The 142294-nt window shown below is 52.7% G+C and overlaps 1 protein-coding gene across 9 annotated transcripts; it reads right to left on the reverse strand.

The window, feature by feature from the left end:
* Positions 1–3698: 3698 nt before the first annotated feature.
* Positions 3699–76919, reverse strand: NTNG2 (netrin G2). Of its 9 annotated transcripts, XM_043917110.1 has the most exons (15): positions 76409–76527; positions 76192–76318; positions 73921–74027; positions 72563–72693; positions 72105–72324; positions 71633–71975; positions 45633–46276; positions 18413–18585; positions 15255–15281; positions 14147–14284; positions 10838–10912; positions 9032–9139; positions 7456–7623; positions 5480–5614; positions 3699–4691 (listed from the first exon to the last, which is right to left on the reverse strand). In XM_043917110.1, exons 5-15 carry the CDS (start codon positions 72110–72112, stop codon positions 4456–4458), a joined length of 2055 nt encoding a protein of 684 aa, XP_043773045.1. In that variant the 5' UTR covers positions 72113–72324; positions 72563–72693; positions 73921–74027; positions 76192–76318; positions 76409–76527; the 3' UTR covers positions 3699–4455. The 9 variants fall into 9 exon arrangements, with proteins under 9 accessions (XP_043773045.1, XP_043773047.1, XP_043773046.1 ...); XM_043917112.1 differs by lacking the exon at positions 73921–74027; XM_043917111.1 differs by lacking the exon at positions 73921–74027 and having other exon boundaries at positions 76188–76318.
* Positions 76920–142294: the final 65375 nt, after the last annotated feature.

Genomic DNA, 142294 nt, shown 5'->3' on the forward strand with positions numbered 1-142294 from the left:
AGTTTTGGACGGAAGATTGCGGGTGATTTTAATTTAAAAATTCTTATTATCTAGCATTTCTGTTTTTTCCAACTTCCCTGAAGTTGTGATTTGTATTTTATAAAAAAAACAAAAACAAGTCAAGCTTCTCCTCCCTGGGTTTTTACCCTTTGCTCATCTGGCCTGAGATGTGCAGGGCTCCCTTAGCGACTGGGGGAGACTGGCCTCGCTGGAGGTGCCATGCTGGGGCAGGGGTGCAGGCATGGGGGAGCCCCCTCTCAGCCCTGCCTGCCCAGGCCTGCGGGGAGATGCCCACAACTGCTCCCCAGGTGCCCATAAATGCCTCATAACTGTAAAAGTGCCGACGCAGCAGGCCTGCTTATTTAGAGGGGGCACGTGGGGGCAGCGGGCAAGGCATTTCCCCTGACAGCAAGGCCGTTTGGGTGACACCTGGCTCCCCAGGGCGCCTCGCTCTGCCCTGGAGCTGTTGCAGGGGCGGAGGAGGGGGTTGGGCCAGAGCTGCAGACCCTGCGGGGTGGACACTCCCCGCCCTGGGCTTCACACTCTCGCCATCCTGAATCACTTCCTGCCCCTGCTTCTTAGCAAACGTGACTTCAGGCAAGTTACCTCCCAAATCAGAGCCTTCACTTCCCTCTCTGTTAACTGGGTAGACCAGTCCTTCCGCCTAGAACATTCTCCACCCGCGACAGTTTCATCCCCGATTTGCAATGCCAGGAGGCACTTTTGGTTGTCACCACGTGGGAGGGAAAGCGACTGTCACCTGGAGACTCAAGGCCAAGGATGCTGTTAAACATCCTACCCGCACAGCACAGCTGCGGCCACCCCCCCCCACCCGGAGCCGGCACTGCCGCCAATGTCGGTGGCGCTGTGGCTGAGGGTCCTGTCCTCGGGTGAAGTTCGTGACGGTGCAGCCTAAGGACGCACGGGCTGGGCCCTCGGACCGTGCTCTCACCATCCACGTTGTGGAGGCGGAGCCTTCTCCTCTTGACCGCTCAGAACCAGACGTCCACACAAGAGGTCTGGGACCAAGAAGCACCTCTAAAGAGGCGGGCTGTGACTCCGGGCTCTGCTCACCTTGTTTTCTCCTTCTCCCCGCAGCCTGGAAGGTGTCAGAGTTTTCCAAATGGCTGCTGGCAACTTTCCATCCAGCCTCCGGCCGGGGTCAGGGCCTGGGCCGCGTCCTGGGGGACCAGGGCTGCCGCTCTAATTTACCACGTGCTCCACCTCCCTGGCCCTGGCTTGTGTAGATACTGGTCCCAGGGGAGCTGCCACAGCGCCACTGGCCCTGCTGAGAGGGGTCAGGGCAGGCAGAGCTCTGCCCACCTCCTCCCCGACCCCTCAGGACCATTCCTGGGGAACGCCCGGGGTGACACCAAGGTGTGTGTGTGAGTGTGCGTGTGTGTTTACAGTAGAAGCTGCAGATGCCTGGCCCAGAGTCCGTCTATGGGAACCACCCCTGCAATGCTGTGATGCCTGATACAACTCACAGCTGCCCACCTTCTGTACTGGGGCCCCCAACTCTAGCATGAAGCCCATGACATGAGCTTGCCCCTTGCTTCAAGATGGGGTTTCTGCTCAGACTCTCGGTGCGTACCCTCAAGCATCCTCACTGGGCCTCCGCACCCCCATACGAATCCTCTCATCTCTCTTCTGAACAGCACCCCCTCCATGAATCCACGCTCCGAACCTGTGTCTCAAGCTCTGCTTCTGTCAAGGGACCCAAGACTCTGTGTGTGTATTTAGGGGTGATGATTGTGGTTCCTTCCTATGTTAACATTATGAGGAGGAGGAGGAAGACAAGCCACTGCTTACAAATTGCAGCCGGCAGCTGGTGTTTACCTAGAGGCGGATTTGCTCAGCCTGCTCCCCCTTCCCCTTCATCCTCCCCAAGCCCGCACCCCCACCCCCTGCTCATCTGAAGGTGGAGGACAGTCCCGTCCTGGAAAGAGGGTCTTGAGACAGTGAGGCCCTGAACTCCTGGGCCTAAAGCCGCTGTGACCTGTTGTCTTCCTCGTGGGCAGTGTTGCAACTTGGGGGCTGTGGCTGGGAGCGTTTTAGTGTCTCTGCCTCTGGACTCAGGAACCCAGATGCTGAGTGGGAAAGGCCAATAACTTAGGAACCGGTAAGTCCGCCTGTGACAGAAAACCCGAAGACCAGTGTTTCTGATCACATCAAGGTTTATTTTTTCTCACACATTTAAGTGCAGAGGCGAGCAACCAGGGCTGGTGTCACCCAGCTCTGCTAGGTCCTCAGAAAACCAACCTCCACCTTCTGGGCTCCACCCTCCTGAGCGGGTGGCTCCCCAAACCATGCTGACTGAACATCAAGGAGAGGGGGCCAGAGAGACGAGCAAGGGCCCCACACTTGGCCAACTGAGGCTTGGTGCGGAGGGAAGGCAAACAAGGGCTTCGAAGACTCTTTCCGGAGGCCCCGCCCATCACCCTTGCTTGTAGCCCATTGGCCAGAGCTGGGTCACGTGAGCACGCTCAGCCACAAGGTGCCCCAGGGATGTTTTCTTTTAGCCACTGAGCTAGTGAGCTTGTCACTAAGAAAGAAGGTGAGGATGGTAAGGGCGAGGGGGCGCGGGGGACCTGACAGAAGGCACTTTGGGGTTGGGAGCTGAGACAGATCGGGAGGCCAGAAGGGCCTGGTGTTTGGCCCTGAGAGGCCCTAAACACATTTTATATCCCTTGTGGCCGTGTTGTATCTCTTGTCATCTGCAAGGCCAAGTTTCGTTAGACTCCGTCTGAGCTTTGCTCTGGGGACTTGCGGGAGGAATGAACACAGTTTTATGTTAAACGTCCCAGCCTGGAAAGATGGGCTGCGGCCAGAGGGTGACTGCAGGTGCTGGGTGGGGGGCGGGGCGGTGGGGAGGCCGTAGGGACAGCAAGGAACCGGAACCTGATCCATGGGCTGGGAATCTAACGAGGCGGCTGAGAAGTAAGCAGGTGGCCAGGGGAAGTCAGACCTTCTTGAGAAACAGCAGGGAAGTCCAACTCCCAAGGACCAGAGAGAAACCAACAGGCACCTCAGAAGCACAGGGCTAAGCTGAGGGACCCCTTTCTTCCGAGCTTCCTTTCACAGTTCCCAGGCTGTCCCTGGTCCCCTTGGCCGTCCCGTTACTGATGCTCGGGAGGGAAAGAGGGAGATGAAAGGGGAGGATTGTGGGCTGTGGGTCTTTGTCATTCCGCCTCCCTCAGCCTGTGCCCATCTTGGAATCTGGCCACCAGGGGGCGCCGGAAGGCCGCGGCCCCAGCTGCAGACACTGGGCCTGAGGCTGAGGGTCCAGCGGGCCTGATACCCGCTCCGACACCGGTTTATAAATAGAATCATCCGAGTCCAGCCCCGTTCCGCGCTCTGCCAGTCCCTTCACTGGGACTTCTCAGCAAATCCCTGTCTACCATGTGCTTTTAAATTTGAAGACAGTTAAGGAAAAGTGCCAATACACTTTGGATTTTTTTTCTTTTTAGGGAAAGGAGGGAGACAACCTCCCAAGTTTGGGGAACATCGGTCACTGCAGGGCCAGGCCTGGCCACGTAGTGAGACAGCTCTGCTGGCCACGCCTGCCTGTCATTCACAGAGGGGCCTGGGGAAGGGACGGGCCTTGAAAGTGAAGTCGTTTCTTTAAGGCTTTTCTGTAGGTTCCCCTTTCACCTCCACACTTGCTGGGTAAAAAAAGAGCAGAAAGAACACAGGCCCTGGAGGCAGCAGTGAGCAGATTCTTTACTGTCAGATTATACACCATCAACCACCCACCATGGTGACCAACATCCCAGCCCAGTCCCTCCTTCATAGGGGCAGTTAATACAAACAAAAATAGTTCTCTACAAAAGGAAGTGTCCAGCCCTCCCAACCCTCTGTCTTAACTGCATTCCCCCAGACAGTGAACTCCTTGGTCACCAGACCTCTGGAAAGGCCTGGGGTCTGGTGGGTTGCAAAGGAAAACCAAGACTAGAACAGAGAATCGTCAGCGACTAGAGTTGTAGGCAACTGGACTTTGGGTCCGCTGGCTGGTGGTGAGCCAGGGACAGGCGTTGGGGGTGTCTGCAACAGTCGTGTGTGTGGCAGGAGGCAGAATCTGAGGGTGTGGGATGATCAGCGTTTCCCCCCACCCTCTGTCTCACCGCCGGCAAAAAAAAAAAAAAAAAAAGGAAAGGGGCGGTGGGTAATATAAAAGAAAAACTAAGACCAAAATCGCAGGCCGCTGGGGCCAGGACCCCACAGCGTCCCCCGCTGCTGTGCAGGGGCGAGGGCAGGTGCGACTGCGGTGGGCTGGGGGACGGGGCGGGAGGACTCTGCTGAGTAGCACCTGGGAGCAGCTCAGGCCGCACCCTTCTCGCCGCCAGGCCTCGGACGCCGGCCCCCGGGGCCCCCCGGCTCTCCGGGCGAGGGGCGCAGGGCGCGGCAGGGCGCGCGGACTGGCCCCCACCCTGCCCGGGGTGCCCTCCGCGGGGCTCAGCAGTCCAGGCGGGCGGCCAGCCCCAGCAGCAGCAGGCAGCCGAGCAGGGTGGCGGGGCGCGGGGCAGCCCCCGGCGCGCGGTCGCAGTCCAGGCCGCCCTCGTCGTCGCCGGGGTCGCAGCGGGGCTGCTCGCAGCGCGCGCCGGTGTAGCCACGCGGGCAGGCGCAGCGCTGGTTCTGCACGCAGGTGCCCCCGTTCTGGCACAGCAGCTGGTCGTCGTCGCACACGTTGGCTGCGGGGCGGAGGGGCGGTTAAGGCGGGCGGCGGTCTGGTCCACCCCGAACCCACCACCACCACCCGTGCTGGAGCTTCTGCGCCTGGGACGTGCGAATCCTGGGGGAGCGGCCGGGACCAGGCGGTGTTGGAGGCTCAGGGCGGACTTGGTGCGAGCGGTCCCTGCGGTCATGGTTTCAAGGGCCGAGCCCTGGCCCCTGCCTCCCTGCCCGCCCCGCCCCTGCCGCCGGGCACTGGCCTTGGTGGTTCTTCAGACGCACCTGCTCTCGCGCATCCAGTGCTTAGCAGGTGCCGGTCCAAGTACCTGGGGCGCCCTTCCACCCTCTTCACGTGGCTAACATCGGGTCTCCGCCAGCCCATCACTTCCTTGGACAGCCTCCCTTCCTCCCCGAAAGCCCTCCCGCCTCCTGCCAACTCCAACCAACTCCCAGTTCCACTTTTCCTTCCAACTCCCTTCCTGGTACCTACTCCACAGTCGCATCAGGCCCCGCCCACCACCCAGACCCCGCCTTTGACATCAGGCCCAACCCACCTACTGGCCCCGCCTCACAGCATCAGGCCCCACCCACCTACAGGCCCCGGCAGCATCAGGCCACCCCCCCAGCCACTGGCCCCGCCCGCAGCATCAGGCCCCACCCACCTACAGGCCCCGGCAGCATCAGGCCCCACCCACCTACTGGCCCGGCAGCATCAGGCTCCACCCACCTACTGGCCCCGCCCCTCAGCTTCAGGCCCCGCCCCTGGCCCCACAGCCCCGGGTCCTCCCACGGGCCGGCGCGCACTCACGGTAGCAGCCCTGGCGCCAGTAGTGCGTGGGGAGGCAGTCGTCGCACTTGGGCCCCGCCGCGCCCTCGCGGCACTCGCAGAAGCCGGTCTCGTTGCACCGGTCGTGCACGGAGCCGATCTGGTTGCAGTTACACTCTGGACCGACAGTCGCACGGCGAGTGATCAGGGTGACTTGTGGACGCTGTCCGCACGGACCCACCTCGCCAGACCCCGCCACCCTCCCCATCGGATCTCCGCATCTGCGGCTGGACGGTGGGGTGAGGGCTGCCTGGGGTGTCCAGATCGCGAGGGAAGACGGCAATTCCTCCCATCCAGGCAGCCCCTTCCCCTCTTTCTGGCCCTGGCGCTATGTGGCCTGGGCCAGCCCTTTCCGCTCTCTGGGCCCGTCTCCCCCGCTTCTGTAACTGGGGCTGGCGCTGATCCAGCTCAGCTTCAAAGAGCGGTGACGGACAGGTGGGCGGGGCCTCACCGAGGCCACCTGACATCTGACCCGCGGGCTGTGTGACAGGCAGGTGTAGCGGGCATCCACAGCTCTCCTCCAGGGCCTCCGGCCTCACCCTGCCCCTTCCCAGTCTGTTTCCTGGGGCCTCTGCCCCCTAGGGGAGGCAAACGCCCCCACGCTGGGTGTCCTTATCGCCTAGTGCTGGGCCGGGGGTGGAGGCAGACAGGCAAGGAAAAAGGAGGTGCTGGGGGCGGGGAGGACCGCCTCTAATCGGATCCAGAGGCCCCTCCCTGTCCCCCGCGACTGGCCAGTGTGACATGGGCTGCATGGTTCCCTTGGGATCACTTGAGAGTTGATGGAATTATCTGAAGGCCGCTGCCATAATTCAGACTGACAGCTGCAGCTTTGCACAGCCAGGGCCGGCCTGCTGGGCGGGGCATGGACAGTGCGGTTCCCAAGGGCGCTGGGCATCCCAGAGCTGAGAACTGGCCTCTACAGGAGACAGTGTTCCAGTCTAGTGGGTGCCGGTTGCAGGCCATGGGGCCCACTTTTGGGGTTGGCCTGCCCCTGCCTGGGCCCAGGCTTGTAGACTTATTTCCTTCTTTACTGCAAAAGCCAGGCCTGGCGCAGAGGGTAAAGAAAGCAGACCATTTGCTCACTGGGGGGTGGAGCGCTTATAAAGCACAAAAGAAAATTCATTTGAAGAAAAGCATCAGTTCCCCAAGAAGGGTTGAAAAACCCTTGATCTGATCCACCTCCCACTTTACTAACAGGGAAACAGGCCCAGAGAGGGGAAGAGAATTGCTGAAATGCACATAGCCTGGCTTGGGAAGATCCCCCTGGAGGAGGAAATGGCAACCCACTCCAGTATTCTTGCCTGGGAAATCTCGTGGACAGAGGAGCCTGGTGGGCTACAGTCCACAGGGTCGCAAGAGTCAAGCACAACTTAGGGACTAAACAACCACCACCACACAGCCAGGCAAGCCCTAGACCCTGTCTTTGGCTCGAACATGTGGTTCTGAAACTCCAGTGCCTGCGGGGAGAACCACATGGGGAGCTTATCAATAGAGCAGATTCTGGAGGCTTCTGCCTTTAGAGATACCCAGCCGGAGTGGGCCCTGGAATTGGAACTTTCCCGGATCAACACTGAATATTCACTGGCGGGACTGATGCTGAAGCTGAAGTGCCAGTTCTTTGGCCACCTGCTGTGAAGAGCCAACTCACTGGAAAAGGCCCTGACGCTTGCAAAGATTGAAGGCGGGAGGAGAAGGGGCTGACAGAGGATGAGATGGTTAGAGGGCATCGCCAACTCAATGGACATGAGTTTGAGCAAACTCCAGGGGTTAGTGAAGGACAGAGAGGCCTGGTGTGCTGCAGTCCGTGGGGTCGCAGAGTCGGACACGACTGAGCGCCTGAACAACAATGACCACCGCCAGGCTCCCCAGGGGGTTCCGACGCAGGGTCTCCAGCCTCCACTAACGCTGCCCTGGCGCCCCGCGCCCCCGCGCCCCCCGCACGCCCGCCGAGGGCTCACCGATGCACACGTTCTCGTCGTCCAGCTCCGCAGAGCCGTTCCGGTAGTAGCCCAGGCGGCAGTGCTGGCAGTGCTGGCCCCGCGTGTTGTGCTTGCAGCTGACGCAGGTCACCACGTTCAGGAAGTCGATGTAGCTGCAGCGGTTGGAGTGGCCGTAGCACTCGCAGTCTGCGCCGGCCGGGCGTGAGAAACACCCAGGGTCAGAGGGCAAACGGAGACGGGGCCTTCCTGCGCCCCTCCCCCATGCAGTCAGGGAAACTGAGGCAGGGGCGGGGAAGGTGCCCCGGGCCTCCAACACTCCTGTACGGTTTGGGGAGAGATGGCCTTGCTGGCTTTGAACCCGAATGAGAACCAGCGTGGGCCCGGCCCACAAATTCCCACCTGGCCCCGTGGGCAGGGCCCAGGGACAGCACGCGCTAAAGCCCTGGCTGGGTACCAGGGTGAAGCGCTCTCCGGAGGGATGCTGGGGTGATTAGAAATGATCCATGCAGGGAGGATGGGTCATGCCACCAGCTGGTGAGCTCAGGGAGGGCGGTGCCTGGGTACATGGCGTTCACCACGCTATCCCAGTGATTCAGTGAAGGGTAGACGCATGCATGTACGCCAGAGGTGGAAAGGACCAGGAACTTCCTCCCCGTGCTGCTTTGGAAGACGCTTCGAAGGAAATAGCCACCTGCAGGACCCTTTCCCATTAGCCTGAGCTGTTCTGCTGATGTGCTTGGCAGCAGAGCGCCTGCTCTGGCATGACCCTGACAGCGAATGCTGCCTTAAGGCTTGTGCCCTGAGAGTCTCGCCTTGGCCTCCAAGGCCAGCCCTGGCCCAGCTTCTGACTCTCACTGGAGCCACCTGTGACCCCTAGAGGTGAGGCCCCCAGGGATTGGAGGTGGCTCCCACGGCATCATCGAGGGGGCAGAGTTTGGTGAGGAGGGTCACCTTCCCTGCCACAGATGGGGGCCGTCCCCTGGCGCCCCCTCCTGGGGTGCAGCACCCCCTTGAACAAGGAAGGGTGCGCTCTGTGGGAGAGCATCTGTGTCTCTCCAGGGGATCCACTCTTCCCTTTGTGACGGCAGGGGGAGGGCTGACCAGGTGTCAGGGCCAAGGACACGGGAGGCCTTGGAGAAAAGAACCTCTGAGCTGTGCCCAGGAGGAGTTGGGTGGCATTCCTGCCCCATGGCCTCCTGTTCCCGTCACGTCCCTCCAGGGACAGTGAGAAGGTGAGACAGCCTCCAGGTGTCCAAGGAGTGCTGTCGGTGACCCTGTGTCCCCAATCTTGCTTCTGCCAAGATGAGCCCCTGGGCCACATCTCCCAGGGGAGCCAGGACAGGCTATTTCTGGCAGCTGTTCTGCCTGCCCTGTGCCTGCCCACTGTGCCTCTGACTCATGCCTGCCCCTAGCTCCCTTGGGGAGGGAGGACTGGAGGGGAGACAGGCTCCATCTCACCTTGACCCAGCTACTCTGGGAGGGTTTTCTGAGCCGGACATCACTGGTCCTCGTCTGGCACTTTTTTTTTTTTCCAGTGGAGGTAGGGGGAGAAATGCTGGAGGAGGGCTGATCCACCCCAGGGCCTTCCTCTTACCTTCGAATTCTTCAACAGGCATCACTTGAGGAGATTTGGGCCTGAGCTGGAAAAGTTTGGAGGCCTTGGCAGGGGCGGGGGCGGGGGCAACAGCGGAGGTGCCCGCAGCTTGGAGAGATGAGAAAAAAGCTCTTTCATCAGCCATGGCCCAGCTGCCCAGGGCGGCTGTCTTTGCTCAGATAAAGCCCAGTAGAGGCTCCCAGGGTGCCCTGGGCGAGCTCTGGAGCAACTTTGTCACCTGCTCAGATGTGAGATGACACAGCACCACCAGTGGCATGCAGAACCCGGCGTGCCCCCTCGGAAACCACCTACCATCAATTTGGCTCCCACATTATTCTCTGATATCTCTCACGCTACGCTAAACATTTTGCTGAAGCTGGACGGTTTGTTGAGTGGTTGAAAACCACCACTTTGGACACCCTGAACTATTGCTCCTCTCCAGACTTCTGTGAGGGTCAAGTCCAGAGTGTAAACCTGGCATGCAAGATTTGGGCATCTCCCTTCCTTTCCCAGTGGTTCAGTGGTGAAGAACCTGCCTTCCAATCTAGGAAAAGCAAGAGATGCAGGTTCAATTCCTGGGTCGGGAAGATCCCCTGGAGGAGGAAATGGCAACCCATTCCAGTATTTTTGCCTGGAGAATCCCATGGACAGAGGAGCCTGGCGGGCTACAGTCCATGAAGTCACTCAGACATGACTGAACGACTGAGCACTTCCTTTCTGAAGCAAGCTCCCTGCTCCAGGCAGAGTGACTCCTCTGCCTTCCACTGGCAGGAGCCATCTAGCCAGCAGCACAGACTGCCCAGAACCCCAGCCCTTTATTTGTGGGGGAGCATTCCACGGTCCCTTCGGCTTCTCCCTGGGAGGCCGTGGTGCCCCAGTCGGCCCAGGGCCAAGAAGTGATTGCTCCAGCCGGCTTCCCATCGCTGGGAGGACGACCCGGACTCAAGATTTCCAGGTTGCGGGGAACCGCAGACCCTCCCCAGTTGTGTCTACCTCCGGAACCACTCACCAGCAGGGGGCGCGCAAAGCCCTGCTCACCATTCACAGCTGGCGGGAGGGAACTGGAGGTGCGGGTGGGCTTGCCGCCCAAGCCAGGCATCAGGTCCTACCGTCCCGGGAACAGTGAGCGGGGACCAGGGACAGTGTCCCATCTTGGAGACTCAGGCAGACCCTGTGTGCTTCCTGGGTGTGTCCATTATAAGTGCAAACGAGCCCTCGAGCCCACACGAGTTTCTTTCCAATGCAATGGGAGAATGAGGCTCTGGGCTTGGTCTCAGCGCAACCCCCCAAGCCCTCCCCAGGTGCCGCTTGGTGAAGCCACCACTCCCTGGCATCCCACCGCCAAGCTTTTGCCGCAGCTGGTCCTGCCACCTGGAAGGCTACCTTCCCCCTTCCTCTAGAAGCAACTTCATGGACTGGAGCCCCACCAGGCTCCTCTGTCCACGGGGTTCTCCAGGCAAGAATACTGGAGTGGGTTGCCATACCCTCCTCCAGCGGATCTTCCAGACCCAGGAGCCAAGCCCCGGCAGGAAGCCCTCTCTGACTCTTGAGCCCCAGGGCATTACTGTTCTCAGGACAGGGTCTCCACTGGGCTTGGGAGCCCTTGGGGGTTGGGGTGCAGGACTGCAAGGGGTCGGGTGTGATGAGGTCACGCTGGCTAAGTAGGTGGGGTTGGGGGTGCGGAGTAGAGCTCCAAGGCCCCTCCCCTCTGCCCTCGGGGGCCCCCTGCCACCCGGGGTTCCCACCCCATGGCCCTGATCCCTCCACTGCAGAGTCTCAGGAGCACCCACCCCGCCTCCCCCATACCTTCTGCACTGGAGGACACCTGGGGCCAAGGGGCGCTCGCCCAGAGCGGGGCAGCGGTGGACGGCCTGCTCCACTCTTGGGGGAGAGAAGAGGAGAAACCAAGTCACGCGAGGGGCTGGGGCTGTCCCGGGGACCTCCTGAGGCATCACCCCTACAGGCGCCTTACAGAAGCAGCACTCTAAGAAGCGGCTCTGTCTACAGCAGCCAAATGAAACTGGGTTCAAATCTATAGGAGAGGCGGCATCTATGCTAAGGCAGCCTGTGAAGGGCACAGGGATGCCAGGTGGAACAGGGACCCCTGCCTGAGAATCTGCATACTTTAGACAGCCCTTTCTTTGGTGAGATCCCTCATCCTTGGAGCTCCCTCCCTGCGTGGCTTCCGTTCTGAATGAAGGCTGGAGTTAGATGGAGTCCTGTATCGGGATCTCTGGCCAATGGCGGTAAAGGGCGTGTGTGTGTTCTGGCCAAGACACCAAACATGCCCAGAGAGGGTCCTTGAAAGCTTCCAGTCCAACCCCAATCCAGTGACCGGAGCACCCTCCCTGAGCCCTAGATTGGGCCCATCTTACCCAGGGACCCCAATATGAGTTAGCCCCCAAGTGCCACACTGCCCTTCTCTGGGACTAACTGGACCCACAGTAGGCGATGCGGGCAGGGCTGGCAAGATGAGAAATTGAAGAATCACTCTGCGCCGAATTTCAAAGGACAAACCCAGAGGGACAAGAGGAGAAATCGGATATTTTCCGCTTCTTAAAGGGATTACGCATGATGCCAGTTGGTGGAGAAAGAGAAAGAAAATCTACCAGCTAAAAAGTGCGGGGGCTGTTCCAGCTGGGAGCCGGGAGCCTCTGGATGTGAAATTGACATTTATGGGATGTTCAATGAGAAGAGGCCTCGGGACTCAAATTGGCAAGGGCTTAATTAGGGCTGCGATAAACCCGCCCTGAAGGCATGATGCTTTGCAGGCTCGCTCCCGCCACCCCACCGCAGCCACACTGGGGACAGGGTTAGTAGTCTTGAACAGCCTCTCTGCCGGCAGCCCCCACCCTCAGGACAGCTTGACAGCAGGGAGAGACATGCGGGCCAACGGTCCACAGGCCCAGCTGGACTCGGGCCAAAGAGCCCGAAGCACCTGTTGGGAGGCACCTGGAGAGAATCAGGACCTTTCTGGCGGCCTGGGGGTGGGAAAGACTGGACTTTCCAGGGATGCGCTCAGGTGTGCCGGAAGAGCCTTCTCAGAGTGACTCGTGTTGCTTGCCAAGGCCAGATGGATGCCCGTCTGTTCCTTCAAAACTGGGGAGCCGTGCAAACTTGGCCTTAGAGGCAGCACCACCTCACAGCTCCCCAAGGTCTCAGGACGGTGGCTTTGGGCAGCTGAGCGGGCAGGAAGCGTCAGGAGTCGGTGAGCCCCAAGGTCAGGACCTGTCTTGTTCCCTTGAGCAACTACGTCTTTCTTTTGAAAACAGCTTTATTGAGGGATCATTTACATACCATAAAAGCCCAGCTGCTGCTTCCTAAGCGTTAATATCCTCACCTGGGGGAACTAGGAAAATCCCAGTCCCCATTTCTTGGGGCTGCGAACCAGGAATCCACTACAAGCTCCTGGCCCGGGAGGCACCCAGTCTCCACCCGCCACAGTGAATGTCATTATCAGTGGCAGGGGGTGGGGGGCATCACGGGGGCCCAGGCATGGGCTTCAGGTGCTAGAGAGGACTGATGACCCCTAAGCCATGGGCTGCTCCGGACTGGGCTTCCAGCCCAGCCCTGGGCTCAAGAGGCAAAGAGGACCCTGACCTTTCTGGATGTCCAACAGTCCAGGGAGAGAAGGGTGGGAGGGGTGCCTCCTTCTTCCATCAGAGTCCTGGGGACCCTCACGATTCATACCTCCCCTCATCCCGGCTCACCGGCCTGACTGACGCTCTCCTTAATTCCTAGCTTTGCAGTTGGCACCCTGTGTCCCGCGTCAGAAGCAGCTCCAAAGGTGGAGTCCGGGTTCCTCAATGTGCATGTGCGTGTGTGCATGTGTGTGTGTGCATGTGCGTGTGTGTGTCTGGCCTCCCACCAAGAGAGATCACCGCCTGCAGGCAGACATGGCACCCACCACGACTATTTTTGGTCCCGTCTGCCCATCACAGACTCAGCAAAAGAAAAAAAAACTGCGAAGTCTCAGGAAGCTGGCCCAACTTACGTCCGGAGCCTGGACTCCCAGTGACCCATGTCCTCCACCCAAAGAGGTTCCTGGGCCAGGAGGCCAGCCTGAAACTCTCAGATCTCCCAGCGAGCCCCCTCCCCCGCCCCACCTGGGCAAATGCCTCCCGTGGAGAAGGGAGAGGGACAGAAAGAAAGGACATGTGGTGTCCTCTGGTCCTGTGGAGGGGCTGGGCGCGGGCACTCGCCCGTGGCTGGGAGAGGGCTGAACCCTATCCCCCGCAATAAGCTGAGGCCAGAGAGTCGGGGGCACCTCCCCGCTGACGGAGGGGCTTCTGCCCACTCTAAATGCCACCCCACAGGGGTCCGTGAGCATCAGAGAGAGGAAGGGTCATGGCAGTGCCCGAGGAGTAAGGAGACCCCCACCTTGCCATCTCCTCACTGCAGAAGGGGTGGGACAGGGTGGGGGCGCACAGTGGGGGCACCCCACCCTGGACGGTGGAACCAGGGACCTTGACCACATCTCCCTGTTACCCTTGGGGGAGGGTGAGTCCTTTCAACTCCTGGCACTCCCAGAAGGCAGGATCTGGTGGGACTCCCCCAGGGAGACCAGAGGGCCACCCCAGCACCCAAGCCTCCCACACACCCCTGGCTTGGCCCTGCCCCGCACTCTGCGCCCCCAAAGGCCCAGCAGTCCACAGTCTAAAAGCCCAGCTCAGAGGTTGTGCAGCTCAAGGTGACAACCCCCTCCACCCTGCTGATCTGAGCAGTCTGTTTGCTCAGCTAACCCTGCCCTGTCCATCTCCTAGGGGTCAGCCGCTGGGAGAAGAGCCGGGGGGCTGGCATGGCTGTGGGGGCAGGGCCTGGGCTGGCTCCCTGGGCTCTCTGGGTGACGCTGAGCAGTGCCTGGGGAAGGGGGCACAGGAGGAAGAGGGCCCAGGGGCTTGCCGCAAGCTCTGGGCACCCCGGCTGGACCCCAGCGACAGGAGGTCCAGACAGCCTGGAGGCTTCCAGGCGCCATGCTCTCGCAACTGTGGATCTAGCATCCCCTACTCTAAAAGCCAAGCCCCTGCCCTCCCCAGAGCTGATACCCCCACATTGCAGAGAGGGGTAGGGACTCGGGGCAAGAAGTGGGGAAGGGCAGGGCAGCTGGGCACCCACCTGTGGGCTGTAGGGTGCTGGGGGCCCCGGGGGCCCAGGCAGTGGATGTTGGGGGGGTAGGAGTGGCGGGGTCCCCCCCAATGGCCACAGTGGCCACAGGGACTTTGGGGACAGGGTCTTTCCGGGACCTGCTGATGCCTGGTGAGAGATGAGAAAAGCGAGAGAGGGTACGGGTGGGGGTCAGTGGTGGGGGGCCAAGGCAGACGAACAGTTTACTATCCCACCGAGGGGACCAGGGTCCCCTCCAAATCCAGCTTCCTCTGGCCCCTCTCTGCCCACTGGCATCCCACGGGGGTTGAGTTTGGCCCCAAAGAGCCATGGTGGGGGGTGGGGTGGTGCCCTGGAAGCCTGAGATTTGGGGTCTGCCGCTGGCTGGCTGTTTGACTCTGGCAAGTTCTCTCCTGCTGAATCTGAGAACAGATGGCAATACCCACCTGGGGGTGCTGGCTGCAAGGATGGAATGAGATAGTACGAGGATCCTGCTTAGCTGATGCCCAGCACCGTGCATGTTTGATGATGATTTAACGATAGTCGGTCAGTCACCCCCTCCCACCCTCCCTCACATTCCCTGTTGAATTCCTGGGACGCCCAGACCCTCCTTCAGACAGTCTGACTGCTCTGGGGCCTGAGCTGACCTGGACACATGGGGGTCTGGGTCACCTCCCCCAGCCTCCCTGCAGCTGGGATCCTGGTTCACCTCGCCCAGACTCCCCACGGGCAAGCAGCTGCCATGGTGATGGCTGTGGGCTGCCCAGAGGAAGGCCAGACCCCATGATCAGACTGGGGTGGCTTCTGCCTCCGGTCAAGGAAGGCAACCCCCATTCTTGGCTGGCAGGAGTGGGAGAAGTGGGGGTTCCCGGCAGGGGTGGGACAAGGGGATCTTTCCAAAGCAGCACCAGTCAAGAAGCTGGAGGGAAGGGCTTGTGAGACAGGAAGGAAGGAAGGAGGGCGAAGAAGCAAATGGATCGGAGGAGGGGGTGGACCTGGGGAGGGGAGGACAGGAAAGTCCCGTCTTTCCTCTCCTGCTCTTTCCAGGACGTGCAGAGAGGCTCGGGCACCGAGGGCCCCAGGCACCTTCCCCAGACGGGTGGCCCCAGTGTGTACTTACTGCCGACAGCGGAGCCCGCGGCGGCACCTGCGGAAAGAGGGGGGTCACAGCAGAGTGAGGAGGGGGTGGCAGGGCTGAGGACAGGAAATCAGGGGGGCCAGGGCACCTCACCATGCAGGGACTGGGTCTGATTCTCCACTATACCCTCACCGGTGCCTGCGAGGGAAGGGCTGCTCTGAGCCCATTGAGTCTCGGAGCTGTGACTTACCCCATCAGGGGACCTGCTGATAAGCCTCCACTGGGAGCCTCACATGCACCCTTCTCGTCTGACTTTAGACTCTCAGGTCCTCCAGTGCAAGGCAAAGAGGCGGGAGGTCATTCTCTGGGGGGCAATGGGGTGTCGGAGAACATGAGGGTCCCAGCCACAGGGGCAGACTGGTTTACTGGAGGCTCTGATGGAAGCTGCCACAGGGGAGGCCGCCGTGCCTGCTCCCATCTGGGACATGCAGGGATGCCTGCGGGGCTGACAGGCAGGTGATCACAGCGGCTGTCACGCACTGAGGGCTTTCTGCACGTGGGCCCATGCTGAGCACCGCCCCCACCCGGGCCATTCAGGGCTCAGGGCTTCCTGGTAGCTCAGATGGTCAAGAATCTGCCTGCACTGCAGGAGACCCAGGTTCGATCCCTGGAAGGTCCCCTGGAGAAGGGAATGGCAACCCACTCCAGTATTCTTGCCTGGGGAAGTCCCATGGACAGAGGAGCCTAGTGAGGTAGCAAAAAGTCAGACACAACTGAGCGACTAATCCTTGCACTTTATAATTTGGGTTTCCCTGTAAGGAATCCATCCTGCAATGGAGAAGACCTAAGTTCGATCCCTGGGCTGAGAAGATTCCCTGGAGAAGGAAGTGGCTACCTACTCCAGGATTCATTTGCCTGGAGAATTCCAGACATGGACAGAGGAGCCTGGCAGGCTACAGTTCACAACAGCCCTAGGGCAGGCTTCTAGGGTCCTGGTTCTACAAATGAACAAAGGCTCAGAGGGAGAGATGGCTTGTCCGAGGCCTCACAGTTTTGAGTGGCAGAGGCCTGACTCTGACCTGGTCCTTTCTGTCTGTGTGCGTCTGTGCGCTGGGGCTGCAGGCGCCCGAGGCCACAGTCTGAGCTGGGTGGGAGTCATCAGTCTCAGGAGCAAGAAGCCGGGGCCACAGTGTCCCCTCCAGGAGGTCCTGACAAAGGATGGGGCGTGAGGAGCCCCAAGGTGCTTGCTGGGGTGTGGGCCTCTCCCGGTGACTCTGGGGGCGGGACAGTGAGAGGTGCCTGGGGGGATGCGCCTGGGGTCCCACAGGATGACCTGCAGGTAAGGGTGTCGGTCTCTGGGTGCTGGGGGATCTCATAGATCCTTCTAGGAGGAGAATGGGGCCCAGAGAGGGGGTGGGGGGGGGCAGTAGGACAGTTGAAGGGAGGTGAGCCTGAGAATCAGAGGGCGGTGACAGCAACTCAAGAACTGGTTTTGGCAACAAAGATGGGTTGACATCCCCCGGGTGGGGCAGGGTGGTTGCCCAGAGCACTCTCTGGGCCTTTGAAGGCCTGCATGGGGGCTGCGACTGCGGTAAGTCACCCTTCAAAGGCCTCGAGAGCCATGCCCGGCACACACACGACATACTGTCACAGCCTCATCACGAGGCTTCCGGCTTTGATCAGCCTCGAGTTACGTTACATAAAGCTTTCACTGCTCGGTTGCGGGGTGCCAGTGGATGGGCTCCAGAGAGTGTGCCCAGGAGGGGCGGGCCGAGTAGTCCCGGCAGCCCAGCCTGGCTTAGGAACTGGCTCCAGTGCTGGCGCTTAACTTGCTGCTAACTAGGAGGGCGAGGGTCGCTGGGCCTCAGTTTGCTCATCTGGAGAGTGGGATCATAATGAAAATACCATCTGAGGGGTAATCAGAGGGCAGAGAAGCTGTACATAAAGTACCCAGTGCAGCCTCCTTGTCAAAGCACTGGCCGAGTGTCAGCAAGTGACTGGGTGGGGGGGCGGGGGGTTGGCTGGGGAGAGCCCACCCTGGACCAGCTTGGGCCCTTATCCACAACAGCTGGGGGCTCCCTGGGACTGTGCTGGGGGCTGATGACGGGGGGAAAGTGTGTTCACGAGTCAGGTGTGTGAGGGCACACCCTGAGAATGGACTCTGGAACTGAGTCAAGAGAGGAGCGGACCATGCAGACGGCATGGCCAGGGCCTTGGAGGACCCCTATGTAAAATGAAATAACAGGAGACCAACTTCCAGGGGCCACCCGGAGGGCTGAGGGGGAACTCGGTAGCATTTGGTGCCATGCGGCACCTGTAAATGTCCCGTAAACACTGGGACATTTACAAGGGATGGTGCTGCTCCTCACGGTCAGCCTGGAGGGAGGGGTCCCTGCCCACCCCTCCCTGACTCCCTGCGGGCCTTCTCTCCTGCCTGGGGGTCATGAAGGGGAAGGTCAGTGAGAAGGATGCTGAGTCAGCTCATCTCAGGTTCCCAGCAGGATGCAGGCATGCTAGAGGGCCTTGATGACAAGGCCTGGCACTTAGGAGCTTGGTTAAAAAGAGTGTACCTGTTTGTGCAAGTGTGTATGCATGTGATCACAAATGCGTGTCAGTGTGTGCATGTTTGTGTGCACAAATTTGTGTATCTGTGCATGTGCTCACAAATGTATCTGTGCATGCACATGTGCATGTTTGTGTGTGTTCATGTGTGTGTATGCATGTATGTTTGTATGTGCACACCTTTGTGTATGTGTGTATGTGAGTCTGTGCATGCGTGTGTGCATGTTCATGTGTACAAATCTTTGTGTGAGTGTGCATGCATTCACACATGCCTGTGCATGCATGTTTATGCACACACCTTTGTGCAAGTGTGTGCATGTTGTTCACATGTGTCTATGCATGCACATATGCATGTTTGTGTGTGCAAATCTTTGTGCAAATGTGTGTTCACACATGTGTGTACATGTGTGCATATTTGTGTGCACACCTTTGTGTGAATGTGTGCATGTGTTTGCACATGTGTGTCTGTGTACACACACACATTTGTGTGCACATCTTTGTGCAAGTGTGTGTGCATGCGTGTTTGTGATGAGATCCACAGCTCCTGAGGCTGAAGGTTGGGGGAGCCCACGGCCTTGCTGGTCTGAGGTGGGGCGGGGCGGGGGGTGCCGAGTGTGGTGGCCAGCCTGCGTACGCACACGCGTTGGGGGAGCCGTGGGGCAGCGGCAGGTAGGAGCCGGCGCGCCAGGACCGCGTGCGGAAGCTCCTCTTGCACTTGCCGCAGTCGGGGCCCGTGGTGTTGTGCTCACACTCACACTGCAGGCTGCCGTCGCGCATGGAGCACAGGTTGGCGTGCAGGTTGCACTTGCACCTGGGGGGACACGGAGGGGGTGAGGCATCAGTGAGCGGGTAGGCGGCTGCTCCGGCTCCCTGAAGGGCTGGGAGAGTGTCAGCGGTGGCCGGGAAGGGACCCTTGAGGCCACCCATCCAACCTGCCGAGACTCTCCTTTGGGACAAGCACCCCCGACACACCATTCTGAGTGAGTCTGCCCCTGGCTCCTGCCTCTCACGGGGTGGTCCCAGATGCTGTATTTTAGTAACGCAGCTTTGGATCACTGTGGTGGTTAACAGGTAGCAAGAGTTACCTGCCCCTGGTTGCATGGACCTGGACCTGGCCCTGGCCCCAGGTGGCACCCCTGCTCTTGGCTGTGGCCCACACCCGTGCCCTTGAGGGCAGAAAGAAGCCCTGATTCCCAAACCCCTGTCAATTCATCCACACATATATTATTCATTCGTTCATTCAAATATTTATAGGCAACTCATCATTCTGAAACCAGTAAATAAAGGGAAAGAATCAAGCATTTGTTTTGCGTGTCCTATATAAAGCATACCTCCAGGTAACCAACAGTTGATGAGGGGATGTTTCTTTTTATAGAAACAGTCCAGCTGCTAATTGAAGAAGGAAAGATAGAATTAGAAAGTCATCATGCAGCATTCCCTACTGAATGGATGGCTGTGGGCACAGAGCATCAACAGAGATGTCCAGAGAAAAACTTCCCAGTGGAAGGATACAGCCCACCCTGAAGCAATCTCGTCAAGACAAATTGAACTTGAATCTGATCAACGCTCTGGAGCAGATTCTGGATTAGCTATGAATTCATAGGGAATACAGAGGACAGAGAAACATACTAAACAACACCAGGGGGGAATGCAGTCAGCAAAATCCAGAAGTGACGACAGCTTCTAGGACCGATGAATTGCAAGGGGGGCAAAACTTGATACAGAGGAAGGAGGAACCCAGATTAAGAAAAACCTCAAGGGCAAAGCAACCAAGGGCAGGACAACTTCATCTGGGCCTTGGTTCAAACAACCCCTAAACTCAGATAAACAAAGCATATTTGTGAGACAGCTTGAACACTGCCTACATTTGGTGACATTAAATCGTGTGTGTGTTAGTTGCTCAGTCGTGTCCGACTCTGTGACCCCATGGACTGTAGCCCACCAGGCTCCTCTGTCCATGGGATTCTCCAGGCAAGAATACCAGAGTGGGTAGCCATTCCCCTCTCCAGGGGATCTTCTTGACCCAGGGATCGAACCTGGGTCTCCTGCATTGCAGGTGGATTCTTCACCGTCTGAGCCACCAGGGAAGCCCAATATTAAATTAATGTTTATTAAGTGCAGTGATGGCATTGTGATTATGTTTTTAAAAGTTCTTATCTCGAGAGACACACAAATATTTACAGATGAAATGATCTGATGTCTGGGGTCTGCTTCAGAATAACACAGGAAGGGAGAACCTGGGGAGAAATGCAGACAAAATGAGAAAGGCTATGAGTTAATTGCTGAAGTTGGGTGACAGGTATGTGGCAGTTCATTACAGTAGATTCTATTTTTGTATGCATGTTGGAAAACCTCTGTAATAAAAGTTAGAGATAGAGAGTGCTCTACATTCTGATATGGGAAGAGTTCCAAGATATATTGTCAATATTTGTAAAAAGCAGAATAACGTGTTTGGTAGAATTTTCTTTTTATTAAAATAAGCAAAGACAAATATTTATAGGGCACCTGTTATGTGCCAGACTCTGAGCTGGGAATGGCAAGTACAATGGTTGATAAAACAGATGGGGTCCTTGTTCTGCTGGAGCCTAGCGTCCAGCAGGGAGACAAGGAAAAAAAAAAATCAGTGGTGGGGGAGGGGGAGGGGCTGATTAACAGGTGGAGCCCAAGGGATTTTAAGGGCAGTGGAGTGATCAGTATGACACTGTCATGGTGGACCCATGACGTTATGCATTTGTCAAAACCCACAGAACCCAGAGAGCATCAGGATAGAGCCCTGACGTCAACTGTGGACTTGAGTTGATGATGACGTATCAGTATCGGCTCATCAACTGTAACAAAGGGATCACAGGAAAGCAAGATGTGAATAACCTAGGTATTAGGAGCCCTCTGTGCAACCCACTCAATTTTCTGTAAACCTAAAACCTAAAAGTCCACAAAGACTTAATCTTAAAAAATAATAATCGCGCCAATCTTTTTAATTATAACATCCATGTCAGTGGTCACCGGTGCCCACGTGCTCTACAAAGGAGAGGGGACGGTGGGTTCTCAGTCTGAGCGGGGAGCAGGATAGGCTTCCAGGAAGAACAATTTAAATCTGAGACCTGCAGAGTAACTCAGGCAAAGAGGGGAGAACCTTCTGGAGGAGACAAGAATGAGGAAAGACACCCCTGGGCCAAGAAGAGCTCAACTGATGAGGTCTGAGATGGGATGAGAAGAGAGGGCAGGAGGAGGCCAGACTGGACACAGAGGCTGGATTCTGTTCTGGAAGCCCCGGGAAGGTCAGAGGTGTCCTGCTCTGGCTCGTATATGTCATCGTGGCTGCTCCATGGAGGATGCTTTGTCTGGGAGACCAGAGCCAGGGCACGGTGGGGTGGGGGGCGGCAACAGGAAGCCGTGCCTGGCTGGCAGAAGAGGGCAGCGGTCTGGACAAGGATGGAGGCACCTGCGTCCCACCAGTGATGCCCAACGTGGGCAACATTCCCCACCACTGGCTCCCAGCATCTCGAAGACTGTTTCCTGAAAGCTCACCCAGCACTTCTTTAGCTCACAATTCCCCCTTCTCTTCACACCTCACCTCCCACTCAGTGATGCTCCTCCTGGACGGAGCATCCCCTCTTAGCCTCTGCTTAGGATGAATATTTAACTTCCTGCGTCTTCCCGCCTCATGAATCTGTCCTGCCAGACCCTTCATCCTGGCTCTCACTGCGCCCACCCCCTCCTGACCTCCTCGTCTCCATCTGACTGGAGCACCGCTGTGAGGCTGCCCTTCCAGGGCAAGGATCCCGAACGCAGGGAGCTGCTTGCCAGGTTTCTAGCAGCCCTGCAGCTCTGAGTTAACCTGATGCCTGCTGGCTCCAGAAGTCTCAGGGCCGCCTTCTGTAATTTTTTAAAAATAATTTACTGTTGATATGTTGCATTTTCATTTTCATTCAGCTCAAGAACTTTTTCTTTTTTGGGCTGCATGGCCTGATGAATCTTAGTTCCTGGACCAGGGATTGAACTTGTACACTCTGCTGCCAGCGGAAGCTCGGAGTCTTAACCACTGGACCACCAGGGAAGTCCCCACCTTCCTTCTTGTAACTTCTCTCTCCCATCAGGTCATCTTGCAGGATGGTTATGGAAATTAGACACTATCATGCTATGGGGTATTATAAAGCCATTAAATATCTCTTCCCTGTGTCTCAGCAATAAAGAATCTGCCTGCAATGCAAGAGACACAGGAGATGCGGTTTGGTCCCCGGGTTGGGAAGATCCCTTGGAGAAGGAAATGGCAACCCACTCCAGTATTCTTGCCTGGGAAATCCCATGGACAGAGGTGCCTGGAGGGCTATGGTTCATGAGGTCTCAAGAGTCAGACATGATTTAGCGACTAAACATTTTGTTGTCAGAGGCTATTTCAAGCCCTGGGGAATGTTCCTAACACAAAAGAAAAGACCAAAATTAGTGAGCGTTTGCTGTGTGCCAATGGGTATCTCATTTGACCTCTGAATGGCTACCAGAGCTGGTATTACTGTCCCCCTCACTTTAAAGACGAGGAAATGGAGGCTCAGCGATATTAAGCATCTTGCCCAGAGTCACAGGGCTGCCCAAAGCTGACTGGGACTGGAACTCAGAGATATCCAGCTCTGGAGTCCAATAGGTGAATATAGGTTAGAATATGGATTGTAAAAAAGTAGGACACTAAATGGTATGCATTATAGAGCTATGGACTGAATTGTGTCAGTCTGTAATTCATGTGTTGAAACCCTAACACTCAATGCAACTGTATTTGGAGACAGAGTTCTTTGAGGGGAAATTAAAATTAAATGAGGTCAGAAGGGTGGGGCCCTAATCGCATAGGGTTAGTGCCCTTATAAAAGGAGCAATAGACCCTGGAGTTCTCTCTATCACGTGAGGACACAGTGATAAGTCAACCATCTGCAAGCCAGGAAGAGGGATCTCACCAGAAACTGACCCTGACAGCATCTTGATACTGGACTTCTAACCTCCAAAATTGTGAGGAAATAAATAAATGCTTGTAATTAAAGCCCCACACTCCATTATGGGGGCCCAAGCAGATTATTGTCAGACTACGGACTTCCCAGGTGGCATTAGTGGTAAAGAATCCACTTGCCAATGCAGGAGACTAAGAGACTTGGGTATGGTTCCTGGGTTGGGAAGATCCCCTGGAGGAGGGCACAGCAGCCCACTCCAGTATTTTTGCCTGGAGAACCCCATGGACAGAGGAGCCTGGTGGGCTATGGTCCCTAGGGTCACAAAGAGTTGGACATGACTGAAGCAGCTTAGCAGGCACAGACGCATCAGACTGTAATCAGCTTCTGATCCTGTGTAAGTTCACACCTGAAACACCAGCAGACAATACATCTCGGTACTCCCGTGGTTGTCTAGGGAGGGAGGGGATGGGATTGCAAATGGTTTCTGTTTCCTTCTTTGTCACTTTGCATGTTTCCTACATCCTCCACAGTGAGCAGGTGTTACTCTGGTAAGCAGAAAACAGATGAGATTTGAAAACCTGAAATCAGGCCAGGCCGGTTCCTGAGCTCACACAGGTATTTCCTCTCAGGAGGAGAAGCAGGTCTATCGGATCCTGTTTGGGAAGCCATCGCTCCATGTTACATGTGATGCTCATGACTCTCAATTCCCGGGTCCACAGATGTCCGCTGAGTTCTCTGGACTAGAATTCTGATGCATCAGCTGGTGCTAAAGTCTATGCTATTTTAACTTCATCTTCCTTTGCACCCTGGCCCGGTCAGTTTTCCTGCAGCACAAAGCTGAAATGAATGGAGCTTGAGAAAGTCTGTTCCCTGTTTCTCTGGAGCTCCCATCTACTACCACACATGTACTGTGGGCCTACTGTATGCCCGTTGCTGGAAAACGCACAGAGAGGGTTGGGCAGGCCCCAGTTGGCACTGGGGACCCTTCTTCCTAGAAACATTAGACCCAAAGACAGTCCATGGCAAAGAAAGATTCTGTGTTTGAATCACATTGGTCAACACACATGATGCTCTCCTAACGCTGTCCTACCCAGCTCCCTGATTGCCCCGCCCACCCAGGGCTTTCCTGGTGGCTCAGACAGTAAAGAATCTGTTCTGCCTGCAACGTAAGAGACCCGGGTTTGATCCATGGGTTGGGAAGTTCTCCTGTTGGAGGAAATGGCTACCTCCTCTTGTATTCTTGCCTGGGAAATCCCACGGACAGAGGAGCCTGGAGGGCTACAGTCTATGGGGTCACAAAGAGTTGGAAACGACTGAGTGACTAACACTTTCGCTTTTTCACCCAGAGTCCTAGTGTACATTAGCACATCAAAGGCTCTGACAAGTCCCGCAGGAAAGAAACTGCTGACTTTGTCTAACTGAAGTTTGCTGGCAAAACATATTTGACCTCGGAAGGTTTTAATTTTTTTCATCTGAATTCCTATTTTAATGTCCCACGGAGCTAGCTGGAGAGGAACACCCCAGCTGTGTGGAAGCAGGAATGTACACCATGCCTCTGGCCCGAAGATCAGATATTTTTAGATATCAGCTACAGAAAGAAAAGATTGCCGTCTTAACTTTGGGTGATCACACTGACCTTGGCTTGTTAAACATTTGTTAAAAGGCAGCTGAATCTGAGAAGTGTATTGTAATGATGATAGACGACACTCACGGAATGTGAGAGCTGGACAGGTCTGGCAGGGGTGAGGGGTACAGGTGGGGAGAAGCCTGTCCAAGGTCATGCAGTTTAAAGGCCACTCCAGATCCAAATCCAGACAATTCTCCCTGACCCGGCTCTGCCCTGCCCCATGCTGGCCATCCCCTCCCACCATCTTCATCTCCCAGAGGGTGTCTTGGCTTCTCTGCCTCCCTGGTTGAGCCCTGGAATGAGTGTGGAGGGAAGTTCCGTGCTGGGCAGGGCTGCCAGGAGGAGCCCACACGGTGTGGGGGAAGGTTCACCAGGACTGGCACAGAAACAACCCAGTCAATGGAGCTGCTTCTCAGACGTCCTGACTTGTGCAGGGAGCTCGGGATGATGCTGCCTCTGTGTTTGGGGCGGGGGGCTTCACTTTTCTGGTTCTCTCTGTGTCCCTCTATGTCTCTCCACGTCTCTGTCCCCCACGGTTCAGATCCTGCTTTCCTCTGGACCTCTGCACATGCTGTTTCCTCCACTGGATGTGCTGCCAGGCTCCGCTCCTTTCTCCTAATGCTAACACCTAATGAGAGTGCCAAGTTCAAGGCCCAATGCCACTTCTGCAGGCAGGCCTTTCGTGATTCCGCCTCTATCAGCCCCTGCTACACTATCCCTTGTCCCAGTGTTCATCGTGATCAGCGTCATCTCCCAAAGTGGAGCCCGCGAGATGGCTGGGAGAGATGTGAGTATGAACTGCAGAACAGTTTAGTAGTTTTTGTTTAGCTTTGATTATATGGCTTCCCTGATAGCTCAGCTGGTAAAGAATCTGCCTGCAATGTGGGAGACCTGGGTTCGATCCCTGGGTTGGGAAGATCCCTGGGAGAAAGGAAAGGCTACCCACTCCAGTATTTTGGCCTGGAGAATTTCATGGACTATATAGTCTTAGACTTCATTGGGATTCTCCCCTGATAGCTCAGTTGGTAAAGAATCCACGTGCAATGCAGGAGACCCTGGTTCGATTCCTGGGTCAGGAAGATCCCCTAGAGAAAGGGTAGGTTACCCACTCCAGTATTCTTGGGCTTCCCTTGTGGCTCAGTTGGTAAAGAATCCGCCTGCAATGGGGTAGACCTGGGTTCGATCCCTGGGTCAGAAAGATCCCCTGGAGAAGGGAATGGCTATCCAGTCCAGTATTCTGGCCTAGAGAATTCCATGGTCTGTATAGTCCATGGGGTCTCGAAGAGTCCGACATGACTGACTTTCACTTTGATTACACAGTAATTTTTTTTTTTTTGGGGGGGGGAGGGCGCGGGCGGCCCGGGTCCGGCCGAACCGCCCCGCCCCAGCCTCCCCCCCCTAATTACACAGTAATTTTTTAAGGGACAAATTCACCAAACCTGGGATCTCAGAAATATTTCCTAAGTGAGGCCAAAGTTTAAAAGCATATTCATTTAAAAAAATTAGTAAGTAAACAAATCATGTGAGATATCCTTATGTAAAAGACTGATATCAGAACTCAACCTCATGCCATCAACAAAACACAATTGATCAAAGACCTATATGTAAGAGCTAAAATTAGATAACTCTGAGAAAGAAACAGGGCTAACCCTTTGCGACGTTGGATTAAGCAGTGGTTTCTTACACGTGACACTGAAAGTACAAGCCATAGAAGAAAAAATAGAGACGCTGGACTTCATCAAAATTACAGACTTCTGTGTTTCAGGGGGAAGCCATCAGAAAAGTGAAAAAAGTGAAAAAACACCCAGAATGGGAGAAAAATCTTGTGTTATTAACTGAATCCCTGTGAAAACCCAGAAGGCACCATTCTTCCCATTCTACAGGTGAGGAAGTAAGACTGTGATAGGTCAAGTGCCACGAGTCACCCCAGGCCTCTGGGTGGAAGAGGCTGGATTTGAACCCAGAACTGTTGGGTGCAATGCTCGGGTTTCATCACCACTCCACTCCTTGCATCTCTCGGCACTCCCCTTACCTTGATTCCACCTGGATGATGAAGGCCGGGGGGAGGGCCGCTGGGCTGATCCTCCCAAGCCCATCACCAATTCCGAGGCCCAACTTTGGCCAAGGAAACGCAGGAGAAAGAAACTCCCTTTCCCGCCTCCTGTCCCAACACCAGCTGCTGCCTGCATCTAGACCGAGGCAGGTGGTCCAGGCTCCCGGCTGCACCTCTGGCCCAGACACTTCTCCTGCATCCATGGGATCAATTTTCCCAAGGAGTTGCTTTCTGAATTTGACCTTTGAGAACCATCAGTCTCACCAGAAAACCATCACCTGAGCCACCTGAGCCCGCCACACAGCACTTCTCGGCTCATCCATCAGGAAGCATTATTTAATAATGAGCAAAAGGGACAGCGCAAGGCCGGCCAGCCCACGGGACCTGCCCCTGGCCAGCAGTCCCCCTCTCCACCCCCCACCCCCCTGCCCAAGCCCATCAGGATCTGCTGCTCGCCCCATCACAGAATGCCAGGGCTTTGACCCTGTGGACAGCAGTGGAAGTGACTCGGTAAGAAAGGGGATGGGGGAGGGGGCAGAGATGCTGAGTCAGCAGCCAGAGCGCCAAGCTGATTCTCTGCTCAGGTTTTGCCCAGGTGACCTTGAGCAAGTCACTTCTCCCGGCCTCAGACCTTCCAATTGCAAATGGAAGGGCTGAGTTACACCTTAGCTTTTCAACTTGACTATTCAGTTGTTCATGGGTGCCTAACATACTGTCGTGTTATCTGGCACAGAGCGGGCTCTAATCAAGAGGGGATGAATGACGGAAGGAAGGACGGACGGGAGGGAGGAGATACTGCACAGAGGCTCTTTGCCCAACACCTGTCACGGAAGGCCAGGTGGCGTCTCGGCCAGAGCAGTGTGGGGGTGGGTGGCCAGCCTCAGGGTCTTAGTCTCCTGGTAAAACTGGGGACTTGACGGCTCCCACGGGGCCGGGCAACTGAGAGGATGAGGATGGGCTGGCATGGGGGTAGCGCTCAGCACCGGGTCGGGCACACAGCCAGCCTTCCATACACGCCAGCCGCGTTGCCCTTGTAACGGCCCACAAGTGACGTCGGTGGGAATCTGTGGATTCCTAGGAACAGACTGTCCTCATCTGACAGGCACCCAGCCCCATGGGAGAGTTCCCCTCATCCGAGCTGTCCTGCCAACACCCTACCCTAGAGCCCCTCTTGGCAGCCAGCAGAAATGCCCCCCATCAGCTGACTTGTTCTCCGGGTCCCTGGGGGCCCCCACCAGGGGGCCACACCCAGTGTCTCAGAGTCGCTTCCCTGAAGGGCCTCCTGTCACTACGGTTGCCAGATTTAGCGAATAAAAACATAGAATCCCTGGTTAAATTTGAATTTCAGGTAAACAGGGAATAATTTTCAAGTATAAGCACAGGTGGGTCTCAGAGATACCACGGGTTCAGTTCCAGACCAATGAAGCAAATACTACAATAAAGGGGGTCACACGAATTTCTTGGTTTCTCAGAGAATATACACGTTATGTCAGGGACTTCCCTGGTGGCCCAGTGGTTGGAAGTCCGCCTGCCAATGTGGGGACACAGGTTTGATCACAGGTCTGGGAAGATACCATGAGCCTAGGGGCGGCTAAGCCTGAGAGCTGCAACTACTTGAAGACTTAGAGAATAGCTTTCTGAAGGAACTGCTCTGCAACAAGAGAAGACCCCACATTACAACGAAGAGTAGTCCCCGCTCACCACAACCAGAGAAAGCCCGTGCACAGCAATGAAGACCCAGAGTGCCCCCCCAAAAAAGAGTTAGTCTTTACGCTACACTGTAGTCTGTTAAGAGTGCAACAGCATTACGTCTACAAAAATGTACAGATTTTAACTAAAGATACTACATTTTGAAAAATGCTAGCCCTCATCTGAGCCTTTGGTGAGTCATAGTAGTAAAATGCAGACCAGTGATCACCACAACAAATGCAATAATAATAAAAGTTTGAAACAGCACAAGAATTACCAAACCATGACACAGAGCATCTGAAACGAGTGAGTAAGTGAAAGTAGTTCAGTTGTGTCCGACTCTGCGACCCCATGGACTTCTCCGTGGAATTCTCCAGGCCAGAATACTGGAGTGGGTAGCCTGTCCCTTCTCTAGGGGATCTTCCCAACCCAGGGATCGAACCCAGGTCTCCCACACTGCAGGCAGATGCTTCACCAGCTGAACCACAAGCAAAGCCCAAGTATGCTGGAGTGGGTAGCCTATCCCTTCTCCAGGGGATCTTCCCGACCCAGGAATCGAACCGGGGTCTCCTGCATATCGCAGGTGGATTCTTTACCAACTGAGCTGTCAGGGAAGCCCTGAAAACGCTGTTGAAAAACCAGCACCAACTGACTTGCTCGATGCAGGGCTGCCATGAACCTTCAATTTGTGAAAAACACAGTACCTCTGAAGTTCAATAAAGCAAGAGCAATAAAACAAGCTTTGCCCGCATGTCCCATGAAATACTTGGGACGTGCTTGTACTAAAGACACCATTAATACTCGTGGCTCATCTGAAATTCGGGTTTGGCCCTGCATCCTGCATCCATCCGGCAGCCCCACCTGCCACCCTGCTCACCCTCAGGGTGAGCCACGGCCCTCTGCCCGACCCCCGATCCCTTTCAAGGCCTGGCCTGGGGTGTCTCTGCCCACCCACCCACCAGAAGCTGGTCCGGCTGCCCGCCCGCCCGCCTGCCCTCCAGAGAGGCGGGCACAGCTGCCTCCCCCCCTAAACCGCTAAGTCCTCTCTTGTTCTCTAGTTGATGAGTCCCTAACGAGCCCCAGGGGAGGGCCAGGAGGGGCTGGAGGCGGGCTTGGGCCTCAGCTCCTGGAGCAGGCCAGCACAGACAACCCAAGTTCTAGGGGAAACGTGCCCTGCTCCTGCCAGGAGGAGACTGACACGCGGACTTCACCCCATCCCGTCCACCCGCCGGGCCCGGCTGGGGGCCTGACAGCCACTCGAAGCACGAAGCTCTCATCAGGACGGCAGGGGCGCCAGCCCGTGCCAGGCGCCAGCGCGCCCTGCCCCGCGGGGAGGGGCGGGCAGTGCCCGGGAGCTGCTGGCGGGAGCGCCATCTGGACACGGGCCTGGCACCGGGGCTCCACAAAAATCGTGAGCTGGGCCCTCCCCTTCTCAGGGTGAGAGAAGCTGGGGGTTTGGAGAGCCTCCCAGACAGGAGGGCGGAGGAATGTAGGTCAACTCCTGGCTGCCGGAAAGACCGGAAAGAGTGATGTCATCGGTTTCTGGGGGAAAGAGGGGGAAGCGGTGAGTTTGGGTGAACAAGAGATCTGGGTGCTTGGAACTGGGAGGGGAGGAGGGGTGCGGCTGGCCCCCTCAACCATCAACCCTGCCAGGATTTCAGGGTATTTCCGGGTGTGCCTAGGTGGGGGGCACACAGGAGAGCCCAGGACCCCGGGGGGTGCTTGGTAATCGCTCCCCTCTGCCTGGCACCTCCCCCACTTCTTTTACCACTTGTCCGAATGTCATTACATATGGAGCCTTCTGGGGAAGGATGGGCGTATTTCTGACACCTTGAAGGCTAGAGTTGCTAGAAACAAACTTCTATTTTAAAGCCACCAGCATTGTCTTCCCGTTTCTCCTGCCAGAGAGAGCATTTATCTCTGGGGAAAGACTGTTCTTTTGTTTGGGGAGAAAGATTTCAGTGGGCTGCTGGGTGTGCAGGGAAGCAAACCCACGCCTCCACTGGCCTGGAGATGTTAGCAGGTGAGGGTGGACACGTGAGGGAGAAGGCTGACCCTGAGGAGGGCACGCCCCTCGTGGAAGGGCTCATGCATCTGGGGTTTGGGGCCTGGACCCCAAGGAGCAATGGGAGGCCATGGGAGGGGGCTGGGGGCTCATGAGAGAGGTGGTCCAGGGGCTGTCCCTCCCAGGCAGCAGGCGGCCAAGGCCAACGGCTGGATCTCAGGGTCATTGCTGGCTAACGGCCATTCTTTGAAGTGTCCCTTTTGTATGTGACCATTCTCATTGACTCGCCCCAGGGTCCGAGTCCACTTGTGATGGATCGCTGTGGCCTGGGGGTGTCAGACCTTTAGGGGGTTAAGGGAGAGACTGTGTTCTTGGCTGGTACACACCAGCAGGGAGAGACTGGCATGCATCAAGAAAGCAAGCAACGGTCAGGAGAAATGCCTGGAGAGGATGGATCAAGAGGGGATGAGGGGGAACTTCCCTGCTGGCCCAGCGGTTAAGCCTCCACGTTTCCAATGCAGGGGGTGAGAGCTGGATCCCTAGTCGGGGAACTAAGACCCCACATACTGCACAGCGTGGCCAAGAAATAAAATAGGGAGTTTCCTGGCAGTCCAGTGGTTACAATTCCATGCTCTCACTCTTGAGGGCCTGGGTTCAATTCCTGGTCAGGGAACTAAGATCCCACAAGGCAAACAGTGTGACGGCCAAAATATAAAATACGGGTGATGAGGATAGTTGGGGATCCCTGGTAAGGGATACTGGACTCATAGAGAATTTGTGGAGTGGGGGCAGGACTAGGGTATTAACGGGAAGAGGGCTCCTAGGTACCGGAGAACTTGAGCCATCTGGGTCAAAAAGTGCGAGTCAGGGCCTGAGACCCTGAGAAGAGCGGAGACTGAGCGCCGAGCCGCAGGGCGCGGGTGTGCGAGACCTCGGCTGCCCGGCATGGCCCGGCGCTCTCAGGGTGATGTGGATAAATGCCGGCTGCTGGGTCTCCTGGAACGCAGTCGGGCTGGCAATCGAGTTTATTGGCCAAATCAGATTTGGGCTTCTGTGCGAAGTCCTTTTGTATTAAGTGCTTTAACGGACATCACCTCCTCCAGTCTACTGATAAATCCTATTACCCGTTATAAGGCCAGAGGCAGCTCCTCAGCCAGCAGGAAGCTGAGAGAATGGTGCTGGGGGGACTCGGGCGTGTGGCTTGGGGGAGACATGGTGTGTGTGTGTGACCGGGCTGGTGGACTAAAGCAACATCATCTCTTTGCCTGTGGGAGAATCCAGCACCCTGGAGGGAAGGGCCAGACCTGGTGGGGAGGCGGTGCTGGGGGAGGAGGGAAGGGAAACATGAGGCGTGCTGGGTGTGCTGGTGGAGGCAGGGGGGCTAGAGGGACGGGGTGGGTGTCAACAGACCCATTGGTTTTGTCACCCGGCCTCCTGGCTCGCAGATTCCAGATGCTCCCTTCTCTGAAAGAATTACTGATGGTAAGACCCATTTGTTCGTGTAAATAAGTTCACTCGTTCATGAATGAATTCCCCAAATACACAGCCTGCCTCTCGGGTTCTCGGTGCTGGCCTTACAGTCTTACAGGTCGAGAACACAGACCCAGACCCTGTTCTCACGGAGCTCAGGGCTCGGGGTGGGGAAGGGGACGCTGCTGGGTGTGAGCGTGGCTGCTGGGCTGCAGCCGTGACAGCGCAGTGGGACTGCTCTGCTCCTAGAAGGCCCGAGAAGGGGGCGGAGAGGATGGCCACCTGGAACCCAGACTCTGGGGGCCCCAGAGAGGTGCTCTCTGAGCCAAACCCTGAGGAATGAGGAGTTTGCCAGACAGCAGGGGTGCGGGTGGGCAGGTTGTGTCCCAGGAAGAAGGAACAGCTCAGTGGCAAGTCAGAGTGACCCAGCTCCGGGCAGGGGGCTGATCTGCCAGAATGCAGAGCCCAGCATGCCCAGGGAGGTGGGAGGAAGGGTCTGTGGTCCATGGGAATGGAGTTTCTAAGGTCAACGGGAAAGTACTGAAGAGTACTGTGCAGGGAAGTGACGTGACTGGGTTTGGGTTTGGAGATAACCTCTGCATGGAAGGGGGCGGGCCAGTCATCTCCCCAAGCAAGATCCTGATGGAGTGTATGTCCCTCTCTGGGGGGCAGGGGTGGTGATGGGTCCACATAGGAAATGCTCACGCTGACAGACTGGGATGGGAGGGCTGGGTAGGAATCCAGAGGTGGTCACACTGGTCAGAATGGCCATCGTCAAGAAGTCTCTAAATAACAAATGCTGGAGAGGGTGTGGAGAAAAGGGATCCCTCCTACACTGTTGGGGGGAATGTAAGTTGGTGTAGTCACTATGGAAAACAGTATGAAGGGTCCTTAGAAAACTAAAAATAGAGCTACCATATGATCCAGCAATCCCACTCCTGGGCATATAACCAGATGAAACTGTAATTCAAAAAGATACATGCACTGTTTACAATAGCCAAGACATGGAGACAACCTAAATATCCATCGACAGAAGAATGGACAAAGGAGATGTGGTGTATGTTCACAATGGAATACTACTCAGAGAGAAGAGGAACGAAATCACGCCATTTGCAGGATGGATGGACCTGGAGATGATCACCCTAAGTCAGTCAGAAAGAGAAAAGACAAATACCAGATGAAACCACTTATATGTGGAATCTAAGATATGACCCAAATGAACCTATCTATGAAACAGAACCAGGCTCTCAGGCACAGAGAAGAGACGTGTTGCCAAAGGGGAGGGGCTTAGGGGAAGATGCAGTAGGAGCTTGGGGTGAGCAGATGTAAGCTTGTATATACAGACCAGATAAACAACAAGCTCCTAGCTACAGCACAGGGGACCGCATTCAATATCCTATGAGAAACTCTAAATAGCCTATGAGAAACCGTAATGAAAAAGAATACACTTAAAACATGTATACATATGTCTAACTGAACCGCATTGCTATACACCAGAATCAGCACAGCATTGTAAATCAACTACACTTCAATGGAAAAAAAAAAGGGAATCCAGAGGGAAGCATTTCCCCAGAGTGGAAGGAGGCAACTGCAAATGGGGGGAGAGGCCCCCCAGATGCCCCAAGGCTGGAGCAGGCCGGCTGAGGCTCCCTGATGACCCTGGGCTGCTGAGAACGCCCCAGCTCCGTCCTCCGGGTCGGCTTCCGCGAGCCGGAGTGCACGGCGGCGGTGGGGCGTGTGATGTGTTTGTGACTGATGCTTGCGGAGGTGGATTCCCGCGTGTAGGGGGGGCTGCATGTGTGTGCGGCACGGAGGGGTACATACAAGGGAGAACCAGTGAGTCTCAAGTGTGCTTGATGTGGGCGGTGTGCCAGCGAGCCTTCAAAATGCCCCCTGACCCCAGGCTCCCTCTGCTAAGGGGTAGGGAGGCGGCCAAGCCAGGGCAGCAGCGGAACAGGACCTCGCAGTTAGCCTGGAACTGACCTGCCTCTTCCCCAGTCGGATTTCCCCTGCCCGGCCCTGTCTGTCCGGCCCACGCCTCATTAGCCCCGGTTACAGCTACATAGATCCTGCAGATCACCAGGCTGGGGGCGGAGCACAGGCACCTGCCTGGTCCTTCACACTCCCTGAGATGCTGTTGGCACTAACGCTCTTCCAAGGTTAGTGCCTCTGACATGAAAATAAGTTTCTCTTTCCTGCACACCCAGTGACTGATGAAGTAGGCGGGGCAGAGAGCCGGACAGGAGCAGAGATCCAGGGATTCATCTTGGCTGCAGCGGGTCCTCCACGTGAGCGAGGCATCCGTGGAAAGGGGGTTTGGTTCCCCTGACCACGTACTGACTCCTTAGGAATAATAGGGGCGCCCATCTCCTGAGCATCTACTGCATGTCATCGGGTCTCGAGCTGAAGACTTGCAATTCTCAGACCGTTCTCAAAACGGCAGGATCCCATTTCACAGATGGGGAAACTGAGGCCCAGGGAAATTGAAGAGACTTGACCCGGGCCATAAACTAGCAAATGAAAGAGTCCGAATTCAAATGTGGGCTTCTCTTTGACACCCAGATGGGCCGCCACTGACTCATTTCAGAGAGACCTCGGAGCGGGGAGGATGACTGCTTTTGGTTGCCATGAGGATATAGGATCCTTAGAAATGTAAGAAGTGGGGGGGTTGCTGGCCTAACTACTGTCTGTCAGCCTGCCCCTGTTCTCTTCTCCTTCCACGTGTGGCAGAGTCCCCGCCCCTCCCAGCCCCTCCACCCCACCTGACTGATTTCTCCAGCACGTCCCCCTGCTGCCCCTCTCTGCATCGTCAGCACCCCAGGGTGCTGTGGTCCCTCCTTCTTTTCAGGAAGAATCTTCTCCTTCCCCCAGACTCCCCATCAGCTCCTGCCCTATTTCCCTGCTCCCTCTCAGGATCAAATTCCTTGAAAGCCTTATCAGCATTGCCTTTTTTTTTTCTACTCCTCACTCATTCTTTACAAATTTTCTGCATTCACCCTGGAATCCAGCCAACCTGGCCTTCATCCCCGATTCCCCCAAATCTGCCCCTTCAAGGCCCCCTTTGATCTCTCTATTGCTAAGTCCACAGACCCACCTACCTGTCCTCTGTCTAGTCCCCGCAGTGGCTCTGGACACTGATGCCCCTCCCCCTGGACCGGCTCCTCCTGCTGGGCTTTGGGACACTGTCCTTCCAGATTTCCTCATTCTCCGCGTCCTGCCTTCACTGTCTGGCTTCCCAGGCTCCATCCCCAGTCAGCCCTCATCTTCCTCCTCTGTCTCAGAGCCTTACATGCTCCCGTGGTGTCAGGAGTCATCGTGAAGCCCAGGACTCCTGCTGCCTAGTGCTACCTGCCCTTCAGACTTGGACGTTCAGAGGCTCTGATCTCAAGGGCATCTCACAGCAACTGGTGCAAACAGAACTCTGTCTTCCTCTTCAGGGACAGCCACTCAGGAAAACTGATCCACAGTTTCTTAGAAAGTTAAACACACACTTATCATATGAACCCACCATCCCACACCCAGGGATTCACTCAAAAGAAATGAAAGCTTATGCTCACTCCCAATCCTTCACACGAGTGTTCAAAGCAGCTCTATTCATAGTTGCCCCAAACTGGAAGCGCCTGAAATTCCCTTTGACAGGCGGATGTTTTAGGGGACCATTGACCAAAACTGCTCTTCCTGCCTCCGCAGGGGGCATCCCCCACCACCTGAGCCCCGGGGTCAGGCCAGTCCTCCCAGCCACCTTTCCTGTATTTCCCTGTCTGCTACCTTCCCAGCAACCCGAGTCACCCGTGGTGGTTTCATTTGTTTATTTCTGATTCCCTGCAGGACTGTACACCCTGTGGGGCTGTTGGATACGAAGCGCCTGGCTGTGCTGGACACATAATACGTATTGCTATGGACTGAACTGTGTCCCCCAGAAAGACAGGTTGAAGTTCTAACCTCTGGTGTTTGTGACTGTGACCTGATATGGAAACAGGGTCTTTGCAGATGTGATCAAGATATAAACTAAGATGAGGTGATGCTGGAGGAGGATGAGTCCAATCTGACTGCTGTCCTTCTAAGAAGAGGAGACACATGGAGAACACTCTTTGGAGACAGAAGAGCAGAGAGAAGGCGCCCACGTGAAGACAGAAAGGATGGGGTGATCCACCTACAGGCAGGGGATGCCAAAGATGCTGGCTCCCCGTCGCAGTTAGGGGCCAGACTCTCCCCAACAGGTTTCAGGGAGAGCACAGCCCTGCCAACACCTTGATTTCAGACTTCAAGCTTCTAGAACTCCATGACAATACATTTCTATTGTTTTAAGCGCACCTGACGTGTGGTACTTGGGGATGGCAGCCCTAGGAAATTAATACAAGTGCCCAGCAGAAATATTTGTTGGAGACTTCCCTGGTGGCTCAGTGGATAGGAATCCTACTGCTGATACAGGGGACATGGGTTTGATCCCTGGTCTAGGAAGATCCCACATGTCTTGGGACAGCTAGGCCTGTGCGCCACAACTGCTGAACCCACGTGCTATGACTCCTGAAGCCTGGGTACCTAGAGTGTGTGCTCTGTAGCCAGAGAAGCCACCGCAGAGAGAAGCCTGCACGCGGCGGCAACAAAGAGTAACTCCCGCTTTCTGCAACTAGAGAAAGCTCGCTTGCAGCAGTGAAAACCTGGAGCAACCAAAAATAAGTAAAGAACTTTTAAAAAGGACCAACACTGGTCTGGCTTATTTTTAAAAAATATTTGATGAGTGAAGTGCTACAACGGTGATGAAACTCTCAGAAGGAAATCCTCCTTGCTCAGAAGGAGAAAGGGGGGTGTTGGTGCCTCCCAGGGCTGTTGGAAGGTTTTACTGTTAGCGACTCCATTCTTAACTCACCTGCAGCGCTCCCCACATCTTCTGAGACCCTAGCCAAACCCAGGACCCCCTTCCTGCCCCTCCCACGAGAGGTGGAGCCACACCTGATAGATGAGCAGCTCAAAGGCACGCGGATACCCCCTGGGTCCACCTCCTAGACTTGGCAGTGGACCCCCCGCAATCCTCCACACAGCTCTACCTGTACCCCATTTCTCGGCAGACAACGGTATTGCGCATGTCCTGTCTTTGGTGGGAGGCAATGGTTTAGGAGGCTTGACAGATTTGGTTAAAGGGTGTTAACCGCACCTCACAAAATCTGTCTCTAATGAGCTGGAACACACATGCTGGGTTGAAAAAATAGAAAGTAAAACACGAAACTGACTCTCCAAACGTGTTGGGATCATGGACCCCCTTGGAAATGGAATAAAAACTAGGGCCCTCCGCCGGGCCGACCACACACCCAGACAGCACTTAGAATGTACTTGTGGGAGACCGGGCCCTAAAGCCCACCCCGCTGAAAGTCCACGGGCCCCGAGAAGGACCTCCAGAATGTGTGATCCTGGGGCTTTACCGACGCAGTGGTGACCTGAGCACTTCCCGCACGTTCACCATGGCCCAGCCACGGCTCCGATCCTCTTTGTGGTTTACCTCATGTAAACCCCATGGTATTATCTCCATTTTGTGGAGGTGGAAAAGGAGCCATAGACAGGCTGAGAAACTCGCCCAGGGTCACCCCTGAGCCAGGCGTTGCACCTGGACAGACGGACACGGGAGTCATCCACCTACTTCTTCTTGTATGTGTGTGTTAAAATACATATAACATGTCATGCGTTAGTCGCTAAGTCGTGTCCAACTCTTTGTGACCCCATGGACCATAGCCTGCCAGGCTCCTCTGGCCATGGGATATCGCAGGCAAGAATACGGGAGTGGGTTGCCATTTCCTCCTCCAGGGGATCATCCCAACCCAGGGATCAAACCCACATCTCTTGCATCTTCTGCACTGGCAGGGAGATTCTTTACCACTGAGCCGCCAGGGGGGCCCTTATACATAATATAAAACTTACTGTTTTAAAGTGTATAGCTCAGTGACATTAAGTACATTCACATTATTGTGCAACTACCATCAATATCCTTTTCCAGGGAATTCCCTGATGGTCGAGTGGTTAAGACTCCAAGCTTTCATTGCAGTGGCCCAGGTGCAATCCCTGGTTGGGGAATTAAGATCTTGTAAGCCACGTGGCAGAGCCAAAAATAAAATTAACTTAACAAACAAAGAAGAGGAATTACCTTAAAAAATACTTCTCTGGAATGCTTACAACACGTCAAAAAGAAACACTGTACCCTCTAAATAATAACTCCATTCCCCCCTCCCCGCAGCCCCTGGTAACCTCATCCCATTTTCCGTCTCTAAGAGTTTGCTTTTTCCTGGTGCCTTCTATGTGGACTCACAAAGTATCTGTCCTTCTGTGTCTGATTTATGTCACTTGCATAAGGTCCACAGGGTTCATCCATGTTGTAGCAGGTGTCAGAATATCCTTCCTTTTCAAGGCTTAATACTAATACATGGTATGTATAGACCACATTTTTGTTACTCCATCGTCAACTGATGGGACACTTGGGCTGTTTCTACATTTTCCCCATGTGAATAATGCTGCTAGGAACATGGGTGCACAGATATCTGTTCAAGTCTCTGCTTTCAATTCTTTGGGGTATGCCCAGGAGTGGAATTGCTGGATCGTATGGGAATTCTGTTGAATTTTTTGAGGAATCAAACAAAACTGTTTTGCACAGAGGCTGTGCCATTTGACACTCGCATGACAGCACACAAGGGCTTCAATTTCTCCACATCCTCACCAACACTTGCTGTTTTCTGTGTTTCTGACAACAGTCATCCTAAGGGGGTCCCTTCATCTATTTCTCGGTCTCCAAGGGGCTTCCCTGGTGGCTCAGTGGTGAAGAACCTGCCTGCCAATGCAGGAGGCACACACAGGTTTGATTCCCGGTCTGGAAGATCCCACATGCCCCAGAGCAACTAAGCCCACATGCCGCAGCTATTGAGCCTGTGAAGTAGCACCCCAGAGTCACACCTGCGGAGCCCACGAGCCACAACTGCGGAAGTCCTAGAGCCCGCGCTCTGCCACAAGAGAAGCCGCTGCGCTGAGAAGCCTGCACACGGAGACGAGAGAGTAGCCCCCACCCGCCACAGCTAGAGAAAGCCCACGTGTGGCCGCAAAGACCCAGCACCGCCAAAAAGAAAGAAAGAAAGAAAGTTCTACTCCTCGGCCTCCTAAGCCTCAGTTTCCTCCTCTGTGTGCTGGGGACGATGACCCTCATGGGGCAGGATCAATGAGGAAACACACATAAAGGACTCAGGATACCACGTGGCCCATCAACTGCTCAGCAATGACAGACGTTACTATGGAAGGAGGAAGCCCCGCCCCCAACCTCGGTGGGGATCACAGAGCTACAAGGCTCAGTGCAGACAGAACAGAACTGCACGCTTCCCTTCTCGCCCGTGTTTCCTGCGGGTCAGCGGAGGACGAGGCTAGAAGGTCCGAACAGTCAGTGGGCCGCCTTCCGCTCTCCCCTCCCTCCCCTCTCTGCCCCCCACCAAGGTGCACAAAGCCTTCTTCCCTCCTGCGGTTTCTATTCTCGTCCTAAGTTCTGTCCATCTCCAGTTACTGGGTGATCAATAGGGACAGGACGCTTATGGAAGAAGAAGGCAAGAAAGGGGGAGGGGGCAAGGGAGGGGAAAACCAGGCGGGTGCTGGCGAGCCCAGGGCCTTGGATGAGAAGCCAGACCCCGGCAGCATCTGGGGAAGCTGGTGGATTCCAACACCCACCCAATTCTCAAATGGTAGCTATAGCTTCTGTTCCCTTAATCAGTGGTGTATATATCAGGGGCACAGGACCTTCACCTGATGCGAGGAAATGCTCTACCGTCTCCCACCAACACCACCCTGCTTGATTGGATACCTCCAGGAACGGGGAACTCACTCTTCTTTCTCTGTCCCTGGCCGACCAAGGCCCAGCTGGACGGCTTCCCTGGAGCCTTCTGGGTGGAGTTTTCTGGGTGGAGGCCTCGGACCCAGGGCAGGGCCTGGGGGTGAGACTAGGACAGTGAACACCTCCCTTTGTCTCTGCCCCAGACCCAGAGTCGGCAGGATGGGTGAGGCTGTTTAGCCAGAGTTTGCCTGACTTCGGATCCCAGGGTGCCCACCCTGCCAGGCGCCTGTGGAATACTACCAGTGTAGTGGCTATGCTGTCAGAACAGGGAGAAGACAGGGACGTCTCAGAGCAGAGGAGACACACGGACACGCTCGGGAGCTGCCCTGGGCTGCAGGTATGTTTTGTTTCACCTGCACAGGGTTTTCAAAGAATTGTGAAGTAGGTGGCAGTCAAAAAGCAAGAGATTTCACGTATCTGTATCTGTGCATGCGTGTTCAGTCATGTCCGACTCTGCAACCCCACCAAGCTCCTCTGTCCATGGGATTTTCCTGGCAAGAGTACTGGAGTAAGTTGCCATTGCCTCCTCCAGGGAACCTTCCCGACCCAGGGATCGAACCTGCATCTCCTGTGTCTCCTGCCTTGCCAGCAGATGCTTTACCTATATCTACCTCTCTCTATATATATCTGCCATGTGCCTTCTCTCGCAACATCAGGGTATCTGGGAATAACTGGTCTCTCCTCCCCTCTCCGGCCACCTAGCCAGAGGAAAGGGACACCAGAGTAAGCTCTTCAAATACATCATTTCATTCAAGCCTCACCGCAAGCTGGTGAGGTCCTTATTATATCTCCATTTTGCAGGTGGGAAAACTGAGGCTCAGACAAGTTTAGGTGATCCAGCTAACCAGTGATGCAGAAGGGATTAAAACCCTGGTTGGTCTAATGATGCTTTGACCTGGGGCGGGGGGGTCCACATCTCCAACTCCTGGGAGTAGCTTTGTAACGATAAAGCCTCTGGGTGTCGCCCCCAAACTTACAGGATCCAGAGCTCTCGGCAGTGGGGTTGGGTGTGCCTGCCTGTCTGAAGCTGGTTGCATGCAGGGCTGGCTGCCCTCGACCCCTGTGTTTGGAGAGGAGCAGGCCCTTGTCTCTGCTCCAAGCACCGCCTCATTCCTGCTCAAATCTGGATGCCACCCCAGATGCACTCAGTTAAATAAAGCCCACCACTCTCCCAGTCCGCACCTGAGGTTCCCCATGTGTAGAAGGGGAAGAACGCACCTGCCTCTCCCAGACCTCCAGGAATGGGAGCAGGTGGGATTCTCTCCCCCATTCTCTTTATCTCAGACCCAGAGTGGGCAGGGCTACCAAGGCTGTTTGGCCTGGTCCTGCAGGGAGGGGAGGCTGGTGGCGGACAGCAGTCCCCAGGTGCTATCTTCCTTCTCCCAGCACTGCCCTGGGGGCCATGGTTGGAGCTCCCCCTTCCTCCAACCATCTGATTTGTACCAGTTCCTCATCCCCAGAGGCCCGGGCTTCTCCATCTGCCCCCCTCCCCAGCTCAGAGCCAGGTGCCTCAGAAGGCCCGCTCCTGCCTCCCCCTCCCATCCAGGTCCCCCTTGAAGCTGGAAATAGCTGACATGAGTGACAGGGCTGGAAGCAATCACAGTATCAAAGACCTCTGGATTCCACAGAGATAGATTTGAGCTTGCTTGGGCACTCCTGGGTTGGATCTTGACTGTTTGGCATTCAGTTTAGCTGTGAGATCTACCTATGCCCACTGACCTTGGCCTCCTTATCTAAAAACACGAGGCAGAGGGGAGTGCTGTCCCTGTGGGTAAGGGTCTATGGGGGTGGAGATCAGGTCCGGCTTGCTCAATGCTCCAGCTGGTGGGATCTTAGGGATTTACTAATCATGGGGGGATCAAATGACTACAGATTAACTAAGTGAGCCCTTACCTCACTGCTCAACAGGAAAGGAGCCCATCGCAAATAATAAATCTCACCTATATCATTAACAGGCCATAGGGGGAGGCACTGTGGACTCTGGGTCATAAAATTCTGAGCAAATCCCAGAACAGGTTCAGTCTGAAATCCCAGCACCCAAGAGCCCTAGGTCCCCAGATGCCTACTCAGGAACACCAACGGCATCGTCTGGGCAGGCCCATGGCCACCCCTGCCACCCCCTCCTGCCTCTCTGGCTCCCTGGCACAGCTGGGCTTTCCCACCTGGAATTTGAAAAGAAGAAGTAGGGGAAGTCATGGCCCTTTGCTGAACCATCTAACCAGACCTAATTAATCGATAAGCCAAGATGCCGCTTTCCTGCCAACCAGTCACCTGAAGAGTACTTACTTTATCTGTGAATTGATTGCGTGCTTTCGCCACCACTACGGCTAATCCCCGCTGCCCACAGAGGCTGGGGGCCAACTGGAGCTGGGAGCTGCCCGGCAGGGACCGCCCTGCCACCTTACCAGGGTGGCACGGGCTTCAGGCAGCTCCGGTCCTCATGTTATAGATGGAAACTGAGGCCCAGAGAGGGGTGCAGGGGGCAGGTCTGGAGCCCAGCTCAGCCGCCTGCCTGCCCAGCCTCGGTCACCCAGCACCAGTCAGCCCTCTTGATTTGAATGAGGCTGAAAAGCTGAGACTCTTTCCCACCCCTTCTGTCCCTTCCCACATACGATTTGCCCCACTTCAGCATCACAGAGTCCCTCCTAAGAGAAAAATGACCTTCACCCACCTCGAGGTAGGAGGGGTACGACCAGTCCTGGCTGTCAGCATCCAGCCCAGATCCTGCCACCGGCCCAGACCTCAGGACCCTGCCTGAGCCGACCGATAAAGTGGAAGGCTGGCCCTCGAACAGACTCCTGAAGGTGAGGAACCCCCTGTAGCAGTCCGAGGAGGACAGAAAAAAGGCCACACTCCCCAGAAAGGGTGGGGATCTGGTTCTCACCCCCAAACTGCTGAGCTGTTGAGCTGGCAGATGGGAGGGTCTTAAGCAAACCAGACCATCACATCCCCAGGGCCGGCAGAAGTCGCTGTGCTGACCAATGGCCCGAAGCCTGGACATAGATCCAAGAAGCAGGAGCAAGAAGTTGATCTTTGACCACCAGATTCCACAATAACCACCATATATCAGGCGGTTTCCAGAACATGCCTGGTTTAAAACAGCCCGCCCCAAGCGAGGGTGGGTTAGGAATCACGGGTGTCCAAACCACAGGCCCCTGCACATGCACCTGCCTCACTGCCACCTGCCAGCCTTGAACTTGACCCCACCTCAAAGAATCGCTTGCCTTTGCCTTTGCCTTGGCCCATCTGGAATCCACACCAAGAGTCAAAGTGAAATAAAATGCCAACACAAGCTGAAAGACAAAGCCCCACACCGCTCCTGCCCACCCCGGCTCCGCAGGCATGACCACAGTGAGGGGTTAGTACACAGGCTTCCAGCCTTTCTCCTGCATCCACGGTCCTCCTGGGCTGGAACAGAGCTCTTTCCAATGTCAGTGTCAACCTCCGTCCAATGTTAAAGTCAACAGAGAAATTATGTGTGTGTGGCTATATCGTATATTTCACAAAACTGGGATTATACATACCATGCAGCAAACTATTTTTTGTACTCATCAGTAATTGTGTACAAGGGCAGTCTGCAGAGCCTGCTGTGGAGAGATGCCCTGCTCCATTGTCCCAGCTGGACTCTGGTGCAACCCCGCCCAAACTGGCCAATGATATGCCCTGGCCCTAATTCTACTCCAACACCCCTGGATCTCAACTCGGTCCTTCCTCAGCCTGCCCCAGCTCTCTGACACCATTATTTTGACCACAATTTATTTTATTCAATAAGTACTTTTTCAGCATGCGTAACATGGTAAACATGTAGTTTAAATTGTTGTTGTTTAGTTGCTAAGTTGTATCTGACTCTTTGTGACCCTGGACTGCAGCACGCCAGGCTTCCCTGTCCTTCACTATCTGCCAGAGTTGGCTCAGACTCATATCCATTGAGTCGGTGATGCCATCCAACCATCTCATCCTCTGTTGCCCACTTCTCTTGCCCTCAATCTTTCCCAGCATCAGGGTGTTTTCCAATGAGTCGGCTTACGATGTAATAAACACAGGCGCAAAGTAGTTCTGAGGGTTTCATCAACATGAACACATTTAACTCATTGCAGCCCAATGAGAGAAGCATGCTTATTATCTTCCCTGTTCTACAGAGGGGGAAACTGAGGCACAGAGAGGTTCTCGTGCAGAGGCTCACAGCCAGTCTATGGCAGGCCCAGGCCATGGGCTAAAACGTGTCTACTCCCAACCATCACACCAGCAGTTCTCAAATGTAAGTGTGTATCAGAATTCTGCAGAGAGGCTTGTTCAAACACAGATTGCCAGGCCCCTGCCCTGGAGTTTATCACATAGTGGGTCTGGCATAGGGCCTGAGAATCTTCATCTCCAGCAAGTACCCGAGTGATGCTGACACTGCTGGTCCGGGAAGCACACTCGGGCAGTCCTTGCGTCACACGCCACGGCCCTTTCCAACGGACCCCTTGCTTATGAGCCACGGCGCCTCCCGAGCCTGGCTCTTGAGTGCAGGGTGTTCTATCCCCGCTGTGGGATAAAGGCCTTGTTCATGCTGACAAGCACAGGGCCTGTCAAACAAACGAAGGATCTCAGTGTGGACCTGGTTTATCTGCTGCAACCTAAACAGTTCCTGGGAATCAAAGGCTGTTTTTACCTCCTGTGATGGTCTTTTGCCTCCCCCCAAAAGGGTCCTCGAAACATCTCCTTCTCCAAAGCTGTGAGCAAAGGAATAACTCAGCAGGTTTGGACAGCTGTCCACAGCCTACATGTTCCAAAGAAAAGTGTGGCCCTTGACTAGCTCCCGGGAGGTAACTTTGAGCCTTGGAATGGCCTGCCCAATGAGTGTCTTGGTTTACTTGGAGCTGGGGGCCATTCCACATAGTTTACAATAAAGATGTGATTTATGGTGGGGGCCTTGGGCCATGTTGTATCAACATGACCTGTGGGTCAAGGAATTAGGGGCTGTGATCAATCATATGGCCAGTCAGCCATGCCTATGCGATCAATTCCTGATAAAAACCTGGAAATCCAGGCTCGGGCAAGCCCCCCTGGCTGGGCTACTCCCCAGGTGTTGTCACGCATCGTTGCTGGGAGAATCAAGCACTGTCTGCACGGCTGCCCTGGGAGATGATGGCCGGAAGCTCGAAATGTTGTCTCTCAGACCCTGCCCTGTGCCCCTTTCTCCACTGCCGGTTTTTATCTATGTCCTTTAACTGTAACAAACAGCGGCTGGGAGTATAACAGCTTTGCCAAGTTCAGTGAGTTCTAGCAAATCACAGAGCCTGAGGGTGATCTCATGGTCCCCCCAGACACAACTGCTCCTCACTGAATCAGTGGGCAGTTATGCCGTACAGCCTGAGGACCAGGCTTTAGCCCTAGTCCCACCAGCTGGGCCCAGCTCTGCCCATTCTCTCCAGACTTCCTAGTCCTGTGGCCAGAGGTAGCCTGGGCTTTATGGAGGGCATTTATCATCCACCATTCATTTCCCTCTATAGAAAAATACAAGCATCCCCTTCGATGTAACACCAGGTAAACATTCCAGGTGCCAAGTAAAGTCCCAGGTAACATCTCAGAAACCCGGTAACATCCTCAGCATAAGATAATGTCCCAGGAACCAAGTAATATCTTAGGAACAAGATAATGTTCCGGGAAGCAGGTAACATCCTGGGTACCAGATAATGTCTCAGGAACCAGATGACGTCCCAGAAACCAGGTAACATCCTGGGTATCATGTTACATTCCAGGTATCAGGTAACATCCCAGGAACCAGGTAACATCCTGGGAACCAGGTAATGTCTCAGGAACCAGATGACATCCCAGGAACCAGGTAACATCCTGGGTACCCCGTAACATTCCAGGTATCAGGTAACATCCCAGGAACCAGGTAACATCCTGGGTATCACGTTCCATTCCAGGTATCAGGTAACATCTCAGGAACCAGGTAACATGCTGGGAACCAGGTAACGTCTCAGGAACCAGATAACACCCCAGGAACCAGGTAACATCCTGGGTACCCCGTAACATTCCAGGTATCAGGTAACATCCCAGGAACCAGGTAACATCCTGGGTATCACGTTACATTCCAGGTATCAGGTAACATCCCAGGAACCAGGTAACATCCTGGGACCCAGGTAATGTCTCAGGAACCAGATAACACCCCAGGAACCAGGTAACATCCTGGGTACCCCGTAACATCCCGGAAACCGTGGCGCCCCAGGGCCTTACCTGCCGGTGACCTCGATGTTGGAGATGGCGTAGAAGTACTTGTAGAGGTTCTCCCGCTGCACGTAGGTGCCGCCCAACGCCGGCCGCAGCAGCCTCATGCGCAGGTCGGTGAGGGTGAAGAACTCCTTGAGGCCCTTGGCGCTCTCCAGCCGCGTGTACAGGTTGTCCATGTTGCGCAGGTCGGGGCCGGCGAAGATGGCGAAGCGGTCCCGCACCTCGAAGCGCACGAGCTTCTCCTTCTTGGAGCCGGCCCAGCGCGAGTACTCCTCGGTGCAGAGCACCCGGTGCGCGCCCGACGCCGACAGGTCGCGCGCCCGCCGCGCGGGCATGCCGAAGGCCTCCATGCAGTCCTCCGCGTAGAACTGGTAGGGCTGCCACGTCCGCCCGTTGTCCAGCGACTTCTCCAGGACCATGACGGTGGGCCGGCCGTACTCGAAAGTAACAACCACGTCGTCCGTCAGCTCCACGCTCTTGTTCCACGACAGAGTGATGTTGGCCTCCAGCGGGCTGGGGTAGCGGCTCCACGTGACGCTCTGCCAGTAGGTGGCCAGGCCCTCGTCCTCCCAGTCGAACATCAGCCGGGGCGGGTGGGCCAGGTCTGGGTTGGAGGCGTCACACTCGTTGCTACACAGGTAGGGGTTCTCCTGCAAGTGGTGGGGGGGAAGCGGGGTAGACCAGGATGGGCGCTGGCTCCTCTGGGTGGGTGGGGACTGGGAGCCCTGGCCCCGCCCAGCCCCTGCCGGTGTCCAGAGGTCTCAGAGCCTGTGCTCCAGGGTCTGAGCACCAGGAAGCCTCTCTTTCCTGAAATCCGTAAAACACATGCAGCTCTAGGGCCTTCCCAGAAAACACATCTGTTTCTACTCTAAGCACAGACAAGCAAGAAAGGTGGGAGCTAGTCACCGCTCCACGACTGTCTGTGGCTCCCCACAGCCTGGAGGATAATGCCCTATGTCTTTCCTGCAATGCCCTGACCTCCTCCCTCTGTGCTGGGGGCCTCTGTGCTTCCTGGCCTCCGACCTGAGCACGCCTGTCCTCCATGCCTCCCGTGTCTGTGCCTCTGAGCCTTTGCGGATGGTGTTCCCTGTCCCCCACGTGCCCTTCCACCCTCTATCTGCCTCCAAATGCCTGCTCACACTCTTGACTCCTGAATCGCCTCCTACACAGAGACACCTTCCCAACCCTTTGAACAGCACAGTCAGTAGCCATGGGAGGGGCGGTGGAAGGAGTCAAAGTCTCCTGGTGCCCATTTCCCTCCTGTTTAGTGTCTCACCTTGGAGGTGCACAGTGGGGAGCATTAGCTCCGTGCCCCAGATGGAGACACCCGGGCTCGGGAAGGTGGTGGCCCTGGCCCCAAGACCCTGTGAGGAGCAACAGGGGTCTGTCTGTCACAGGAGCTTGCTCCCTGTCCCCAGAGCCTGCCTGTCCGCTTCACCCACAGCCTGGGCACACTGGGTGTTGACTGGTCCCTCTCAAAGAGGTACATCTGGTGGGAGGTCCTTTCCGGGTCCCTGGCACATGGCTGGTGGGCCCCGTGGGGGACACTGGCTGGGAAAGGCGGGGCACAGCTCCCACTTGCTTCCTCTCCTCCCCAACGCCCCCACGTCCGAAAGCTGGCAGCCCACTCCCAGGCCCAGCCCGCTCCAGCTGGGGCTCCCCTCCTCGGTAGTTCAGACCCCACCCCCCTGGGTCTGGTCCACCATGTGAACTCACCCAGAGGCCTGAAAATCTAACGCAGTGGTTGCCCGGGGTGGGAGAGATGAAAGGGGGGACCCGGAGGATTTTTAGGGCGGCGAAACCCTCTAGTACGATCCTGTCGTGGTGGAGAAATGGTCCATCTGTCCAAACCCGCAGAATGTACAACACCGAGAGTAAAGCTTCCTGTCGGTGTGGACTTGGGGTAATCACGACACGTCTGGTTAACAAAGGCGCCGCGCTAACGTGAGCTGTTAATAATGGGGGAATTGTGTGGGGAAACGGGCCTTAGGAGCTCTCTGGACTGCCTGCTCCATTTTCAATAAACCTCAGACTGCTCTGAAAAGTAAAGTCTATTAATTAAAAGGAAAAACTGTCACTAAGAGCCGCATGCGCCCCAGACCAATTGCAGCTTCTTTTGATGAATATTTCAGGTCCCCGGTTTGCTCAGAAACAAAGCGGCCTGAATCTGAGTTAAAGCCTCGCGTTCTAAAATGAGGCGTTCAGCTCCCGGGGCAGTGGGCGCCTCGCCTCCTGGGGGGCTGAGCCTGCATCACTGCGGCGACCTCAGGCCATCACCTTTGAAGCCCGTTCATGGAGGGCCAGATCCCAGTCCTCCCCAGGGATCCTCAGTGGGCAGGCTGGCCCCAGGGTTTACTGGGGCAGGTTCCACCAAAATAGCTCTGTCTTGGCCTCCTGTGGCGCCTGCCCACTCCACCTGCTCAGTCCTGCGGATTCGCAGGACCGGGAAACTTGGAGGAGAGGGGAACATCAAGTCCACTGAGCAGATGGGGAAACTGAGGCCCAGGGCGGGGCAGGACCGCCCCCGCCTCCCTGAAGGTGGGAGGGGCTTTTGGATGAGCCCTCCTCCGTCCTGGACCACCCCAGGGGTGACCTGGAGCTCCATTGACCTCACACACAACACACGGGAGAGGGGCCCGGCTTAGCTCACAGGGGTCCGAGCTTCCTCGCACTCCGGCCCGTGATCCTTCGATGTTGCCCTGAGCAGGGAGGGGCTGAGAGCCCCATGGGGATGGCTCAGGGGCCCGCAGCAGCCAGGCCTGGTGATGAGAGCGGGGCGGGCCGCCAGGGCTGGAGGACGCAGGCCTGCCTGGGGGGACACACCCTGCCCGGGCCCTGGGCCGCCCACAGCAGAATGGGCTCTGGTTGTGACATGTGGGCAGATGTCCCCGAGCTCACAGCTGGACACTGGGGACCGGAAGACACAGTCTGCACCGGGGCGGGGGGGGGGCCTTCCCTCCCCCCAACCCAGCCATCACCCTCTTTCCACAGCTCCCCCTTCTGCCGCCCCCGCCACCTCGTTAAGGACTAAGCTGTGTCTCCCCCCAAATCCATATGTTGAAGCCTTAGCCCCCAGGACCTCCAAATTTGTATTTTTGACTGTAATTAATTGACTGTGTTAATTTGACAGCTTTTGGAGACACAGGGCCTTGAAAAGTGATGACATTAAAAGGAGGCCGTTAGGTGGCCCCTAGTCCAAGTCTGTTGTTATTGTTTATTCACCAAGTCGTGTCAAAGTCTGCGACCCCATAGACCGTAGCCCGCCAGGCTCCTCTGTCCGTGGGATTTCCCAGGCGAGAATACTGGAGTGGGTTGCCATTTCCTTCTCCAGGGAATCTTCCCAACCCAGGGATCGAACCTGCGCCTCCTCCATTGGCAGGTGGATTCTTTACCCCTGAGTCACCACCTGCCTGGGTTCTTACAAGAAGGGAAAGTGTGGACACAGAGAGCTACCTGGGGCTTGTGCACACAGGGAAATGAGCTTGTGAAGAAGCAGCTGGAGGCAAGTCAAGGGAGATGCCTCAGAAGATACCAGCCTGCCTTGGTCTTCAAGGGTCAGACACGCCTTGACCTTGAACTTCCAGCTCCAGAACCTAAGAGAATAATTTCTGTGGTTTAAGCCCAGGCCCTAGCAAACTAGTATGTGCCTTATCCCAGGTCAGCAGAGACTGGGTCAGGGCGGAAAGAGCCACCAGAAGCTCTCTCTGGGGCCCTCCTCCACCAGCCCGCTTCTTGGTCAGCTGGCACCAGCTGGCATCACGCTCCCCTGCCCACTTGGAAAGTTATCCACCCAGCACTGAAGCTGTCTCACCCTCTCTCACCTCTGAGCTTTACACCTGGAGCCACTTTCCCTCTTCTGGGTTTTTTTAGAGAGTCGTTCCTGATGTACCTCCTCCAGGAAGCCCGCCTTGTCTGATTCATCTTTGAACCCAGTTCCCTCATCACAGGATTGTTAGTGTGTTTATCTGGGCCAGTGTGGTGAAGCCTCCGTCCAGGGCCTGGACCTCAGTAAACACTAGTGTGAAGTGGAAGTCGCTAGTCGTGTCCGACTCTTTGTGATCCCATAGACGATACAATCCATGGAATTCTCCAGGCCAGAATACTGGAGTGGGTAGCCTTTCCCTTCTCCAGGGGATCTTCCCAACCCAGGGATCGAACCCAGGTCTCCGCATTGCAGGCGGATTCTTTACCAGCTGAGCCACAAGGGAAGACCAAGGGATAGTTATTGTTACCCTATTAACTAGTTATTAATAGAAGATAATTACATTGATAGTAATAGATCTCATAGTGAATGTTGAGAGTATTTCTGTCCACCCCCAGCTGCTGTCAATCACTCACACCTCACCTCTCCCCCTTCTCCATCCCCCTGTCTACCCTCCCTCACCTCCCCAGCTCCCGGGGTCCCCACTGAAGACTGCACCAGCCTGTCTGTCATCAGGAAGACGGACGTGGCCAGCTCTGCCAAGGGACGGGGGCTCCAACCTGGCTGCGGGCACTAAGCTGCCCTAACCTGCAGGGCCCGCCGGCCCCCCGCCCCCTGGCCCCGGGAAGCAGATGGTCAGAAACTAATGAATCAGCCTGTGTATTTACCAGCCCCGCGCCTGCTGCGGAGCAGGCTTAATCAACAGCGAGTACAATAAATAAATCCCAAGCCATCGCCAACACAATTCCTCTCTCCTGTCTCCCTTCTTTCTCCCACCGCCCTCCCACCCCAAGGTCTCGGAATTCTGTTTAACCATTTAGGGAACAGGGTGCCTCCTGCTGAAGGCGGCTTTGTGGCCCACGGTCTTTCCCAAGCACCGTGGACTCACATTCTCCTTTTCCTCCTGTTCTGCACCAGGGAGGATTCCGAGGAACCAGCCTGGGATGCAAGTCCGAGTCCCCAACCCTGAGCGCTGCGGCATCTGATGGCTGACTGCTCTGTGCTTGAGGGAGGGGCCGGCTGGAGGGCCAGCCCTTGCCAGCCTCCTAAGTCTGCACATTTCCACTCAGCTCTATGAGATCAGATTAACTAATGATGAAACAAACCATCAAGATAAACTGGCCTAATACCAGGGAGAAAGAGCCAGCGATGTTTGGGGCACACGCTTAACTTTTCAGGATAACACTGGAGCCATCCTTTGAAATTATCAAACGTAGCAGTCATTGTTTCTTTAGACATGAGTATCACACACACACACACACACACAAATCTTACCGCTGATTGAAGGCCTTGGGATTTGTTCTAGAAAAGTGTAACACACCACATTTTCTACTCAGGGGACTCATGGAACCCCATCTTCCCAGTTAGGAACCCCTGTTCTGGGGTCAGACAGTTGGTTTTAGGGTGTGAAAGCCTTGGGCTCAATCTCAGCTCAATTCTTTGAGACTCATCCCATATCTTGTGAGATAATCTGTATGAAATGCCCATAAAAAGCCCCCAAATGGTAGCAGTTATTATTAAACAGTAGCTTCACGTACACGAGGTCAAGGGCTTTGTCAGCAACCTTCCCCTGCCCTTCACTGGGAAGCTGGGAAGTTCGCACACAGACACGGACCACAGTGGGGACTGCAGGCTTGAAGGAGTGTGAGGACTGTGACAGTCAGTGTGTAACCACTGTGGGCCGGAGTGGGCTGGGCCCTCCACATCCAAGCTGGCTGCATCCTCCCGGCACCCCAGGAGGGAGGTCACTTCCATTTCCCAGATGAGAAACCAAGTAGCTGCCAGCCCCAGCATCACCCATCATCTCTGGACCCTGCAAGCATCTTAGCGAGGAAATCCTGGGGAAACCGGGCTCGTCCGTCTCTACAGACACGAAGGCAAGTCACCTGCGTGGTGGGGTAGCGAGAGAGGTGGAGGGCGAGGGGAGCCAGCCCGCACACCAGGACCAGACAAGAACCGGGTGGAGCCCAGCGTCCTGCATGGACACTGAGCAGGAGTCTCCTGGACCAGCTCGGCTACAGAGAAACACCTCATACCAGGCTTTTCATTGAAGAGACTTTGCAACTATCTCTTAATGCTTTTGCTTCTGTGATATTTTGTTTTGTACAAAGGGTGCAGCTGGAGTCAGAGGCGAGGTTGTAAACAGCAGAGATAAGCTACCAGCAACACATACCATTAAGTGGGAAAGCTGACTGTTAGGAGAGCAGGAATGGAGGTGATCTGCTTGGAGGATGTCTGGCTACTTGGGCGCCCAAGGAGCCCGTGGACGGGCCATCACTGGAACTGTAACCAAGTCTCAGGAGGAGGAATAAGCAGCTTCATGCAGACTGGTCTTCCCATCCAAACGTCTTGGGGCTAAATCACACCATTGCCGGATGCTGCCAAAGCTGGTGGGTCTTTGCAGAGCAGCGGTGGGGCGGGAAGGGCTTTGCCCTGGGTAGCTGGGAGGACGAGTACAGTGGCCTGGCCTCTCACTGGACACTTGGTGGGAGCCTCAGTGGCCTCCCCACGTCCGCCCCCACTGCAGCCCAGAGCTTGGCACTCCCTGGGGACTCAGAGAAGCGCTGTCCAATGAAGGGAAGTCCAGTGAGGCCGAGAATGCTGCCTTCAAGAGCGGCCCTGAGGGTTATACCAGGTACCACGTGGCGAGCGCTTCGTGTGGCCAGGGCTCACGGACAGCGGGTGTAGGGAGTGTATTCAAGGGCAAGCCATGGCCACACTAAGCCCTGCGTGTGCTTTATCCTGGACAACGGGGTCCTTTCGCAAAAGAAGGGGACCGAGCTACGTCTCAAGGTCACAGGGCTCTGCAGTGGCCGAGGTGGGACCGGAAGCCAGGGTGTCAGGCTTGGAGACAAGTCAGGAAGTGTGTCCCTCCCTCAAAAGGAAAGGCCGCTGGCGTCCCAGGCCTGCGCCTCTCCCCCGGGACTCGGGTGCTACCGGGGCGTGTGGGCGGCCCCAGGGAACAGTTTAGCAGCTGACAGGTTTTTTTGAATCTGTCTGCTAGAGTTGCCGGCTGAAGTCTCATCCTCAGCCCGTCAACCTCAGCTGGGGCTGGGGCATCTCTGGGTGGGAGGCTGGATTTGGGCGGGGCGGCGGGAGCTGCCAGGGAGACCCCGGGGCCAGGGGGGCTGGGGTGAGGACACCGAGCATGGAGGTCCTGGGAGGGATGCTTAGGGGAGTCAGAGCAGCACAGAACAGGCAGGAGCAAAAGCGGAGAGGAGCCAACCCACGGTGGAGCTCGGCCCACCCTCCCCCTTGGATGATGCTTCTAGAACTTTGGGGGTAAACTCTCTGGGGCCTGGGCGCTGACCCCTGGGGTCATGGAGTTGGGATCCTGGAGACAGTCCCTAGCCCCGCATGTGACCTTGGGTGGGACCTGGCCCTGTCTGTGCCTCGGTTTCCCCGTTCACAAAACGACCGAGCTCTGACTCTGACCTCCCCAGCTCCAAGTTCCTCAGCGGGAAGGAAGGACGCGGAGGCACCCCCCACCCCCTCATCTCAGGGACAAAGCCAGGGTGCCGGGGGAATTCTCCTTAACAAATTATTTCCTATTTATTGGTAAGAAAAGTTGCAGCGGGGATAAATTATTAACAAATCGGAAACGGAGATTCTGTTGGGAGCTGGTTCTAATTCTAGCTGCCCTGAGGTCTCTAATTCTCTTCTCCCTCCCCCGGCTCCTAACTCGTCTGCCCCCCCACCCCACCCCCACGCTGCTTCTCCTTCTGTGGTTTCATTGATCCCAGTTCCGCCTCGAGCTGCCCCCCACCTCATCCTCCAGGCTTCTCTCCCATCCCCTTTTTGGTTTCCTTTGTGAGCAAAAGCCCTGGACGGCAGCAAGGTCACCCCTCCCTGCTCGTGAATCAGCGGAAACTGACCTGTGTTATTTCAGGGCCAGAGCGGCAGCTGGCCAGGGAGGCGCCTCTTGTATTTTTCAGGTTTTGTTTCTCATTGGTGCCATTTCTTCCCAGCCTGGCTGTCACTCAGGCAGAGGAAGGCATCTTCCTGGGGCTCATCCATCCTGGCAGTGAGTCTCCAGAAGTCACAGTGATGCCTCATCCCCAGCCCAGACCCTGATCCCAGGCCAGCCATGGTGGGCATCTCCTGGTCCAAGGTCCGCCTCGGACCCAGAGTCTCAGGCCACCTCCTGAGCCCGGCCAGGCCTGGCCGTAACCAAGGAAAGGCATCTCAGTTCTGCAGAGATGAGCCCCCCACTCTGCTCCTGGCCCCATTTCACTTCAACCCTGCCCACATTTACCTCTTTCCAGAACCTTCTGTGATTGAGACTGGACTCTGGGATGCAGGGGCCAGATCTGGCTCACCCTTGCCACTCCCACCCCCAGCACTGATTTGATAAATATTTCCAAACTCGGTGAGGATCCTTGACAGTTGGCTCTAAGGATGGTATCTGTTGAGCAGTTATTCAACTCGCCCTTTGTAGATTCCATTGCTGCAGCGCAGCTCAGAGCGGGCATCACCCAGGGAGGATGGCGTTACCGAGGGGAGTGGGAAGTGACCGGCCCAGGTGCTGTTTCAGCAGCCGGACAGGGACTTGGTTCCTTAGTCCTCCTCCCTCCACGCTGGGTTCCCCACCAGACCCAGCTGGCGAGCCTTCCTGATGACCTGAGATGTCAGGCCGTCCTGTGGACAAGCTGTCCCTGAGTGGGGCAAGGATGCAGTATCAAACACCCCTTCCCACCACGACTGACCCAGAACGACCATCTGTCAGCTGAACAGCCAGAGGGGGTGGGGTGGGGTCTTGCCAAGGTGCTGTCCTGGCTAGACAAGGGTTAATCTCTCCAGGAACTCAAAATTGTATTTCTTAAAAAAAAAAAAAAAAAAAAAACTTCACTTGGTCCTAGGCATATGTAGATTCTTCCCACGGCCAGATTTCTAGGAACATTTGGGGTGGGAAACTCTATTCCAGCTGGAGTGCCTGGGAGTGATCCCTGTGGACCCCCCAGTCACCTACTGCATCCCAGCGCCTCGCCGGGTACCGCATGACTGACCAGATCCACGTGGGCATCTGTCTCAGACAAGGGATGGCACCTCTTCATTTGCATACCCCTCACGACAGGGGACTCATTACTATAAAAAGCAGATAGGCCAATCTGGACTGCTGGCTCCTTAGAAATTTGGGCGATATATTTTGACTCTCACTCTGCATATTTCCTTCGCTCCAGACCCCCTGTCTTCTATGCATTTATCCTTGTTTTCTCTAGTTATACAGTAAACAGTTTCTAATTGATTAGAGAAAGGAGAGTGAGAGGCCAGATTAGCCCAGGCCCTCCTCCTCCCCCATGTTAGGAGCTCAAACGCTTTCCCACCAGGGCCAGCGGGCGGCTCAGCCACTCTTCCCCACCTCCTCCCCGCGCACACAGACTCCACCTGTTCATCCAAGGAGCCGCCTGCCTGGCAGCTGCCCGGCCTCCCTCCGTCCTGCCAGCCCACCCCCACTCCCCATCCGAGGCTCTCGCCACCCAAACAGCCCAACGCTTTTGTTGAACGTTGTTTTAAAAAAGTAAATAAAAAGTACATCAGGAGAGAGGGAACGACAAAAGGAAGAGAGAGGAAGCAGGGACGGGGTGGGGGGAGGGTGCAGAGAGGCAGAAGAGCTGCATTCAGAGAAGCTGGGTGAAGTGCATTATTGATTCAGGACTTAGAAAATGCTTAGAGCGAGGGAAAAGCGTCCTGCTCTTTAAAAGCCTGTGCAAAGCAGAAGCTAGACACCGGCAGCCTTCCCAAAGAGGGCCTGCTCTGCTGACATGAATATTTTATCACGGAGGGGGAAAAAAATGTGGCCTGGAGGATTCAGTGGGGTGGGGGCCAGGCGGCGGGTGGCCCCCTCCGAGGGGCCAGGCTGGGGCGCCCAGGGGAGCTGCCCTCCCCAGACCCCGGGGCCCTTGCAGAGCCCCTCTCTGGCTCTCTGCAAGCTGCCCCTGGCTTTCCTGCTGAAGAGCCATGGGGCCCAAAAGAGGCCCAGGAGTGGTGGGGACACCGGCTGAAACGGGGGAGCCTGGGAGGGTCCAGGGGGCTGAGGTTGAATGTTCATTGAGCCTGGCAGCCCCCTCCCCTAACCTTTGCCCTGTCCACCCCCTTGGCCTCCCCACCCCGACCCGCTCTAGAGAACACCCCCCCACTCTCCCCAAACCACCGCCCCACCCCCGCCCCCCACCGTGTTTCAGCTCCTGCGACACCCCAGAGCACTCTCTCTGGATAAATCCCAAACCCAAGCTGGTCCAGGCTCCGCAGGCCTCGCCCACCTATTTCACCCCTCATCTCCCCTTGCTTCCGTTTTTCTTTTTTAAACTTCCCTACTGAGTCTTTTCCTTAGCCCCAGGCATGGAGACCAAGATTTTTAGGGTGAAATTTCCTTTCCTCTCATCTAATAACCATTTCAAAAGAGGGAGATGGAGGCACCGATAGGTTAGAAAACCTATTCAGCATCACTTTGCTGAGAAAAGGGCAGAACTGGGGTTAGAAGCTTGAAAATAATAGACTCTGTCGAGAGCCCGCTGTGCTGCCCTCCTGCTTCCCTGGTGTAGAGTCGTTCCAGGTTTAGGGAAGATGAAATGAACTTGTGCCATGGAAGTCTTTGTCTGCAAAATGTATAGAGGACTTCCCTGGTGGTCCAGTGGTTCAGAATCCGCCCGCCAATGCAGGGAATGCCGGTTCGATCCCTGGTCCAGGAGGATCCCACATGCTGGGGAGCAGCTAAGCCCATGTGCCACAACTACTGAGCCTGTGCTTTAGAGGCTGAGAGCCACAACTACTGAAGCCCGGCGCCCTAGAGCCGGCGCTCCGCAGAGAGGGGAGCCCCTGCAATGAGAAGCCTGCGCGCCGCGACTAGAGAGCAGCCCTCACTTGCCCAAACTAGAGAAAGACCCCGTTCAGCAACGAAGACCCAGCACAGCCTAGACAAATAAATTTAGAAAGCTGAAACACAAGCAAACCCTAACGGATCATTTTATGATCTTATTGAAGCCAACTTCCCGCCTTATTTTGGATCCTCAAGTTTCCCCTTCCTTTCCTGAAGCTTACCAGCTCAGCCTTGCCCACCCCCATCCCACCTGGGCTTTCCCACCTCTGTCCGAAGCTCCTCCCCCCTCTCCTCTGCAGGTGTCTGCTACCCCTCCCTTCCTCCGACAACACCCCGGCTGGCCACCATGCCCTTTCCCAAGGCATCTCATCAGTTTTCCTTAGCGACTTCTTTGGTTCATTACCGTGTGGCCCCTCACGTGCAAGATGCTTAACTAAGGTTTGCAGAGTGACTCCCCCTCCCTGGCGGGTCGCCTCTCTGGGTCCTTCGCGTTGGGAAGGTGGTGTCAGGAGTGGACGCAGCACCCAGACAGATGCGATCTGCCTGAACCAAGAGCCACAAGTCAAGACTTTCTAAGTTTCTTCTTGTTGGTCTCTGAGGAGTCAAGAAGCGACCAGGTAGAGGAAAGAGAAAGAAGTGGCTGGGCTTGCCCCACCTCCCCGGCATACCTGGACAAACGTTTTACTTTACTCTATGGAGGAAGCCCTTGGTGGGAATGGGAGTGGCAAGGCTGAGCTGTAAGCTTTCATTCATCTACTCCTTCACTTATTCAACAACGATCTCTAATGTCCTCTGTGTGCAAGGTGGTCCTCAAGACGCAGTCATCAGAACTGGCTGTCCATCAAAATCCTTGGGAAGAGGAGGGGGATAAGAATATTTCTGGGCCCTAAGACCGGAAATTCTCTGGAAAGTGATGGACCAACCTACCAACCAACCAATTAAAACCTGCTGCAGTGACTCAGATGCCTGGCCAGCTCGGGAGGCCTGGTACAGCTGATCCCAAGAAGGGCTCATGAACAGTGATGTGGGCCCAGCTGCCAACATCACCCCTGCTTTATAGGTGAGGGGACTGAGGCCCCCGGAGGTCAGGCACTGACTCAAAGTCATATCTGCAGTAACTTGGGCACTTTCACCCCTTATGGAAGCATTTTTAAATATTTATTTGTGAGGGTGCAAGGGGTCTTAGTCATGGCATGTGGAACCTTTGATCTTCCTTGCAGCAGGCGGGATCTTTAGTGGTGGCATGCAGGATCTCGTTCCCTGACCAGGGATCGAACCCAGGCTCCCTGCATTGGGAGCGTGGAGATTTAGCCACTGGACCACCAGGGAAGTCCCCCTTGTGGCAGCATTGACCACTATGCTGTGACCCCCGGAGTATGGCACTGATGACAAACCAGAAGGGAAACTGGGTGGGAGGGTCAGGAAAGTTTCTGGAGGAGGTGGGATTTCAGAAGGACAGGCCCAGAAGGACGGGTGGACTGGATATGGACAGGTGGAGGGAGACCCCTGGGCTGTGAGGAGGATGCCCTATGTAGTGGGATCAAGCGAACATGCAGGAGCCGCAGGGAGAGAGGGGTTAATGAGCTGGGTTGGACCAGGAGCCTGGTGGGGAGCTGGAGATAAGGCCAAAGGGGAGGCCTGGAGCCAGCGTGCAGCCTTGACATTTAGCAGCTGCAGGGAAAGCCCTGATTCTGGCCAGGCAGCCTCCTTCCAGAAAGAGAGGGTAAGAACCTGGGAGCACAGGGCAAGGCAGAAGCCAGCGCCCTTCAAGTCCCAGGAAGCCAGAGCAAGGATGGGGTGCCTGAAGCTTGGATGTAGGGGAAAATTCTGAGAGCAACCTCTCTTCCCCTCTGGTCTTTGAATTAAAAAAATAAAAAATAAAAATAGATGCTTAAGATTGAAAGACAAGATGCTCATAGCTGGAAGGGAACCAGTGTGGTCCTGGGCAAGACTGAAATTTGGTTCTCAAACTTGGCTGCCTCCTGGGACCACCTGGGAAGCTTGAATAAATCCTTAGCCCAAGCCCACCCCAGAGACTCTGGGGTAGGTGGTGGGGCTGCAGTCCCAGCAGGTTGGGGGGATGTTAAGAGCACCCGGGTGAGTCCACTGGCTCAGCTGCGGACCACTCCAGTGGTGGGGGGCCTGGAAGGAGCCAAAAGTCGGCACAGCTCCCTGGGCCCTGCCTTCTCCACTCCTCTGGAGGCCCAGCTGCCCATCTGGGTTTGGGGCCTTCAGGAAGGCTGTCCCAAGGGTTAGGAGACGCAGAACTAAAGGAAGAGAGAGCCCCAAAGCTGAACCCCCATTCCTGCTGTGGGAACATCCTGACAGTGGTTTTCATGTTGACTAACCTGGGGGCACCCCAGACAAACCACATCAGACCCTCGGGGGGTAGGTCCCTTCCCAGGACACTCCCACGTGCAGCCAAGGTCGAGGCCAGAGGACCCTGCGACGGGACATTTCTCCATCTCGGGGCGGCCCCTGGCTCCCCACCCCGCTTTCCTTCCCTTCCTCGCCCCCTCCCCGAGGCAGGGAGGCGGCCCGTCCCTCGGGGACCTCAGTTGGGCCGCAGAGGTCTGCCCGGTGCAGGCAGACGCCTCGCTTCCCCTCCTCCCCGACACTGCACTCCTCGCCACCCTCTATTTTTAGGTCCATTATTGTCCATTCTTGGGTGTTTTTTTTTTTTTTTCCCCCACTCCTTCCCCAGAAAAAAACAGATCAGATTCCTCCAGGCAAAGCCATCTCATCTCCCCGGAGTTGGTACGTGGGGGCACGCACGCGGCCAAATAGACAAGAAATAAGTGAATTATCAAATAAGTGGATTAAGCAGACTCCGTGGTGTCTCAGAGGACAGGAGGGGTGGGCAAAATGCTCTGGTCCCTCTTCCCCAGCCCTCCTTCCTTGGGCTGCCAGGGTGTGCTGGGGGAGGAGAGGCAGACAGGGGCGGTACACGCCCACATGTATGTGAGCACACACACATAGAACAACTGCCTCAATCTAACCGTGAGAGAGACTCAGAGCGCCTCAGGGCAGCTAAGCAGCCTGGTTAGGAGCCAGGCACTGGGTCTAGGCAGCCGGGGGTGGAGGTGCCAGGCTCCTCTACTCAGACGCTGTGTGACTTTGGGCAAGTGGCTTAACCTCTCTGAGCCTCGGGTTCCTCATATTCAAAATGGATATAAATATAGGATCTATTCTTACGTTGAACCCCGGAGGGTTCAACGAGCTACATTAGGTCAAGGGCTCGGTATGCAGTAGGCACTCACTAAATGTAAGCTGTTACTGGTCTGAGGAGCTTCCAGATGGCTCAGTGGTAAAGAGTCTGCCTGCCAATGCAGGAGATGCAGGAGACATGAGTTCGATCCCTGAGTTGGGAAGATTTCCTGGAGAGGGGAATGGCAACCCAGTCCAGTATTCTTGCCTGGGAAACCCCATGGACAGAGGAGCCTGATGGGCTGCAGCCCGTGGGTCACAAAGAGCTGGACACAACTCAGAGACTGAGCAGGCACGCTGCTGTCTGCAGAGGTGGATCAAGAAGATGCTCAGACAACGGGCCCAGTCAGTCGAGAAGACAAACGGTAGTTTTCCTGAGTGTAAGGGCTCCCAGAGGGACCACAGGGGCCCAAGGGTGGACTCAGGGTGGTCTGCGGAGCCTGTGAGATTTGCAACTCTGTGTGTGTGTGTGCATTGGTCTAGGAAGAGCACCCTGAATTCTCAAAGGGGCTGGGACCCCTCCAGAGTAGGAGGCCCTGCCCTGGGGTTTGGGGGCTGAGGTATGCTGGGGTCCTGCCTTTGTCCACCCCCTCTGGGTCCCCAAGTGCCTGGGATGTTGCTGCTCTCTCCACGCCTCTCCATCTTCCTCTCTCTAAGTATCAAAGTCCCGAAAGCCAGAAGCAGAATCTGGGGGTGCAGTGTGACCTGGAGGGTGGATACGCAGACCCCCTCTGGGAAAGGCAGGGAATTTACATCCCGAAGTGGGGTGAGACCTGAGGGCACCCAGCCCCTGGCAGTCAATCCAGTGTGGAGCCCAGACCCAGCACGATGCCGGCCCGGGAGCCCTTGGCCAGGGGTTCTCGATCGCGCCTGGGGCGGGGACAGGGGGTGTGCCCTGGGGCCTGCTGGCTTCTCCTTCCGCTGTCACCTGCCTTTGCTACCTCTAGATGCCCCAGCCGGAGGGGACAATTCAAGGACCTGCAGTCCCCCCAATGGGCATCATGAGCTTTCTGTGGGCTCAGGCAGAGGGGGCGCTGCCGCGGCTGATGGGGCCACCGCAGGCTCCATCTCTCATTCACCTCCTTTTCACCTTTTGCCCAACAACACATTTCTGCTACGACTGAGGAGCAATGCCCAGGTCGTGTTTCATTTCCTTTTATTTCCCTGGTCGACACTTGGAGTCGGACGAACAACTCAGGCAGCAGAAGGAGCTGGAATGAGGGACCGAGGGGGTCCTAATGGTCTCAAAGCCCCCAGGATAAACTGCTGCGAGAGAAGGGTGTCTGGTCCTTAAAGACGGGCCCAGGGCCCTTTAATAGGAGGGGTAGCTCTGAAAGCCCCAGGCATAGATCTGAGGGCCCATAAACTCGGCTTTAATTCCTTCCTACCCATGAGGCCTTGAGAGGGGAGGTGACCCTTCTGGGGCTGCACCTTGGGACCGCGGGTCCCCGCGGACAGCCGGTCAGACCTTCGACAAGGCAGCATGGGACAGTGGCCAAGGCCCCAGAGACAGTCCTGGCCTTGTCACTGCTGTGCAAACTTGGGTAAGCCTCTGCACCTCTCTGAGCCTCCCTCTCCTCATCTGCAATATGAGGAGTGTTGTGGACTGATACAAACGCTACACGCGGCGCTTGCAGGGTGCCCGGCACACAGGGAGGTCTCGGGAAACAGCAGGCTAATCCGGCGAGACAGGGCGGGCAGAAAACACACCAGTAGGTGGTGAGCCACGAGACACACACGCGTGTGTCCCCGGCTCTTGGTTCCTGAAGCTCCCAGCTGAGGGCTGGGCACACACACCCCGCTCCTGAGGGCGGAAGGTGACCCCCGAGGCTGACTTGACCGTGATCCCTAACATTCTGCCCCCCAGCCTGCCTCCCCCCCGGCCTGGCCCGTCTGCCACAAACATCCCCTTCTGGTCCACCTTCCGTGGCGCTGCCACAGCAAGAACCACGGCTTGTGGGCGGGTCAGGGCAGGGGCCTTAGGGGCCCCAAGGCTTACAAGAGCCGACTCTGAGCAGGACTGGGTCACGGGGGGCTGCACACAGGCAGAGAGCTCACCTCCACAGGCCAGAGAGCAAACGCTGACCTTGAGGCCACACCGCCCTGAAGGTGCCGCTCAGGCACTTCCTGGGAGGCCAGCCGCCAATGCTGCCACAGCAAAGATCCAGCACGGCCAGGAAAAAAGAAAACTCAACAGACAGACAAACAAAACACCCTAAAGGGCAGAATCCAGAGAGCGAGGGATGATCTGTAGGATGGGGGAAATATTAGCAAATCATACACCTGATAAGGATTTAGTATCCGGAATATATTAAAAAACACGTAAAACTCAACAACCTAAAGACAGCCCAATGCAAAACTGGGCAAAAAGACTTGAGTATACATTTCTCCAAAGAAGATGTACAGATGGCCCGTGAGAACGTAATACCAGCATCGTTAGTTAGCAGAGAAACACAAATCAAGACCCCAATGCAATATGAGTTCATACCAACCGGTTAGCCATTATAATAAAAAAGAAAACTGGAAAGTAACAAGTGTTGGCAGGGACATGGAGACATTGGACCCCTTGTAACAGTGCTGGTAAGAATGTAAAATGGTGCAACTGTTCTGAAAAACAGTTTGGCAGTTGCTCAAAAACTTAAATCTAAAATTACCACGTGTGCGTGTGTTAGTCGCTCAGTCGTGTCTGCCTCTTTGTGACCCCATGGACTGTAGCTCGCCAGACTCCTCTGTGGATGGAATTCTCCGGGCAAGAATACTAGAATGGGTTGCTATTCCCTTCTCCAGGGGATCTTCCCAACCCAGGGGTCAAACTCAGGTCTCCCGCATTGCAGGCAGATTCTTTACCATCTGATCGCCAGGGAAGCCCAATATGACCCAGCAATTCCCCTCCTAGGTATAGCCCCAAGAGAAATGAAACCATAGGTCCACACAAAAACTTGTACGTAAATGTTCATAACAATATGATTCATAATAGCCAAAAAGTGGAAACAATCCACATGCCCATCAACTAATGAATGGATAAACAACATGTGGTAGAGCACACGATGGAACATTATTCAGCTAGAAAAAAGAGCAAGGTACTGGTACACGCTATAATATAGATGAAGCTCAAGAATATGATGCTGAGTGAAGGAAGCCAGATTAAAAAGTCACACTTTGTCTTGGTCGATTTAAAAGACGTGTCTGGAATGGGCAAATGCATGAGCTAGAAAGCAGACTAATGATTGCCAAGCGCTGGGGACGGAGGAATGGGGCGTGGCTGCTGAGAGACATGGGATTTCCTTTCAGAAAATGATGAAAATGTCTTGGAAATAGAGATGTTGGTTGTGCAACATTGTGAATGCGCTAAATGCCACTGAACTGTACATTTAAAAACGGCTAAAAAGGCAGATTCTATGTTATACATTTTTTATCCCAACCTTTAAAAAATTAATGGTTAATCATGTTATGTGACTATCATCGCAATTATTTTCAATGAAAAAATATTTTTAAAGTGCCTTCATCACAAGAAAATAAAAATTGTAACTGTGAGTATATGGTGATAGATATAAACTAAACTTAGAGTGCTAATTCTTTCGTAATAGTTTTTTGGTTTTTTGGCTGCATGTGGGATCTTAGTTCCCCAAGCAGTGATCAAACCCACACCCCCTGCACAGGAAGGGCAGAGTCTTAACCACTGGACCACTGGGGAATTCCCTCCTTTTGCAATATGTACCTGTATCAAATCATTATGTTGTACACCTAAAACTGATAGAATGTTCTATGTCAATTACACCTCAATTAATTTTTTTAAAAAGAATTTAGAAGCAGACACCAAAGGGAAATGATGTGATGTACCATTATATCTTTAGCACTCAGCTTTGTTTTTCCTTGTTTTGATTTTCCTTTAATAGAATACTATAATAAAGGGATTGGAACTTGGAAATAAAATATCCCACTGCTGCGCTGAGCACAGGAAATGCATTCAGAGCCCCTCTATCTGCAATGGAAACCCCCCCCCCCCCGCCCCCGTTTTGTCAGTTTTTGACCAAGTCTGAACTCCGGCATAGGTTTTCCCCAAACTCTGAGAACGCATCTACGATCACGCAGCGACGCTGGATGAAGTGGTTAACCTAGCCAAACCTCATTGCACAGCTGGGGACACTTGGCTAAGGGGCTGTCCTTGCCCAGAGGAGACTCTGGAGGGGGTCCAGCACCACCCAGCCCCCATCATTCACTCCAACTGCTCTGACACACCACTCCCTGGCCCCCTTCCCCCTGCCAGCCGTTGGTGTGTGCTTGGGGAATTAGAAACACATTTTCATATATTTAAGCAAATCTGCTGTGATGATTAAAAAAAAAAAATCAGAACCTGCAAACCGAAGCCGAACAGAACCATGCATCGTCTGCCGTTTCCCACTTTCTCCAACACTCCTGTTCTCTCCAGGAAGGAGCCAGGCCTCCTCGTGGGCCACGTGGGCCCTGGCCAGACCTGAGGCAGGAGAGCCTGGGGCCCGGGCTGTGGGTCCGGAACACAGCCTGGACCCCCTTCCTGGGGTGGTGATGGCTGGCTGGTGTGGTGATGGCTGGCTGGTAAGGGGGAGGGGCTGCAGCTTGGCACCTGCTTCTTGGAGCCTGCCAAGCTCCCGTTCCAGCCCCAGGACTTGCATGCCCCATGGGCCTCCTCGGGTCTCTGCCTGCCCAGGGCTCTTCTCCTCCTCCCCTCCTCCCCCGACACCCTGGGTCTAATCCGTCTGACACTGGAGAGTGGTTAGGAGCCAGGCAGAGAAGGCTGAATCCCAGCTCCACCAACAGTGGGCCGTGGGGAGCCTTGGTCCATCTCTCCATCCAGGGCACAGCGACAGCCCCGCCCAAGGCTTACAGGGCAGGGGCTTTGATGAAACCAACAGGCCAAGTGGCCTGTCCCCTCCCCTGTCATCCACACGCTCTCCCCTGATGTCACCTGGACCCCCTTCCTGCACCTCCGAATTGCAATTCCTGCTGCTCCCACCATCGCTCTTCTGAATCCTTCCAGCCCCTCAAGGTCACAGACCACCCTGGTGCCCAGCCCCCCGCCTCTGAACTCCCACCGCACACAAGCCAAACCTCGTTGCACAGCTGGGGAAACCTGGCTAAGGGGCTGTCCTTGCTGCGCGGAGACCCTGGCGGGGGCCCAGCTCCAGCCAGCCCCCATCCTTCCGGCTCTCTGCTCTGACACACCACTCCCTGGCCCCCTTCGCCCTGCCAGCACGCTTACACACTGGGCTCCTGGGCTCCTCTTCCGTTAAAGTCCACTTTTACTCCTTGTGTTGCTCAAGCTAAATTCTAGACTAGGGGTGAATGAATGTTGGCGAACATTCACTTTATGACAGGCTCCCCACTAGGGGCTTTCATGCCTTTTCTCATCTCACCCGGACAACCATCCTTTGAGATCGTGTTTTACATCAGCCCAGTTTTCAGATGAGAAAACCGAGGCTCAGAGCACAAAGGACTTACCCAAAGTCCCACAGCCCAGAAGGGGATGAGCATGAGCCCCGACTTGCCCCGTCCCAAACCTCAACTTCTCATCCACAGCCGGGGTTGCCTGCCTGTCCATCCATCCACGCCCTGCTTTGTCATCACACGTGGAACTTGAGGCAGTTTGTGTTAAACACACATTGAAGCAGAAAAATGAATATATATGAAAAGTCAGGGCCAGGGGATGTAGAGAGGCAGATGAGCCTGGGGAAGGTAGGGTGCATAAACTGGAAAGTTCTCGAAGTTCTAAGTCTGACACTCTTTGGAATGATGTCTCCTCCAAGCCCTTTCCCTTCCCCTAGGCACTCCAGAGGCTCTGCCCCCTACCCTCCTCGGGGTGTCTAGACCCAAACTCCTTCCCTTGAAAACGTAGGAGGCCAGGATCTCAGCCACGGGGCCCTCGCAGGCAGGGCTGTCCCCATCCTGTCACTCGTCCGCTCCCCAGGAAGGAGGTTTCACTAAGCAACAAGATGTCATGCATGGAACTATTCTTGTCCCAGGCTGGGACCTGCCTCGGGCATTTCAAGAGACTGAGCGGCTTTAACTAAGGGCTGGGTGAAGCTCAGGTTCCAAAATCACTTCCTGCTTAAGGACAGAGCTGTGCAGACCTCCTGCTATCAGCTGATTGAAAACCTCAGAGAACAGGGGCACAAATGGGGAGAAGTAGAGGCTTTGGGTGCCTCCTCTGTCCTGATTGAAACCCTAGTTCTTCCTGTAAGACTCAGCCCTAATCTCTCCTCCTCCGAGAAGCCTTCCTGGATCACACTGTCCTTCAACCCACCCATCCATTGGTTCAGTAAATGCCTGCTAAGCACTGACTGAGTCAAAAGGGAGGGATGTGAAGATGAACAAGGCAGCCATGTCCCCGAGGAGCTCCCAGCCCAGTAGGGAGGCAAACATCAGGCGTAGAATAATGAGCATGAATTGAGCATCCATATGTGTATTCTATCAATAGTCCTGTTTAAGGAAATGAGACTCAGAGAGGTTAAGCCTCGTGCCAAAGGTCACACAGCAGGGGATTCCAACCTCTACCTCTCCGCCTAACTAGGAGGCCACATCTGTGAGTTTAAATGACGAGGATGTTGCCAGATGAGGTCTTTTAACCCGCCTGGGCTAGGGAGCCAGGAAAAGCCTCCTGGAGAAGGTGGGTTCCAGCCTGAACCTTGAAAAAGGAGCCTGGGTTATCTAGGTAAGCACAAAAGGGTCAGACATGAAGGAGGCGGGAAAACTTTGCGGGAAGCTGGAGCTGGGAGGGATGGGCGGGTTGGGGGGGATGCACCTTCATCCTTTGCAAGCTCCTTACACTAGGTGTCTGGCTCACCCACTCAGTGTTAGGCGGGTACCCCCTGAACACCTGCCCTGTCTCTCTTGCTGTCTACTTGGATTTGCAGGAGTTATCTCACTTCCCCCTGATAGCTGCTCCTGGCATGAGGTCAGCCCCGGAAGCGGGACAGGAGGGGTGTGACGGGGAGAAGCGGGGAGGCTGGAGAAGGGTGCTCCCCAGGCTGTCCTCCGTGGGTCTGGGGCAGAACACAGAGGGAGAGGGGACCCAGGCCAGTGAGCCTGGTGCTGGTGAGCTCAGCGCCGCTGGATGGAAACATTTCGTAAACATCACGGTCTGGCAGGAGGCGGGGCACCTGTGACCTTGACTGCATGTGGTGTTCAATGTCATAGTGGGGAGGGGCTTGAGGTCTCCAGGACCCACCTGCCACCTGAGTTATCACCCCAGCAGACCCCCTGGGTGAGGGATGGGGCCACTGGCTCTGCATCTGGGTAAGCTGAGGCACAGAGAAAGCAAAGCGGCTTCTGAGAAACATGTGTATTCTGAGTTTTCCTGTATGACAAGACCCTGGCATCTCTGTGTGCTGAAGTCTCCTTAGATGAAATGTTTAACATTCGCCTGTTTCACCATGGAAAAGTCCAGATGCTCAAGACGGGATCAACAGCACTATCAAAGCCTCACACTGGAAGAACACTGGCACTCTCTAAGCACTTGCTGATATGCTGAGAGGACCACTTCCTTCTCCCAGCAACCTGGAGAGGTGGGCAAGGCAGCCATCATCACGTCCTGTTACTGGTGGGGAAACGGAGTCTCAGAGACTTGCCCCAGATCACTCAGCCCATAAGCAGCAAAGCCGAGATGCAAGCTCAGGTCTTTGGATTCCAGGCCTGAAGCTTTTGTCTGGATATCATAACACCTATCCAGAACCTTCCACCAGGTCCCCAACATTCAGGAATCTGAGCTCCCAGCTTCACCCCTCACTCTGGGACCCCCGCTCCTCCTGCTGTGTGCCTTTCTCCTTCAGCAGTAGTGACATCCCCTTACTCTGCAAAGGTCCCGTGGGAAGCACAGGTCTCTTGCCTGCCCATCATCAATAATAAGTATCACCCATCGCTGACGGATTATGTAGAGCCGTGTTGCTCAGAGCATACCCTGTGTGCATCTGAATTACCTGAATTTCCTGTTAAAATGCAGCTTCTGGCTCTGAGGGTCTGGGTGGGGGGGTGCCCAGGACCCAGTGTTTCTAACAAGATGCATCTTGGGAGGATAGCTTGGGTAGCGAGTGGGCAGCCAGCTGTAGGGCCATTTTCAACATCACCTGCCTGGTCTGTGCCCCCGGCCCTCTTTCCTCACCATCTCTCTCCTGAGACTCAAGGCACAAGGACAAGGGTTCCCCCTTCCTTCCGTGGCCGTGCAGGTGGCTGGTGGGCAACCTCTCTTTCAGAGCACCGTGGGGCTGCTCCCCATCCTCCAGGGGTCCTGCGAGAGGCTGAGAAGCCTTTGCCTCCTTCTCTCTGACTCTGCAGACTCAGCAGGCTGGCCCCCTCTGCCCAGGCACTGGGAGTCAGAGGTGGGAGGCTGCCCGCCATCTCCCGCAGCCCGCATTGAAATTTCGCCCTTGCCTGAGAATCTTTGGTTGAGAGCTCAGCCCTATTAATTCTCATTGTGCATTTAGAGCCAATAGGTTTTTATTTATTCATTTATCTTGGTCTTCCTCCTCCCTCCCCTTCCTCACCAGGCTGGAATTTACAATTCAGGTCTCAGGTGGCCTTGCGGAAGGACGACGAGTCCAAGGCCGGGAGAGTCTGCATGTTGAAGCCTGCAAGGGACAGTCGCCCCCCACCCCCCCGGCCCCTGGTGCACCCTCAGGATGCTTCAGGGCTCATGCTCCATTCTGAATGGATGTTGCAGCAGGCCCAGCACTAACTGCAGGAGGGATGCCAGGAAACAGGGACCCACTGGGCAATCCTGAGGCTAAAGTGGGGCTGAGGGCTGCCTGGGTACCACTAGGGCGCCCTCTGGTGGCTGGTTAAAACCACCGGCCAAGGCTAGAGGAATTAACAGCTTCCCGAGCATATATCCAACTGCCTGCTGCCCTGAGACTAGGAATACAGGGCGTGGTGTCCTCAAGGCTGGACGGGGGCAAAGAAGAAAAGGCCCGGACACCACTGAGAGCATTAAAGCCACAATAATAAGCAAACAACAGCTACCACACCTTGAGCACCTACTATGTGCCGGGACTCGCATGGCTGGGCTGTGTCCTTCCCCCAGCACTGTGACATGCCTTCAGCAGCAGCGTCTCTGCTTCACCGAAGCTCAGAGAGGGAAGGTGGGCCACTTGGCGTGTAAGCACAGGCCTTGCCTGGCTGCGCACAAGTTCCTGGCCTGCCCTCTAGACTGAGCGACCTTGGCAGGATTTAGCCAACACTTTCTAATCCCTAAAATGGGATTAGAACAGTCACCACCTTGGAGCATCCTGCTGCTAAGTCACTTCAGTCGTGTCCGACTCTGCGACTGCATCCCTGGGATTCTCCAGGCAAGAACACTGGAGTGGGTTGCCATTTCCTTCTCCAGTGCATTAAAGTGAAAAGTGAAAGTGAAGTCGCTCAGTCATGTCCGACTCTTCACAACCCCGTGGACTGCAGCCTACCAGGCTCCTCCATCCATGGGATTTTCCAGGCAAGAGTACTGGAGTGGGGTGCCATTGCCTTCTCCGTGGAGCATCCTAGAGATGATTTAATCAGACCTGCACAGAACCTGCTCCGGGAAGCTGTTGTAAACAGCAGGGCGGGGGTTTGAATCCAACTGGATGTGACCCCCTCCTCCCTGCAGAAGCAGCCTGGGCGGTGTCCCCACCCCCGTTGGCTGCATGTTCGTGATCAAAGGCAGAGCCGGATGGCAGCCCATCATGAAACATTTAAGTCCATCAGGTTGGTGTCAGGACACTGAGGACCCATCTAGCAGAGGAAGGTGGAGATGCTGTTTTTCCACCACCACCCTCCTCACCATCTTCCCAGGAAAGGACAGGAAGGTGACAGAAGGTCCTTCCACAGCCCAGGCTTCCAGGACCCAGGCTGGGCAGCATCGGGACTATGGTGGGGTGACCACCCCACCTTGGCCGCTGTGCTGGGTTCTCTGTGTGAGAATGGGGGCAGGGCAGAGGCCCAGGGCCCAGGGCATCCTGAGCCAGCCTTGGCCAGGAGAGGGCCTCGGACTTGTGCCTGATGGTCATCCCCACTTCTCGGGCCTTGACCAGAGGCTGGTCCAGTGATTTATGATTTCACCACCCACCCCATGCCCCTGCCCCCGGCACATTAAGATCGTGATGAATATTTAAAAGAAGAAATATAGTCAAGACTCTAACACAAGAGGCAGCGGTTGACTCTGCTCTGGGAGTCGAGTGGAGAAGTCCTCACATGAGCTGGGGCGGGCACTGAGCCTGAGATGTGGATCAGAGCTGAGCTTCCCCAGTGCTTACCTTGGCCCTGACCTTCAGGGGCCAGGCCCCTTGCCCATCCCTGAGCCAGCGAAGCCCTGGGGTCCTCAGTGAAGTGGGACCATCCAGTCCCTTGCTCCTGGCCCTGTGCAGCCTTCTCCTTCCCTGTCTCCCTCTCTCCCCAGCTGGGGCCGGCCAGTCTCCACCGCCCATAGTGACAGCCTCCTGACCACTGACCGTGGGAACCTACCTTCCCAGGCTGACAGCTCTGGGATAGGACCCAAGCACCGCACAGGACTGAGCCATCCTTAGGAGCCCGGTGGGGACACCCACTCAGTCCGTGCATAAACCCAGAGTGCTAGAGGCTCTCCCAGGACACATGGAGGCAGCAACCACCCAAGGATGACACCCAGCCCTCCTGTGGCTTCTGCAGCCTGGCTTCCCTGTCCAGCCTCCTGCCTGGCCCAGGGCCTGCAGGGCTCTGCCCAGCGGAAGGCATCTTTTGGGAGGCAGATCAGCTCAGTGACTCTCGAGTCAGACGCTCACATCAGAGCTTTACCACTTCCTGGGCTGTGACTTTGGGCCTCAGTTTCTCCATCTGTACAATGGGAATGATGATAGTTACCATCTAGGGGCACTTGCTCTGTGCCAGACCCTAGTCTGAGGGTTTATTTTTTTAATTTATTTTTAAATGTACATTTATTTATTTGGCTGCATCAGGACTTGGTTGTGACACGTGGGATCTTTCCTTGAGGCACACAGGCCCTCTAGTTGTGGCGCCTGGTCTCCAGAGTGCTCAGGCTTCAGTAGTTGTAGCACTCAGGCTCAGTCATTCCATGGCATGTGGGATCTTAGTTCCCTTACCAGGGATTGAACCCGTGTCCCCTGCATAGCAAGGTGGATTCTTAACCACTGGACCACCAGGGAAGTCCCCAGTCTGAGCATTTTAGAGTGAACTAAACGCCTTAGGGTGACCCAAGTGTGTCCACACTTTAGAGGACAGCTGCTCAGAGATGCCACCCGTCCAGAGCTCACTTTCTGAGACTTTGTGTGGCACAGAATCAACCCAGCTGAACTGAGCGAGGACTCCAAAGAATGACAGCCGCCACACTCGGGGACTGGCACAAACGACCCCCACTGTTATTACTGTTGTTGTTAATGGAGTGCCGATGTACCCTGTGGCTCTGACTCCGTCTTTAACTAGAGACTCAAGTAACAACACCTGAAAGCCTCCCTTCCCCTGACTTAACCAGTGACTGTGGCCACCGCACATCGTGATGGAATCAGAAAGGGTGCCGTCGTCACCAGCCACCTGGATCTGACCCCTTCCTTCCTGCCTTACGAATCCCCTCTGCACTTCCGCCAGACCTTCCCCCGCAAAGGGCGCTTGGCCTTGGTTTGCTGGACTGGATTGGGTGGACCAGGAGGTGACCCCCTGGAGGGATGAACAGGCGGAGGGCAGAGTGCAGTCTTGCAAATAGCACCTTGCTTGCTCGCCCAGATGCTGACTTCCTACAAGGGAGGCGGGGCTTATCTTCAAGGTTGGGCAACTGTGCCTTGGGTGGTTTGGCAGTTTTCCCCAGAGGAGAGGATCCAGTGATCACCAGGCCAAGAATTTCCCCACCCCAAAAAACAGTGTCACGTGACCCCAGCATCCTCCCGGTATCCTCTGCTCTGGCGCATTTCCAAGGCGGGACAGAGACAGGCCCCAATCCTACAGGCGGGAAAGTCAGCCTGGCATCCGGGTCCTCCCGTTTTGCGCACCCATCCCATGGGTCTGGCCCAGACCCCCCACCCCCACCCACTTGGCCTGAGCGAAGGCCACAGCAGGGGGCCGACTTACGTGGGAGCAGAATCTCTCCGGGGGGTCTCCGCACGTGATGCCGGAGGGCTCCACCTTCACCTTGACGTAGTCCTTCAGGCGCATCACCTTGGGCTGGCAGGCATAGAACTCCCAGGTGGGGCCTTCGTCTGTGGTCACCCAGGATTTGCAGATGTCGTAGTCCCCGGAGGCCAGTGGCAGGCAGTGCAGGAGGAGGGCCAGCAGGCGCAGCATGGCGGCACAGTCCCCGGGGCGCGGCCCACAGGGGGCCTGGCGAGGCGGCGGCTGGCTCAGGCGGGACGTGCAGCCTCCGCATGGAAAAGCCACATCTACCGGGCGACGGAGGCCGGATGTCCCAGGGACTCTGCCAGGTTGCAAACAGCGAGGAAACTTGGTTTTTCCAAGAGGCCGATGTGGAAAACCCAGAGCCAGCGTTTCTCAGAGAGCTGATGGGCAGATCAAGAAGTTGCCCACAATTTGGCGTCCTCCTCACCTTGGCATCACCCCTCTCCCAGAGGTGAATCTGATCAAATCAGGCAGACTCTCCAATTGTGACCGTGGATGGAAACGGGAGACGGAGAGAGTCCGCAGGGATCTGGCATGAGGCTGGATCGGATTGCTTTTAATTTTTGTCCTTCCAATCAATCCAGCTCTTTAAAGGGCCCTTTCATGTGTGATGTGTGCTCAACACAACTGCACAACCACCCTCCGGCCTGCGTTGTAAAGATAAAACAAAATCAGGCGGCGTACCTGTTAGCTGCATACACGTTCCCCCATGGGTCTGGACTTGGCATTTTGGACCAATGAAAGAGATTTCTTTTCATATGGGCTGAAAGTGACAACAATCACACAGCTGGACTGGAGCACAAAAAAAGCGACTGAGGTGTTAACTGGGGAGCAGCTTATTTGGGTCTGCTTTGGTGGGGACAGGTGCTAATGGGGCCAGCTGACCTTGGCTGGTAGCCATCGGCAACTTATCAGGAAGTTTCTGAGACTTCAGCTCCCAATCCATCCAGGTACCCGGGGTCTGGTTTGTCTTTCATTGTAGGAAGGGAGTAGAGAGAGCTCATTAGCAACAACACCTGCAACAAATTAAATAGAGAAAGAGGGGGATAAAGATGTAGAAGAACAAAAGCTCTCTGGCAAAACGTGCAAAACACGAAGCTGCATTAGCAAGGTCTCCAGAGAAAACTGGGTTATTTTCATTAATATTAGAGAGGCACATTTGGAGACGGGGTACATTATTCAAGAAGGCGATGAGCTTTCTCCTTATTTCTGGGGGTCTTTGGGTCAGCAGAAGTGTCCCTGTTTGGGGTCAGTGACTTTCTAAAACAGCCCCAGGAGCCGAGATGGAATGGTGGCTTTAAAATACTGTGACTGACAAGTCAAAATGTCAAAACTGTTGAAGGCAGAGATGAGGCTGTAATTATCTGTGTCGATGAGGATGTGTGGACAGGCTCAGATAAAGAATGGTCCACGCGTGGTCAACAGTTATGAATCAGGTGCTAATAACTCTGTCTCCAAAATTTTGAAATGGTGAACTTAATTTTCAACTGTAAGCAGCTAGGGATGTTGAAGATTTTGACGGAAGTGACGATGGTGTGTCATATGAGATTTTTCCGATCGAGGCCAAAATTTCGCAGTCATCCTTAGAGGGTATGTTTATAAACAGGTCACCATTATGATTATTGCTTTACTATTTTAAGCTACTGGTAATTATTTAAAATCCCTAAATAGATATAACTAAGATGAATATTACATTGTGGAAAAAAAACACAACTCCAGTAATGTGATGTGTTCCCAGACATTTGATATATCACCAGGAGAAACTGGTCCCCCAGTGAGGGATCCTGGCCAGAAATACTTAGCCAATAAATAGGGCAAAGGTTACTGCAATGAGTCACAGCAGAGCCATGTGTGTTATTAATTCTGGTAATTACATCTCTGATTGTGGCACCTAAATTCCCAAACTGCTGCAGCATCCATGCTACCTTCACCGCTCACCTGACTCTTCAGCCATTGTATCTAGAAGGTCCTGAAGAGTTATCTACGTTTCCGTGATCCTCCATTCTCCATCCAGACACAAACACACTCCTGCCCCAAATGCCAAACCAGAAGGTTGGGGACGCTGTCCAAACTGGGGGCTGATGGCTCAGCTCCTCCCCAGGCGGAGTCCCCTGCCTAGGTCCCAGCGCCCCCGGCTGGGGGCATCATAAATCTGCATCAAGGCGGCCCCTGCCCCTCTCTCTGGCTGAAGGGCTCTTGATGGAGATGAGTGAGGAGCCGGGGGACACATTTCCACATCCCACCTCTGGCTGTTTCGAGAGAAACGGTGTTACAGAGTCCGCCTGGCCTTGAATGTGCTCCTTGCTAGAAAACTCTCAGAAAGAATCCGCCTGGAGACTATTTTTACAACCTGAGAAAATGTAGTAAAAATAAAATAGCGCCGGCCGGCAAAGGTTTGGATGCCTCTGTCTGAGTTTCATGCTGCCCAGAAAACAGCACGTCCCTAATTAATTCTCCCAGCCGCGGGCTCCCAACTGTTCACTCCCAAGAGGCGCCCCTGATACGGGACACCAGGGCGCCGGGCTCCCAGGGAGGACCCACCCAGCCTGGGGCTTCCTGCATCTGCAGTGATGCTCCCAGCCTGGACGCTGCTGGACGCGGGGAGGCAGCGAGGCCCGGAGGCCAGGAGGCCCGCCAGGTCCACGAGGCAGCACGCCTTGCAAATTTATTAATTGCTTTGCAGTTCTGTTGGCTTAAATGCCATGCATTCCCTGGAAAACAGGGCGAGGGTGGGGGGCCAACAACGACAAAATCTGCCCGGGAGGGGGGCAATAGATGTGTTTACAACTAGTCAGTCAACTGGGCGTTGCTGGCACCATAAGGGAATTGTGAGCTCAGCACGAGAATATTATTACAGTCAGTTTTTGCCAAAGAGGAAAAAACGGGAGGGGGAGAGACTCAAGAGTCTTCGGCACAGCGAGGCGGAAAGCGGGGAGAGAGAAGCCAGTATGGGAAATTTCAAGAGTAAGAGGCTGGGTCCCGGTAGATTGTTTTCTCCTTGGAAAATAAATCTTCACCTGATATTATTAAGAAACTGCAGCTCCCAGAAACAAATAGAATCAATGTGCTTTATTTTCTTTTAAGAGTCCTCAGGAACGGGAGGGGAGGGGGAGGGGCTGATAGCCAGGGTATTAAAACCCGAAAATTAGATTTTACCAGGATTTCTGAACTCAGATTTCTCTGTCTTATTGAATTAGCGCCTCTCGAGCTGGCTGGGCTCGAAGCAAGCTCCTCCCGAGTTGCCGGCTGGGCCCTCGCCTCCTGGGAAACTTGCCTGGTGGGCGGGGAACCCCTAGAGGTGGTCCCTGGAGAGGGGGCGCTGGGGGTTTCTCCCGGGACCCAGCCCACACCCCGGTTTCTTTCTTCCTTCCCAGCGGGACACCAGAAGAGGGGGTGAAATCTACCTTCAGGTGCGGTCGGGGTCACCTTCCAGTCCCACCCCACCCTCCCAACTCTAATCATTGCCCCCCCCCAACCCCGGCCGGTCCTATGGGTGCACCCGCTCACCGCCGCCGCGCGAGCCCCGGTGCCCCAGCCCCGGAACGGCAGCGTTCTCGGGCTCCGGGTGCCCACCTCCTCCCTCCCAGCCCCAAGCCCTCTCAGCTCCCAGGCAACCCCGAAAAGTTGAGCTCGGCGGTGGGGCGCGAGGAGGCCTCCACTGGGAGTGTGGGGCTGCGGCACGGGGCTGCTGGTGGGGTGGGGGTCAGCTCCCCGCCGCGGACCCCAGGGGTTCAGAGTCCGCGCTTCGGGTAGGCTGCAGGGGTCGTGCCTCGCACGGTAACGTGCCCGGCAATCCCTCCGTCGCTTTTTGTCTTTCCGAAGTTGAGTGCAAGCCCCGGAGCAATTAATAATCACACCTTTAATAAAGGCCGGGCTGGCGCCGAGGGGCCCCCCCTCATTTGGCACCTCCTCCCTTAATTAGGAGACGCCGAGCAAAGCGCCGGGCAATTACTCGCATCCTTCTGCCCAGCGCCGCAGCCGGCAGCGACCCCGCCGCGCCACCCCCAGCCCCCAAGCAGGCAACTTACTCGGGAGCCGGAGCCAGCGGACCCCGCGAGCCCACAGTCCTCTTCCCGCCTTCCCGCGGCCCCTGCTCCCACCGTCCGCGCGCCACCCAGCTCCAGGTTCGACTCCACAGTGTCCCCGAGCCGGTCCGGACGCATAACCCTCCCCATCAGCCCACCCCTCCCAGGCGCCGAAAGAAGTTTCTAGCGGCGGCCGGAACGCAAGAGTTTTTCTGTGCAACTCACACATTTTCCCAGTTTTCCGAGAGGGGAAGGGGATGGCAGGAATTGGGGTGGCTCTAGAGGGTGGCGATTCAATCCGGGTAGGGGAACGGCCCGAAGGAAGGGTTAATTTCCTTTCCACAAACACATCCAGACGTTCTCTTAACATCCACCCTCCCGCCCCACTCACTCGCACAAACGATGGGAAATGACCCTGGTGGGGAAAAAGCCAGCTCCGAAAGACAAGCTACTCCTTTAAGATGTTGCTACAAATGCACACTCACACACCCCTCTCCAAGCGACTCCGGTCCTCTGCTAGTAGCAGCCGCCACCAATAACTTTTGCATCCGAGCCTCGGCTGGGCTGCTGTTAAGTGGCTCCCGGCCCCGGGAAAGCCTGCGCGGTCACCGAAGCCCTTTAAAAATGAAAGGAGACTGGCCAAGCTGCAACATATCCACCCACCCCCCACCCCGCTCGCCTCCCGGGCTCTCCCCGCCCGCCTTACCCCGGCTCCGAGAGGCTTCCCGGAGCGGAGACCCCGGAGGCCGCCACCCTCCGGCGCTCTGCCTCCCCCGTCTGGCTGGCGCTGGGTGGGGGCAAGGGCCGAGGGCTGCGAGCAGCTGCTTCTTCCCCCGCCGCCGCTGTGGCCGTCAGATCGGGGCTGGGGAGCCCTCCGGCCGCCGGGGGGGCCGCCCGCAGCCGTCCCGGAGACGCGGGCCGGGGGAGGGGGCCGTCTGCGCCGCCCGCATCGCCCGCCGGGGGCCGAGCCGGAGGTCGCCGCTAACAAGTGCAAACTTTTGGGGCCCCCTGGGCGGCTCGGAGAGGACCCGCGCTCGGGCACTAGGCAGCCCCCGGCCCGGGTGGGCTTCGCGGCGGCTCGTCGGGGCGCCGGGGCATTGCCCCCCTCCCCGGGGCGCGGCGCGGGCCAGATGGCCGGGGCGCTTCACTGCCCCCCTGCACGCCGCTCCAAGTTAATGCTGAGGCTAAATCCTCTTGCCATCACTCACGATCACCATCGGGGCTTTTATCTCCCGGTCTGATCCGGGCTGCGTAACTTCCTCTGTGTGGCTTTAACACACCATCCCACCACGGAGCAGCGGTCTTCTTAAAGGTGCAGGAAGGAAATACTGCGAGACTCGGGGGACGCGCCACGGCCTGGGGAGGGGCGCGGCGAGCAGGGGCGTCCCGGCGGGCCCGCGGCCAGGGTGGCCCCAGCGGGCGGCCGCGGGAGCGAGCCTGCTCTGGGGGGGCGAGGGGGGACGGGGGTCGCAGCCTACACATCGCCTCCCGGCCCGGGGGCCAGCGGGTCCCCGCACGCAGACCGCATCTCAGCCAGCTCGGGCCAGGCGCCGCGGGGCTGCGGCTTCCTTTCCCCAAACCCCGGGGGCCCGACCGGGTGCCGGCGCCCATGGGTGTGGGGGCTGCCCCATCGGCCCCCGGGGAGGGGTCCAAGTGAGTCAGTCCGCCCTCCGCCGCCACCCCCCGCCCCTCCAGACAAGCCAGGGGCTCAAGGCTGCTGCTCAGTCTCCCTGTGAAGTGCTGCCACCCAGAAGGCCCCAAGCAGTGGGTAAAGGGGTGGGTGGGTGGATTTGGGGAGACGGGGAGGGGGACCATCTGAGCGCACAAGCGGAGCCTGAATACCAGCTGACACATCGCCGCCTCCACCCTGACGGGCCCAGCTTTTGACGGAGCCAAGCCAGCTCCGGAGGGAGTGCGGGGTAGGGGGCAGGAGGGGCCTCACTCCCTGGCGAGCCGGGGAGGAGGGCGTGGGAGGACTCCCGCAGGGGCCTAGGGCAGAGGCCAGTGGATTGGCCGCACTGGCAGCCCCCTGGGGCTCTTCAGCGCCCCCCGCCCCCCACCCCGGAGGTTTCCTTCCGGGCTGCCTCCCAGGCCTGTGGGGAGAGCTGTCTCCATCTTGCAGGGGCACCCGTGGCTTTCAGATGCTCCGGGGCGCGCTCGGGGTGGGTTCTCACTGCAGCGCTCAGGCAGCCGCCTCTGTCATTGGGATGCATCAAGAACAAAGCCTGAGGAAGGAGAGAGAGCAAGGAGGGACTGGGCCAAGGTCACGGAAGGTGTCAGGGATAAGAGCAAGGTGTGCCCCCGAGGGCCCCAAACCGCTGCCAGCCTTAACCCTTCCCTCCTCTGGGCTCCCCGCAAGCTGCCTGAGGGGGGTGTGCTGCTGAGTAACGTTTAGCCTGTTGTTGCTGAGTGGACATGGAATTCAAGACTGTCCTCTGCTTTAATAGTCATAATAATAATTTAACAGTTATTGAGCACCTGCTTTATGCCAGGATCCATGCAAACCGCTTGATGTGTCTTATCCACTGGTTCTTCCCCGCAGACCTGGCACTTAACTCCTATTAGTCAAGTCCCAAGTTATATTAAGAGATGAAGCTTAGAGATGTTAAGTAACTTGCCCAAGGTCACACAGCTGAGGAAGACGCTGGCCTGGGAGGCAGGGCTCTTGGGCTCCCCCGTGGGGTTCTGCTGCTACTCCCTGACTTGCTGGTTAACTTGGGGCGCACAGCATGGATTGCTTCCGGGCCTCAGTTTCCCCATCTGTGAGATGTGAGTGGTGGGTGAGTCTTTTCCTTTTCCAGGGAGCAGACAAGGCCATGAAGGACCTCCTCCCGCAAGTGCTCTCAAAGCCCTCCCACTGGAGAAGCCCACCCCCGCCCCCCACAAGGCTGTCCAGGAGAGCAGATGCTTGCCAGCCCTTGCTTACCTACTCCCCAGGCCTTAAAGCATCCAGCAGGAGGAAGCTCCGTGGAGGAGGAGAACACATCTCAGCAATTTGATTTTTAAGCACTTCGCCTGCAGGCAGCAGCGAAGGGCACAGTGTGGGGCTCCCACCCCGGCAGGGTGAGTGATGACCCGGACCGGCCCTCAGCCTGCTGTCACCCCCAGGCAGGGTCATCAATTCCTGGGAAACGCCCTGCTCCTCCATCATCCAAGTCTGGATGCTGTCGGGACAGCCAACGAGACTGGAGGAGGTTGCTTCTTATCCGTGATTCACCTAAACGCGGCGGAGGGACCTGGGGTGTGCTCCTGTTATTTCCCGGATGGTTTCAGTGACCCATGTGCAAAGCTATATGCCACTGAAATGGTGTTTAAAATGTCTCTGCAGCCTCCTCTCCCCAGCACTCCCTGTCTCTCCAGTGGGTTGATGCCGGCAGACATTTTTGGGGACCCATTCCTGAACCTGTCTTCTAGTCTCCCCTTTTTCCAGATCCTGGAAATTATGGAATCATGGAAAGAGTCAGAATGAAGGACCTTTCTTGGCTTCGCCCCTACTCGCCATATGGCCTGGGGCCATCGCTTCCCGCTCCTAGCCTCAGTTTCCCCCTCTGCGTAATGAGGGGATTTGCCCCAGAAGGTGGTCCCCGGGCGATGATGCCAAGCTGACAGCAGGCCATAGCAACCTCCAGGAGACAGCATCCCTTTATAGTGACTCATAAAGTGCTTTTTTCCCCAAGATGGGAAACAAATAGGATTCTAGCCATGTAGGGACCAGGTGGTCAAGGGATGTTCATTTTTAAATTTCATTAAGGTATCTTGTGACAAACGACCTTTCACCAGCAATGAAAAGAAGCTGAGCACCAGGGGCAGGAGAGGGTTAATGAATCTCTCCCACTCTCCCCCCCATGATTGCTGGCTCCCCTCTCGGAGCAGCCTCTTTGTTGGTGGAGTTTTGGCTCCATTGCACAGTTTAAATTCAAATTGTGAATGTGGAATCTACTATTAAAAAACATCTGCAGAATAATGCATTTGATTTTATTCCACCTATATTGTTTAAAGAAAGGAGATATGTATACAGATATAGACAGACAGATGAATAGATAGATATGTACGTATACATGTATTTAAAATAAAGACACCAAAGTAGGAATAGGAGAGATGGAGAATGACATGCTTTATTACATATCTATTCTTTCTGTGTTGCTTGACTCCTTCACAGTGAGAAAATAGGCTTGGATGGGGTAAGACAAGTAACAGGAAATTATAAAGTCACACTCAGAAATGATCTCCCAGCTTTGCAATGCGCGGTAACAGATGAGGTCCAGCCCCTCCGGAGATTTCCAAGAGAAGGCAAACCCTGATGCACACAGACTAAAGGACAGACAGATAAAATGAGCTCACACCACTGATTAAAGTCGTGTAAGCTCAAAAGCCACCCCCATCACCTTCTCACCCTTCACCTGATTCACTCCCTTCTCAGTTACGCCAGGCCAAGATTTCGATTTGTCCCCTTGACCTTGAGCAGTTGTGATGCACTGGAAATAGGTGGTAAGATCCTGGGAACTAGCCCAGGACCATCTAGGAGTTTGGAGGCATTCCTGGGCCCCTGACTTCCACGGCCACGGCGAGGCCAGGGGCAGGAGAGACCAAGACCCAAGGCCACGGCATTCCCCAGGGTAGCATCTCCAGGCAGCGGCAGAGGCTGTTCAGAAGCACCCCGACTCCTCCTGGCCAGTTCTCAGCTCTAATCTCCAGACCACACTCCCATTAATTATTATTACTGTATTAATCATACATGTGATTAATTCAGTAATGGTGATTCATAATTGATTGCATTTTATATGTTGCCTTTCATCCACGCTTCTCCCTAGATGTGCACTGCCTACAACAAGAGACACATAAAGCAAGACGTGTTCTTAGCTCGCCTGCATTTTGTTGGATAAATTTCTCTTTGCAGAGGCAGGGGGCTGAGGGTTTGGGGGCAGACAGCTCACCAGCCTCAGCTTTGTGCCCGTTTCCAGCTCAGGCAGCGCCTTACCCAGCTGGGGACTCTGCTTCATCCTGCCTTGCCTCATGGTGGCCACGCCCCAGGAACCCTGCCAACCCCGCTCCTTTGGCTGTAAGTCTGCCTAGGATCCGGCTGCGAGGCAAGGCCAGCCTGGGCTCTGCGGGGAGCTGGTACCCCCAGTGGCACTGAAGAAGGGTTCTAGAGCTCGACTCTTTGGGTGTGGGTCTTCCCTCTCCTGTTAATTAGCTGTGTGACCTTGAATAAGTTACTGCCCCACTGCCTCAGTTGACCCAAATGAAAAATGGGGTTAATAAAAATCTCTCTCTTCCCGGAGTTATTGTAAAATTTACATGCAATATACTCTACCATATGTAAAATAGATAGCCAATGGGATTTTGGGGTATGACTTGGGAACCCAAACTGGGGTTCTATCACCTAGAGGCATGGGAAGGAGATGGGAGGGAGGTTAAAGGCGGGGGGGACACATGTATACCTATGGCTGAGGCCAGCACAATATTGCGATGCAATTTTCCTTCAATTAAAATTAAGTTTTGAAAAAAGATTCCACGCAGTGATACATATACAGCACTTCAAAGCTGGCACACAGTTAATGTGCTCAATAAATGTGAGTAGTGGAAGTCATAGGCCTGGTTCTAATAGCCGCTGCTCTGTGACTAGGCTAATCTCTTCCCTCCTCTGGGCCTCAGTTTCCTCAGCTGTAAAATGGGCTGACCAGTCAACTTTGAGGGTTCCTTTCGGATCTTAGATGAGCACTTGGTATAGTCATGGTTGGGGTTTAAAGCTTCAAAATCAGGTTGCCCTGGGCTCCCGCTCTCACGGTTCTCCAGTTGTGTGACCTTGGGCAAAGGACTCCCCTTGCCCAGCCTCAGTTGCCACCTCTGGAAAATGGGGATTGTAATAGCATCCGAAGCCTGGGCTTGACGTGAGGGTTTAATGAGCTACTGCTCGAAGCCTGTTTGGCTTCTAGAAAGGACATAACACGAGGTGGCTCTGGTATTGCACAGCAGGCCTGGCGCACAGCTCTTGTGGATACCCTCACACGTCTGCTCTGCCCCCACCCCGAGAAAGATGCTCTTGTCCGCCCCACTGTTCCCATGAGGATGGAGACGGAGGCGTCTGTCCTGGGGGAGTCAGTTAGGGGTTAAGGCAGGCGCAGTATTTGAACCCAGGCCTCATGGCCACACTCACCGGGGTCCGCTCCCTGTCCTGAGCTGACTCTCCCAGGGTTGTTTTTGTCCCGGTGATTCTGGTAGGGAGCTGGGGTTGCAGACCCCACTTGTTAGCAGAAGACCTGGGGACCAGAGAGCTTCAGTGACTTCTCCAGCGAGTAGCTGGGGGAGCAGAACTGGCTCTGCTGGGGGCCAGCACTGGGGTGCCTGCCTTGGCCTGTGGCGTCTCCCCTACCCCAGCCTCTGAAGCCTGGCTGGGTGCCCTTCCCTCTCCACGTGGACGGTCCCGTTCTTGAGCCCCTGGCACAGAGAGGGCTCAGCCCAGGAGGAAGAGCCCGGCTCCTCCTGGCAAAGCTGCTCGGCTCCCACGGGAGGGGTGGCTGCTGCAAAGAAGAAACCCAACCACCCCTAGTTTCTGGGGGGACCAAACAGCCAGGGCTTCAGCTCTGTGGGTCCCCACGGTGGCCCCTGCGGACAGCAGGCCTTCAGTCCGCAGGCCCCACGGGAGAACTATCTGCTGCCCCTGAGTGGATCCCAGAGTCCCTGGGTTTCCTCTGCCTGGGAGATGGGCGTGCAGAGGAGCGCTGGCTTCCCTCTGGCGGTGGGGCAGGCCACCGCACTGACCCTGCTGGTGGAGATCTCAGGGCATACCTCCCCGCAGGGCACCTGCCGTGTCACAGCACCCCGCGGCGCCCTGGGGATCCAGAGGGTGACCAAGCCACCGGGTCCTGCGTTTGGAGTACGCACATCTGATGCATTATCCATGTCACAGGCATCAAGCTGCCCGTGCGGCCCCGTGGTTTCAGTCGTGTCCAACTCTTCACAACCCCGTGGACTGGGGACACCAGGCCCCTCTGTCCATGGGAATCTCCAGGCAAGAATACTGGAATGGGTTGCCATGCCCTCCTCCAGGGGATCTTCCTGATCCAGGAATCGGACCTGTGTCTCTTGCATTGGCAGGTGGGTTCTTTACCACCTGGAAAACCCAAGGGTTTACTAAGCACTTACTATCTACTATGTGCCAGATACTGTCAGGCCGAGGCAGTGGAGTCTGGGGAAGTGTGTGTGTGTGTGTGTGTGAGAGTCTGTGTGCATGCATGTACATAAGCCCACGTGTGTAGGCCCAGTGTGAGTGTGCCAGCTTGGCAGGCTTGCCAAAAAACACTGGAGAAGCCACAGTAGCTGCAGAGGCACGTCCAAACCCTCAGGATAGGAGACAAGTTCGAACCATGAGCACCAAGAAAAGTTAGACCCAGGCTCATGGGGACCCGGACCTGGACTCCTACTTGCCTACCTAGCCTCACTTTCTCATCTCTCAAGTGAAGATAACAATAGCACCTATTTCCTGGGGTTTGGGGAGCATTCCCCAATACTTTGGCCACCTGATGAGAAGAGCTGACTCATTGGAAAAGACCCTGATGCTGGGAAAAATGGAGGGCAGGAGAAGGGGACGACAGAGGATGAGACGGTTGGATGGCATCACCGACTCAATGGGTATGAGTTTGAGTAAACTCTGGGAGTTGGTGATGGACAGGGAGGCCTGGCGTGCTGCAGTCCATGAGGTCACAAAGAGTCGGGCACGACTGAGCGACTGAACTGGACTGGGGGGCATTCACAGGGAAACACTACGAACCCTTCCACGCTGGCAGAGAGCAAGTGCTCCATCAATGTTGGTTCTGGTCGATCTGGTGGTCTCCTTTGAGGAGGTCCTCTGTCCAGCGATAAGAGGGGGTCCAAAGCCCTTTGGGAGCCTGTGGCCCAGCAGAGGACACTGCTCTGCATCAGAGAAACACAGGCTTCATCAAGTCTGGGAAATACACCGGGATACCAGCCCAGCTCTCCTCCCCAGGATCTCTTCTCACAAATCCGCTTTTGAGGGGTTGTGTCCCCACCCCCCATCCTACCCAGCTTTCAGTGTGGGGGTGGGGCAGAAGAGCTGGAGAGTGGAGGAAGGAGCCACGCCCACCCTCACAGGTAGAATCCTACACCTGGCCCCTCCTTACTCCCAGGCCTGCAGGCAATTAAAGGGGCTGCTGGGGGGTGGGGGGAAGGTGCACCCCAGCCAGGAGAGAGAGAAACACACTGTCGGTGGGAGAAAACAGCCCCCCAAGCCCATCCCACCCCTGATCTCCTGCAGACCTCCTCCTGCTCTGACCCCTGACTCTTTGTGTAGAGGAAAGCATTTTTCTTTCTTACCTGGCAGGTGATCAGGGCAGGTGATCCGGGCGCAGCGGATGCTGGGCCTTCCTCTCAGACACGTGCTGATCGCAAGAACCATTCACCCAGTTATAGAAACACCTGCCCTCTCCCGCCCGCGCCTCTTGGCAAGCTGAGGGTGATGGAGTGGCCTTCTGAGCGTCTCGGCTGCCCTCCGGTCCCCACCACGTGCCAACAGGCAAAGCCCGGGGCAGATGATCGCCCGCGTGGGCAGGCTGAGAGCAGGAGGCCCTGTAACCAAAGGCTGCTGGAAATTCTGAAGAACAATCCCCAGCAAGAGAGAGAAATAAACAGAAAGGCATTCCCTCTGACTCTCTCCTGGTCACACGCACGCACACACACACGAGCCATGTTGCAGGCAACAACTGTCTCATTAAGTCGTCCACCGCAAGGAGGCCGCCGTGGCATACAAAGTTGTCTGCCATCCACCCCTGAATTCTGAGAGCCCTATGACTGTGGCTCATGGCCCCGGGCCTGGGTCCTGCCGAGAGAGGGACCTGGGGCACTGCTCCTAATGAGCCACGTCTGGGCTTTCTGGCACTGACGCATCTCTCTTTCTTAAACCTCTTGGTCAGTCTTTTCTGCCCGAAGGAGGGTATCAGGCTGGGGTCCCTCCAGCCAGCTGCAGCTGCTCATCAAGTTCGACCCTTGGTCTTGGGAACCAGCTTTGATTTCTCACTTAGCGGCACTTGGCCCAGTGGATGGAGACAGCTTGTCGCTGACCTTGCTCCCTGCCCTCTGGTGACCTTGACGCTGCCACCCGTGACCTCTGGGATGCCCATGCGCAGGAGGGCTCCTCAGCTCCTCGGGATCCTCACGAGCCTTTGTCTTCAGCTTGGGCTCCTCCTCGGCGCCTCTGCCTCCTGGTCCCCCCTCGTTCCTTTTCCACGATTGGTCGGTAAGTGCAGAGTGCGCAGGGCTGGGAAGGTGAGCCGGCTGGTCACCTGACCCAGTGCTTTGCTTTTTATGTCACCTGATGGTCGGAAGGACATGGCTTCTAGCGCCCCACCCCAGGAGGATGCCCTGAATTACGTGTTTATTTATTTTTAATCTGGAAAAAAAAAGCTCCGTATCCAATTTCATCTTGCCCCTGCTAATTCCTGAATCCAAATCCAAAATCAAACGGGAGAGGCCAGTTTTGGTTTTGAACTCGTGAGACAGCTAAGCTAGGGGGACACCAGAAACCAAAGGGAGTGTAATTCCAAGTCAAACTGGGTGATGTCCCCCTGCCCCTGATCCAGCTGAGCTCATCCTTTGAGGCCAGCTTAAATCACAGTCCACGATGAAGCTGGAGACATGAACTGCTGTCTTCCAAGCCCGCCTCCACGACCCCCCAGGCTCACTGTTGGTCCTTATGTTGCAGCCACTGCTCCTGGCCAAGGTCAGGATGCTGCTGGGGTTTCTTAAGGAAATCTCCGTGGACTGATAACAGACCAAGTGCCAGGCTCTGGGGAAGGGACTTTTATCTGCCTCCACCTTCCAGATGGGGAAACTGAGACTCAGAGAGGGGAACATATGGCTCCAAGGCCTCACTGGTATTCAAACCCAGACCCCCCTGACCCCACAGCCAGTGACCTTGACTACCCCCTCCCAAAACACACATATGTATAACCCCCAATTGGGGAGCTTCTCTTTGCAATTCTGTGCCCTGTGAACTTTTGGGGCCCCTGGTTGAGCCCTGGGTCTCCCTTTCTAGGCCTTAGGATCTCCACTGTCCAGTAAGGGGGTTGAGCAGGTGCTGCCCCAGGGTCCTTCCAGCTCTAACATTTTTCACATAAACCTCCACCTCCTGACACAGAAGTCTGAGCTCTCCCACTGCAAATGTTTCCCAAATGATCAACAGGGTGACAAGTCCCTAAGGAGAGGGGAGACACGCGTCAGGAGTGGGCTTGTTAGAAGCCTGACATTAACACACCTCGTGTGCACACAGGTGAGACCGGAGCCTGGTCACAGGGGAGGCAGAGGTGGTGGTGGGGAAAGGGACCGGGGTGGCTCCGGAAGCGCCTCTACAGCACCCGGTGGGGAGGCCTCCTGTTGCAGCTAAAGGGCCGGCATGTGCAGACCAACCACTCCCCGCCTGCGGGGTCCTGGGCACAGACAGGAACTCTTTAGCCAGATGTGACCGGGTGGTTTCTAGAAAGACCCTCTAAGTATGAGGTGTCCCCACACAGGGCTGTTGCTCTTCAACTGGCCTGTGTGAGGATGGTCTCTGCCGTTTGTTGCAATATTGAAATGTTTCGTGCATTTACCAGTCCTGAGTCCTGGGGGAACTCCCGCCACCCCACTTCCCGGCCCCACCAGGACCCTTCCTTGGAAACTTCTAGACACCCCGCCCCCCTGCCCACCCAGCAGTTACTTGCACTCCTGCACTCACCTGGCACCTGCTTGGACTGGCCCACAGATGGTTGACTATTCTTATCACTGCTGATTATACATGCCCCCCCCCCCACACACACACAGAGCCTAGAGTTTGGGCTGCTGTGGTTCTCCACTGTCCCCCAGGATCCTCTAGGGGTGTCAGCCCTCAGGGTCCAGCTCCTTGGGTTGGCCACGCTGGGGTCTCCCCACAGCAGGGCGGGAAGATGACTTCCGGTTCCGTGGGTGTCTTGGAGTGCAGCTCCCACCCACAGGGTCGAGGGGGCCTTTCAGAGTCTACACTCTCCTGTCACTGGGAAGTTCTCCCCAGCCAAGCCCACCCACCACTCTGCATTTAATAACCAGAGGACATAGAGACTTCTGCTTATAGAGGAGGGAGCTGTCCCCTGGCCGCCCTTTCTGCTCTCGCTCAAATAGACTCCAGGGTGGGGAAGCATAGGGGGGCAGAGACAAGGGGTTGATTCCAATGGGCAATAAGGACCACCCAGAGGGCTGTGTTGAAGGAGATCCCAGGTCATCGGGACACACAGTGCTATGATCGATTTGTCATGGCTGTCTGGTGATGGACTTGTCATGTCTGTCTGGCAGAGGGAGGGGTGAGGGGTCAGGCCGGGTGGACCTCTCATTGTTCCCTCTGTTCATCCCCTGAGTGTGGGCATGAGCCTCTGTCTGCCTGTAGAGAGCCCAGAACTGTACCAGACACAAATATTAATAGATGCTTGGGGAATACTTCTAATTGAGGGTGAATTTTAAAATGAACTAAGCCAAAAAAAAAAATAAAATAACCAAGCAAACAGCATTTATTGAACATGTGCTGCGTGCAATTACACAGATGATAAAGTAGGGGGAGGAACTAGGAAATTTGGGAATCAGTTTATCTGCCCATCCCGTGGTCCATTCATGAGTGCCTCACTGCATGCCGAGCTCTGTACTGGGGGCTGGAGATGCGGACCAGCATCTGCTCTAGGAAGCCTCTGGCCAGGAGAGGGGAGAGACAAGGTGAGTATGGGTGGTGTGTGAGCTGCCCCGGGCGGGAGGGCGGGTGGATACAGCGCTGCTGTTCTCATCCCTGGCAGAGTCGTCCTCCGGGGACCAGCCAGGGTTATTAATACCCTGCTGAGTCAGGGGGCTCTTGAGTTTCAGCATCACACGGTGTTAGATTCTTGACTCCTGGCCGCCCTCTCCCTCCCCAAGCAGCCTCTGCCTGCCTCGGGCTGTCCAGAGGGCAGCAGGTGTTGATGGAAAGAGGTCTGAAAGGGATGAGACTTGGGGCGTGAGTTCAAGTCCGCACTCTGCCATCCATTAGCTTCCCCATGAGAAGTGTCACCTCTCTGAGTCCCCTCGTCTCTGAAAAGAAGAATAGCAACCAACCAGCACTGAAATGGCTGTGAGTGCCAAGGGCTGACCCCCGGCAGGTGCTAAGAAGTGATGGCTGTTCATCCAAGTGCCCGCTGAGACTCTTCCATGTGCCTTGTCTGGGGAATGATGGAAAACATGACTGATCTCTAATTCTATCTTCATAAAACTTGGACAGGTTGAGACGGTGATATGGGATCTCGCCGGGGGGACCCAGGACCCTGCAGCTCCCACTTGAGCCTCTGCTTAGACTCCCAGGAGCCCTCCCACACTGCTCCTTGATTTTTTCCAGGTGACTGATGTCTCTCGTCCACGCTCCCACAGGTCATCAAGCTCCACTTGGGAAGTCTTTGCCTGTCTGGGCCGACAGACTTCCTGGTGCCTAGTAGTAGCTTGCTCGTGAGACCTGAGTTTGATCCCGGGGTCAGGAGGATCCTCTGGAGAAGGGACCGGCTATCCACTCCAGTATTCCTGGGGCTTCCCTGTGTGCTGCTTGAGCAGATGAGCAGTAAGTGAGAACTGGGAGCACTCCTGTGCACAGAGGTAAAGCTGAGTAATTAGTAGATGAATAGGATCAGTAGAGTTGCTAATTGGAATATTTAAAATCAAGTTTCCTTCTAGTTCTTGCTAGTGCACGTACCTGCTTCCTCTCCCTCTGTCTCCTCTCCTCATCCCCATCCCCAGCCCATCTTTCTACCCCCACCCCCACTTTCTCTCTCTCTCCCGGATAGAATGGTCTCAAGTGTCAGCTCTTGCTGATACATGTAGACTTGGATAATCTACACGTTTAGACTTGGATAATCACAACTCTGAAAGATTTTCTCAGCGTTCTGGTAGGAGGTGGAGAGATCTATGTGTATTGCTCAACATCACTAGGTCTTCCCTCATAGCTCAGTCAGTAAAGAATATGCCTGCAAGGCAGGAGACCCGGGTTTGATCCCAGGGTCGGGAAGATCCCCCAGAAGAGGACATGACAACCCATTGCAGTATCCTCACCTGAGAAGTCCCATGGACAGAGGAGCCTAGTGGGCTACAGTCCATGAGGTCGGAAAGAGTCGGACACCACGGAGCGACGGAGTGTACATGCACACATTGTGAGTGCTCGGCAGACAGAGGCTGTGAGCATTGTGGTCACGATCTGACTTGCATCGTAGCTACTTGGACATATGGCTCACGTTCTTGTCGAGGCTGTGAAGAACTTTAAGGCAGGGACCTCTTCTGACTCATTTGAGTCTTTTACTCCTTCCCCTACCTCTCCACCCTCACATCCCCGACCTGCTTTGTCACAGGAGGGAGGAGAGAGTGGTAACAGGAAGAACAAGTGATGCTGTTACCAGCTCCCATCACCAAGCGGCTGGTTTGTGCCAGGCTCTGTGCTTTATAACCATCATCCCGACACCCACTGCCCTACCGATGCTGTAACCATTTGCTCCTCCTTGCTCACAAAGGAGAAAACTGAGATTCAAAGTAGTGAAGTCACTGGTCCGAGATCACCCAGCTAGCGGGAAGCGGTGCCCAGGACCGCTGCCTCCCCGAGGCCACCATGCACTGCATGGCTAGAGAGGGACACTCACCTGTGTACACACCAAACCAGACCAAACTGGATCACAGTCCTCAGCCCGTCTTCCTCATAGTGTGTGCATGCTCAGTCGTGTCCAACTCTTTGCAACCCCGTGGACTGTAGCCCGCCAGGCTCCTCTGTCCATGGTATTCTCCAGGCAAGAAAACTGGAGTGGGTTGCCATTTCCTATCCCAGGCGATCTTCCCGACCCAGGAATTGAACCCGCATCTCCTGCATCTCCTGCATGGGCGGGCAGATTCTTTACCGCGGCAACACCTGGGAAGCCACATCTTTCTTATAATACACTTTAAAAAATTTTTATGGAAAAATTTTTATTGAAGTCTAGTTGATTTGTAATGTGTTAATTTCTGCTGTATAGCAAATTGATTCACTTATCCATATGTACATGTTCTTGTTCGTGTTCTTTGCCATCATGGTTTGTCACAGGATGTTGAATATCGTTCCCTGTACTGTACAGTAGGACACTGTTGTTTATCCATCCTATATACATTAGGTTGCATCTGCTAATCCCCAGCTCCCTACCCTTCCCTCCCCCACGCCTCTCGTTCTTGGCAACCACAAATCAGCTCTCCATGGTAAGAGACTTTTTAAACCAAGTTTCAGCAGGAGCTAGGGGTGGCATCACAGCAGTCTGGGGACCACCATCCTGTTGAAAAAGAGGAGTCGATGTTTGGGGTGTTGGACCAATCCCATTGCACTCTCTGCTTGGATGTTATTTTCACACAGGGTGGGGAAAATAACCATCTCGTCCCCCCTCCCGGCTCAGGAGGGGTGGCTTGTAAACATACGGAGAGTGGGGAAGGGAAAGTCGAACGTCTTGACTCAAACTGTCATCCGTGTGCCAGTTTTCTGTGCAGACTGAGATGAAAATCGGCCGTGAAACACACAGAGGGAAATGAAATTTGGAGAAAGGGAAAAACAACCCAGAGCGGCTTCTCCTCCCGGTAATTCCTGCTCCCTGGGTATAAGGCTGCATTCCATGGCAACAGCATTCGCACTTCGCTGAAAGAAAAGCTCCAACCAGCTGGACCCGTTATTAAAGTGGAGCCCCAGGATTAGCATGTTTGTGTGATGACAAAGTGAACCGGCTGCCCTGTATCAGTCAAACCGGCTTCAGGAGGCACTGGAGCCCCTGCGGCAGGAGACTGAGCATCCTTGAATGGCCAGACCCCGGAGCCTGTGGCCATTTCACCCCTCATCCCCAAGGGCCCCTGGGCTCCTATGCAGAGGAACGGCAGGGGTCTTTTAGATCCGAAAGCGAGTCGAGCCTAGTGGTTATGGATGGGGCAGCGGGGACAAAAAGAACTGAGTTTGAATCCCAGCTCAACTAAGAGACCTTGCTATTTGACTCAGAATGAGTCCATTCCTTTCTCTGTGACTCAACTTTCACATCTACGAAATGGGTATAATAACACATTTCCATCAAAGACTCTATTCTGATCCAGTGAAGAAACATATGCAAAGTACTTAGCAAGCCATTGCTAAAAACCCACTCCCAGTGAATTCTTGGACTTCCCTGGTGGCTCAGATGGTTAAGCATCTGCCTACAATGTGGGAGACCCGGGTTCTATCCCTGGGTCTGGAAGATCTCCTGAAGAAGGAAATGGCAACCCACTCCAGTATTCTTGCCTGGAAAATCACATGGACAGAGGAGCCTGGTAGGCTACAGTCCATGGGGTTGCAAAGAGTCAGACTTGGCTGATCAACTTCACTTTCTTTCACTTTCATAGTCAACTTTTCAGGAATGGACCTACTGGGGAAAGCGAGGATTCTTTTAACATTTGATGCTTTGTGAAAAAATTTCACACTAGCCACTTGCTAAACACAGTCATAAAGCGATGTGTCTGTGTGCGTGTCTGTGTGAGGCACAGTGAGTTGTGTGTGTGTGAGTGTGATGTGCGTGTCTGTGTGAGGCACAGTGAGTGTGTGTGTGTGTGTGAGTGATGTGCGTGTCTGTGTGAGGCACAGTGAGTGTGTGTGTGTGAGTGATGTGTGTGTCTGTGTGAGGCACAGTGAGTGTGTGTGTGTGTGTGATGTGCGTGTCTGTGTGAGGCACAGTGTGTGTGTGTGAGTGTGATGTGCATGTCTGTGTGAGGCACAGTGAGTGTGTGTGTGTGAGTGTGATGTGCGTGTCTGTGTGAGGCACAGTGAGCATGTGTGTGTGTGTGTGAGTGATGTGCGTGTCTGTGTGAGGCACAGTGAGTGTGTGTGTGTGAGTGATGTGCGTGTCTGTGTGAGGCACAGTGAGTGTGTGTGTGAGTGTGATGTGCGTGTCTGTGTGAGGCACAGTGAGCGTGTGTGTGTGTGTGTGAGTGATGTGCATGTCTGTGTGAGGCACAGTGAGTGTGTGTGTGTGAGTGATGTGCGTGTCTGTGTGAGGCACAGTGAGTGTGTGTGTGTGTGTGAGTGATGTGCATGTCTGTGTGAGGCACAGTGAGTGTGTGTGTGAGTGTGATGTGCGTGTCTGTGTGAGGCACAGTGAGCGTGTGTGTGTGAGTGATGTGCGTGTCTGTGTGAGGCACAGTGAGTGTGTGTGTGTGTGAGTGTGATGTGTGTGTCTGTGTGAGGCACAGTGAGTGTGTGTGTGAGTGTGCTGTGCGTGTCTGTGTGAGGCACAGTGAGTGTGTGTGTGTGTGAGTGTGCTGTGCGTGTCTGTGTGAGGCACAGTGAGCGTGTGTGTGTGTGAGTGTGAAGTGTGTGTCTGTGTGAGGCACAGTGAGTGTGTGTGTGTGTGAGTGTGACGTGCGTGTCTGTGTGAGGCACAGTGAGTGTGTGTGTGAGTGTGATGTGCGTGTCTGTGTGAGGCACAGTGAGTGTGTGTGAGTGATGTGCGTGTCTGTGTGAGGCACAGTGAGCGTGTGTGTGTGTATGAGTGATGTGCGTGTCTGTGTGAGGCACAGTGTGTGTGTGTGTGTGTGTGTGAGTGATGTGTGTGTCTGTGTGAGGGAGAGCGTGTGCATGTGTGTGTCACTCATAATGCAGAAGGAGGAAAGCAAGGCAGATCCAGGCTGATGGGGTCTGAGTCCTGCCTCTTCATTTACTGAGGGATCGTGGACAAGTCACTTCACCTCTCATCTGAGTTTTCTCTCCTCTCCAGAATGGCAGTACCACACCTACATCACAGAGTTGTGTAAAATGACATGTGCACGTGGGAATTTCCTGGTGGTCCAGTGGTCAACACTCTTCACTTTCACTGCCAAGAGTGCAGGTTGTATGGCGTGGCCAAAAATTTTTTTTAAAATAAATAAAATGACATATGCACATAAAGAACCCATTAACATCAACCATCCTCTTGAAGGACAGAAAACAGTTATGGCTCAGTGCAAAGCTAGATCGTAGAAGAGCAAAAAGGACATTAGTGGAAAACCAGGTGAAATTCAGACAAAATCTGAAGTTCAGTTCCTAGCGGTATACCAAAGTTAGTTAGAGACTTGGATTCAATCCCTGAGTCAGGGAGGATCCCCTGGAGGAGGGCAGCAACCCACTCCAGTATTCTTGCCTGGAGAATCTCATGGACAGAGGAGCTTGGACAGTCCATGGGATCGCAAAGACAGGCTACAGTCCACGGGATCACAAAGACAGGCTACAGTCCATGGGATCGCAAAGAGTCGGACACAATTGAAGTGACTGAGCACACATGCACACACACACACACACACACACATAGGCTGAGGAACTGATCTAAAAGCACCTGAAGATTATATGGGACAATCTGATGCAATGTGGGCTCCTGGACTTGGTCCTGGATTGAGGGAAGCAATAAAATTGCTGAAAAGAACAGCATTGGGAAACCTAACAAAGGGTGCACGTGGGCTGTGTAGGCAAGCAGTCTCCTATCAGTATTAAATTCCTGAGTCTGATCACCGTCCTGAGGCTGTTAAAGAGAATGTCCCTCAGAGGGAAGATGGGTGGTTGCCAGGGATGGGGGGAGGGGGATGGGAGCAGTTACTTTATGGTTAAGGAGTTTTGTCTCAGAAGGATGGAAATGTTCTAGAACTAGGTAGAGATGGTGGTTGCACACCACTGCGAGTGTACTAAATGCCACTGAATTGTTCATTTTAAAATGCCTAATTCTACATCTCGTGAATTTTGCCTACATAAAATATAAAATACATTTAAAAAAAGAAATGTCCCTGTTCTTAGGAGACACAGTTCAGTTCAGTTCAGTTGCTCAGTCGTGTCCAACTTTTTGTGACCCCAGGAACAGCAGCACGCTAGATCTCCCTGTCCCTCACCAACTCCTGGAGTCCACCCAAACCCATGTCCACTGAGTCGGTGGTGGACCCAACCATCTCATCCTCTGTCGTCCCCTTCTCCTCCTGCCCTCAATCTTTCCCAGCGTCAGGGTCTTTTCAAATGAGTCAGCTCCTCACATCAGGTGGCCAAAGTATTGGAGTTTCAGCTTCAACATCAGTCCTTCCAACGAACACCCAGGACTGATCTCCTTTAGGATGGACTGGCTGGATCTCCTTGCAGTCCAAGGGACTCTCAAGAGTCTTCTCCAACACCGCAGTTCAAAAGGATCAATTTTTCGGCGCTCAGCTTTCTTCACAGTCCAACTCTCACATCCATACATGACTACTGCAAAAACCATAGCCTTGACTAGACGGACCTTTGTTGACAAAGTAATGTCTCTGCTTTTTAATATGCTGTCTAGGTTGGTCATAACTTTCCTTCCAAAGAGTAAATGTCTTTTAATTTCGTGGCTGCAATCACCATCTGCAGTGATTTTGGATCCCAGAAAAATAAAGTCAGCCACTGTTTCCACTGTTTCCCCATCTATTTGCCATGAAGTGATGGGACTGGATACCATGATCTTAGTTTTCTGAATGTTGAGCTTTAAGCCAACTTTTTCACTCTCCTCTTTCACTTTCATCAAGAGGCTCTTTAGTTCTTCTTCACTTTCTGCCATAAGGGTGGTGTCATCTGCATATTGATATTTCTCCTGGCAATCTTGATTCCAGTTTGTGCTTCCTCCAGCCCAGCATCTCAATTATGGGTGAAGGGACATGACGTCCACATCCTTCTCTAAAATGATCAGCAAAGCACCAACAATAGCAACACAAAATGGATTATGTATGCTCAGAAAGGAAGACAAAGAAAGCCATAAAGCACATGTAGCAGAAAGTTAGCAATTGTTGAAACTAGGTGAAGGGCAGACAGGAATTAATCTTACTGTTCTTGCTTAGGTTTGAAACATTGTCAAACTAAAAAGCAGAAAACATGGGGGACTTCCCTGGTGGTCCAGTGCTTAAGATTCCACACAGAGGGCAGGGGTTCAATCCCTGGCGCTAGTGGCAAAGAACCTGCCTGCCAGTGTAGGAGACACAAGAGACCAGAGTTCGATCCTGGGTGGGGAACGTCCCCTGGAGAAGGAAATGGCAACCCACTCCAGCATTCTTGCCTGGAGAATCCCACGGACAGGGGAGCCTGGCGGGCTGCAGCAGTCCACAGGGTCGCACAGAGTTAGACTCGACCGAAGCAACTTAGCATGGGGAATTGTACACCAAAAAAAAAAAAAAAAAAAGGCAAAAATCAACAACAATCGCGTTTATTTTAAAGAGCCTAGCACTTGCCACCTATAGGAAACTCATTTAATAATGGAATTACTGCTATATCCACACACTGCATTAGAATTTTATGTGAATAGTCACTATGTATGTTCACAGTAACATCTTGAGTCCCCCCTGGGTGGAGGTCTGAGTTGGGCCCCGGCAGGGTCAGGGTGAACCTGGCAGTTCCGTCCTGGCCACTCGGGGTGAAGGCCGTGCCCGGGAACTGTGGGCAGGTGACAGTAGGTTCTGTCTCCCCTGCCCAGCTGCTGGCCGGGCACCTGCACACAGGAGATGCCTGCTAGAAAGCTTCCGGATGAAATACACAAACAAATCAGAAGATCCAGGAGCTGAATATTGTACGGGCCGCAGAGAGGTCTGAGGGGCCCAGCCTGTGTGCTGGGGGGCCCTGGAGCTGTGCCAGCCCGCTGTCCTCTGCAGCCCGTTGGCATTGGAGAAGTAGCCACTCGGGAGAGTTTAATGGCAGCCGAGACACCTGCGGGAGGGGGTCACCTCCATCGCCGCTGCTCGGGGATGCTGGGTCCTGTTGAGCCCCATCAACACCTGAGTCCCCAAGTCCCTTGTGGGAACGATAGCAATCAAGTTAGGAGCGCATAATTGGATAATTCAATTGCTTTCCAGGGAGAGCTGCTGTTTAATTAAAGAGGACTGAAGACAGAACCAGGAAGCTGAGGGAGCCTGGCTCAATCGTCTAGAGAGACTGCAGCCACACGACAAGGTGAGGGGTTGCGCTGAGTGCCGCCCCAGCCGTCTCCACCGGCTGTACAGTCCTGGCGCCGTGGACAGGGGGGTGGGAAGAGCACCAGCTTGCTGCCAGGGAAGGGCAAGGGCGGCTCACGTGACTGCAAATCCAAGGAGATCCCAACTGGTCTAGGTTGCAAATATGTTTGCCTTTAAACCAACACCGCATCCTATAATCTGCTCGTTTCTGGCTGTGTGACTTCAGGGTGTTACTTAACCTCTCTGAGCCTCAGTAGCCTTGTCAAGGACACAGGGTGTCCTTCTTGGGTAAAGTGAGGGATTCTTGTAACAGGTGAGCCTTTGTAATAAACTTTTTGTACTAGCCAGTTGCTAAACAGGCCCATGAAGCTGTAGTGCGCACGCACGTGTATATGTGTGCGCGTGCATGCTTGCAGGCCTGCGTGCGGCGAGCAGGGCGTGCGAGTTTGGGTCTGTTTTTCAGGACGTACTGATTAATTTGTGCTTGCTTGACTAGCTGTGCAGTGAGGCTGCCATCAGGCTTGCCTCCCAGGGTGTGTGAGGATTGAGTAAACCCTTGGAACAAGCCTGGATGCGCACCCAGCACCCAGTAAAATGTCGGTTCTAATGAACGAGGCGGGGGAGGTGAGTATTGCGTGTTGGACCCGGAGCAAGAAACATGCCTGATAATTCCTGACATTAATACAGTTTCTACCAACTGGAAGCTGCAGAAACTCACTCCCAAGACATAATGATGTCCACGTGGTCTCTGTCCCTGCCTTGGTCATTTCCAGAGGCAACTGGGAGTTGCTGATAATGAATCAGAGCGAAGGAACACACGGGCATGATGTTAGCTGATCATTCAGGAAGTGTTTATGGAGCACCTGCTGTATGCGGGGTCCTGGCTGTGGGCCAGTGGGCGCGGTGGGCCCCTTCCCCACGCTCGGGAGTTCTCAGTGGGGTCCGGCCACGCCTTTGGTCTCGGAAGCAGGCGTCCCTGAGTGGCAGATGGGTGGCCGAGATGCCACAGGTATAAGAAATCGGCAGCCGCTCTCGGAGTGGCTTTGCTCCCCCGGGACAGGCAAGAGGACTGGTAAGACTGACTTCTTGCCACGTCCCCTGTTCAATTTCTTGCAGGATCTCCCCTGAATCTCCCTCAAAGAACAGAGCTGCTGCTCCCGCCATGACCAGACCCTGGGTCGGAGCCCTGGCATGGGGGTTAACATTTTTAATTGGAGGCTTCTCAGGCTGTGGTCCAGTGGTCCTCAGCGGGAGCTGCCGTGGGGCTGACGGGCTCCCAGGAAAGCGGCCCCATGGGACATTGCACGCTGCCTTCCTGAGACGGGTTTGCTTCCAGTTGCCTACTGAAGCGGCCCTTTCATTCCATCTGTGTCATCCCCCTGTTGCCGTCTGATTAGGGCAAGCTCCGCCGTAAGACGTCCCTGGCAGCAGACATCGTCCTCCCCTCCCCAGGATCCACCGTGCCGTTTAACTTCAAAACAGAACTGGACAAAGGCCCGTGTTCCCTGCTTCCCGGCTGGCGTGGGGGGCGGGGCACAGCTCTTACTGAGTTGCCTGGCGCAGGTGGCTGGGATCGAACGATGGTGACAGTCCCTGAATGAGCGAGTGGCAGAAACTCTGTCCTGGTGCGCGCCCCCCCACCAGAGGAGACCATCTGGGGGAAGGACCCACGCTTTGGAGAGCCTGGGTAAGGAACGAGACCACACCGTAAGAAGGGTACAAATAAAGAGGAAGTGCCTGTATATGAAGTATTTTTAAGGGTCATTAATATTAATAGCATTGTTCCAAATAGAATAATGAGCAGGACTCTAATTAATCATTTTTAATGGCAGCTTTGCTCCCATTTTCATCCTGCATTTTTAATTAACAAGTTTCCCATGGGGCCACTGGGAATATTAACTGGAGATGGCTGGTCCCCTCCCCTTGAAGGAGCCCCACTGCGATCTGGCAACTGCTCCCAGCTCAGAAAATCCACAAAGCTGCCGCAGGGACCTGGCCATTGCAGAAAGGATGGTCATGCATTCATTCAACAAACATTTTAGAAATATCTACTCTGAGGACTTCCCTGGTGGTCCAGTGGTTAAGACTCCATGCTTCCAAAGCAGGGGGTGAGGGTTGGCTCCCTAGTTGGGAAGCTAGGATCCCACAGGCCTCTTGGCCAAAAAACCAAAATGTAAAATAGAAGCAATATTGTAACAAATTCAATAAAGACTTAAAAAATGATCCGTATCCAAAAAAAATCTTAAAAAAAAAAAAAAAGAAATACCTCTGTTGCATCCAGTCTGTTCATGGCCTCTGAGGATGCAATGATGGTCAGAGCCATCACATTGCCATCAGGGAAGATAGCTTCTCCAGAAATAGCAACCATGTGCAGAAGGGCTTGCCTGCAGATGGTCCAGTGTTCATAGGAGACCACCAGCCAGTCCAGATGTAGCAGGGAGGCTTCCTGGAGGAAGTGTGTGAAGCTGAGCCCTGAAGTGATCAATGGAGGGGAGTGGGGGATGGGCAGTGGACAGACGTGTGCAAAGTCAAGAAGAAAGAAGTGAACAGGTTTGAGAATATAAGTCTTGCACAGAGTCAGAGTATGGGAGTTGCACACTCACCTTCCCAGTGGCACAATTTACAGCTAGTAGAAAGTGGAAGTCACCCAAGGGTCTGTCAATGGATGATGGATGAACAAAAAGTAGTCAATCTGTACCATGGACTATTATTCAGCTGTAAAGAGGAATAAAGTACTGATCCATAGTACAACATGGATGAACCTCAAATCCTTATGCTAAGTGCAAGGAGCCACAGACGTAAAAGGCCATGTACTGCTTGATCCCATTTATGTGCCATGTCCAGAATGGGCAAATCCACAGACCCAAAGCAGATGGTGGTTGCCAGGGCCAGGGGAGGGGAAGGTGGGCACTACAGCTAACAGGAATGGGATTTTACCAGGGAGTGATGAAGGCACCCTGAAACTAGACACAAGAGGTGGGTGCACAGCATCGGGAAGTGCTCCTGCTGTTGAATTGTTCACTCTAAAAGGGTTAACTTATGTTACGTGAATTTCACCTCCAGAAAAGAAAAAAGAAGGTGAGAGAAGAAAAAGCATGTGTGAGCAGCCAGGCAAGAAGACGTGAGCTGTGCGTGGTCTTTCCCCTTTGGGTGACCCCCAGCAAGGAGTCGTTGGCCACCTGCCCCTGCATTTCTAGCCATAAGCCCCTCGCCATCCCCCTCTAAGAGAAATGTCTCTAATAAGGGCCATCGGTATAACACAGGAAACTGTATTCAGTATCTTGCAATAAACCTATAATGGAAAAGAATCAGAAGAAGAATATATATATGTATACCTGAATCACTTTGCTGTATAGCTGAAATTAACACAACGTTGTAAGTCAATTAACTATACTTCAATTAAAAAAGAAATATAAGTTCCAGTATACAATGTATTATCCTTTTTACTGTGACCTCCCTCTCTCAACTTGGCATGGTGTTTCATATTTGCTGTTAAATGTAACTCTCAATTTAAAAAAAAAACTGTAATAGCCCAAGAAAAGAGAGAAATGTCTCTAAACCTAGCATGGATACCAGTCAAGGTCTCAGATTTGCAAGAAATTTTCTAGAAGCTATTTGGATGCCTGGCTAGCTATCCCATTATTGAGGATCCAGTGAGTTAATGTACAGAAAAATGCTTCAAAGTGCCTGGCATAGGGCAAGGGCCAAATTTTGTACCAGCTGAAAAGGACCAAGCACTTTCTCTGGCTCAGATGGATGGCCAGACCCTGCCTGTATCATCCCATTTAACACCCCCCCGCCACCATCCTATCAGTCAAGCACTATTATTACCCCCCATTTACAGACAGAGAAATCAATGGCTCAGAGATGTTAAGTCGTTTGCTCAAAATCACACAGTGAAGAAGTAGAGAACCAAGGCCTGGAATTTGGGCCTGTCCAGCTCCAAAGTCTGTGCTTTTAACCATTGTCTGTTTCTTCCTAAATCATAAACTCAGGACTTCCCTGGTGGTCCAGTGGCGAAGACTCCTTGTTTCCAATGCAAGGGGTGCAGATTCAAGCCCCGGTCAGGGAACCAGATGCCACAGGCTACAACTGAAGACCAGGACTTCCCTGGTGTCCCAGTGGTTGAGAAGCCGCCTTCTCGTGCAGGGGACACGAGTTTGATTCTTGGTCCAAAGGATTCCACGTGCCGTGGGGCAACTGAGCCCATGCGCCCCAAGTGCTGAAGCCTGGGCACCTAGAGCCTGAGTTCTGCAACAAGAGAAGCCGCCGCAACGAGAAGCCCACGCATCACAGCTAGAGAGTAGCCCTGTCTCTGCAGCTAGAGAAGGCTCGAAGTCAGCGACAAAGACCCAGCAGAGCCAAAAAAAAATTTTTTTTAATTAAAAATAAATAACACATGAGGGACCTCCCTGGCAGTCCAGTGGTTAGGAGTCCAGGCTCCCACTGCAGGGGGCCCAGGTTTGGTGCCTCGTCCAGGAACTAAGATCTGGCACGCCTTGAGGCCAAAACAAACAAAAACCAAGCAAACAGAAAACCTCGATCTCTCCCCGACCCCACTCTGCCCCCTTTGCCACGGCTCTGTGACACTTCTCTCTCTGCTTCAAGTACCTGGACAGTCATCTTTTTTTTATCCCCATCGCCACGCCATCCAGGGTGGGAGCAGGATGACGCTCTGGTCTCTGTGCTATATGTTCACGGCCCTGTTGAGATGTCCCTGTGTGGACACCTAAGTCCAGCCTGCAGACAGTAGACTTCTCTTCCAGGCCTGGGGGTCAGGGCCAGGGGGTGTGCCGGTCACTGCGGAAGCAGCCCTGGGGCCAGTACCAAGTTGGCGATGACCATCTTTCCCAATTTCTTGATGGCCAGAGGAGGGGCTATCAGAAATGTACACCCAGGGCAGTGGACCTGCTAACTTGTGTATTGATTGACCATCAGGAGTATTACATGCCCCCAGCAGAAGCAGGTCTTCATCCCAGAAGAGCTATGAGCAGGCGAGCCCAGCTTCTTTTGTGTGCCAGGAACCGGGCACCCACCCAGGAGCCGTCTCTGCACTGCCCGGCGGGGCCAGTTTCCTCCCAGCCTGCTGTGTGCCCTGGTGACCGCCGGGCACAGATGGGCAGGACTCAGAGCTCTGAGGCGTGGATGTGCGGTCCCCTAACGCCACGGGAAGGTAACAGGGGCAGACATCACAATCACAGAAATGAGTGAATTTGCCTCATTTTCTCCCCCTTGGTAACCATAAGTTTGTTCTCTATGACTGTGAGTCTGTTTCTGCTTTGTGAAAAAAAAGGGCCGGGGGCTGGTGGTGGAGAGGGATAAATTAGGAGCTAGGGATTAGCAGATACAAACTATTATATATGAAGTAGATAATCAGCAAGGTCCTACTGGATAGCACAGGGAACTATATTCAACTTCCTGTAGTAAGCTATAATTGAAACGAATCTGAAAAAGAATACATATATATATATACACATATGTATATATATATATATATATATAAAACTGGATCACTTTGCTATACACCAGAAACTAACACAATATTGCAGATCAACTATACTTCCATGAAAAAAAACAATATTGCCGTGTGTGGAAAAAAAGACTTGATTCATTTTACCAGCAACTTCCCCGGGTCTATCTCAGAACCAACCGTTCTCAGCACCTTTTTGCAGCTCATCAGAGGGCAATTGACGGCTTCGGGCCTCACATCGATCTGAAATATAAATACTAAAAAGGGGAGGGTGAGGTGACATTTTTATTGATTTGATTGTAAAGGAAGTCAGAGGAACCAAAGGCTGATGAGTAATGAAACGGTACCAAGTTGCCATGAGTTTGAATTCCATAGCAACAGACCGACCCGAAAACCACCATCATTACCTGAAAACGAGGAAACCCAGGAGCAAGATGGGGGAACGTTCACAAGTGATATTTGGGGGCTCTTTGGCCTTGAAAAGAAGGCAGGCTCGGCGCTGTGGAGAGACCACCCACACACGTTTGCGGGGACCTTTGAGAGAGAGGAAAGGGCTGCAGGGTTTCTTCTTGGGGGCGAGGCTCAGCCGGCCCCAGAGATCTCCCGGAGGACTTGACCCAACAATGCAACCACCAAACAGTCAGCAGCCTCAGACAGAGAGCTCAGCAATCAGCCATCCTTTGCGACAGGCAGAGGCTTAGGGCCCCCAGGCCCGCAACGCCCCCCCCCCCCCGCCCCCGCCCGGCACAGCAGTGGGCTTTGAAGGAGCAGGGCTCAGAGAAGAAGGCCCAGAGTAATGGGGGCTGGAGGAGGGAGGCGGGCGGTGAGCGCAGAAGAATCCCATTAAGGAGCAAGGCCAATCAATACTGGCCTCGACCAGGAAGGTTTAAAAGCCTCTCCACCATCCCCGCTCCCCTGTCAGTGGCGAACAAGTGGCAGGAGAGCTGTTTGGCCCCTTCTCTGGGCAGGAGCATCGTCTCCAGTGGGGAGGAAAGCCTGGGTGAGGTGAGTTTCAGCCTGCAGGGAGGGCTGAGTGTGGGCCAGCTGCCTCTGGGGGTCTGGGGACACCAGAGCATCAACAGGACCCGTCCTGGGATCTTCATACCACAGCCCTGGGAGGGACCTTGGAGGTCTCCCCAGGGCCCTTCCCTTCCATTTCACAGACAAGGACACCAAGACCTATGAGGGAAAGGATTTGAATGAGGTGGGACTTCCCTGGTGGTCCAGTGGCTAAGACTCCGCAGTCCCAGTGCAGAAGGGGCCAGGTTTGATTCCTGGTCAGGGAACTAGAGCCTACATGCTCTAACTAAGAGTTTGCATGCCACAGTTAAGACCCAGCACAGCTAAATAAATATTAAAAGAAAAAAAGTTTTGTCTGAGGTCACATGGCTAGAAGGTTCCAGGCCTCTGCCTCCTGACACAGGTAACTTTCCCCTTCAAGGTCTATTAACATGACCGACCCTCTCAGTTTGCTGTATGATGTCCAGAGGTGTCTGCAACCTCACAGTCTATTACTAACTGACTAAATCTTCCACTGAATGGGCGGTGTGCTCACCTGTTATGTGAATTGTGAATTGATGTGAATGCATGAGGACTGAACCTTTCAGACATGATGGACTTGGTCCCCTTATGCTCTCCTTTTGCAGAGGGGGCAACTGAGACCCGGACGTCTCCGCAGCAGCCCAGGGCCTCGCTTTGTTGTTGTTCAGTCACAAAGTCATGTCTGACTGTTTGCGACCCCGTGGACTGCAGCCCGCCAGGCTCCTCTATCCTCCACCATCTCCCAGAGTTTGCTTAAACCCATGTACATTGAGTCAATGATGCCATCCAGCCATCTCATCCTCTGTTGCCTCCTTCTCCTTCTGCCCTCCATCTTTCCCAGCATCACGGTCTTTTCCAGTGAGTCAGGCCTTTGCATATGAATTCAGGTGGCCAAACTATTGGAGCTTCCTCACTGCCTGGGGGGGCTAAACTCCATCTCCTAGGACTCCAGAGCCCTGGCTTCTATACACCGCGCTTGGGAGTCAACATTCAGTGGAGACGTGACCCAGCAAGAGGGGGGAGACCCCTCTCTGATTCTTCTTGTGGCCTCAGGTTCTGGGGGTCAGTGAATTCAGCCACCCCCCAATTTAGCTACCTCTCCTGGTGCTGCTTCCTGGGCAGAGCTGGGTCCTGGGGCTGAAGGTGAGGGCGGCTGTGGGTGGCCGGCTCACCCCTGAATGGATTCCAAGAGTCAGCAGAGGTGGCAGGCACTCTCACTAAGCCCCCACCGGCTCCTCCTAGTCAGAACCCCATCGGGGTCAAGGCCGCCAGGAGAGGAGGTAAATAAGACCTCTACCAGAGCTGACACACAGGATGAACCCCCCCCAGGCCCTTTGTCCCATCGGACGACATGGTCTCCAAAGTTCTCCCAGCCGTGTCATTCAATGATTCAGCCACAGTCGTGGACATTATGGTGTGAACCCACGACCATTCATGAAGTTGAACACGCCCTACCTCCCTAACAGGTAAGTTCTGACATCGTTCCCACTTTCCATGGTAGATAGAGTTACAGAGGAGCTCGGGGTTCCACACCAGTAAGATCTGTGTGACTCTGGGGATGTGGTGATTGAAGCGGCCAGTCAAGGAATTTTCTGCTCTCAATATCAGGAGGCGGGAATCGGTGTGGGCCCCAGAGATTCCCTAAAAACTTAAACGTGGAATTGCCACATGACCCAGCAATTCCACTCCTAGGTATAGACCCAGAGGAACTGGAAACAGATTCAAAAGCAAGTACATACACATACGTTCACAGTGTAGCACTATTCACAATAACCAAAAGGGGTGGTTGTTTTTCAGTCGCTCAGTCGTATCCGACTTTGCCATTTCCTTCTCCAAGGCATCTTCCCGACTCAGAGGAAAACCTGCATCTCCTGCTTTGGCAAGCAGATTCTTTACCACTGAACCACCAGGGAAGCCCACAATGGAATATTAATTAGCCGTAAAAAGAAATGAAGTACTAATAACATGCTACAACCTTGAAAACATATGCTAAGTGGGAAAAGCCAGCCATCAGAGGACAAATTTTGTACGATTCCACTTTTAGGAGATGGCCAGAGAAGAATATTCACAGATACAGAACACAGATTACTAGTCGCCAGGGTCTGAGGGTATAACTGCATAATGAGTGAGGGGTCCTAGTTTGGGGTGATAGAAATGTTTTGGAACTAGATGGGGGGGTCGGTTCATAACATCATGAATGTATTAAATGCCAGGGAGTGCCATTCGGAAATGGTTAATTTTTTTTTTTTTAAGAAATAGAACAGTGGCTTTTATTCTCAGGTAGTGGAGAGGGGAACACAGTATGCTGCTGCCTCAAGAACTGTGTCCCTAAGGCAGGTGTTCACAGTCAGGAGCAGTCAGGAGTCGGGGTGATGAGGAAACAAAGGTGATAGGATCTTGATTTCTTCCTCTTGCATCATTTCTAAGACAGTCATAAACTGACATCAGTAACCCAGTAACTGCATCTGGCAGTTTGGTGTTTCTGAGGCCTTCTTTCTGACATGTAACTACAAGGGGGAGGCTGTTGTGAAGGTAAACATCAGACAGAGGATGTATTTAGCATGGAGTCAAGTGAAGGGTAGCTCTGCAGAGTTAGGGGGCAGAAAAGCAAACTTAGTTACAGACATTCGGAATCAGGAGCAGCTAAAGTAAAATAGACTAGGAATGTTCAGGCCTGCTCACTGTTCTTCTTTAGCTTCTTTGCTCTCAGAGTAGTGAAAAAGAAAACCCCATTCCTCTTTTTTCCTTTTCACTGCAACAATTCCCCCAGTCAGTTTATTCCCTCCTAACAATGGAGGAAGGGAAATACATCCTTCTTGTCTGGCTGAGGACAAACTTCAGTTTTGCTCCATTTGAAAATCACCAGCTGTTCAGCCCAGGGACCATCTATCTCCTACTTCAAATTTTCCTTGAGACGTGAACCCCAAGAAATCTTTATTGGGGTGACGAGGGACAGATGGTCAGTCTTCTGTAACTTCTTTAATGCTGACGCGGGACTCATAGACCCTACCTAGTTGGAGTCATGGAGCTCTCGCCCTGTTCTATTAAGGGGCCCCAGGGTGACTTTTGTGGTTATTCACGCTGGATCTGTTTGGAGGAGTGACTGTAATCTCTTTGGGGGCATGGGTTTTCTTTGCGCATCATCTGTATCCTGATGTGAATCTGTGTCATCCTCCTGGAATTTAGTCTCCAGGTCCTGCTTCGGAGTCATTTATAGGTGATCCAGCGCCGCCTCTTCCTTCTCCCACCTGCTGCCACTACCGCCCTCTACTCCTTACCCCACCCAGCTTCGTGTCAGAGGCGCCATCAGGCACCGCCAACTTTACACACTGGGCCGGATTGCCACCGCCCGCAGAGCCCATCTCCCGGAAATGGTTAATTTTATGTTATGTGAACTTCACTTCAATAAAATTGTTTTAAATAAAGAGTAGGTGTGGGTTTTGTCGCATTGAAATGGCCCCAGTAATGATGAGGGTTAGGTCTAAATGAGAGGGTTGGGAGAGCCAGTCCTTGGGGGCGGTGTCCTTTGACTTCACCTCTTTTCTGTCCCCCACCTCCCAATGTGTGTGGCTCAGTGAGGATCACAGAGCATCTGTATTTGCAGCCGGTGGGGGAGGCTGGGGGGCTGAACCCACAGCCCAAGACAGTTCACAGGAGCCCAGAGGAAGAAGTCATTGCACTAGACTAAAGGGGGAGGAGGGGACAGCCGCTCCGCAGGCCTGGGTGACAACATGTATGTCTTCTTGTTATGTCACATGACATCATGGGCTGCCAGACGGAACTCTACGAGAACTCTGGCTGGGGGAAGTCAGTGTGGTCCAACCCGGTCTCCAAACTGTGTCCCCAGAATCAAAGTGGTTTGACAACTTGTTCTCAAGGAGGAGAAACAACGCTCTGATCTGTCATGTTGGCCAATTGCCATGGTATAAATACCCCCACAGCAGCTGATTTCACGCTGCCGACCTGATGTCGCTGACAGTGGGGTCAAGGAGAGATGCTGGGTTGCCAGCCTGATGCAATATTTCCGACACACATACAATAGATATAAATAAACTCAAGGGCACAGGCAATAGTAAAATATGGTGAAGAGCTCCAAAGGGATGTTTTCAGTAATAGTTACCACTGCTTTTTAACGTTATTGATTTAATGATAAGCTTTTGTGATTTAGTTTTTAATAATGACTCTATTCTGCAACCAGCTCGCTAAATCCCTAAAAATTAAATAATCAGCCTTGGGGAGCTGACTCCAGGGCAGTGCTGACCCTACCCTTAGCCTCTGACACGCCTCCCCTCTCTACTTAATGATTTCTTCAGTCCTTTTATCTTGAAGTAAAAGCTTTCCTTTCAAAAGAAGAGATCAAGTTTAAGGTTCAGGTTTAACTCACAGCCCTAGAAGGAAAAACAGATTTGATGTAGATTATTCCCCTGAAGGAGACTTGATTCTTGAAGATGACAAAGGCTGCGTGCTGTGGAGTAACTGGTGGTGGGTGGGCAGGGTGGGGCGAGGTCCTGGGTGGGTAGGGAGGGGGGGCAGGGTGGGGAGGGAGGAGGCGCAGAGTAAAGGTAGGGAACGTCCAAGCGCCCTGGATACATATCCTCTTTCTCACAATCCCAGCTCCAATCAGCCATAGCCATGGGATACTTGGAACAAAATTTCTGCCAACAGACATTTGCTTTCTCTGCCAAATTTCCATCCTGAACTACCAACTGCATCCGATGCTGCCTAACAAAATATTCCATACCCTGGAGGCTTACACAGCATGAAAACCAGACTGTGGTCTCTTATGGTTGGGGCCTGACTCGGCTCAGCTGGGCGGTTCTGGCTCAGGGTCCCAGGCAGCAATGTGATTAGACTGTGGCTGGAACTGGAGGCTTCCAGAGTCTCGATCACTCACACTTCTCTCTCAAACATCCAGGGACCTGGGACGTCTGTCTCCCTGCGTGCTCGCCTTTTGTCTTTTCAGCATGGCAGCATTGCTCTTGTTGTTCAGTTGCTAAGTTGTGTCCAACTCTCTGTGACTCCATGCGCTGCAGCACGCCAGGCTCCTCTGTCCTCCACTATCTCCCAGAGTTTGCTCAAATCCATGTCCATTGAGTCGGTAATGCTATCTAACCATGTCATCCTCTGCTACCCCGTCTCCTTTCACCTTCAACCTTTCCCAGCATCAGGGTCTTTTCTAATGAGTTGGCTCCTTGCATTAGGTGGCCAAGCATTGGAGCATCAGCCCAACATCAGAGTCATCCAATTTCTTACTGGGCAGTTCAGAGCAGAGAGAGACAGAGACACAGAGAGATGGAGACAGAGAGAGACAGCCTCTTTTCTGACCTAGCCTCTGAAGTCATATCACTTCTGCCTCATTCTACCCATTGGAAATGAGTCTCCCCTCAGCCCAAGGGTGGAGAGAACTAGATTTTCATGGCAGGGATGCCAAAGGACTTGAGGACTTGTTTTAAGGCTACTGCAATCCACTTGCTCAGCCCCTTCCCAATCCCCCACTGAGAAGGTTCATTTCTGAGTTTAAGCATCACTCAAAGTTTGGGTCAGTCTCCAGCCTGAGCCTGACCTGGGTAGCATCAAACACAGCCCTTCCCAAGACCACCTGAGGGCTGGTGATGGAAGGTCTCCACACATTTGCAGCTAGTAGCTTACCAGTTGTCAAACCCACGAGTTTTGGTTGGTGTTTGTGGTGGCTGATCACTCCTTTTCGTTGTTGTTGTTTTTAATTCATTTTTATTGGCGTATTGTTGATTTCCAATGCTGTGTTAGTTCTTGCTGTAGGGCAAAGTGAATCAGTCGTACGTACACACACATCCCCTCTCTTCCAGACCCTCATCCCCATACAAGTCGTTACTCTTGTTGGTTATCTTTTACATCTGTACTGTGTGTTTGTTCACTGCAGTATTCACAATAGCTAGGACACGGAAGCAACCTAACGTCCATCAGTGGGGGAATGGATCTCCCCTTCCTGAAAGTGCACCCTCCTGGGTCTGGTACCACCATATTTCCCGTCTGCCAGCCTCACCAGCCACCTATCTCCTCCTCATAACACCTCAGTTGCCTTTCTGCCGCTTCCTGGCTCTGCTCCCTCCCCTGGTTCTATCCCCGACTCCCAACCTCCATCTCAGGGCCTCCGTGAAACCAGGATGACCTCATAAAGGAAATTCCCTTCAGGAAATTCCCCATAACTTTCCCAAGCAGATGTTTTGGGGCCCGAGTGCCTCTGTGTGATCAGAACTCTGTCTCTAGCCTGGACTCCACCTCCAGCCCTGATCTGCCTCTGGGCCCTTCCATCTGGCCCCAAACAACCAAGAACTCCCTCCAAGCCCCATCCTCAGCCTTCTCCCTGCTCCTGCTGTCGGTCCTGTCGGTGCTCCAGCACCGAGGTCCCCAAGCTTAGACTCTGGTCCGGTTGCTCCGGGTCCCTCACCCCACTGTGAACACAGGGGCCAAACCTTGGCCGTCCCTCTGCAGTACTTCTCATCTTCACCCCATCCCTTTTGTACTGAGTTTATTTCACTTCTGTTTCCTTTACCTCCCTTCAGAGCTCCTGGTGACATCTTCTAAAGATGTGCCCACAGCAAATCCTCTCTGATCCAGAGCATCCCATGACAGGTGCTGGCGTGGACAGAAAGTGAGTGGGCTTTGGGGTCAGACAGTGTATATGTGCGTGCTCAGTCGTGTCCGACTCTTTGCGACCCCATGGACTGTAACCCTTGAGGCTCCTCTGTCCATGGAATTTGCCAGGGAAGACTACCAGAGAGGGTTGCCATTTCCTTCTCCAGGGGATCTTCCTGACCCAGGAATTGAACCCGCATCTCTTGCATCTCCTGCATTGGCAGGAGGATTCTTTACCAACTATACCATCTGGGAAGTCCCCATGGGGTCAAACAGGCCAAGTTCAAATCCCACGTTAACCTCTCACTAACTGTAACATCCAAGTGCTATTAAATGTTCAAGACCCTAGTCCCTATCTGTACAGTGAGAATTATAATAGCTGCCTGGTGCACTTGAGCGGGAACTAAGTGAGGCAGACTATAAATTCCTGCCTGCCACTGGCTGAATCACCAGCCCCCACCAAAAATGTCCTTGTCTTAATCCCTGGATCCTATGGACATGTTTCTTTACACAACAAAAGGGACTTTCTACGTATGATTAAATTCAGAGTTTTGAGGTGGGGAGATTATTCTGGGTTATCTGGGTGGGCCCAGTGTAACCAGGAGAGTCGGAGACAGGGAAGATGTGCTGAGAGGAGCAGAGGTCAGAGTGCTGCAGGGCCACTGGGCAAGGAAGCTGGGTGACCTCCAGAAGCTGGGAAAGGCCAGGAATGAAGGAACTCAGCTTTGTCTGCACCTTGATTTTAGTTCACAGACACTGATTTTGGACTTCTGACCTTCAGAAGTGTGTAAATAACACACATTTCTGTTGCTGTAAGCCACTAAGAGTGGGATCATTTGTTATAGAAGCAACAGGAAATGAAGACACTGGCCCAGGGTAGATGCTTAGTAGGAACTAGTTTGGGGCTTCCTTACTGGTTCAGGGCTGAAGAATGCACCTGCCAATGCAGGAGACAAGGGTTCGATCCCTGGGTGGGGAAGATCCCCTGGAGGAGGAAATGGCAACCCACTGCAGTATTCTTGCCTGGGAAATCCCATGGACAGAGGAGCCTGGAGGGCTACAGCCCATGGGGTTGCAAAACTTAGCGACTAAACAACAAAGACAGCAGAAACAAAAAGGAACTGGTTTCCTTCTCTCCTCCTGGATGACCCCAGAATGTTCTTATCTCCACTCGCTGCCCCTTCCCCTCCCCCTCCACTGGCTTTAAAATAAAAAGAAAATCCCGTGGCCTTCACCCACCTCTTCAACCTTCTATCATGTGACGGGCTTTATTTCAGCACACAGTGCTGAGTTCCCCTGCCCTGTCCTGCACGTTTGCCCCCGTTATTCCCCCTGCCACCTCCTCTCCTCTCCACGTGCCCTGATGCTACCCAGGGTCGAACGCCGTGTCCCCAGGGAAGCCCTCTCTGACCTCTCCTGAGGCTGGGACTCAAGACTGACCCTGCGTCTTTCTTACAACTCATCACCGTCGGCCAGGTAGGGCTTCTCATTTCTAGCCCTGCCTCACCCACCGGGATGCTGGCGCCTCCGAGGTGTGGTGCACCTTTTGTTCGCCTTCTGATCCCTTATAACACATAACCCAGAGCACAGATGTGAGCTCAGTGAACATCTTTGGGACCGGGCTGAAAAGGAGGAGGCGGTAGGGTACCCAGGGCAGTGCCCAGTCAAGACTGGTCACGATTTGCCCAGTCACTCATCCTCTAGGGAAGGAACAGAGCCAGGAAGCTGGAGAAAGGCCCCCGCCAGCACCAAGCAATATGAATACTTTATAGTGTAGAATTTACACAAATCAGCGGACTCCCAGTCTAAAGGGAGGAGATGAAGTCCATTTATCAAGGGAAGGGAGATAGACTAAGTGCAGACTTGGAATAATCTAGAAGTGCTTGGGGAGCTCCAGACATGATATTTCTGGGCTGAAATTAGCCAAATGCCTGTGCAAATGGAACAAATTGGGGAGTCAGCTGTCTCGGAGGCTGGAACTGGCTGCCCTGGCGTGGCTGGGCCCAGCTCAGGGACCTGTTTCTGAAGGTGCCCTGGAGCTGGGCCAGGTGAGTCAGAACAGGTGTGGTGGGCGTGGCCTCTACCAGAACTAAGGTTGACTGGCAGGAGGGGAAGATGCTGGCCCGGAGCTGTCTGTCATGTTTTAGGTCTACATGAGACCATTACCTGTGCCCCGGGTTCTGCTCCAGGGGTGGTGAGAAGTTCGGAACCTCTGACCTGAGAGGCGTGATAACCAGAGGGCTGTGTCAAGGCTGGCGTCGCTGGCAGAATGCGGAGGCCTGAAGGTAAGCCCGGGAACTGGGACGTGGGGTGTACAGGGGAGTGTCCAAGGCTAGAAGGAGCCTTTGGGGCTGAGCTTAAGGGACTTGGTGTGTGGTGGGCGCGATGTCAAGGATGGGGTGAGAACACACTTCCAGCCACGGATGACAGGAGGATGACAGGAAACCTGAGGTCCCCTCCAGAAGCTCTGGGCACCAGCCAGGCCAAATCCCACAAAATCCTCGCCTCCCCAGGTCTCTCTTTGAGGAGCACATGAAGAAGGGACTGGGGAGACCAGAGGGAGGCCCATCCTTTAGGCCAGGACAGCACCGTCTGGCCCAACTTAGAACAGCCTTGTGCACTGGGGTGACCAGTGCTCAGAGCATCCTTGGTGGGAGAAACGAGTCCTCTCGCTGTGCCCGCCCCGAGGAAGGGGAGCCCTTCCTGGAGCAGGGTGGACCTGGAGAAGGCCGCTTCTGTGCAAACCTTACTGAGTCCAAGCTCGCTCTGCTCACCACACGACAGGCCAGTGAACCCAGGAGACGAGGGGTTGAGGCGAGGAAGAGACTTTTTTCAGGGAGCTGGCTGACCGAGAAGATAGCAGGCTAGCGCCTCAAGATAACCATTTATTGGGGTCCGGATGCCATTTTCTTTTATAGATCAGAGATGGGGGCAGTGAGGAAGCAAAATAAAAAGGCCATTAACCTTGCAAACACCTCCTAGAATGGCAAGCCTCAGGCCGAGGATGTGTTTATTTCTTCCTTCCTCCATGGTCTACAGGTGCACAGGGTTCTGAACAAAGGCACTTTAGTTTTAGTTCAACAGTCCAGCAGAGGGGCAGAATTCTCTGAGGCAGGTCCTTTTGCATGATGATAATAACAAAAGCAATGAGAAGCAAGTCAAAGAAACGTTCCAACAGGGAGTCAGAATTGGCTTCTTCTCTGCAACACGAAGAATCCTAACATCTTAGATCCTGGACCCAGAAGGGACCTAGAGAGACGCTCCAATCTGTGTCCTCAGCCTATATGCCACAAAAGATGGGCACATCTGGGTAAAACTGAGATTCAATGCAATCCCTCCTCCCCTGCTGCTCAAAAAGGAAAGAAAAATCAGTTCATGTGTATGCAACTCGTGGGCCTGAAACTCTGAGAGCCAGGGCAAGCATTCTGGTCCCCAGAGCTTTTCTGGGGTGCCATGGGAAGTGCAGGGGCCATGTGACTTGAGACCGACCTCAGCAGCGAGCACCCTCTGTGCCCCACAGCTCCATACACTCACGATGACCAGTATGGAGGGTGCTGATTCCCTGGAGGAGGGCATGGTAACCCACTCCAGCATTCTTACCTGGAGAATCCCATGGACAGAGGAGCCTGGCAGGCTATGGTCCACAGGGAAGCAAAGAGTCAGATACGACTGAAGCAACTTAGCATGGAGACTTTTCATGTGCTTAATTAGCTAGGGCTCTCTTTAGAGGCAGAACTTCCCTCCCCCACAGGAACTAGAGAGATGAGAAGCAATCACACACAAAGCGCATCTCCAAACCACTGATTGGCACTGTGAGTGGGGCTTCCCAGGTGGCTCAGAGGTAAAGAATCCACCTCCCAAGGCAGGAGGCATGGGTTCAATCCCTGGGTCGGGAAGATCCCCTGGAGTAGGTAATGGCAACCCACTCCAGTATAGTTGCCTGGGAAATTCCATAGACAGAGAAGTCCAGAGTCCATGGAGTTGCAAAAGAGTTGGACATGATTGAGCGACTAAGCAACAACAACAAAACTCTTAGAGGCAAGTGAGAGAAACGTATCTTAAACCAACGGAAGCCAAAACGCATGTATTGCTTTAGGTCAGCAGCCAATAAAAACAGAGAGGTTGGTGAAAGGGTGCCCTTAATCCAAGAACTTGAACGGATTCAAGGATTTCTATTTCCGTCTCCCTTCTCAACTCTTCTCTGTGGATAAGCCCCATTCTCTCAGAAAGAACAGCTGTGTAGCAGTTATAGCCTTACAACTCCTTACTAAGGTAGTGTAGACAAAAGAGGACTTTCTCCCTTAGCTTAAGTATTGAAAACTTTCAGGGAAGGACTTCTATTGGCCTGGCTTGGGTCACATGGCCACTCATGGACCAATTATTACAGTTTCCTGAAGGAAAGGGAGTTTTTGACCCCAAGGAGATGGGAGGAGGGGTCTGTTCAGCACAACTCTCCCCATCTATGATGGGAAGGGAGGGAAGGGAGGAGAAAAAGAGGGCAAGAGAAAAGCAGTGTTCTTCAGGCTCCCTTTCCTTCTCCCATCACCATTCTGGGGACAGTTTTCAGGGTCTTATCTCCCTTGACAACTCAAACAGAGCCAGATTCCCTAAACTCCAAGAGCTCCCGTGTCCCTAGCACCTGTATTGCTAAATCCACATACTACCCAGCTTGCTACTTAATTAAAAATTTTTAAGTGTATTTTTTTGTCCAAGCCAAGCAGTGTGTAGGATGTTAGTTCCCTGACCAGGGATCCAACCCTAGTCCCCTGCATTGGAAGCGCAGAGTCTTAACCACTGGAAGTCCCTAATTTTAAAATTTCAAAACATCTACTGTTTAACTTCATAATATGTGCTTTCAAAAGAAACTTTATATTAGCATGGTAAATGAAAAATCAGTATAACTGGCTGCAAACACAAGGTAACTACTCTAAAAATAAATACAGCAGAAACGAATGATGCTGTCAGTTTCAGAAGGAACTGTTCCCATTGGAAGTGGGGGAGCCTGAGGACAGATCTCCTTGTTAAGGAGAGAGATGAGCAGGTATCAGGGAGGCATGAGAGATGCAGGAACACCAGAGTCACAAGTTTCCCTTTAAGCAACGGCGGAGGTTGAAAAAGAATTGGAAGGAGAGTAATTCTCACTGAGATTTGACGTTATTCAACATCATGCTCGATTCTACTGAAGCTCTTCCACTTTCCACCGGGGCCACGCACCCCACACATTGGCAGACAGTGAAATAATCCCTAAGGAGACTCCACTCAAGGGGTCCCTGTGTCAGACTTCAGAAATCCAAATCATCAGGTTTGCTACCCCATCCATCCACCCTTTGCCCTTGGTTTCTGGCTGGGTGGGGAAGGGTGTGTTTGTGTGTGCCTAACTGACTCCACGGTCTAAGTGCATCTTCTCATTAGGGTCCTAGGAAGGCCAGGGACGCAGGACAAGCTGGCCTGTGTTCCCGGTCTCAGAGATTCCATTCAGCTGAGGTCTGGAGGTTATTACAGCCCCCACTCCCCCACAACTCCCTAGAAACCTCTGACACTCCATCAGCCAGGATGATAAATTGGTAACATTAGTATTTTGATAACTGGAGGCCCTGAAGCCACTTGCCAGCAGAGACAACCCCACCCCAGGGCTGAATTATTAAAACAATGACGATGTGATTGGAGAAGCTAGAATGAGTACTCTCTGAGCCTTCCTTGAAGAAAAAGAGCATGTACAGATCTTCAGCGAGGCCGTGGGCTGGCCTGCCTGTCACTGTTTTTATTAATTGTACAGACATCAGCTCTCTGTTGCTGCTTCTTACTTTATATTTCAAGAAGAGGGGGTCACTGGCAGGGGGTGGAGGGAATCCTCACCTTTCAAAAAGAAACTCAAGTCGGCTTTGAGAACAAGAAGTGGGGGAGGGGAAACTCTTCCCGAAGGGCTGGGTTTATTTTGGGGACTTGTGGAGAGCAGGGTAGACTCTGAGATTTGCTTATTGAAACAAAGTTATCGATTGCTAGAAATCAATAGAGGTAGAGTTGTGTCTGAATCCTTCTGAATCACCGGCTTTGAAGGACTCAGAAATCACTTCCCTTCCTGCATTCTTTCCCCTGCCAGGACCTGGAGAATTCTTGTCCGGGGCCAGGTGAGTTTGGAATCCAGACGGTGCTGAGTGCAAGTGACTCGGGTTTGATCCCTGGGTGGGGAAGATCCCTTGGCGTGGGAAATGGCAACCCACTTCAGTACTCTTGCCTGGAAAATCCCACGGATAGGGGAGCCTGGTGGGCTACAGTCCACGGGGTCATAAGGAGTGGGACATGACCGAGTGACTGAGCTGAGCCAGCAGTGATTTTGCTCCCAGGCGTCCAAACAGGAAGACCTTCATCCCGACATCAGATGGCATGTGGAGTCATTTTCTGGAGGCAGACAGGCTTTTTTCCCTCAGGAAACCAAACACCGAGTTTCCTGATACGGGATCTTGGTGGTCAGGGGAGAGGGAACAGGGAGGAAGTAGGGCGGTCATCCTAAATAATGGGTTTCTAATGGATTTGGAAAAGCTTTGTTGCGTCTCTGGTGGTCTCGCCTGAAACCAAACCATCTGCTGGGGGCTAGCCACGGAAAAGGGAAGAGCAGAGGGGTGGAGAGTCTGCTGATAAAGGAGGAAGGGAGTGAAACACGGCCCCCCATACCCCGACAGCTGCCGCGCTGACCTTGTTTTTGCAGAAAGCTGAAATTAACAAGGACTGAAGGCTTCTGGGAGTTAAGTCTTGATAAAAGTGAAGAATTAAGCATTATCAGCCCTGGTCAATGTTGAGATGATGCCAATAGCATCATCTTGTATCCCTTTTGCTGCTGTCTTGTGATAGGCGCAAATCCTTTACACAGGCTTTCAACTTTCCCCTCCAGATCGCTTTGTGGAACAGCGGGAGGGGAGGGAAAGCGGGGAAAGGGAGGCAAGAGGGGAGGGCAGGGCTAAGGTCCTTCTCCCCTGACTTAAGTGAAAGCGAAAGTCACTCTGCTGCTGCTGCTAAGTCACTTCAGTCGTGTCTGACTCTGTGTGACCCCATAGACAGCAGCCCACCAGGCTCCCCCGTCCCTGGGATTCTCCAGGCAAGAACACTGGAGTGGGTTGCCATTTCCTTCTCCAATGCATGAAAGTAAAAAGTGAAAATGAAGTCGCTCAGTCATGTCCGACTCTTGGTGATCCCATGGACTGTATACAACCCCATGGACTGTATAGTCCATAGAATTCTCAAGGCCAGAATACTGGAGTGAGTAGCCTTTCCTTTCTCCAGGGGATCTTCCCCACCCAGGGATCGAACCCAGGTCTCCTGCCTTGAAGGTGGGTTCTTTACCAGCTGAGCCAGAAGGGAAGCCCAAGAAAACTGGAGTGGGTAGCCTATCCCTTCTCCAGGGGATCTTCCCGATCCAGGAATGGAACCAGTGTTTCCTGCATTGCAGGCAAATTCTTTACCAACTGAGCTATGAGGGGAGCCCTCCCAACCCCGTCTTAGGCTGTAGGCTGAGCGAATGAAGCCTCCAGCACTGCAGGTGGAAGAGAGTGACAGACACTCTGAGAGGGACTCACAGGAAGGGGGGCCCAGGCTCTCCCCTCACCTGGTTCCCTCCGGGTAAACCAGTGCTCCGTCAGCACATCAGGGCAGAGCGTGGAGGGCCCTGGAGGGATTACCTAACCTACTTAGTATTTTGGGAAAATCATACTGGGTAAAGCTGAGACCCGAAATGCAAGATGTGAATGTGGTATAGACATCTCGGAGAAGACAGAGGAATTGCTTTCCAATCACTTGCCCGTGCTTGGAACACGGCCATCGGGCCACCTTCCCGCAGGACCCAGAACAAATTGCTCCCTTTTCCCGCTTGATTTCATACCCAACCCCAACCCCACCCCCAATCAACCTGTGACTAGAGCCCATCCACGTGATAGCGTTTCCCCAGGCGACGACCTGCCGCTGGGCAGAGAGAACAGGTCGTCTGCCTGCCTGCCGTGGGACAGACTGAGCTGAGCCCTGCCAGGCGCACGACACAGCGCTCCCCGCAAAGCCAGACGCCGCTGTCCTTCGGCTTCATGTGCTCAACGACCCTTAAGATGAGAGCTGTCAACTCGGGAGTCTGGGGAGGAGACTCGGACTCAAAGGTTGAAGGTTTTGCTCCACGTGGAGGCACGGCTCCCGCCCAGCAGGGTTGAGCAGTTCCGTTTTGCTTCTGGCCTCGCCTCCGTCTCACCCCGGGGACCCGTGAGTCTCAGACACAGAGGAGTTGAGACCTGGCAGAGCCACGCTGTCAGCCATCTTTTGCTTGTAGCCACCACCCACTCTGGGCTTCCTAAACTTTCCAAGGTTGGCTGGAATCTCCTTCTACCTCTGGTCTGCTTCTCTCTCTCTCTCTTTTTAAATTATTCATTTCCTTGGCTGCATCGGGCATTCAGGATCTTCTTGTGGTATTCAGAATCTTCCTTGCATCATGCAGGATCTTCCGCTGTGGCACATGGACCCTCCAGTTGTAGCGTGTGGGCTCAGTAATTGCAATGTGAGGGTTTAGTTGCTCCAGGACATGTGGACTCTTAGTTCCCTGACCAGGGATGGAACCTGCACCGCCAGCTGCACTCTTAACCACTGGATCCCCTGGGAAGCCTCACTTGTTCTCCTCTGTCTAGGCTTCCCTTCCCTTTTTTTCCTCTTCCATTCCCTTCAGAGCCCTTCCCAGACATTGCACAGTTTGGTTAATAGATGTTTGTTATAGACTGTATGAATATATTTTGCCATTGTTGCTAAGCTGAATAATATACATATATTTTTTGGTCTGCAGAGGAACCATTTGCCATACAAAAGAATCCTAAAGTGAGTTCCTCTACAAATGAAGAGGGTGGACATCTGGCAGGGTCATTGCTGACAAGGCTTCTCTGCTTTGGGCCAGGGTAAGGATGGGGCGGAGGCTGTTAGTGTGAACAACCTCCAGGCTTCCGTCCAACTCGGAGGGTCCTTGTTTCACATGTGTTGGCATTCTTACTTTATCTTTAGTTCATCTTAGATGATCTCCTCGTGATCTTTCCCTGTGTTCATATTTTACATAACAGATGTCCTTTAAGATGGACTACATTTGGAATTCTACAAGATAAATGACTTAGTTTCTTTCACAACTAAATGGCATTTTAAAAAGGATATGATACAGACTAAGAGGCACATCCATCAAATACAATATGTGGTCCGTATGAACCAACTGTAAAAAAAGACATTTTTTTTAAGACAATCAGGGGGAACAGTTGAACAAGGACCAGGTATTAGGTGATATGTCGTAAGGAATTACCTTTAATTGTGTTTGATGTGATAATGGTATTAGAGTTATTTTTTTCATATATGTTTGGAGGTGTATTCTCAAGTCATTACTGATGCTACCCCGGCCAAAAAAAGGAAAAGGAGAGGTGAGGACATATGATAAGAATGGTAAAATGTTGTAACTGTTGAAACTGGATGATGAATGCCTAGGAGATCATAGTCAATCTGCGTTTCATGCATGTTTAAACTTTCCATAATAAAAAATTAAGGTTTTAAAACACATGTTACATTCAAGTACTATTAGATTTTCTTCCTTTTTTTTTTTTTTTTTTTGGCTATACCCCACAGCATGTGGGATCTTACTTTCCTGACCAGGGATCTAAACCGCACCCCCTTCATTGGAAGGAGGATTCTTTCTCTTATTTTTTAAACTTTAAACTTTTTATTTTGTGTTGGGGTAGAGCCAATTAACAATGTTGTGGTTCAGTTCAGTTCAGTTCAGTCCCTCAGTCGTGTCTGACTCTTTGCGACCCCATGAACCGCAGCACGCCAGGCCTCCCTGTCCATCACCAACTCCCGGAGTACACCCAAACCCATGTCCATCGAGTCAATGATGCCATCCAACCATCTCATCCTCTGTCGTCCCCTTCTCCTCCTACCCTCAATCTTTCCCAGCATCAGGGTCTTTTCCAATGAGTCAGCTCTCCGCATCAGGTAGCCAAAGTATTGGAGTTTCAGCTTCAACATCAGTCCTTCCAATGAACACCCAGGACTGATCTCCTTTAGGATGGACTGGTTGGATCTCCTTGCAGTCCAAGGGACTCTCAAGAGTCTTCTCTAGAACCACAGTTCAATAGCATCAATTCTTCTGAGCTCAGCTTTCTTTATAGTCCAACTCTCACATCCATACATAACCGCTGGAAAAACTATAGCCTTGACTAGATGGACCTTTGTTGGTAAAGTAATGTCTCTGCTTTTTAATATGCTGTCTAGGTTGGTCATAACTTTCCTTCCAAGGAGTAAGCGTCTTTTAATTTCATGGCTGCAATCACCATCTGCAGTGATTTTGGAGCCCAAAAAATAAAGGCAGCCACTGTTTCCACTGTCTCCCCATCTATTTCCCACGAAGTGATGGGACCAGATGCCATGATCTTAATTTTCTGAATGTTGAGCTTTAAGCCAACTTTTTCACTGTCCTCTTTCACTTTCATCAAGAGGCTCTTTAGTTCCTCTTCACTTTCTGCCATAAGGGTGGTGTCATCTGCACATCTGAGGTTATTGATACTTCTACTGGCAATCTTGATTCCAGCTTGTGCTTCCTCCAGCCCAGCATTTCTCATGACGTACTCTGCATATAAGTTAAATAAGCAGGGTGACGATATACAGCCTTGACGTACTCCTTTTCCTATTTGGACCCAGTCTGTTGTTCCATGTCCAGTTCTAACTGTTGCTTCCTGACCTGCATACAGGTTTCTCAAGAGGCAGGTCAGGTGGTCTGGTATGCCCATCTCTTCCAGGATTTTCCACAGTTTATGGTGATCCACACAGTCAAAGGCTTTGGCGTGGTCAATAAAGCAGAAATAGATGTTTTTCTGGAACTCTTGCTTTTTCGATGATCCAGTGGATGTTGGCAATTTGATCTCTGGTTCCTCTGCCTTTTCTAAAAACAGCTGGAACAGCTGGAAGTTCACAGTTCTCGTATTGTTGAAGCCTGGCTTGGAGAACTTAAAGGTGAACAGTGAAGGGACTCAGTTCTACATATATGTGTATCCATTCTCCTCTAAATCCCCTTCCCGTCCAGGCTGACACGTAACATGGAGTAGAGTCCCATGTGCTATGCAGTAGGTCCTTGTTGGTTATCAATGTTGAAAATAGCAGTGTGTACATGATGGAAGGCGGATTCTTAACCACTGGATCACCAGGGAAGTCCTGCCGAGTATTTTTAAATGTAGTCTGTGGCTGACTGCATGCTGCAGTCATGAACACCCAAACCTGGTCACGGCTTTCTGTGTGGTGGGCACATGTGTATATGAATGTTCTGTTTGCTTAGGTGGACTATAAGATTCTAGAGGACAAGGCTCATTTCTTCCATATTATCTCAGCCCAGCACGGTGGAAGCCAGAATCCAGTACGTATTTAGTGCATGGTCTTGGCTGGTTGACGGAGGGATAGAGAGATTCAGTGAAACTCAGCAAGCATCCCAAAGACCGTGGTTTCCCCGGCAATGTTTCTTATGAAAGCAAGCAGGTCGCCGAGCTAAACCATCCTTTGGCTGGGACAGTATATGCAGGGGAACTTTGGATAGCTATGAGATTTGATTTTAGTGAAATGTTTGCCATAATATGTTATGAAACTTTCCTTACAAAATAAATTCAACCTAGGATAGAGAAGAACCTTATTTTGAGAATGGAACTGTGCACACACGCAAGCCAAAGATAAATGACAGAGTGCGATCTCGCCGAAGGTGTGTGGAATTGGTGTCTGTCCCGCTCTTATTTAACATCTTTAATAATGATCTGAAAGGTGGAGTGAACAGCACGCTAATGAAATTTGCATAAGGTCCTTAATCGGGAGGCGTTGCTATCGCCAAGAAGGGCAGAGAAGTAATGCAGAGGCCTCAGAGCAGGTTAAAGATATCGATGGAAAATAACAAAAATAAGATTTGGCTCAGAGGGAGAAAGACAAATTCAATTGGGAGGGAAGTCTAAAACGGGGTATTCCTTGGGGAGAGGAACAATGCAAAAATAATGCTGAAAGAGGTTCAGGCAGAGAGCAACCTCAGCTGAAGTGAGATGCGGGGGAAAATGGTCAAGATTAGGGAGGATGTTTGAAAGAAGACACACATGCCAATGGTGGGATCCCCATATCTCCTGCTCCCCCAGAGTTTCATGGGCTCCAAGGCCTCAATCCAGGGCTGCACAGGCCACTCGGGGCCCCAAAACTTCTGCTTGGGAAAGTGTCTTTACAGGGCAGTAGGGAATTTCCTTCATGACGTTGTCCTGGTTTCATGGAGACTAGACAAACATTTCCCAGGACCTTTATCCTCTGGGAGGGAACTGTGGACCAGGAACGTTTGGCCCCTAGAAGGTCAGTGGACGAGGGCCAGTCAGGCTGACCCAGCAGATGGCCCTTTGTGGTTTTCTGGACCAAAGAAATAGAAATTACAGCTTCTGGAAATGCTCTGCAAAGACAGGGAAATCCAGGAGGTTGATACTCTGTAGAAGACATCTTACTCAGTGTGGAGATGCTAGTACCATTTCTACTCATTGGAGATATAAAATTATTTTGTTCAACAAATATTCTGTGAGCATCCCCTGCAGTGCCAGCATCCATACAGACATGGGGCCTGTCCTCCCGGAACTTAGACTCCAGTGAACATAATAATTGTCCTTCAGTGACCACTTATCTCTAAAGGAATCGAGACGAGGGTGGTGTTGTGATTATGTTCTTTTCTGAGAACATATCCTCCAGACAATTACACAAATTCCTCCTACCCCTCAACTTCCTCCCCACCCCCACAAAAAAAATAGGAAAAAAAAAAGTCCAGGAGATTGGCAGGTGACAAGCAGTGATTAAAGAATTGGGGAGAGACATCTAGAAAGATGAAGATGAATAACAAGATCAAGAAAGTAAGATGTAGATCATTGTCAAGTTCTGATGCGAGGACAATATTTTTCAAGTGTTGGCTCCCAGGCTGATGGCTGTTTGGGTCTCAAGTCTGCAATTCAATGAGAAGGACAGTCAGACGATCACATTGAATTAAATGCTTAATTTCAAGTTAACAGACCTTTGAAATTAGCAGACTGGGTTTCAAATTCAAGCTTAAACTCTTACTAGTTGTGTGACCTTGGGCAAATCACTTGACCTCTCTGAAACTCAGTTTTTTCCTTTGTAAAGTGGGAATACCAACAGCACCTCACTCTTGGGAGGTAACATGATATTTAAATAAAATAGGTCATGTCAAGTGCTTAGTGCTGGATCTGACTCTTGGTGAACTTTCAGCAAATGTAACTCTTAAAGACTTTATTAGGGACTTTCCTGGTAGCTCAGACAGTAAAGAATTACCTGCAATTCAAGAGATCTGGGTTCGATTCCTGATTTGGGGAGATCCCATGGAGAAGGGAATGGCTACCCACTCCACTATTCTTGCCTGGAGAATTCCATGGACAGAGAGGCCTAGCAGGCTACAGTCCATAGGGTAGCAAAGAGTCAGACATGACCAATCAACTAACACACACACACCCTAGGCCATGACCTTAAACCACTGTGCACTAGACAATTGATACCACCAGCTTGAGGCAGCATCCCAGCCAGTTGTTTATAATTTTGGTCCGTCAGTGGTGGTGGCAGCACACTTATTCCCCCAGATGTGCAATGTGGGGGAGACATGGCACTTTCCCCCCAGTCTTCCCTTTGGTAAAGTTATTTTCCAAACTTTTCATTCATTGTTCAACCAAATATTTATTGAGCTCCTTCTCAGCGCCAAGCTCCAAGACAAAGAAGAGTCAGCCCCATCCTTGTGCCCAGGATGCTCCCAGTTCAGAACAAACAACTCAACAAACTACCCTGCCTGTTTCCTGGAGGCTTGAGCCAAGAGGCTTGCTCCCCAAAGATAGCTCTTTGACTTCTCTTCTCCCATCTTTGGGATTTGAGCCTCTTTATACTTTATTGCAGGCTTCCCCAGTGGTTCAGTGGTAAAGAACCCACCTGCAATGCGGGAATCACAGGACATTCAGGTTCAATCCCTGTGACAGGAAGATCCCCAGGAGGCAGGTACAGCAACCCACTCCTGTGTTCTTGCCTGGAGATTCCTATGGACCGAGCAGCCTGGCGGGCTACAGTCCATGGGGTCGCCAAGAGTCAAATGGGACTGAAGTGACTTAGCGTGCATGCATGCCTACTTTATTGCCACTCTTCTGACTTCCAGTCTCAGATGTTATCAAGATTGAAAAGATGGACTTTGAGTTAGGAAGACTTGGATTTGAAACCTGGGTCTGTTTCTAGTTTGCTGTGAGACCATGAACAAGTTACGTAACCTCTCTGAACCTCAGTCTTCTTCACAGGGAAATGAGTGTAACAGTGCCACCTCCTAGGGTTGCTATGAAAATTGAATGAGTTAAATCACCTGGCTTGGAAGCCCTTTTCCGATCAGTGGGAAGTGCTCAGGAAACAGTATTAAACTGCCATGACCTTAACCATGGCTGTAATTATGTGCGTAATTGTGCATTATCTTATCCAATAGAATCTTATGGCTTATTTCTATTTTTATGGATTTATATCCCAAGGGCCAAACTGTCTTGAAAATATTGATCTTGCAACTTTATTGAGACCGTCTCTTCCCTGGGGCCTCAGTTTCCCCATCTGTAAAATAAGAGAGCTGGACTCCCAATAATTTCTATGGACCCTCCAGCTTCCAAGCCTCAGTGTCCATGGCTGGGGCAGGACAGGAGTGAGGTCCTCACTTCCTGGTTGTCTCTGGAGCATCAAAAGTGATGCCAGATGAAATGAGTGAACCACTGTTGAAAAATGGAGAGTCCTGGGGAGGAGGGAGGAATGATTAGCTGGGTCAGAGGAGGCATGGTTGATGAAATTTAGAAAAGGGTGATGTAGACTACATCTCAACAGAAAGCTCTCTGACAGTGAGGGATCAGCCTTCTTAGAAATTCCCAGCATTTACAGCCAGGATGGTCCAGCCATCCTGAAGTGGAGCTCAAGCACATCTTTGCTGGATGGGGTTGTAGCCACTAGGAGACCTGAGGAGTGATGGCTAGAGGTGTGGGGAATCTGGGGAGGAACACGTGGGAGCCAGCAGGAAGTGAGGCATGGATGGGCAGAGAGCAGAGGCCCTGAATACGAAAGCCATCTGCATACCTCTGGTATCTTCTGTATTTTCCACGTGTGTCCCACTGGGCTGGGCATCCCCTCCCAAGACTCTCTACACAAGTGCTCTCCTGTCCCCATAACTGCCCTGTGAAGCAGGAATAACCATCTCGATAGCACAGATAAAGAGATTGAGGGTCAGGGAGGTTAAATGACTTGCCTGAGATCACACAGCAAGCAAGAGGTGGCAGAGGGATTCAAACCCTCAAGTCCAGAGGTTTCCACTGCCCTAGAACAACCTTTTTGGCCCTAAGGACCAGTTTCAGGAAAGACGATTTTTCCACAGATGGGAGCGGGGGATGGTTTGGGGATGATTCAAGTGTATTACATTTATTGTGCATTTATTGAGCTCCACCTCAGATCATCAGTCATTAGATCCGGGAGGTGGGGAACCCCTGTCCTAGAAGACACATCCATCTGGACAGAACCGAGTGGGTGCACTGACCTTAGTCCTCTTGTTACTGAAAGAGTGGGGACTTGGGCCCTGACCTTAGTCCTGTTGTTGCTGCTTGCCCCTCAAAAGCCAATAAACAGGCCAGGTTGGTGGAAGGGAAAGTTTGCTTCATTTCAGGTGCCGGCATCTGGTAAGGGGAAGGTGCTAGACTTCTGTCCAAAGTAGCCCCCCCCCGCCCCCGCCCCAATAAGCAGGGGGTGAGAGCTTTAACTGATGGAGTTGGGGTGGGGGCGCTGCATGCAGAAACAGCACAGTCATCTCTAACAGTCATCTTCAGATTGGACATCAGGGGTCTGACCAGAGTCATCTTGGTTGCTGTAGGTACAATCTTCAGTTCCAGGGTCCACTTGTTCCCATTTCTTTGCGGCCACTTCTTGGAACTGTGGCAGCTCAAGTCCTGGGTACAGTCTTGTTATCACGTAGTTATGGGGTTTCAGCATCTATAAGACAGCTCACAGGATATGGCTCAGAATATTATCTATAGCCCTTGAGAAAGAGCTAAAGGTCCTTGACTATCCTTAGCGACTACATCACTATCATTTAGTCTCCTTCGATTGTTTTCCTTAATTTCCGCATTTCTCACTTCTCTGACTAAACTTATTCTTTGACTGAAGTTTTCCATAGACAAAAGGCAGGCAGAGGAAGGACCATAGGGCCCTGCCTCCTTTCACTGTCTCAGGAAGTATTTATTACACTAGTGAGCTGAGCAATAGCATTTGATGCTTTTATCTCAGGACACTTTCATATCAACCCTGTGTGACAGGAAATGTATCATTTCATTTCCGTCTTACAGGTGAGGAAACAGATTCATAGTAGTTAAGTAGCAAGGTCACCAGATAAGCTAGTGGCAGAGTCGGGTCTAGAGTTCTACGTTCCTAACTCTAACCCAGTGCTTTTCTTTCTTTCTGACTTTTCTTCTTTAATTATATTCCACTGTCATTTATTTTTTAATTGAGGGCTTGAGGTCTGGTGAGAATCACTTCCTAATAGGGAGACTTCATGAGATTTGGGGCAAGCTTCAAAGGAAAGATAGCCAGGGAGATGAGATAGATGAAAATCATTGAGGAAAGGCAGATGGTTTGGGGCAACTCTTTCAACTTCTTAAGGTTCAGTCTTCTCTGTAAGATACGTGATAATGACCACCAATCTCTTCCAACTTCTGCAGTCCCCCACCGCCTCCCGGGGATTGCTCCTTGTAAAAAGGATGCAGGGAAACTTTCAGTGAGAGCCTGGTGGGTAGCACGTGCTCTGTAAATGACATCATTCTCGTTATGAAGAAAAGTGTGTTTGGGCTAGGGCTCAGTTGCTTCCCAAAGTGGGAAGCTGTGGACCACTTTAGGGAAGAGAGATGAATTTCAAAGAAGCCTAAAAATCCCGCTCTGCACACTTTAAAAAAAATATATTTCTGGGCATTCCCTGGTGGTTTAGTGGTTAGGAATCTGCCTTCCAATGCAGAAGATGTGGTTTTGATCCCTGGTCCAGGAACTGAGATCCCACTTGCCATAGAGCTACTGAACCTAAGCTAAGACCCAACACAGCAAAATAAATAAATACCTAAATAAATAAATATTTTTTTGAAGTTTATTTATCTTTGACTGTGTTGGGTCTCTGTTGCTGCACATGGGCTTTCTCTAGCTGCAGCCAGTGGGGGCCACTCTCTGGTTGTGGTCTGCGGGCTTCTCATCACGGTGGAAATTCTTGCTGCAGCCCACAGGCTCCCGAGTGTGAGGGCGCACTAGTTGTGACACACGGGCATAGTGGCCCTGCAGCATGTGTAATCTTCCCAAACCAGGAAAGGAGTCTTAACCACTGGGCCACCAGGGAAGTCCTCTGCACACTTTTAATATGCCTCAGGACCCAGATTAGGGCTGCCCTGCTAGCTCAGCTGCTAAAGAATCTGCATGCAGCACAGGAGATCCTGGTTCCATTCCTGGGTCCGGAAGATCCCCTGGAGAAGGGACAGGCTACCCACTCCAGTATCCTGGCCTGGAGAATTCCATGGACTGTATAGTCCATGGGGTCACAAAGAGTCGGACACGACTAAGTGACTTTCACTTTCACTTCAGGACACAGATTTTTCTGGATCTTTTTGTCCCTTGAACCTCAGGGACTTTACACAATCATTAAACAGCAGGTCATGTCCCAGGCATATATTGGTCCACCTGTCTTGAGTCTTCTCATCCAGGACCTTCTTGGCAATGCTCATCCAGACCCTGGTACAGCAGAAAGCTAGGGGCGGGGTTCCTGCTGGGCCCCCTCCCTCTTTCTCATACCTCTGTTCCCCACCACTTGTGCCCCGCCCCCCCCCACTGATGGGGCCAGGACTTACAAACAGCTTAGGTACACACGCACACAATCGATACCACAAAAGATAAATCTGTGGCAACTGACTCCAGGCTGTACTGCCAGTAAGTGACAATGAAAAATGACCAGCACTTGAATACATTGCATTTTTATCTTTAAATCTTTCTACAGAAGCGCTGTCAATATCAGAGTACTAAATAATCTCTAGATAGCAGGAAGAAGCAAGAACATTTTTTTTTTCTTCATGGAAGATGGATGTAGCTTTTTCGAAGATCTTAAATACTGAAGCAAGGAATTAGCTCTCTAAATGCCCTGCAATGACTGGCTGCCTTGTCAGTCCTCCGAGGGCGATTTGAATACCCAACTCCTCTCTTCCATCTGTGTTCTTTAAATAACAGTGCTTGGATCTGAGGACTAGAGACCTCTTCCAAGCCCTAATGAATCCATCAATCAAGGCTTGCTGCATTTTCTTCCTCAGACCCGGCTCGGTGAGCCAACAGGGGAAACTGAGGCAGAAGGAAGTTTGGAGTCTTGTCTTATAAGGTCATGCAGGAAGTTTTCCGTCAGAGTCAACCCTCTGGTCCTGAACAAGAGGACAGGGTCAGTTTCACCTGGGGTTTTGAGATGGAAGTTTCACGAGCAATCAGATTGCTTGGTTGTCATCATCAAATGGGCATCAAATGGGCATCAAATGCTGGGCATTATTTAGTGTAAGACACTGATAGCCATTAGAAATGCAGAGAAATCAGCCTTCCTTTTTCAAGTTTACAAGGTATTGGGTGGAAGGACACTTGCTTAACAATAATGACCACCATATATTGAGCAACAGCAGCACCAGGTTCTGCACTAAGAACTCTGTTGTTATTGATCAATTCCTAAGTCATGCCTGACCCTTTGTGACCCCATGGACTGCAGCATGCCTGGCTTCCCTGTCCTTCACCAACTCCCAGAGTTTGCTCAAACTCATGTCCACTGAGTCAGTGATGCCATCCAACCATCTCATTTTCTGCTGCCCCCTTCTCCTTTTGACTTCAACTTTTCCCAGCATCGGAATCTTTCCCAATAAGTCAGCTCTTCACATCAGGTGGCCAAAGTATTGGAGTTTCAGCTTCAGCATCAGTCCTTCCAAAGAATATGCAGGGTAGATTTCCTTTAGGATTGACTGGTTTGATCTCCTTGCAATCCAAGGGACTCTCAAGAGTCTTCTCCAGCGTCTCTGCGTGTACCCTGTCAGCTGAGCAAACATCCCAGTAGTCCTACAAAGGGAGCATCATCAACCCCATTTTACAAACAAGGCAACATTGCCAGTGACAGAGATCTAGGGCAGGACAGCAGACCCGGACTTGAGTCTCAGCTCTGTGTGAACTTGGGTTAACTATGACCCTCTTTGGCAGCTTCCTTGTAAGTAAAGTGAGGGGAGTCAGACTCTATGAACCCTGAAAAAAATACCCAGCCTTTACAATCATTGGTTCCATGACTATTCAACTAGATAGGCAAACGGTGTCCCTCAGCGTTTGCCAAGTGCCTGCTTTACACCAGGTCAGAGTTGTCATTGAGCAATACATCTTTTGTTCTCTGTGTAGAGAGAGAAGCTATGACAAGCATCCTCTCCCATAAAGTTATGGTAATTAAAAAAAAGCAATTAAATATTAATCAACTCTAGTGTGCCTGGCACTGTCCCAGGGGGTGTTGGTATAGAACATGCAAAGACGAAGAAAACAAAGTTTCTGACTTGAAAAATTCTTTAATTATGCTGGAAAGAGGAGACTGGTATCCAATAAAATAGCCTTCACAGTCAAACCTTGGAATAGGGGCTGGGGAGGCTGTGGGGTAGTAGAGAGCACAGGGGAGGTGGAGCCCAAAGCCCTTTGGTTTGTAGTCAGTCATTAGGGAGTGAGTAAGGTGCTCCAAGTTTGGAGCTGAAGACCCTCTCCAGGAAGAATCTGGTAAGAATCAGCATAGAAGATATAAGCATAGACATTTACTCACACTGAGAAATAACCTGTGAATGCCTTGTTGACTTGGAAACACTCAAATCTAATCAAAGTGACCAAGGTATGTCATGAGGACTGACTAAGAAAGTGGTAACCCAACTGATTGGACTCTAATCTGTCTGGAGGAAAATTATTAACAGAAAAGTACTGGTCAGCATCAAGTATGAAAGGAGGGGAATTGAATAGCAGGAACTAGTCAAACTTTATCCACTACTCCCCAAGGGAGAGAGAGAGACTGAGACAGCATTTTCAGTGTCTTTTTGTCAGCTTCCTTCAGTTCCCTGAAATGCTTGGGGAAAGAGTTTCAAAATCCAGTACAGGTGGGAAAAGCTGTACCACATCCCATCTGTGAGAGTCAATCTGGACATTAAAACCCATTGAGGGACTTCCCTGGTGGTCTAGTGGCTAAGACTCAGAGCTCTCATTGCAGAGAGTCTGGGTTTGATCCCTGGTCAAGGAACTAGATTCCACAAGCCACAACTAAAAAAGATCTTGCATGCTGCAACTAAGACCCAGGGCAGTCGAATAAATAAATAAATACTAAAATAAATAAAGTCCATTGAAGTTCAGAGAAGTCATCTAACAAGTGAACAAACAAAAATACAAAACCTTACTTACCTTTCTTTAACCTGACATTTCCCAAACTTATTTGGAGGTGAGATGGGGAAAAGATCGTCCATGAATATGAAACACGATTTAGAAAAGAATGATCTAAAGACTTAGATGAAATGCACTAATTGGTCTCACAGAAAAAGATAGATTATGAGAAATAGGGGGAAACAATTTTAGAGAGATGCTAAACTAATATATAAAACTGATGAGGATGATCTCCCAGGCGTATTGTATCACATGAGAAAATCTAGATACAGAAGAGTGCATAAAGTGTACTTTCATCATTTTTTAAAGCATGAGAGTAGAAAATAAATATATATGAATATATATGTATATTCTATTTATATTTGCTCACTCGTGTCTGACTCTTTGCGACCCCATGGACTGTAGCCCACCAGACTCCTCTATCCATGGAATTCTCTAGGCAAGAATACTGGAGTGGGTTGCCATTTCCTTCTCCAGGGGATCTTCCTGACCCAGGGATCTAACCCTGTATATAGAAGTGTATATATACACACACTTCCATAGGCATAAGACATCCCCAGAAATAGAAAAAGGAAGTCAATAACACTAGCTGACTCCTGGGAAAAAAGAGAGGGAAGAGACTTTTCAATGAATCCTTTCAAATTTTGAATCACGTAAAAGTATCATGTGCTAAAAAGTAAAACAAAAATATCCTGAAATATTAGATGACCATTCAATGTTGATGGAACTAACAAGTGACTATTGCTAAGAGTCACTGCTCCCCTTAAAATACTTCAGTGGCTTTCCATGTCCCTTGAGATAAAGTCTAGACCTCCAGGAGGCCCTGGGTGGTGTACCTTATCCCTCCTTCCATTCCCATCCGTCTTCTCCACAGCAGCCATGCTGGTATTCTTGCAGCTGTTCTAACAAGCTGTAGGCTTCCTCTCTTCTCATGGTTTTTACATAAGCTGGACATTCCACTTGGAGTACTCTCTCCCCAAGTGTTCATTGAAGTTTCTCATTGGATGTATTCGATCCACCCCGCTAGCCACCTCCCACCATAGCCGCTGCCTTGCGAGCCACTCCACAGTGTACCCTGTGTGGGTTGCTGTCCGTGGTGCTGATAACACAGTTGGGAACGGGGCGGTGTGCCCTGGTGTTGTTCGGATGCTACAGTGATGAAACTCAATGGACACATTACAAGCCATTTATTAATGGTGCCCCCTTTCATTCTCAGAGTGTCATTTGGATTTTAAGTTATCAAGTCATGCCAGCTATGAAGAAAATAAAGCATGCTAAAAAAAAAAAAAAGCATTGTTGCTGCTTTGTGGGCCAAGGTTTTTCATGACCCTTGAGTTGAATGTGTGTGAAAAACAAGCACCCAGAAACAGGAAAACAAGTAAAGGAACAGGGTTACTTCAAAGCCCACTAGAAGCAAAGAGACCTCTAAGAGTAGGTCTTGTCCCTCTTGAGAATTACTTCTGCTCTTAGCTTTCATAGGTAATATCTCCTATCTTTAATCTTTCAGCAGTCACAGAAATGCTGAACTGCAGTGAAATAATATTTTGACCCAAGCAAAGTGGAATTAAGATTTCCCATTGTGGGGACCAAGGTGATGTACAAACACATTTTGTATGTCTTTCTTTCTTTCTTTGTTTGCAACAGGACTTAGAAGCATCCAGAATCTTTAATCGTGGCATGTGGGATCTAGTTCCCTGACTAGGAATAGAATCTGGGCCCCCTGCATTGGGAGCAGGGAGTCTTAGTGACTGGATCACCAAGGAAGTTCCTGTATGTATGTCTTTCTAATCAACCTATTGGAGGCTGGAGGACACAAAGAGAAAGTTAGGGAGCTAAAAGAATGTATTCTTCTGGGACTCTATACCCTCTTCACCCAGTGTCCTGGAGTGGAAGAAGTGTATTTATGAAAATTCTATCACTTTTTAATATTGACATCGCAGACCTAGACAAATGCTTTTTCACAACCAGTTTTTAATCCATTTATTCTTGTTGAATTCTACTTTCTGAATCCTGATCTGGTTACTTTTTTTGAATTTTGGGGGTGTTGCCTCACTAGGCTGGGAAACGTGCATTTTGGAGAGTGGTAACTGGAAGTTTTGGTCTCGATCAATGGAGGGATTTTATTTGCGTAGCTGAAGAACTACATCAGGACTAGGATCCAATCTTCCAGGCACATCATTATCAGCCACGGAGCGTGTGCTTTCCTTGTAAATACATGTGGTTCCTGATATGATGCCAGAAACACATTTTAGGACAGGCTTTTCTTTCCCTCCTCGTGCCCAGAGCCTATAACTGCCAGGCTATATGTGAGAAGTGAGCTCAGATGCAGACTTCTAGACTATGTTTTGTTGTAGGCAGTTCTTGTCCTAACCGCCTCCCGGCCACCACAACTATCTGCAGGAAACACAACGTTTGTATCAACCTGGGTTTTGCTAACCAGTATCTCTAAAGATCTCGCTTGCACCACTGTGACTGTGTGTGAGGCTTTGTTTGGGGATTTTTGTTTGTTTGTTTGTTTGTTTGTTGCCTCTCATGATTATTTAATGAGCCTAGTATATACACAGAGGTTTTTTTGAAACTTTGGCAGGAGCAGAGAATCTCTTCTTTAAAGACAAATAAAAAAGTTGAGACTAAAAGTCTCAATATAAATGGACTAAAAATAGAGCTGTTTTTGGTTGAAGAAGAACTGAGGATCTACTCTCTGACCATCCCTTTCCTTATCGCTATTCTTGAGGCATACCTTATCTTCATGATATTTCTAAGGACTTCTGGGACCTTGAGGAACCCAGTTTGAAAACCACTGGTATGGAAGAATAGCACTGCTGCAAATTTCAAAGACCTGGTCCTATTCTAGCCCTCCCCTTAGCTACTGGACTTTGAGCATGTCACTCATTCCAGTGGGCCCACTTTCTCTACCTACACAGTGAATTTCTGAAACTGGATAATTTCTAAAATCCTCAACTCTCAGCTTTGATATGATGAAGATCACAGGACTGTGAAATTTCAGTTCAGTTCAGTCACTCAGTCATGTCCGACTCTCTGTGACCCTGTGGACTGCAGCACGCCAGGCCTCCCTGTCCATCACCAACTCCGGGAGCCTACTCACACTCATGTCCATTGACTAGGTGATGCCATCCAACCATCTCATCCTCTGTCATCCCCTTCTCCTCCTGCCCTCAATCTTTCCCAGCATCAGGGTCTTTTCCAGTAAGTCAGTTCTTCCCATCAGGTGGCCAGAGTATTGGAGCTTCAGCTTCAGCATCAGTCCCTCCAGTGAATCTTCAGGATTGATTTCCTTTAGGATGGAATGGTTGGATCTTCATGCTGTCCAAGGGATTCTGAAGAGTCTTCTCCAGTACCACAGTTCAAAAGCATCAGTTCTTTGGCACTCAGCTTTCTTTATAGTCCAACTCTCACATCCATACATGACCACTGGAAAAACCACAGCCTTGACCAGATGGACCTTTGTTGGCAAAGTAATGTCTCTGCTTTTTAATATGCTGTCTAGATTGATCATAACTTTTCTTTCAAGGAGTAAGTGTCTTTTAATTTCATGGCTGCAATCACCATCTGCAGTGATTTTGGAGCCCAAAAAATAAAGTCAGCCACTGTTTTCACTGTTTGCCCATCTATTTGCCATGAAGTGATGGGACCGGATGCCATGATCTTAGTTTTCTGAATGTTGAGCCTTCAGCCAACTTTTTCACTCTCCTCTTTCACTTTCATCGAGAGGCTCTTTAGTTCTTCTTCACTTTCTGCCGTAAGGGCGGTGTCATCTGCATATCTGAGGTTATTGATATTTCTCCCGGCAATCTTGATTCCAGCTTGTGCTTCTTCCAGCCCAGCATTTCTCATGATGTACTCTGCATATAAGTTAAATAAGCAGGGTGACAATATACAGCCTTGACATATTCCTTTTCCTGTTTGGAACCAGTCTGTTGTTCCGTGTCCAGTTCTAACTGTTGCTTCCTGACCTGCATACAGGTTTCTCAAGAGACAGGTCAGGTGGTCTGGTATGCCCATCTCTTCCAGGATTTGCCACAGTTTGTTGTGATCCACACAGTCAAAGGCTTTGGCATCGTCAATAAAGCAGAAGTAGATGTTTTTCTGGAACTCTCTTGCTTTTTCGATGATCCAGTGGAGGTTGGCAATTTGATCTCTGGTTCCTCTGCCTTTTCTAAAACCAACTTGAACATCTGGAAGTTCATGGTTCAGGTATTGCTGAAGCCTGGCTCAGAGAATTTTGAGCATTACTTTACTAGCGTGTGAGATGAGTGCAATTGTGCAGTAGTTTGAGCATTCTTTGGCATTGCCTTTCTTTGGGATTGGAATGAAAACTGAGCTTTTCCAATCCTGTGGCCACTGTTGCGTTTTCCAAATTTGCTGGCATATTGAGTGCAGCACTTTCACAGCATCATCTTTCAGGATTTGAAATAGCTCAACTGGAATTCCATCACCTCCACTAGCTTTGTTTGTAGTGATGCTTCCTAAGGCCCACTTGACTTCACATTCCAGGATGTCTGGCTCTAGGTGAGTGATCAAACCATCATGATTATCTGGGTCATGAAGATCTTTTTTTGTATAGTTCTTCTGTGTATTCTTGCCACCTCTTCTTAATATCTTCTGCTTCTGTTAGGTCCATATCATTTCTGTCCTTTGCTGAGCCCATCTTTGCCTGAAATTTTCCATTGGTATCTCTAATTTTCTAGAAGAGATCTCTAGTCTTTCCCATTCTATTGTTTTCCTCTATTTCTTTGCATTGATCACTGAAGAAGACTTTCTTATCTCTCCTTGCTAGTCTTTGGAACTCTGTATTCAGATGGGTATATCTTTGCTTTTCTCCTTTGCTTTTTGCTTCTCTTCTTTTCACAGATATTTGTAAGGCCTCCTCAGACAGCCATCTTGCTTTTTTGCATTTCTTTTTCTTGGGGATGATCTTGATCCCTGTGTCCTATACAATGTCATGAACTTCCGTCCATAGTTCATCAGGCACTCTATCAGATCTAGTCCCTTAAATCTATTTGTCTTTTCTAGTGTATAATTGTATGGGATTTGATTAGGTCATACCTGAATGGTCTAGTGGTTTTCCCTACTTTCTTCAATTTAAGTCTGAATTTGGCAATAAGGAGTTCATGATCTGAGCCATAGTCAGTTTCCAGTCTTGTTTTTGCTGACTGTAGAGAGCTTCTCCACATTTGGCTGCAAAGAATATAATCAATCTGATTTCGGTGTTGACCATCTGGTGATGTCCATGTGTAGAGTCTTCTCTTGTGTTGTTGGAAGAGGGTGTTTACTATGACCAGTGCATTCTCTTGGCAAAACTCTTTTAGCCTTTGCCCTGTTTCGTTCTGTACTCCAAGACCAAATTTGCCTGTTACTCCAGGTGTTTCTTGACTTCCTACTTTTGTGAAATTTAGATTCCAAAATTTTATGATCCTCAAATTCTGGAAGTCTTCATCTTACAATTCCCGAGAAGAATTGTGTACTTTAATGATAATTTCATAGTAACTATATGAAATTATCTTATAACTTATAAATTAACTTATAACTATAAGAAAAAATATCTTTTTAAAATATGCTTTGAGTGTTGGTTTGTTTGTTTTTTTTAAAGAAAGAGTAGTTAGAAAATGTCTTCATGGAGGAAAGGATTGAGTAATACAAAGATCTGTGGGAAATGTATTCCTGGAAGAAAGCTGAGCATACACCAAGGCCCTGTGGTGGGGAATGAACTTGGCACCTTGAGGAGAAAAGTAAGCAGACCAGCAGGGTTGGAATGGAGTAACCATGGGAGAAGGGGTAAGAGGTGAGGTGGAAAGGTTGGCTGGGGCCTCTGAGCCAGAGTACTGAGTCTGGATTTCATTCTAAGTGCAATGAGAAGTCACAGGGGAGTTACAAGCAAGGGGTGACATAACCTAACTTAAGAAAAAAATTTTATTGGTTGATTTACAAAGAGACCAGGCAGAAAGCTAAAATAGCATTCCAGACGAGAGGTAACTGTGACAGATCTGTGAAGCATCAGAGGAGGTGGTGAGAGGTGGTTAGATCTGAAATGCCTTTGATGGTGGAACTCTCAGGACTTGATGACTGATTGGATGATAACTGCGGACATAAGAAACAAAGAGCAAATTCTAATACGAGCCTTAAAGGTCGTGAGCATGACGCTCAGAATTGTTGATGTTGGTCTGCCATTGGGCTGCTTCTCACGTGGGCAGCTTTAGGGAGAGCCTGCTCTAGGGTAAAGAGGAACAAGGGTGTAGTTATTTCACAATTGCTCAAGATTCTTCTGAACCACACAAGTCAAGCCAGCTAGTTCAGATGTAAACATGTACTAATAGGATATACGCAAATGGTGTACGTAGCCAAAAGTGGGATTGTGAGCAATTTTCTTTTTCATGCACTTTTAAAATGTTCTAAGCTGTTTTTAGTAGGTAAATATAAATCTTTTTAAGACAAAAAGCAAATCTAATCCAGCACTACTGGAGAGAGATGTAGTTTGAGGGATTCGGGGAGACATTGTGTTTGTTTCTCTTGCCACCTACAATGTCTTTCTTTTTTAAAAAAAAGTTTTTTAAAAGGATTTCTTTATTTATTTGGCTGTGTCAGGTCTTAGTTGTGGCACATGGGTCTTCCTTGCACCACGCGGGATCTTTCGTTGTGGCACATGGGCTCCAGAGCGCATGGGCTCAGTAGTTGCTATGTGCAGGGTTAGTTGCTCCATGACATGTGGGATCTAAGTTCCCCGACCAGAGATGGAGCTCATGTTGCTTGCATTGCAAGGCAGATTCTTAATCACTATACCACCAGGGAAGTCCCTGCTGTCTTTTATAATTCCCAGTTCGCAGCTCTTAACTACAGTTTTTGATCATTTGCTTCCTGACACGTGTCCCACATTGGTTGCCCACCCTTTCCTCCCAGCTGTCCCCTGGGTTTGGGCTTCATTGGCACCTGGGCTGTACCAGAGGGGCGCCTGGCTTTGGCACCCTGACCTACACCTGCTCAGAGCGAGGAACACCCTACTCAGGCAGTAACTGTGATTTGACTGCCTGATTGATTCATTTGTCTAATGGTAACACATTGCTGGGATGCTAAGTTTGCTATTTCCCCAAAATGTTTTGAGGTTTTCCTCCTGACAACTGTGCTCATTGCAGTCCTGGTGAAAACAACAAAATGAAAAGGAATCTCATGGGCCACACACTTCTACACGATGTAGGGAAACATTTGGTTTCTCGTAGCTGTCAACACAGTTATACCCACAGAGAAAGAAAATGAAAGGCGAGGCTGAGACAGCTCAATTGGGCTTGGAGAGTGGGCGCGAAGGCTTGGAACCTTCATGTCTGGGCAGAAGGATGCCAAGACCTCTCTGGCTGGGCAGGGGCCGAGCAGCCATGGAGATACACCAGTGAGAGCAAGCTGCAAGGTCGACAATGCACGAGTGTTTAGCCAAAGACCTGCCAAGCCTGCAAAGAGTGTGATGTTAAAGCCCCAGGGAGGAGATTAAGGGGCTATGAGGTCTCCCACGCTGGAGATCCCAAGAGGATGACCCTTCATCCCAGCATAGGCGACAACAGCTCCCAAGCCACACTTGGAGTTCTTTTCCTCTCTGGGGACTCACATGGAAGAACCATACCATGCAATGCGTGATTTCAGAGTAGCGCAAGATTAAGTTTTCTGGAGGCTCCTTTGGACTATTGATTGCTCAGTAGGAAGAAGGGATTTCCCCTTGGGGGAGGGACCAGAGTCTCAGAGAAAGCTTTTTTCATCTAGTTCCTACCCCCACCTCCCACACATTCTAATTTTGCCATCACAGGGGGAAGTGGGCTCTACCGCCAGCTACAGCTCGTATTATTGATGGAAGTGCCTTAGTCATTCATTCAGTGACTCTGTGCCAGGCACAGGCTCCGGAAGGGCCGAGACGAGACACACAGGTTCTGAGCCTCCGGGGTTTAATTTAGACTCTGTGACAAAGACTAGGTGAACACAACTGAGGCTTTGTGTAATGAAGCCTTCCCCCTTCTTCTGATGTTCCTATTTGAAAAGCAGAGGGGAAATAATGCCCATATTGATTGAGTTCCTCCCTCCAATGTGCCAGACATCACGCTGCTGTACATGCCTCATCTCATGTGGTCCTAAGAAGGTTAAGGAGTGGATAGTTGCCTGACTTTTACAGAGGAAAACGTGAAGGCTCAGGGGAGGTAATGAACTCACTCAGGTCGCACAGCAAGCGCATGGCAGAGCGGGACGCTGGCTCAGGTGTCTCCGACGCTGTAGCACGTGGATGAGGGCCTTGTGACTTACGTGGACCGGCTGCATCCATATTACTTGGGCATTTGTTGGAAAGGCACCTGCTGAATCATGACTTGAGCTTTTAATAAGGAGCGAGGTGATTCATTTACACATTAAAATTTGAGAAGCACTGAACTGGGAAACACACACAGAAACGCTCTCAAGCAAAGTGCACTCTTTGGAAATCAGAGAGATTTATCACGTTTCCCCCATTCTGTTTTCATCGGTTTCTCAAATGCTACAATACAGCTTTTAAAGAGAGTCCCTCCCCCACCCAGAGTGAGAAAACTTTGCATTTAAGTGGTAAAAATTGCCAGGTGGCCTTTGTGTACTAAGGAAGATTCTCTACACCCCACCCCATGTGCCGTTCAGGATGGATCAGACAGTGGGGGAAGAGGAAGTTTTTATTTACCAATCAGAGTGGTATGCCTGAATGCCCCAGTTTCTCAAAGGGTGGCTAGAGGACGTGGACCTTGTTTCGGGAAATAATTGGCACCAGTTCTAATAGAATTGGTCAAAGTCCACTATTCGCTTTCTCACTTCTCAGATGAGCTAGTGCAAGCCTGCTGCCTGGGACGCTAACACCCACCCAGCTCAACTTTGGGGTTTGTGCGTGTTAGTCACTCAGTTGTATCTGACTCTTTGTGATCCCATGGGCTGTGGCCCACCAGGCTCCTCTGTCCATGGAATTTTCCAGGCAAGAATACTGGAGTGGTTAGCCATTCCTTTCCAGGGGATCTTCCTGATCCAGGGATCAAACCTGGGTTTCCTGCATTGCAGGTGGATTCTTTACTTTCTGAGCCACCAAGGAAGCCTTGGGGTTTAAAGACCCTAATAATCAGTCCAGAAATTATTGATATGAAGCTGCTCATGGATCTCGAAACCCTACAACCTAACATGAAGTCAGAGTTACTGCTGAGTCATACAGCAGTACCTTTGTGCAAGCTATTAATAGAAAAAGTGTCCCCTCCAGATAGATTCGACCCCAAACCATGTTGACTTAGCGAGAGGAATGAGGGTAGATTTCAGCTCCCCATTGCCTCTTTGGCCTAGAGCCCTTGTGCAGTGAATACCCTGCACAACCACACGTGGCAGCCCCTCAGGAAATAGTTATTTAATATCAGTTATGAAGTTTATTGTCAGCTCTACAAGCACAGAGATGACATCTGTCTTGCTCATCTGTATCCAAGCATCTAGTTCAGAGCCTGACTCAGAGTTGGTGCTTAATTAAATACATGCTGGACAGATGGATGAATGAGGAAGGAAAATAGAGTTAGTGACTCACCAAGCTCAGATGTGCAAAGTCAATGGTCTTGGAGAGCATGAGACAAGGAATATTCATAAGATTATCTCTGTCACCTGCAACTTTCCACACACAGGTTGAAAGCCCAAATACTGCATGAGAAGGCTCTGCTGCAAGTGGACCTATTCTGTCTTTGCAAAGGGTAAAGGGGCCCTTTCTGAAATTGTTTCATGAGGGCTTTTATTAACAAATATTCTTGTTGTTCAGTGGCTAAGTTATATCCGACTCTTTGGGGCCCCCAGTGCGCCAGGCTCTTCTGTCCCCCACTGTCTGTCAGAGTTTGCTTAAATTCACGTCCACTGAGTTGGTAATGTTATCTAACCATCTATCATCTGTTGTCCTTTTCTTCTTTTGCCTTCCATCTTTCCCAGCATTGGGGTCTTTTCCAATGAGTCGACTCTTCACATCAGGTGGCCACGAGTTTTGGAGTTTCAGCTTCAATACCAGTCCTTCCAATGAATATTCAGGATTGGTTTCCTTTAGGATTAACTGGTTTGATTTCCTTGCAGTCCAAGGGACTCGGGAGTCTTCTCCCGTAATGTATGTCTTAGTCCTTGGGAACTAAGGCATGAAACTAAACAATTCTGATTCTCATGGCCTAAAAATTCTCATGACAAAAATTTTTGGGGGGTGGGTTGAAATGAGATCCAAGAATTCAGGAAAGAACCAGTAGAATCAGGTCCCCTAAGGTCCTATTTCTTAAATCTCTTCTCCAGGTCTAAGAAAATCAGTTAAAAACAAAGATGCCAAAAAAAAAAAAAAAAGATGCTTTGTATGGAAACCAGCAACTACATGGCTGGTGCATGGGAAAAAGATAAAGTCCCGCCTGCAAACTTTTCAGGCTAGCTTCAAAGGGTGGGGGTTGGGGAACAAAGAAGAACATGGATGTGTCCTGACCAAGCACATCCACAAGTAGAGCTCCAGATTTTCAAGCCCTCATCCGCTCCAGATGCTTGGTCAGTGTTTCCCAAAGCATCTTCCATCAAATTCTGATCCTGTGGGTTGCTTCTTGGGAATGGGTACCATTGTCAAAAGGAACAACCTTTTTCAGAATATTTCCAATGAATATCCAACTATTTGGCTTTCCTGCCCATTTCCTTTGTTTAGCCTAGCATTTTCCAAACTCACTTGACCGCAGACAACCCACCTTTCCACTATACACACCTTTTACACATCTGTGACTAATCATGAGGCTTCCCTGATGGCTCAGCAGGTAAAGAATCCACCTGAAATGCAGGAGACACAGGAGACATGGGTTCAATCCCTGGGTCAGGAAGATCCCTTGGAGAAGGAATATGGCAACCCACTCCAGTATTCTTGCCTGCAAAATCAATCCCGTGGACAAAGGAGCCTGGTGGGATACAGTCCAAAGGGTCGCAAAGAGTCAGACACGACTGAGCAACTAGCCATCACCACTAGTCAGCAAGGCTAGTCAATTACAGAGAACATGGTTCTGTGGCAAATTTATGGAATAAGCTTATTTTCCCCTGGGCTCAAGAGAGAGAAGTGTCCTGTTCAAGGGCCTCCAGACTGGATTTCCATCTCCCTTTGAGGATGTCAGTCCCTGGAAGTCTGGGCTCCAATGTTTTGACAGCACATGTCACATGAGTTTTGCTTGTGAGGACCCAGCATAATCTGATGGTGATCAGCACCACATTTTATTTTATCTTTTAATTAATTAATTAATTTTAATTGGAGGCTAATTACAATATTGTAGTGGTTTTGCTATACACTGACATGAATCGGCCATGGGTGTACATGTGTCCCCCATCCTGAACCCCCCTCCCACCTACCTCCCCACCCCATCCCTCTGGGTTATCCCAATGCACCGGCTCTGAGTGCCCTGTTTGATGCATCAAACTTGGACTGATGATCTATTTCACATATGGTAATATACAGGTTTCAAAGCTATTCTCTCAAATCATCCCACCCTTGCCTTCTCCCACAGAGTCCAAAAGTCTGTTCTTTATATCTGTCTCTTTTGCTGTCTCATATATAGGGTCATTGTTACCATCTTTCTAAATTCCATATATATACATTAATATATCGTATTGGTGTTTTTTTTTCTGACTTACTTCACTCTGTATAATAGGCTCCAGTTTCATCCACCTCATTAGAACTGATTCAAATGCATTCTTTTTAATAGCTGAGTAATATTCCATCGTGTATAAATACCACAGCTTTCTTGTCCATTCATCTGCTGATGGATGTCTAGGTTGCTTCCATGTCCTAGCTATTGTAAACATTGCTGCGAGCATTGCATTCTAAAAGAGAGACAGAGGGGACTTCCCTAGTGGTGATAAGAATCCACCTGCCAGCGCAGGGGACGTGGATTCAATCCCTGGTCCCAGCAGATTTCACATGCTGTGGAGAAACTAAACCCATGCACCGTGACTACTGAGCGCGTTTGCCTCAAAGCCCATCCTCCCCAAGAGAAGTCATCGCAGTGAGAAGCCCCCGCCAAACAACTAAAGCCCAGTGCAGCCAAAGATAAACAGATAAATAAAATAAAAAAGAGAAATATAGGAAACCAACCAGAGCCACCTGCCGTTCTCCCATCCCCAGACTAGAAGTGATTGCGTTCTTTAAACTCTTCACCACCAGGGTGTCAGAACCTGGGCAGCCTGGGGTCCTGCTCGAATCACAGGAGGGACAGGTACCTCCTTGGTGATGGAGGGCAGCATCTCCTTTTGCTCCCCAAGCAAGTGCCCCTGCCAGGGCTGCCCCGCTTCCTTGAGATCTTCTGAGGTGGAGCAGAAAGGCGAGGGTAGCCGAGGATGGAGATCGGCCCAGGCTGCCGGAGCCGGCTGGGCTGTGTTCACATTCCCAGTGAGCAGGATGCCACACAGAGCCCCACCCCATCCCGAATCCCCCGTCTCCCTCCAGTCCTCCTTCCTGCCTCCCCCACCCTGGTCCATCCCAGGAAGCGCTGCCACTCCCACGCCAACCTCTCCACCAGGGTCCCCAGACCTGCTGGGAGGACTCCGGGCAGTGACAGGTGCGTGCAGTTCACAGGGCCCTGTCCCCCATCCCTCTCACTCTCGTGGCAGCAGCCACTGTGATTGCCAGAGAGGGCAGAGGGCTTCGTCACCTCGCCGGACCTCCTGCAGGTTTGATATCCTTTACTGCGATTATCTCCCTCCTGCGATTTAATGAGGCTGAAATCAGAGAAAACCTGAAACTGACATAGGCTCTGTGTTTCCCAGAACCCACCACCTGCCTCCTTTCTCAGGGAGCATCGTTCCTGTCTCTCCCCTTTAAAACAATTTTTTAAGTTAATCAAAGTAACACATGTACATAGTTTAAAAAGTTAAAAAGAACCATTAAGGCTTATATTTTAAACTGGTCCCACTTGCTGACCCTGGTCTTTTCCCCAGAGGAAGCCACCTTCAACCCTTTCAGCTGTATCTTGA

The sequence above is a fragment of the Cervus elaphus genome, chromosome 11, assembly GCF_910594005.1.
Source record: "Cervus elaphus chromosome 11, mCerEla1.1, whole genome shotgun sequence".
NCBI classification, from domain to species: Eukaryota; Metazoa; Chordata; class Mammalia; order Artiodactyla; family Cervidae; genus Cervus; species Cervus elaphus.

Bases quoted from the DNA above. Each gene is read 5' to 3' on its own strand.
- NTNG2 (XM_043917109.1), bottom strand. The intron at 15,282-18,412 runs GTGCGTACGCAG...CTCTTTCCGCAG, and splicing joins CCACGGCTCCCCCAACGCGT to GTGCCGCCGCGGGCTCCGCT. The intron at 7,624-9,031 runs GTAAGAGGAAGG...CGGCCGGCGCAG, and splicing joins GCCTGTTGAAGAATTCGAAG to ACTGCGAGTGCTACGGCCAC.